Source organism: Pieris brassicae, chromosome Z (assembly GCF_905147105.1).
Source record: "Pieris brassicae chromosome Z, ilPieBrab1.1, whole genome shotgun sequence".
Classification (NCBI taxonomy): Eukaryota; Metazoa; Arthropoda; class Insecta; order Lepidoptera; family Pieridae; genus Pieris; species Pieris brassicae.
In genome coordinates, this window is record NC_059680.1 from 863,387 (window position 1) to 970,204 (window position 106,818).

At 35.4% G+C, this 106,818-nt stretch overlaps 5 protein-coding genes and 1 long non-coding RNA gene across 18 annotated transcripts; 3 read left to right on the top strand and 3 right to left on the bottom strand.

Moving 5' to 3' along the window:
• Window positions 1–18,146: 18,146 nt before the first annotated feature.
• On the bottom strand, window positions 18,147–39,418 carry LOC123718527 (adenosylhomocysteinase-like 1). 11 transcript variants are annotated; one of them, XM_045675126.1, is made up of 11 exons: window positions 32,094–32,191; window positions 27,667–27,783; window positions 26,628–26,830; window positions 25,748–25,886; window positions 24,936–25,106; window positions 24,727–24,859; window positions 23,579–23,705; window positions 23,227–23,304; window positions 22,871–23,050; window positions 21,010–21,192; window positions 18,147–20,853 (listed from the first exon to the last, which is right to left on the bottom strand). In XM_045675126.1, the coding sequence occupies exons 2-11, from the start codon at window positions 27,758–27,760 to the stop codon at window positions 20,695–20,697; spliced, it is 1,467 nt and encodes a 488-aa protein (XP_045531082.1). In that variant the 5' UTR covers window positions 27,761–27,783; window positions 32,094–32,191; the 3' UTR covers window positions 18,147–20,694. The 11 variants fall into 11 exon arrangements, with proteins under 11 accessions (XP_045531082.1, XP_045531081.1, XP_045531080.1 ...); XM_045675125.1 differs by having other exon boundaries at window positions 27,667–27,817; XM_045675124.1 differs by having other exon boundaries at window positions 32,035–32,191.
• Window positions 39,419–40,575: 1,157 nt separating this feature from the next.
• LOC123718501 lies at window positions 40,576–57,083 on the top strand. Of its 2 annotated transcripts, none has more exons than XM_045675070.1 (8): window positions 40,576–40,664; window positions 43,122–43,251; window positions 47,962–48,086; window positions 48,543–48,646; window positions 49,140–49,288; window positions 49,482–49,556; window positions 50,062–50,177; window positions 52,302–57,083. In XM_045675070.1, the coding sequence occupies exons 2-8, from the start codon at window positions 43,128–43,130 to the stop codon at window positions 53,178–53,180; spliced, it is 1,572 nt and encodes a 523-aa protein (XP_045531026.1). In that variant the 5' UTR covers window positions 40,576–40,664; window positions 43,122–43,127; the 3' UTR covers window positions 53,181–57,083. The 2 variants fall into 2 exon arrangements, with proteins under 2 accessions (XP_045531026.1, XP_045531027.1); XM_045675071.1 differs by having other exon boundaries at window positions 47,989–48,086.
• Window positions 57,084–58,011: 928 nt separating this feature from the next.
• On the bottom strand, window positions 58,012–68,019 carry LOC123718668. 2 transcript variants are annotated; one of them, XM_045675364.1, is made up of 7 exons: window positions 67,876–68,019; window positions 67,222–67,286; window positions 66,334–66,472; window positions 65,802–65,895; window positions 63,058–63,214; window positions 59,194–59,307; window positions 58,012–58,751 (listed from the first exon to the last, which is right to left on the bottom strand). In XM_045675364.1, exons 2-7 carry the CDS (start codon window positions 67,276–67,278, stop codon window positions 58,566–58,568), a joined length of 747 nt encoding a protein of 248 aa, XP_045531320.1. In that variant the 5' UTR covers window positions 67,279–67,286; window positions 67,876–68,019; the 3' UTR covers window positions 58,012–58,565. The 2 variants fall into 2 exon arrangements, with proteins under 2 accessions (XP_045531320.1, XP_045531319.1); XM_045675363.1 differs by lacking the exon at window positions 67,876–68,019 and having other exon boundaries at window positions 67,222–67,415.
• On the top strand, window positions 59,862–61,406 carry LOC123718667 (differentially expressed in FDCP 8 homolog). Its single transcript, XM_045675362.1, has one exon. The coding sequence runs from the start codon at window positions 60,039–60,041 to the stop codon at window positions 61,350–61,352; it is 1,314 nt and encodes a 437-aa protein (XP_045531318.1). The 5' UTR covers window positions 59,862–60,038; the 3' UTR covers window positions 61,353–61,406.
• Window positions 68,020–76,872: 8,853 nt separating the features above from the next.
• On the bottom strand, window positions 76,873–78,940 carry LOC123718957. The gene has a single exon (XM_045675973.1). The coding sequence runs from the start codon at window positions 78,894–78,896 to the stop codon at window positions 77,934–77,936; it is 963 nt and encodes a 320-aa protein (XP_045531929.1). The 5' UTR covers window positions 78,897–78,940; the 3' UTR covers window positions 76,873–77,933.
• Window positions 78,941–92,290: 13,350 nt separating this feature from the next.
• On the top strand, window positions 92,291–95,765 carry LOC123718989. Its single transcript, XR_006755084.1, has 2 exons — window positions 92,291–92,397; window positions 95,206–95,765. It is a non-coding gene; the product is annotated as an uncharacterized LOC123718989 (long non-coding RNA).
• The last annotated feature ends 11,053 nt before the right edge of the window (window positions 95,766–106,818 follow it).

Here is a 106,818-nt window from a genome sequence, read left to right on the forward strand (position 1 = left end):
CTTATTAATGGCTTCGAATCTCTTCGAATCAACCGTGGTAGGGACAAGAAAAAGATGGCGCGTAACCGAAAAAAGTAACGGTACATTTTTTTCCAATGCCGATAAAGAAGTTTCACTTCAAAAAATTCATAAAAAAGAATTTCGTGTGGTTTGCTTTTTGGCGAAAAAAATACTAATAAAGCCAGGGCTTGGAATTGATTTCTCTTTATTTTTAAATCTCACCAAAAACATTGTCATGGCTAAAATTCTTCCTTCAAAGAAAATAAAAATGGGCGTCACAATTGACTGGGTAACGACGACAAATGACCCGATCCACGAAGCACAATCAAGAAGCCTTATCCTAGATAATTGTAGAGGGGAGTGCATTGGAGGAGGCTTTTACCCGTGGGGTCCAAATATTAATACATTTTATTTTATTCCTTGCGAAGGTGATCATCATGGCTAGTCTAATTTGGGATGCCGCACTACTAAACAGTGATTTGGTGCTTCGGCCAAACCCTTGCCTAAGGTTTTTCAAACAAGACTTGCGACTGCGACCAGGTCTTCTACCTGCCACTTTGCCTTGCACAATTAGTTAAAGGAGCTGATATTTTTTACGTGAGAACGTCTAATAAATCGATGAATTCGCTGGCTGCTAGCATGAAAAAGCATGACTCATTGTCCCGTTACGCTGATTGTCCGTTTACGCTCATTGTAAGCTTGCGCTCCATCTATCTCTCCTCCAATCAATTGAACTATGCGTCCGAGGATTCTTTTCTCATTCATAAAAGTATGCAATCGTTTTGTTATGATGTTACGTTAAACTATCGTCCGTAAACCGAATTTACAGACTACCAGTTTTTAGCTTTACGTAAAAATGTATCCGTACTTTCCTTTACGTACGTTTCCATTTCCCAACCTTCATACGTACTTCTGTCCAGCACGGTTGTATTTCGTATAATTTAAGCATACTTCGATAATATACAATATAATAATAAAAAAGCCCTTTATTCTCTGACCTTTTTAATTTACATTTTTAGCGGAAAACGCACAGACTTGTGTCTTCTTGGGGTTAAATTGGACTAGATTTAGTCAACCCCAGTCCGAGACTCCACGTAAAAGAGTTTCGACTCCAGACACAAGTTTGTTCCGGTACTTTTCGACAACTGCCCGAGAAATACCTGCCCAGCTAGTGTAAAAAGTATCCCCAGTGCTGTCGTCCGCATAGCAATGATACAACAAACATTTAATATTTCATACATATAAGATTATTGTGTACCTATACATACAGGTAGGCCAAAAATTTATGGATCATTGTTCCAGGGAAATTTTTCGGTAGAGTATATTTTGTTTCACGGTGGGTGGAAAGAAGGTGGAAAGATATAGAAGCGTTAGCAGAATGAATGGAGAAAGAAAGCCAGAGAGAGATATTTTGAAAGAGAGGAGAACTTCACCCGTGAAATGGTTCCGATCAGTACTGAAGAAGGATATTTTATATAAACTAAAATAATATATGAGTTTGAAATCAAGTTATTTCATCACTTATAAAGCCTTAGAGTCTTCAGCATGCATCTAGACCTTGGTTCCATTCCTGCTTTCAATGGAATTTCTTCGTGTGCAATTAACATTCGTACGGTGAAGAAATCATCGTGTCTGTGGACAGTCAACATGGATGTTGACATGTCAGGCATAGTACTTATCATCTATTACAAGAAACATAAGACCAAGAAGCAGATACAAAGGTCTAGGAACAAGGGTTGTAGCGCCAGGCTTACTGTCTTTAATATAGAAATAATATATCACAAGAGGTACAGGAATTATACTTTAACACATAACAAAAAGAATATAGAGAAATAAGTGAAGTAAATTAACAAATAATTCACCGTAGGAATGTATTAGGATGGGATTGAACCTAGGACTTCCCGCACGCTGAAAAATCTAGGCTTTGTACATAAAAAAAACAATTTGACTACAAACTGATGGCGGTTTTAAATGTAAAAATTAAACGCCCGATACTTTTTGATGAGCAAAGGTGTGTAAATGTCAATGTCTGTGTAATGTGTAAAAGGGTTTAGTTCTAGCACGAAACAAAACAGTGAATATAATCGGAGAAGGATTATATCTGATAATTCACATTTATTTATTTTCTCCCATATAACATTTAGAACAATAAATAAGATTACAGTTGAGAAGGTATTGGGAGACTGGTTTCCAAACTAGGTAAGAACCTGTGATATGGATAACCAGGCTCAGGATAATTCACGGCAAAGTTATATTTAGTGGTAACAAAAAGTACATACATATATATGTAAACGTTAGTTAGTAAGGCAAACAAATTTAACGTTTTAAATAAGGAAAGTAAAACAAAGCAGTCAACATCTTAGGAGTTAGTAGTCATTTACAGTAATATCAATGAAACAGAATAGAAGACAAATATCTGTATATCTGTGTGTGAAGCCTTCTGTGACACACACCGTTGTGTAGGGTCTAAGGCATGCCGGTTTCCTCACGATGTTTTCCTTTACGAGCGAATGTTAAATGCGCACATAGAAAGTCCATTGGTGCACAGTGGTTGTCCCTTTCATGGATGAGAGTCGCACGCTGAAGCCATAAGCCCAAAACTGCTCATCGCAAAGTAAATTGCATCACTAAGCAAAATGTCTAACACATTTAAAAATCTTTTTGCATTTAAAAGTCTATTTACAGAAAGTTTTAGGCTATACTCGTAGATTACACCGCAGAACACTAATAATTCGTCAAGTGGACAGCTTATTAATGATTGAAGTTGGCGCCAAGTGGTACCAGTGACCCCAGAGCTGGTGGTCTCAACGTATAAGTATCGCAGTACAGCTAGGAAATGCCAGCAGATGCCGATGATATTATTGAGCGCGGCGTAGCGATAAAAACACCTGCACTCTTATGGCAATGGAGGCCATGGTGTCCAAGTCTACTTACTTCAAAGACACCAGAGCTGGTATTTTGCTTAATGAATTAGCATCTTAGTACAATGAGGAAATTCGAGACTTATAACACTGCTACAGAGACCGAAATTTTTAAATTTGTTTTATTTTTTTATAATTATTACTATGTAGGTAAGGATTATTGTAAATACTGTTTATTTGTGTGTTGGAAATCAATAAATTCACAATTTCAGACGAGATTTTATGGACACTTCGACACAAAAAACGCCTAAACCTACCATCTTCCCGATTACAAATACATGCATCAAGCCCACTAGTCATGTCAATCAAAATTTATAATAAACTACCGGAGACACTAAGAAATGAAAAAAAGATACATATATTTACAAACAAACTAAAAAAACTTCTTATACGTAAATGTTATTATAGCGTTAATGAGTACCTAGAAGATAAAAATATAGCTTAATTTCATGATTATTAATCCCTAAATATTCAAAATTAAATAAATAAAAAAAATGTTATTCTATGTAATTGGTACTAGCCTGGAGTGTGAAGTTTTATGTGCTATTTTTTATTGTGTTGCTATTAGCTATGTTATATAAGTTTCGTAATGCCTTCTTTTGCTGTGCCCTAACAGGGTCCATAATATTGTACCTAGCTTTAAGCCTCATAAACATCTTTTGTAACGTTATGGAATGCAAATAAATACATGAATACATGAAATTTCTTATCTTAAAAACAAACATGCCAAGTTATTCATAATGGTGATTAGATTACACATTAAAACATCGAAAATGTATGTAATTATAATCAAAGATTGGATTCGTAGAAATTATTAAACATTAATTATATATGCCATCAGTATATGTTGCTTTTGGTTCTAATAACATATATTTGCTTAGTAATAATATGGCTCACACTGCGCGACAGATCGTACATGCGTTCAGAAATAATCCAAAGATTGTTATATTCCTATATAATTTTTTTAAATTTATATATGTCCAACAAATATACAGTGCTGACAATATTCTTCACGTAACAGTCACAAAATAATAAATAGAAAATTATCACAATAATAAAAATTTAATATTGATACATAATTGATATACAGGATATTGCGGACTACAGAGGAAGATGCAAGAATCTGGTCTGGTGCTTTCTTAAGTTTGATTTATTTCACACATGTATGTACAAATATTCATAGTTCACTACCCAAAGACTTTAAGCATATAGTTGGCAAACTATAAGTCCTATCTAATTTCTAAATATATTCATTTATTTTTTTATACAACAGGGGCAATCGGGCAGGACGCACGTCTGATGTTAAGTGATACCGCCGCCCATAAACACTCTCAATGGGCTCGCCAGCCTTTTAACAATTGGTACGCTTTCCTTGAAGGACCGATTGGTTCAGATATAATTCAGTGGGTAGCTAAAACAGCCTTACAAAACGCTTAGTTAGTAACGACGGATGTCGAGGTGATACAGGTGGAAATTCGTGTTCTGACGTTCCACGTTAAAACTCAGCTAAAATAATTAAGGATTAGTTACTGTTTTATTTTCTGCCGCTACGGACGCTTTTGCTTGCTTTACCATCTGTCCCAAGGTCTGCCCCCCCCCCCTATCCCCCCTGCTTGACAATGACAGCGACGCCCTTGCACGTGTTTATCACAGTAATTAATAATGATTAGTTGAGCAGTGATTTCTAATTCCTAATAACATTGTATCTTGCCGACGATTCAAGATTGTATGATTTGATTATTAAATAGTTTTTGATGTCTCCTCAGGCCTCTTTGGACTCTTAGAGCCCTAGCGTCTGATACCTGAGCTCTAATGGATTTCTTATGTGCAATAACACGAAGGAACACATCGTAATACCGACAGACCCACGTGCCTCAGAAGGCTGATCACCTGGCTATTAAGAAACAGATACAAACAAGCAATTCGACTTAGAATCCATCAAGAAAAGCGCGTACAAATTATTAAAAAGCTGGTAACGCACTTGCGAGTCTTCTGGTATTGTGATCACTTAATAGGTTAGCTTCCTGCCTGTTTGTCTTCCGTTACAAAAAAGGCAGTTTTGAGCACCACTATATCGAACCAGCTGCTGCTGGATTTGCTGTTAATGTGTGTTTTCGTGTTAGGACGCTTAAATATACACCTAAATTCAACACAGACAGATGGAACAGCTTTGTAGTCAGGGCGGCGGGAAAGTTTGACTGTTAAGTATTCTGGCTGTGTTGGCTCGCTGTCCAGCGTGAACAAGGTTCTATTCCCCTTTTACTCTCGCAGCTTAGGTTTATCGACTCTCTGGAGCGCGACAGTAAATGTATGTACATACTATTGTTTAAAAATATACTTTAATAAGAATTATATGCAAAAGGTTTTCTGTTAATTTTATAATATTTTTAGTTTTAAATAAATAACTAAATTGTATGTGAAGATATTTTTATGAGGGTAAAATGTTGTTTATATTCCTTGTATAAAGGCAAGCCCTCTGGAATTAAGTGTCCAAGTCCTGTATTGCAAAGTTCCTCAGATAACACACGAAAAATTATTATCTTTTGATAGCAAATTAAATTAAAATCTAATAACATTGATTCACGCCGACATTTATCATTTTTAATCCTATTAGTAGAACGCCCTTGTTTAATACTGAATACTTTAATAAACTAATACAACAATTTACTAAGAAATCTCTGATAAATTGAGCAAAAAACTGCTTCATTCAGATTGGTTGATTATAAAAATAGACATGCAAATGTCATAATACTAATAAGAAGAGTAGATTATCAACCCTCTGTTCTTGAGACACGCTTGAGACACGTCAACTTTTTGAGTCTAAGGCAAGCCGGTTTGCTCACGATGTTTTCCTTCGTACGAGCGAATGTTAAATGCGCGCGAAGAAAAATATCCATTGCATAGCAGAATGAAACCTACGACCTCAGGATTGAGAGTCCACTGAAGCCACTAGGCCAGCATTGCTCTTTCGATAATAGTTAAGTTATATATAATTGTCAAAACTTTACACGTCAGTGATCTATAACTAACTAGGAAGTTGATGAAATAGTTTCATAGCTGTTCAGATGTCTTAATATTGCGGCCTCCACTTACACCGTACTGTAGGGCTAAGGTATCCGTAGGGTTGTTAGGTCTTTAGGCCTCCCCCTAGGTTAGGTTAGGTTAGTCTTCTTGCCTAGGAACGTTTAGGAAACTCGTTAAACGTTTCTTTCACTCACTTCCGTCTTCGGCTGGCGGAACTTAGGGACTTGATTGAATATGATTTAACTACTCAAATAGTACTTGATTTTAGTAGTTAAATAGTACTTGATTGAATATCGACATTTAATTAACTGTCTAGAGATTCAATTAACTCTTTAATTGAATTTCGCGACATATACTTAGTATGGCCATAAATACTGTTACAATTAAAATTAAAATAATAATACATTTGAATTTATACAATTACAATACATTGTACAATATTTTGTGATATTAAAATGGGGTGTGGTGATAAAGAGAACGGAATCGCTGTGATTGCATTACACAAAGTAGGTATGGAGCCAAATGCAATTTTTAAAACTCTCCATACGCTTGGTATTAGTAAAATATTTGTATATTCAATGGTGGTTAAAGCAGTAAGGGAAAGAATTCGAAGAAATCGTGTCCGAAAGCAAAATATTAATCGTAATAAATATTATCTCGGGAGATGAAGATTGCACCTAGAACCATGTTGCGTATTTTAATAGATGTCTTAGGACTTGTAGCCCATAAGAGACGTACTAGTCATTGCTTTACTGATAAATTAAAAAAGAATGGAGTGCTAAAACCGAAACATCTACAAGAAAATATTTATTTACGGATGAGATTTATTTTACAACTGAGCATCATTTTAACAAACAAAATTACCGTATTTATGCTCAAAGCTAAGATAGCTTCCCAATTAGTCGACAGAGTGCAACGTGGACACTATCCGACTTCAGTGATGGTTTGGTTCGGTACAAGTGTATCAAGATACCATTCATGAGAAGGTAGTGAAGCCCCAATACCATGTTCAATAACCAAGAATGGTCCTTCGAGCTAGACTCGGCGCCGGTTCTAAGAGTTCGGTCTACGCAGTCTTGGTTGGAAACAAACGTTTCGGACTTCATCAGAGCTGAAGACTGGCTATGGTCTAGTCCCGATCTTAATCCGCCGGTTTATGATTTATGGTCAGTTTTAGAGAGTACGGCTTGCTCTAAACGCCATGATAATTTGGAGTCCCTAATACAATACGATACAATGAAGAATTGAATGCTGTGAAGAATTTTCTCATGGAAAGAGTGCTTTCATTTTCTTCTATTAACTAATTAATTTTTAATGAAATTTTCCACTTGTTGAATTTTGGATTTATGATAAACAATCACATATACATATTTTGTAGCGATTTGCAAAATGTGTCGGTACAAATTTAATATACGATGGATAGTTTAGGAAATATAGCCAAAAACGTGTTTTCACCCCTTTCTTCCAACATGGCGGCCGGGGGACAAGGGCGCCATCCCCACAAACTTGAGGTTAAGCTTGTATTGACCCCCCCCCCCCCCAACATGTCCCTGTCCTCCATTAAATGTTCAGCAAATGTAACATTTCAAATGACTATGCTTCCACATAATTGATATCTGGTCTCAACGTTTAAAGGACTGTATTGCAGCCAAAGGAGACCACTTCGAATAAGCTTTTTATATTTTAAATTGTTTTATATATATGTATTAAACTGTGTTAAACTGTAAATAGTAATAAATGTAATTTGCAATAGAAAAATTGTTTTTTCTTTGTTTCAGTGTTTATGGCAAGACTAGGTATACAGATGCTCCTGAAATTTTTTAGATATAAATTTAAACAGTTCATTTTACAGTACTACAGTATACTGTACAATAGTCAAGGCGTAACAATTTTAATTGGAATTTTTCAATGTTTTAAATGAAATTTTGATCAGTATTTTTAAAGAATATAATCCAGCGCTGCTTACATATAAAAAAAACAACGCTACAACCTTTTCAGGTCTGTAACGGATTTCTCTATCTCTTTAATGATCATTTGTATTATAGGCAAGTTGGTGATCAGCCTTCTGTCCGACGCTGTCGTTGGGTCTAAGGCAAGCTGAACCTTTTCTTTTAAGAGTGCAAGTTAAATGCACAATGCAAAGCCCATTGGTGTACAGTGGTTCACTCTCTCAGGGATGAGAGTCGCACGCCGAAGCCACTATGCCAACACTGATCTATCTGCTTCGACAATATTTGAAGGAAATTGACAGAGCCACTAGACAAGCACTGACTATATTCTTGTTTAAAAGATGAATCAAGACTGAAATACAGAAATACTAGAGGAGATTGAGAATCCGACAAATCCAAATTTGGTCACAAGAATACTTGGGGAATATGAAATAAATGTTGAAGTGTCAGCGTTAAGAAGTATATGTGTACCAAGCCATAGTGGAGAACGTGACCAGTGTGGTGATGGAGGAGAGAAGGATACGAAAGGGAATGCTTAGGTGGTTACTGGTAGGATATACTAGACAGCCGTGGATGGTTTTCAACCAAATCCAGAACTTACCAAGGAAGGGAAGTCAAAAGTACCCACGAGCGTGGTCAATATCATGAATGTTGATGAAGCATGAAGAAGAAGGTAGTATTATAGTAAGCGCAGATCCGTGATTCATGTGCCTTCGGTAAAAAGGCGTGGCAAATATTATTATGTTTGTTTAATTAAGAGTCTTATCATAAATCAAAGTAACATTGGTATTACATTATAAATTAAATGTTAATGTTATCAACGATACATGATAACGTAAAAAACTTGTTCATAAATGCGCCTACACATAATGGCCGTCAAATATGAATAAATGATTTCGTATCTAAACGAACAGACCGACAACACCTGTTTGAATAGGAGATGAATTTGTATGGTCATCTTTTTAATGATGACATTTAATGGACAAAAACACCAATGGACTTTTTATGAGCGCACATAAAACGTCTGTCAGGCACAGGAGGCTGATCACTTACTTGCCTATTAGATTGTTAGATTGACGTATCATGAAACAGATATATTAATTTGAGGCCTAGTTGTAAAAGAAGTATTTAAGTTTTATGGAAGAGCTTTGTCACAGAAGGTCTACCTACCTAACCAGGAGTTCCCAAATCACAATTGTAACAAATACTTTTTTATTATTATTTTAGATCCAGAAATTACATATCTTTACCTCCGAATACAGTATAAAAACGTTCAGCGCTTTTTTGCATTTGGGGACACCTTTCTTTATAAAAAAATCTATGTATTCTGAGATAGTCAAACTATCGAGAAACAAACTCGCAAATCACATATGGCTAGCTGGATTAAGTAAGATGTCTGTAGATTCGAAATCCTCATATTTTGGCTTGCCTCTGAGGTGCCCAAAACTAACATTGACACAACACGCACATTGTTATAAATGTATGTTGTCTCTTAGGTACACCCTCTACATACGCAGTCACACACTCCCACATTTCCTCATACGTAATGTCTTATAAGATTTTTGTTTGATTAGTAGTAACCGTTTTTCTCAAAAATCTATTTTAAACATGTACCACTGACTAATTGTTATCTAGTTACCCACAACATAGGGAGTCTCTAGAGTGCGGACCAGCGATAAATTAATTTTGTCACCTATTTGTCATGAATGAATGTTTGATTATTATTTTATTCATACATCTAGTATACGATACATTATAGATTCTAGATTTTAAATGGAATTTTCTGGAATCTTAATTTAAGCCGTTTCAATAGTTTTATAGACAATCATGAGTCATTGTCCCGTTACGCTCATTGTACGCTTGCGCCACCAATATCTCAATTCCAGTCGAATGGCTTCTTCTTTTCTATTTACAAAATATTGATAATTAAATAAAAATTATACATTTTTTTCCTAATAGAATAAAGTAGGCAATATTTTCATCAATGCTTTGTTATGACGTTGTCACGTTAAACTATCGACCGTAAACCGACTTTACAGATAACCATTTTTTATATAATACAAGTTGATCCGAGAGTTGTCCTGTCTTAACTATGAATATTGACTTCGTATTGGTATAATAACTAAAAAATATTTCAGAAACTAAGTGTTTTGTTATTCTAATGCTTATACACAACATTTTTTGTTTGTTTTTCTGGCGCGTATATAAATAGTTTTGTTGGTATTGCGACACGGGAATAGGCGACATATAACTGGCCATGTGCAAAACGTGGATTTTCTGGAAATGCCACAAACATTTGCAAATGCCTAGCCGCCGACATGGCATGTCGTTCTGAATCATAGGAAACCTTGGAATCCCTTTCAAAAATAGCATTATGTTAATGTTATATCAAACGTCATAAGGTTCTCCAAAAAGTTTGAATAGAAAAAGCTATGCACTGAAAAAAAAATCGTATCTGGTACAGTAACAAAAGTCAGAATTACATAATACGGTGGTTAAGTGCCGTGGCCGAGGGAAATAGGGACTGATTTTTATATAATATAGATATAGTTTTTACATAGTGCTGTTTTGTTATACACTAGCTGACCCGGCGAACTTCGGACCGCCTAACAATGAATGTCGCGTTACAAGTTAGATAAACTTAATGAATTAAGTTCATTACTATACTAAGATAATCATCACATCATTAGTTAACAAACATTTCTGAACGCATGCATAATTAGTATTTAACAATCAATTCGCTAGCTCGGGAACAAAGTCGCAAAAGCATAATATATTTATTACTAGTATACTAGTATTATAACATATACAAATATATATAATTAAATAATAAAAAGATAATTAAAACAAATTTAAAAAGTTTGGTCCCTGTAGCAGTGTACCTTTAACGCTGGCATTTCCTCGCTGTATTGCGATACTTATTCGTGAAGAAAATCATCAGCTCTGGTGTTACCGGTACCACCAGTCCCTAACTTAAATCTTTGATTAACAGTACACTTGAACCCCGCGGCTCAAGAGTCTTTACTCTAAAGGGAACAAAATTGGAGAAATGACTTTTATATTTCAGCCATTTATTATTTTCCGCCTTCTCTACGGCAGCAACAGTTTTGTGCTTGTCAAAGTCAAAAATTATTTATTCATATAGGTAACACAATGTACACTTATGAACGTCGTATTTGTCCGAGGGAGTATTTGTGAGACTAACGTGTCTATGGTGTCTATGGCAATGGAGGTCATGTAGTCCAAGGCTACTTACTTCAAAGCCACAGGCACAATATATATATTTGATAGTTAGAAAACCCACGAACATTTTGCATTGGAATTATTTTGTAGTGTTTTTAATAGTTATTGTGGTTATACAGGAAAGATACAATATTTTTTACTTTATTTACACGCGAATCGGCGTCTAATCCACCAAATTATTAACATCTTAAAAACTAAACGCTTTTAAATCAGAACAATTATGTTAATAAATATGTTTTTAACACATTTGGTGGGAACGACAAGATGGCCGCCGTGACGGCCACATGTTAGCGCGTTGTTCGCATTGTAATGTAAATGCTCCAACCTCACTGTCTCAAACATTTTATTTATTTATGTTTCATTATTGCTTTAATGTGATAAACAATTACAATTGAATGCATAGCGATTTTAAAGAATTTATTTTCTTTAGGTACCGGATTTGAGAATATACACATATTTTGATTTTAAATTGGGATTAATTTGTTAAAAATAGTTTTTTAAGACACTTTATATATATATATATTATATTATAAATAACTAGCAAAGTAATTACGTAACTAGTAGGATATATAAGGCATACGGAATATGAGGACTAAATTCAGGTATCTGTCTGTTTCGTGGTGATTTACAAACAAATAATATAAGACCTTAGATAATAAAAAAAACACGTGATAGACTTGAAACCTTCATATTGGTTTTAATGAGACGAATATGATTTAAATTTTTTACGTTTATATCAGTCTTAATTTATTATAAATTTAATAATTGATATAATGATATTGATAAATTTCATATATTTTTTTATAATTGAATTAAAATTATCTCGATATTGTATTAAAAATTTAAAAAAATATCAAATACACACTAATTTATGGTATTTTTTTTTCGTTTCATCAACTTTCAAATCTCGATGCCAAAGTTTTCAAGATGTTAAAGTTAAAAGAGTAGCTGTTCCCCACGAGGAATCCCAGTTTGTGGGCTAGTCTCTTCCATTTCAATTCCAATGGTAATAATAATTTCTACAAAACACTTCCAATAATAAAACTACTGTTACACAAGAATATTTCAGGTTAAGAAGATGTTGTTCCAGATTGTAAATGAATGTATTAAGCACTTTCTTAATACATTCATTGAAGAAAGGCCGCTTTTTCGGTCGGTGTTTGTTTCCAATGACATTGACATATGGTATAGTTGTCTAACCTAAAGTTTCGTTTTATTGTACAACTTTCAAGTAGGTCCTTCTGTGTCTGACACTAGACTAGACTAGTTAGCAAGTTTTAAATGACAGACACTTAAAGATGAAAGCCCTGCACTGCTAAAAAAAATTTTTTGGCAAAATATTTTTGATTTCGAAAAATGTACTTACCTAATTAAATCACATAACCGAACACTTCACACTTAGACATGTAATTATTAATCATATAACATACAACTGATATTTATTGATGAATTGATAATGATAACATATGTTTTGTATATCTGATAGTGTACGTCATAATTGTAATTAAAATCGTGATAATGTAAAAACTAAACTAACACAAAATCTACCAGAGTAGCCGAGTCGTTGTTCCAAATTTGATTTTGTTCCCTTAGAAGAGATTCTTGGGCCGTGGGGTTCAAGTGCATAGGGTCCAGGAGAAAAAATAATAAACTGCTCAAATATAGGAGGCTTTTGTTCCCTTTGGCCTAGAGACTCTTGGGCTGTGGGGTTCAAGTGCATAGGCGGCCAAGAGAAAAAATAATAAACTGCTCAAATATAGGAGGCTTTTGTTCCCTTTGGCCTAGAGACTCTTGGGCTGTGGGGTTCAAGTGCATAGGCGGCCAAGAGAAACAATAATTAACGGCTCAAATATAGGAGGCTTTTGTTCCCTTTGGCCTAGAGACTCTTGGGATGTGGGGTTTAAGTGCATAGGCGGCCAGGAGAAACAATAATAAACGGCTCAAATATATGAGGCTTTTGTTCCCTTTGGCCTAGAGACTCTTGGGCTGTGGGGTTCAAGTGCATAGGCGGCCAAAAGAAAAAAATAATTAACGGCTCAAATATAGGAGGCTTTTGTTCCCTTTGGCCTAGAGACTCTTGGGATGTGGGGTTTAAGTGCATAGGCGGCCAGGAGAAACAATAATAAACGGCTCAAATATAGGAGGCTTTTGTTCCCTTTGGCCTAGAGACTCTTGGGATGTGGGGTTTAAGTGCATAGGCGGCCAGGAGAAACAATAATCAACGGCTCAAATATAGGAGGCTTTTGTTCCCTTTGGCCTAGAGACTCTTGGGCTGTGGGGTTCAAGTGCATAGGCGGCCAAAAGAAAAAATAATTAACGGCTCAAATATAGGAGGCTTTTGTTCCCTTTGGCCTAGAGACTCTTGGGATGTGGGGTTTAGGTGCATAGGCGGCCAAAAGAAAAAATAATTAACGGCTCAAATATAGGAGGCTTTTGTTCCCTTTGGCCTAGAGACTCTTGGGATGTGGGGTTTAAGTGCATAGGCGGCCAGGAGAAACAATAATATACGGCTCAAATAAAGGAGGCTTTTGTTCCCTTTGGCCTAGAAGACTCTTGGGCTGTGGGGTTCAAGTGCATAGGCGGCCAAGAGAAAAAATAATCAACGGCTCAAATAAAGGAGGCTTTAACTAACTTCTTCTGTTTACTACATTTGACACATTTTGCCGACAAAGACTCACGAGCACAGGCGGTAATAGTCTCCACTCTTAGTCTAGCGCATTTTTTTTATTTTCTGCGCGTATTTTCAATCAGCATCAAGGCTATGAGCGATCTGTGCTGTGGTGCTGTCATGTGGAGTGGCTTCCCATTGGAAGCAACTACTCGTCTGCTGCCAAGAGCTACTGCCGGTCTTCTAGCTAGTATGGTGACATTTTAGTAGCTCAGCATAGAACACTATGACTGTTCTATGTTGAGTTGGCGAGCAAGCTCGTTCTGGTGCATACAGCAAACGGGGAGGAGGCTCACAAGTGCGCTGCATGATTTTTTTTATAGAACAGGTGTCTAATGGGCAGGAGTCTCACTGAATGTTAAGTGATACCGCCCATGGGCACATAATACTAGCGGGCTCTCAAGTGCCCTGCTGGCCATTTTTTACAGAACAGGTGTCTAATGGGCAGGAGGCTCCTCTGATGTTAAGTGTGAGCTGGGCTTGCGCCCGGTGCCTTTTAAGAATTGGTAGAATGGTAGGTAAAAAAAGTCATAGTCATCATATTCATGGCCCAGTTTTACTGATAAAATTACTGGTAAGCATTTTTTTTAAATACATGTTTCTTTACTACGACATCATGGAACATTACGATCTAGCCTAACTTAAGACTAATAAGTAATTTAAGTCTAACCTAATTTACTAAAAAGGATTGTCATCATAAGTAAGTGTCCAATAACGCTACTTATAGTCTCTATTAAAGGGAAGACACTCTGTTCTTGTTCATTTTTTTTTCATTCACTGTTTAGCACTTAATATTAAAGTACAGTAACACTAACTCACTAGATCAAATGGTTTTATCCTTTTAATCTTCTCACTAGGTCAGTGGTGTCAAGGAGTTGAATAGCCTCGACATTCACGTGATGGTGGAGCCTATGTTCGTGTGCTCCAGCAGCCTTTTTTATTAATGTGGTGATGTCCTCTACATTAAGGTCCCGATGGAGGTCGTAATTGCGAATGTACCAGGGAGTATTGACTATTCCCCTGAGCACTTTGTTTTGGAATCGTTGGATTACTTGGATGTTACTATTACTGGTACAGCCCCACAGCTGGCAACCATAAGTCCATACATGTGTCAGGACTTGTTTGTAGATCAATAATTTATTTTGTACTGATAACGTGGAATGCCTTCCGAGAAACCGGTACAATTTAGAGTAACGGAGATCCAAGTCTTCGCGTTTCTTTTAACATGGACCTTCCATCGGAGTTTGGTGTCTAGCATCTAAGCTAGATCTAGCATCTAGCTAAGTATCTAGGTGTCATACCTAGGTACTTAGCTGAATTTTGGAACGGCACTTTGACGTTATCAATATAATAAGTAATTTGATGTTTTGTTGGAAAAGTGGTACTGGTACACATGTGCTCTCTAGCTCTTGATGATCATGTCATGAGAGGTGAGATGTTTTTTTATATAATAGGGGGCAATCTGGTCGGAGGCTCGTCTAATGTTAAGTGATACCTATGAAGTCTCAGAGGGCCCGTAAGTGATTTTAAAGAATTGGTACGCTCTTGAAGGAACCTATATATTACAGTGGGTAGCTGGATCCACATCGTTGTGCTGAGTTGCAAAAACTTCCTTAAGGAACGCTCAGTTGTGGAGCGACGGATGTCGGGGTGATACGGATGGAATTTCGTATTCTTCCTCGATGTCCGATGTTGAAACACAGCTGCAGTTATAACAACTCTCTATTATGACAATTACTCTGGACGCTCTCCGTGGTAAATGCGGTAGAAAAGTGCAGAGTGACCCCACATCTCTACGCAATGCCAAGGGATCAACTGGAAGGTATTCGTCGTCGAGGATCGGATCTTCTTGGAGTTTTATTGGACTTAATTTTGTCAGTTTAAAGTAGACAGAACGAACTGATACCTTTATTGGGGAATTAATGAGTCTGAACTCCTAATTTAATAATAAATTACGAATAAAATCGCCGAGTAAAAGAGATTTGGAAAACATAAAAATGCATTCAGATAACAAAAACTTTAAGTAATCAAAACATCTACACGACAATAATTTTAATTTTTATCATTAATCTAAGATTTAGTTTCAATTAAAGGAAATACATGATAATGTATATGACATCATGGTGACTTGTTCTGTGGTGAACTTACATTAAGTTCTTAAAGAATAAATTTATTATTCTGGGGCCGCTCAGCAGGTGGAAATTTTGAAACGGCTCAAATATAAGTCGTTTCTCGAAAATCGATTTTGTTTCCTTTAGAGTATACTCTCGGGCCGTGGCGTTCAAGTGAACAGCTAATTAAAGATTTAAGTTGGCGCCTTGTAGGTGACCCCAGCAAAGCTGGTGCTCTCAACGAATAAGTTTCGCAATACAGCGAGGAAATGCCAGCATTAAAGGTTTGCCACAGGTACCTTTTTAAATTTTTTCATATTTTTCCTTTGGAGTAGAGACTCTTGGGCCGTGGCGTTCAAGTGCACAGCTAATCAAAGATTTAAGTTGGCGCCTGGTGGTACCGGTGACACAAGAGCTGGTGCTTTTCTTAACGAATAAGTGTCGCAATACACAGAGGAATGCCCGCTTTAAAGGTGCACAGCCTCGGGGACCAAACTTTTTAAATTTATTTTAATTTTGTGCTTATTAATTTTTTATTATATTTCTTATTCACTTAATGATATTAGCTTGAAAAATTATAATTAATATTGATTTGATAACGTAATAATATATTTTAATAATGTAGTGATATAATAATATAAGAGTTAAGTGTAAGGACTCATAATGAACCTGAAGTGTAACTTCTATTCTACCTTTTAAGACAAATTTGCAATTGTGTGGAAGAATTTGCGAACACCATACCATTTTTGTAAATGCAAAATAACTTTATTCTTTATTAATATTCTTTATATAAACAGGTACAATTATGAACGTCAACAGAAAAGATTTAAAATTGATTCTAAATTTACATTCACTATCGTATACAAATCAAGGGCGCAGAGCAGGCAAAAGGTGCTGGCAAGACACTCTCCGCCACACTTTTTAGTCGCCAGGTCATAATTTTTTTTGACTGAAGCAAATCAATCCCAAGGATTAGGATCATTTATGTATTCGTCAAATTTATAAAAAGCTTTATTGATTAATTTACGTTTAACGATGGCTTTGAATTTATTCAGTGATAATTCTTTAATTTCGCTTTTGAGGTTGTTGTGAAATCGAATACAATTTCCCTACAAGGAGTGGTTTGTGGTTTATCTTCTGGAGCCTGGTTGGTCGTACGCTACCATATTCTTGCAATTATTTATGACTTCGCAAATACGTAAATCCTTCTACGTGAGGAACGTCGATCTCCATTACGACCTGGGGCTACCATAGCCTGATGAAGTTGGCGTCCACACACCACTTCGACAAGCCTAAACATCATCCCAACCTGTTGGTATTTTAGGCTAGTTTGGGTTTAGGTTGGTTGGTCCTTATTTGGTTAAAATAAAACTTCCTAATAATTCGTAGAGAAGAGGTGAAGATGGAATGTGGAATGTGTTTAATTTTTAAAAACTGTAGATTTATATACAAAAGTTATCCTACACTGGCCACTAGTGGTAACAAGATGCGAAGGGTGCGTAGACGATAAAATCGAGGCGCGGCAAAAAGTTGTTTTCTGCGCGCAACCGTCGAAGGGTACGAACGTGTTCTTCTCAGAACAGTTCGATATCGTGGTCTAACGATAACGCCAATTAACTGTTCTTTTCAGAACATATTATTGTTTCATGACGATAACGTTTACAACTGTCCTTGTCAGGACACATCACTGTTTCATTACGACACGTACTAATCACCTACAGTATGATGTCACCCCTGCCCGACAAGGAGGCCGCGCCATGTTCTAACGGATCCGGATGATCCAATCACGATAGCTAACGACAAATTAAAAGCACGGCAAAGGAAAGTCAAAGATAAAGGAAAAAACCGCCTTCACCAGGACAATTCGTGGGCGTTTACTTCGTACTTTGCTCACTCCAGTGATCTTCCGTCCTACCCTTCAGACGATTGACTACCACACGACCCATGCTGTGGTCAGAGTCTCGCAGGAGGCACGCTTGCGCCAGTCGCTGGAAGATGCCTTTTCCTGCCGAGCTACGGTCGCCAAAACACCCCGAGCTGAGCTGTCAAGGCCTTTCAGGTCGTCAGGGTCTCCCCCTACCATCCTCCAATATCGCTATCCGCAGTATGAGAATCTCTGACATCTCAAAATCAACTAAAGCCATTTAAATGAACCTTGGACAGTTCCCTAAGACATCTTCATTTCGGAGACATTTGTGGACATACACATATAGAAACACAAATATAATTTCTATACTTTATTTATAAAAAAATGGCAACAATCTTACATACACTACATTTAGGCTGTATTTATACATGGCAACGTCTTTCGAGTTTACGTTTTGACATGGATGACATTCTGAAGACGTCAGAGAATAAGCCTAATCCATACTTTAAAGACGTCATCGATACGAAATACTTGATTAAAGCAAAATGACGTTTCGTTTGTTAATGTATTCATAATTTAAATTAAATCAGGTACACAAAATTAGGAATGATAATCTAATAATTAACTAAAGGAAAATAAATAATTCTTTAAATAAAAAATATTCATAATTTTAAACCAGTTGAAAAATACTGTTATGGTAACAAATACAACAAAAATAAGTTTTATTAAATGATTTATGGTAACAAACAATTCCAATGGCAATCTATAAATTATCAGTAAAAACAAAACCTAAATTCACGTTCCATTTTCAAATATTCACTAATACTGAAATTCTGAATTTAAATACAAATCAAACCAGCCACCTAAAAATTACTGTTAAGATAACAAATACAGAAACAAAAATTAAATTTACTGAAGAAACAGTTCCATCTTGAAATAACCATGGCCAATACTGAAATTCTGAATTTAAATACAAATAAAACCAGCCAGTTCAAAATTACTGCAATTCCATTTTTAAATATGCACGGCTAATACTGAAATTCTGAATTTAAATTTACAATACTCATATCTAATCCACATTCGAACGCAATTCCAAATTCAAACAAGCTACCGCAAACACATTCTAAATTCAAGCGTCAAATTAAATTCTATGCAAATACATGTCCTATATTTAAAAAGCTATACCTAAGTTCGCCTTAAATGGACATATTCAACATCTTTACATATAACGCACAACTAATTAACATATAATGAAAATTAAACTAAACCATACATTTCAAATCCAAACAATATTCTATATTCAAATTAAGCTCTTGTATTATTTTCAAATATCCTTGTTTCACTTACATATTGACTATCAGTGTATCTGTAATAGTATGGTTTTACTGGAAAAACTATTCTCTGCATATTTCTTTACATACATCAGCACAAATTTACGTGTAATTTATATAAAATGTAATCATACGTTCCAAATGTAATAATATTGCAACATTTAAAAACAAGCAAGCAAGCAACAAAACAGCAATTCCATTTTCAAACCTCATTACGTAATGTAAATTATATTTTCTATAGTCCAAACGTTCGAAATTCAAAAACATGGTAAAAAACGATTCAAAGCGACAAGTAAAATGATATTATAAGTTTCATTTTCAAACATATTCGATTAAGGAAACGGAAATTGAATTATATATTCAAATTAAACTGTTCCATTTTCAAAAATATCAATTCTTTACACGATATTGCAATCTCGAGACACTTCAAGTTTAGCTTTGCAACAAGTACGATTAAGAATACGGAAATAAAACTATATTCAAAATAAACTGTTCCATTTTCAAAAATATTAATTCTTTACACGATATTGCAATCTCGAGACACTCCAAGTTTAGCTTTGCAACAAGTACGATTAAGAATACGGAAATAAAACTATATTCAAATTAAACTGTTCCATTTTCAAAAATATTAATTCTTTACACGATATTGCAATCTCGAGACACTCCAAGTTTAGCTTTGCAACACATACGATTAAGAATACGGAAATAAAACTATATTCAAATTAAACTGTTCCATTTTCAAAAATATTAATTCTTTACACGATATTGCAATCTCGAGACACTTCAAGTTTAGCTTTGCAACACATACGATTAAGAAAACGGAAATAAAACTATATTCAAATTAAACTGTTCCATTTTCAAAAATATTAATTCTTTACACGATATTGCAATCTCGAGACACTCCAAGTTTAGCTTTGCAACAAGTACGATTAAGAATACGGAAATAAAACTATATTCAAAATAAACTGTTCCATTTTCAAAAATATTAATTTTTTACACGATATTGCAATCTCGAGACACTCCAAGTTTAGCTTTGCAACAAGTACGATTAAGAATACGGAAATAAAACTATATTCAAATTAAACTGTTCCATTTTAAAAAATATTAATTCTTTACACGATATTGCAATCTCGAGACACTCCAAGTTTAGCTTTGCAACAAGTACGATTAAGAATACGGAAATAAAACTATATTCAAAATAAACTGTTCCATTTTCAAAAATATTAATTTTTTACACGATATTGCAATCTCGAGACACTCCAAGTTTAGCTTTGCAACAAGTACGATTAAGAATACGGAAATAAAACTATATTCAAAATAAACTGTTCCATTTTCAAATATCAAAGCATCCGCGTTTCTACCTCGTTTTGTGTTGTGATAGTATCTCATAGTAGTGAATAGTTCAGTTTCAATGGAGCATCTTTTACATATTTAATTATATAAATATATGTTAAATATTAAATAAATTTAAAAGCATTGTTAAAACTATATTCAAATTAAGCTGTTCCATTTTCAAATTTCTAAGCGTCCTTGGGCGTCCTCTTCCGCGTTTCCCGCGTTCTAGCCCCGTTCTATTTGTGCTAGTATCTGTAGTAGTTCGGCTTGAATGGACCGACTTTATTGAGGCCAAGATACTTTGCCTGTTCGTCTGTTAATTCCGTCAAATGAGCGTCGAATGTCGGTAAATGTAACGATGCGACGTACTCGTCCATTTTCTTCGGTAGGAGGTAGACGTCAGCCTGAAACAATTACTAAATTAATTACTGTATTCTGTTTTTAAAGGCCGGCAACACTCGCGTGCCCTTTAGAATTGAATGGGCGAACGGTATCACTTAACATTAGGTACGGAAAAAAGTAGGAGTATATTCATATAAATTTAATTATATATATCTCACCTTATATCTATGCTGTGGCGCGTTATACAGCTCGATCAGCGCCAGGGCCTGGGTGGCAGCTGTCACGGAGACCACGAAAGACGGCAGAGAGGAACAACAGAGATTGGCTAGGCGGCCCTCCGCTAAAAGGACTATGCGTTTATCGTTCGGCCATATTATGTGGTCCACCTTTGGGGAATAGGACTGATTATAGCTTATTGTGTACTCTGTATAATCACTAAAGTTGGCTAAAATACTTTAAAATTCACTCAAGTGCTTTCAAGTTCACTCAAGTACTTTCAAGTTCACTCAAGTTCTTGGCTACGTTATTCAAAGTCCATACACTACCTTTACAAAAAAAGTTTTTCTTTATATTATGTGGAAAAAAAAATAAAAAAATACGTAATACAGTAACCAGATTTGATGACGTAGGACGCTTGTAAACAATCACTTAGCCAGCCCAATACGAACCGAACCAATAGGCGTCCATAGGCGTCAGGTATTTCCGAGCCAATTCGACTGAGGGTCCTTAAAAGAGCGTACCAATTCTTAAAAGGCCGGCAACGCACTTGCGAGCCCCTGGCATTGAGTGCCCATAGGCGTCAGGTATTTCCGAGCCAATTCGACTGAGGGTCCTTAAAAGAGCGTACCAATTCTTAAAAGGCCGGCAACGCACTTGCGAGCCCCTGGCATTGAGGGCCCATAGGCGTCAGGTATTTCCGAGCCAATTCGACTGAGGGTCCTTAAAAGAGCGTACCAATTCTTAAAAGGCCGGCAACGCACTTGCGAGCCCCTGGCATTGAGTGCCCATAGGCGTCAGGTATTTCCGAGCCAATTCGACTGAGGGTCCTTAAAAGAGCGTACCAATTCTTAAAAGGCCGGCAACGCACTTGCGAGCCGTCTGGCATTGAGTGTCCACATGCGTCAGGTATTTCCGAGCCAATTCGACTGAGGGTCCTTAAAAGAGCGTACCAATTCTTAAAAGGCCGGCAACGCACTTGCGAGCCCCTGGCATTGAGTGCCCATAGGCGTCAGGTATTTCCGAGCCAATTCGACTGAGGGTCCTTAAAAGAGCGTACCAATTCTTAAAAGGCCGGCAACGCACTCGCGAGCCGTCTGGCATTGAGTGTCCACATGCGTCAGGTATTTCCGAGCCAATTCGACTGAGGGTCCTTAAAAGAGCGTACCAATTCTTAAAAGGCCGGCAACGCACTTGCGAGCCCCTGGCATTGAGTGCCCATAGGCGTCAGGTATTTCCGAGCCAATTCGACTGAGGGTCCTTAAAAGAGCGTACCAATTCTTAAAAGGCCGGCAACGCACTCGCGAGCCGTCTGGCATTGAGTGTCCACATGCGTCAGGTATTTCCGAGCCAATTCGACTGAGGGTCCTTAAAAGAGCGTACCAATTCTTAAAAGGCCGGCAACGCACTCGCGAGCCGTCTGGCATTGAGTGTCCACATGCGTCAGGTATTTCCGAGCCAATTCGACTGAGGGTCCTTAAAAGAGCGTACCAATTCTTAAAAGGCCGGCAACGCACTCGCGAGCCGTCTGGCATTGAGTGTCCACATGCGTCAGGTATTTCCGAGCCAATTCGACTGAGGGTCCTTAAAAGAGCGTACCAATTCTTAAAAGGCCGGCAACGCACTCGCGAGCCGTCTGGCATTGAGTGTCCACATGCGTCAGGTATTTCCGAGCCAATTCGACTGAGGGTCCTTAAAAGAGCGTACCAATTCTTAAAAGGCCGGCAACGCACTTGCGAGCCCCTGGCATTGAGTGCCCATAGGCGTCAGGTATTTCCGAGCCAATTCGACTGAGGGTCCTTAAAAGAGCGTACCAATTCTTAAACACGTCCGTCTGTCCCCATTTGCAAAAAAAATACTCACTTGACTCCTAACCCGCTCCCATAACAGATCTGGCGTCCTCAATGCGTGGACGTCAATTTCTGTATTGCTATGACCCATGTTGCACACGATGCAGCCGTTCTTCATACGCTCCATGTGCTCACGTGTGACGACTCCCTTATTCCCCGTCGCCGTGATCACTATATCCACTTGTCGTATCACCTGTTGAATGGAGATGTTTTAAATACACGCTGTTGTTTCATGAATTACCGATAAAAGGAAATAATAAATGAATATGTTTTTTCAATACACTGTTGTTTAACGAATTACATGTTTTTCACTACACACTGGTGTTTCATGAATTGCCGATGAAATGAAATAATTTGTAGGCCTCATACCTCAGTTAATTTGACAACTCTGAAGCCATCCATTGCTGCTTGAAGGGCGCAAATGGGATCTATTTCTGTCACATACACCTGGAACATATTAATATAAGATTAATTATAATTCTGTAATGATCACACCCATCGTATAGGGCACCACTCCGACCGGTGCTTAACTAGTCATTCCACTTCTCAATGCAAAACTTTCCTCTCCAAAAACTAAAAATGGCCACCCATAATTTCCCAAACCTCACCAACCGTCACTTAATCTTTCGCCTCTAACACTTAAAACCACAAGAAATAACCCACAAAATCAAAAACGGACACCCATCATTCAATACGCCGCACCAGCCGTCGCTTAACTTACCACAGATCCCAGAGCCTTGAGCGCCTGACAGCATCCCTTCCCGACTTCGCCATAGCCACACACAACAGCCTGCTTCCCACCGAACATTATATCCGTACTGCGTTTCAGCGCATCTATTATACTCTCCCTGTTAAAAAAAGGTCGATACAATATAACATATAACATAGTTTACAAACATATTAAACTGCTAAACCACTTTGAAGCAACACAGGACAACATCTGTCAGGTCCTCTAGTAAATGTTACATATGTCAGGGAAATGTTCTAATCGAGTCAATAGACAGATGAATTTTATTATTGCTTTGGTTAATAATTGAGAATCATTACATAACGAATAAAACCACGAATATTGTACTACTACTAGTGTATATACGGCCGAGCAAATTTATCGAGCAAGGTTCCATTTTGACTTTGGACAGTGCGTTCAGGGAACGCGGGGTTGTTCTGATTGAGCATTGCAGTGATGAGACATTGAACCGAGTTGGATCTATGATTTGTGGTTGAGTAGATTGTGATTAAAAGTGACAGCGATGCCTTGAACCCGCAGCTCGTTACAATTTAAGCTAAAGTTATTTGTAATAAGGATTAATAAATTGTTAAAAGAGGAGGAATAAATTGTTAAAAGGAATCAATCCAAATTAAATACTGTACGACAATTATTCGTGTACTTTGTACTCGCACTTCCGTCCGTAACCATTTAACGATTGTTAAATGATTACTTTAAAATAATATTATTCTTATTTTATTTGTGATTCCATAGTCATCTATGGAATCACTATTACTGTTGACATTTGAATAATCGTTACAGAACTATCAACATTGGCAAATTAAATAAACTGGTTAATATTAACAGTTTAGGCAGGCAGGCAGTCATGGCACACAGTAACACTATTGCTCCGACATAATATTTTTTTTACGATCATTTATTTGTAGATCTGTTAATATTGGCAAATCATATAAATCACTAGTGTCAACGATTTTAACTGATTATACTTAGACGTTCTATTTATAAGCTGTGTCAATGACAATGACAGCTGACAATATCGCCATTGCATAGTAAGTAAGTAAGACGACTCCAATATAATTTATCAAAATAGATCAAGCTAGAGACTTATACATGGTGTTAAATTCTTCGTAAAAAAAACTCACCGGCAAGAATACAAGTTGTCAAACTTGGTTTTAGTGACCGAGTCGTTGACATTCATCGCTGGAACGCACAATTTCCCCGCTTTACTCAGCTGGTATAGTCTGTGGACGCCTGTCACACTCTCTTCTACTATACCTGGAATTTGTTTTATTTTTTGTGTAAGTAGGTAAGTGTATGTAAAATATACGTGACTTTAAGAACATCTATTTACCTTTGATCTGTTTAAAAGCAGTTGGGTGCTTCTTAAGCATGAGGTGTGTAGCGTCACCACCATCATCAAGAATCATGTTTGGCTGCCAAGAGGATGCCGGCGTACAACATTGATCTATACACCACCAGAATGCCTCTTCACTTTCGCCACGCCAGGCGAAAATCGCAAAACCTATATATTTAAATCAAAATATTTAGGACCTAGAGCGATTTGGCCATAATCCCTACTGGACTGGTACTGGACTGATGGTACAGGGTGTCACATAAGACAGCGTCAAGCCGAAGTCGAATGATGCCATTCCAACTATATAAATTGTATAGACCCTCTGATCTTCCAATATATCGAACTGTCCGACTGGTATTTCAAGCAAATATATTTTTTCTGAGAGCAGTGTTGGCACTTAGCGTGCCACTCTCAACCCTGAGGTTCGAGCCCTGTGCGGGTCTGTCTATGTACGCAGCACTCGTACGAAGGAAAACATCATGAGCAAAACCGGCCTTACACCCGAAAAATCGACGGCATGTGACACGCACAGAAAACTGATCACATATTTTCTATTAGAAAAACCAAAAAATCGGGAAAGAGATGAACAAATCTGAGGGTCAGAAGAATCTTAAAACAAAAGAAGTAGTTAAAACCTGCTTTTTTTCTATATAACAAACGACAAACAGGCAGAAGGCTGTTCTCAACTCACGACTACCCTACCTCGAATAGTTAGGAAATACTTCAATGTGCTGGTTGAATGCTCAGTTTGTAGGACGTCGAGGTGATACGGCATATTCTAAAGACTTTAAAAAAAAATGTAAACTTACCAGCATGCGCCAGCGCAGCAGCTACTTCGTTCTGCGTGCTATAGATGTTACAGGCCGCCCAACGGACGGTCGCTCCCAGCGCCGCTAAAGTTTCTATAAGTACCGCCGTTTGTGCGTTAATGTGAGTGCATCCAACGATCTGGAACAATTAGTCACTTAGTTATGTCATAATAATAATATCATAAGGAGGGGTCCAGCCCTTCCTTCGACCTAAAAGGATTCCTCTGATGGCGTCATCATAATTATTGTAGCGACGCATTGAGGGAGGTGCTCTTCCAACCTAAAGAGAGGATCCTCGACCAGTCTACTAGCCACTGACTGGCCCGAAGATGCCAGTGGCTTATGTCGAAGGGTTGCTTATATACTCAGCTGGAAAATCTTCGATCAGCGATGAGCCACATCATCGGAGTTGAGAAAGTATCGGGTTTATAAAAAAGTACACATAGTACTTTTTTACACAGGGGTGTTTTTCTCAGGTGCACACAGACTGCTCATCTGATGTTAGGTGATACGGTGGCCAGAAGGCAAGTCTGTTGCCAATGAATCTGTACGCTCTCGAAGGACCCTTTTGGAATTTGATCGGAAACACTCCAATGGGCAGCTGGTTCCATCTAGAATTAAGCTGCAAAAAGTGCCTTAAAAACTGTTGGGGAACGCCGGACATCGAAGTGATGTGGGTGAAATTTCATGTTCTATCGAGCATTAATAATAATCATAACATTCGCCCGAGCGATGAAGGTAAACATCGTGATGAAGTCGGCTTGCCTCAGCCCCAAAAAGTCGACGGCCTGCGTCAGGCACAGGAAGCTGATCACCTACTTGCTTATTAGATTAACAAATGATCATGAAACTGATACAAAAATTCCGCAAAAAGACTTACCTTTGCCTCCTTCAATGGCTTGTCGTCTTTGGCTCTAGCCCTCAACGCCATAATCCCAGGCATCTCCTGTTCAGCAATTTCGATTTCTCGTCTTCCAAAAGCATGCTGCTCCACATTGCGCACACAGTATGGTGGATTTGGTTGACCAGCGGCGATAGCTTTCTCATGCGGCTGGACACCTTCGTCTTCATCTGACGATGACCCTGGAACATTTATATTATCTTTTACATACAATTATTGTTCATTATCAATGCTTCAGCGATCGTGATCACATACAGAGTTGATATTTTTATTTATTTCCTTAAAATCTCCTTAAAATGCTGCCATACTGCAATATGCCGGATTGATTAAACTCATATAACATAGGCTATATTATTTTGAAAAGTTACGGTATAAAATTACGATAGTGTAACCCAAATGAAAAATACCAATAAAGATGCCTACATGCAGAGGAAACTATTGACAATTCAAGTGCAGCACAATGCACTATAGTTTTACAGAAGACAATATCTACAGTAAATTAATTTTGCCTTTAAAAGTCTATTTACCGAAAATCGTGCTACAACCAAGTTAATGTGAATAATTACATAGAGTATATCTATTTGTTATACACACAGCTGAGAGGCATTTTGTATTTTCGCTGTCAACACATATTCAAGACAAAACTTAATAAATTTAAGACTTGACTCCTCCAGTCACTCCAATCTATCAAGTTAGCAAATTTGAAGAATTTTTACGTTTACAAACCCGTAATTTTGACTCTTGTATAACTCTTCTATTATTAGTTATTAATTATTGTTCGATATCGGGAACTGTCTCATCAACAGTATCATGAGATCGATCATATAACAAAGAGACTTCTACTCTGTCCGTTTTCTTCCATTTCCCTAAAAATTGCGTATATATTCAAACCTCTCGTGCCGATAAACTCCGAAAAATTTTAACTGACTTTGTTGTATTTGTGAATGTGGTAGTTCCGAAAACTATTTGTACCCCAAAGTAAACCACGCGAAACACTATTTTATAGCACTGTACTTACAGAAATCACTTCTCCCGGATATAATGGAATGTCTCTTCTTCAATGATGGGTCTTCCACTGTTATAGTATTTTTTAATATTCCTGATGTAGGCATTGTTTATACTGGCGAACTCAAGTCTATCAACGAATTTCGTGTTACAGATAAGTTGAACTTTGATTTTACAAAAGTTTTTTTATTAATAAATTAACACAAAAATAAATAATACCAAACAAATAATAATCTTATTAGTGGTGGTGCTAACTTATCGGTTTGTATTCTGGCCCCTTAGCGAGAAAGACGAAATTTCTCTTCTTATTTTCGAGCGGAAGATCAGCGAGAATCTTTGGTTTGCGATTTGGCGTATTCGCTACAATGAAGAATTTTATAACACCCTTGACGATGCCAAAATCTTCCAACGGGCAACAGGCTCAAGTGGTTGGGACATGTGCACCGAATGGCGGACGACAGAACCCCAAGGTCCTTGCTGAACTGACAACCTGGTGACAAGAGAAAACCCGGTAGACCGAGGCTACGTCGGTGGGATGGAATTGTCAAGAGAAACAATATGGGTTCGAAGTTGGACGCAGGGAGCACTGGAGAGATTGCAATGGCAAAGTGTACTTGAGGAGGCTAAGGCCCACAAGGCGCTGTATAGAGATTGGTAATGATGATGATGATATGTCTTATTCATTACAGACATTATACTACATTAAAATCTAAAATACGCCATTATCCCAAAGTTGAGGATATAATATCTTATCGAAAGCTTTATTCAAATATTTTCTTTAAAAGTTTACCGTATCGACGGGATGAACATTAAATGTCATTAAGTTGACAGTCACGAAACCCGTGAACATTTTGTATTGGATTTTTTTTTTCGTTATTTTCCAAGGTTTTCTATCGTTATTCTGACAGAGTCGGAGATAAGAAAATAACCATGAAAGAACAGTCTAACCGTTCTCGAGTTATTAACCCATTTAAAAATACCTTTTATTGAATTGACCAACTCAAGTTATTTATTCCTTGAACTTAGAGAAAGGTTTTTATGAATGCTATTATGGATATTTGGGAAAAGCAAACAGTCTCTGTGTTTCATTTGTTGGTATGTTACGCGTTCGCGGGGTCAGTCCAGCTAGTAGCTGGACTGCCTTATGGTTCCGTTGCCAGCCTATCCTTTCCTTTATTTTTAAAATATATTTTATTGCTATTATATAACCGGACCTAATTCAAGGCAATACCTGGAACTAATGTTGTATAACTAATTTACTACGCTGATATGAGTTGAAGATTGTTAGGAACTATTAAATTATATCAGTTTTCTATATTTGTTTCATAATAGGCAAGTACCTAAACGAAATACCCATGACAATTTCTGAATTAGCCACGCGTCATCACGGTGAATTTGTGAAAGAAGAAGGTGCTCTTTCTCCAACCTAAAGGAAGGATCTTTTACCAGTGACGAGAGCACAGACTAGACCGAAATGTCGAGATGAATGCTCAGCGGGAAATGCTGGACTGGTTGTAGGCGCAGATTGTAGACATAATAACAAACAGACCCAACCTAAAGCCTTGAGTATTAATTGCTAGCGGCCTATACCATCTTTGCATGGTTGGCTTTTTTAATTGACTTATGAAAAATACATGTAATTTTCCTACAATGTTCAGACCTGAATAAAATCTGTGCAGTAATTTTTGAGTTTGAATAAATATAAGCTCTACAGGTTTTCTATATAACTAAAACATTCTTCGCAAGGTAGCGTTCGTAGGCCTCGTTTTTTCTTCGACTTTATAAATACCACCACGAAAAAGTTATTTTCATTAATTAATTAATATATATGACACTTAAGTACATCGTGGCTTTCTATTGGTAAAAGAATTTACAATTTTTTCTTAACATCGTCCACAATTTAAAAGAAGCAGTTAAATGACTTGAGTCACTAATGCAGAGTTGGAGATGCTACTGAAACCTAACATAGATGTTACTATATTACTAGCTGTGCTCTGCGGTAGTACATCTATTGTCTATAGTTGCCGCAGCATATATCTTTATTGGTTCACACTATCGAATATGCCTCATTGTAGGGTTCTAAAAGTCTGTAGATTAACAGCCTTTTCATTGCAATCAATCAAATCTCTCCTTTTTATACATATATTGAGCGCAGTGTTGGCCTAGTGGCTTCAACATGCGACGCTCATCCCCGAGCACACAGGTTCGATACCCGGCTATGTACGCATTTAACATTCGCTCGTACAGAAAACTTCGTGAGGTAACCGGCTTACCTTACACGGGCGTGTTTCAAACACAGACTGATCACCTACTTGCCTATTAGATTGACAGTGACCATGAAACAATAACAGAGATCTGAGGCCCAGACCTAAAACCGTTTTAACCACAAATTTTCCAGGGGTTTCCAACTCTTTCAATTATTATTTCTGATCCAGAGATTACATCACAATCTTTACCTCTGAATACAGATTATATCCATACATGGCGGATACGCCAGTGCACGATGCAGTGTTATCGATTCCATACTTTAACTGGAGTTTTACGAAATCTTCAATAATAAAATCCATTTTAACTACACTAGTTCATGTGTACCTATAATCTTATAAATGCAATGACGTCACAAGTTAAAACGCGCTATCGAAACAGTTCCCGCTGAGCATATATAAATCTCGATATTTCGTACTAGTCTGTGCCTTCACTGGTAGAGGATCCTCCCTAAATGATCAGAGCATCTTTCTTCCTCCACAATATTGTACCTCTTGCTGATAAAGAAAGTCTCGGAACGACGACCTGAGAAGACGTGGTCTTATTTTGTATTTCATTCACTGTAGTGAGCCGTCCTGGCCTTGATTACTCCAGGACGTCCTTGTGCTAGCCGTGCACCTATCTGGGGCAGAGCTAAGCTCGCCAAAAACAGCCCGAGCTGAGCTGTCAAGGTCATTCAGGCCCATAAATCCCGAGGTTCAAATCCTGGCACAAACTTAACCAACTTGAAAACAATAAGTGGAACCTTAGAAGTAATCCCGAACCAATTCGACATAAGGGCACTTTAAAATGGCGTATTGGAAAAGGCAGGCAACGCACTCGCGAGCCTTGTGTGTGTGCGAGTGCCCATGGGTCACCTAACTGCCAGCCTAATTACCTTCGTTAATATGCCAAAAATATTGACATATAAAGGTCACGCAGTCTCCAATAAAAGTGATATTCAGAAACGAGACAACACCATCTATGTAAAAATCCATCACATTCGCATTAGGAAACGCTCAGAGTTAAAGATACGTGAATCGAAATCAGCTGAACGGACTGTCGCGAAATTTAAAAAAAAACACATGACAACGAAACCGCGTAATGATAACCAATTATCCAAAGAGACCGAACATACATACATAGATATATACTAGAGCTTGTCATTTGTAAGAAAAGGGAACTCATGTATAAACTGTCACTAAGCACAACTTCAAAGAACCGACAAGTATATTAGTAAATTCGTCCAATTGACTTGTATCCAGGTCATAAAGTATTACACCTTCGTTTTAATTAATCAGTAAAACAATCTTTAAAAAAATTATAATATTGTTATGGCACTGAATTAGTTTTTATAAAGTAAAAATGAACTATTTCATTTGCAATATTATTTTATAACTTATTCAAAATAAATTTAAAAAAAACAATACACCACAAACACTTAATGACAGAGTTAAGGCCTTGATAAAAATGTCAAAACATTTATATTCGAAATATAAATTTGATCACAGACAACACCCAAGATTCGTACAGCAAACATGAAAGCGAAATTTCTATTCTAAATTTGAAATCAAGCCTACATCTATGAAACTCGCAATGCGTATTAATCACAGATTCATGAAACAAATGTAACGCAACGCTATTCTAAATATGAAATTAATTCCACCGTTTTATTCACAAATAACTCATCCTTAATAATTGAAGACAACACAAATTTGTCGAATAAATTTAAAATTTCAAACGCCGAACCAAATTTGAAACGCGACCAATAAATTGACAAATTAGCAACACCTAATCACCGATATAACCCAAAATTTGTAAAACGAATTTGAAATTTCTATTCCAAATTTGAAATTAAGCCTATATCTATGAAGCTCACAAAGCATATTAACCACAGTTTCATGAAACAAATGTAACGAAACGCTATTCCAAATTTAAAATTAATGCGACCGTTTTGTTCGTAGATGGAACACAAATCGAACAAATTTAAAATCTGCATTTCAATGCCGTTCCAAATGTGTAACGCGACCAATTAATTGACAAATTCGCAACACCTAATCACAGATAACACCACAGATTGTGTGAAACTTAAAAACGGCATTTCCACAACATTCTAAATTTAAAAAATACTACACACAAATCGATAACCACAGGTTACGTCACCAAATATAATTCCAATTTCGAAAATAAACCAACAGATTAGTATTATTTACAAAAACTGTCCACAGATCACTCGTATTACGTGTTAAATAAATAAAAATATCAAAAACACTGCACTCGCGTGCTGCACTCGGTGCTTGACCGTCAACTGAAGTGAAATGTGTTGGCTTATTGCAGAGTCGGCTTTTTAACTTTAAAGGTTAATAGATCAACCGAGTTGGGGCCTTTTTACTTAGTAAAATCCATAAATTTAAGACATATGTAAACAAGCTTTTTTTCTATTATTTGTATTTAAGGCCCTAAGTCGCTTCGGAACTACATCAGTGGTCTTAACCATTAACTGAGTATTTCTGATAAGATTTTACGACACTAACGAGTCGAAGCCTTTGTAAGAATCACGACGAACAAATAAACCCAAGGCAATAATATTTCACGTATTACGGAATATAAAATATTTATTTCCCAAAAAATATTTCCTTCCAACATTGGAATTGAAGTTTGAAAATATTGTTCAAGATAATTAATAAAGGTCTAGCTCCCACACCTCTCCCTCTCTTACTTCGTTTTTAGCTCACAGTAAGCTTCTATCCTGCCAGACTATTGACCACTCCACGGCCCGGCGCCGGAGGTCTAACTCAGAACGCACGTGTGCCAGTCGTGATAAAATCCTATCAGAGCTACGCCAGAGAACCGCCAAGGCCCGTTACACCAGCAGCAGTAACAGTTCGGAGTAGATTCACCCATTTAAATTATTGGTAATTGGCCTTTTTTGATACATGGGCCTGGCAAGGTATCACATAACACTTGATCGTAATGTTAGCGATAGTGGTGACAGAGCATTGGCGTTGCCGGTCTTCTATTGGAATTGCGTAAATAAAGCTTTATGGACCGTTACGTTTATCCCGTTTTATCTTTGGTAAACATCACAGAGACAGTTAAACATTTGCATTACAATCAGACCTTGATGTCTGGCAAGACGTGATTATAATTTAAAAATGTAGTCAAAAAATAATTTATGAACGTCTTAAATCTGTAAACCAGACATATGTTTATAATACCTTAATTTCAATCAAGTCATTTACACAATTAGATACAAAATATTCATTAAGAAGTATTGAACAATTGTAATACAGCCAAGGACTAATGTATCAAGGCACACATAACACACATTAAAAAAAAAACTTTTAAAAGTACACATTAACAACATACCTATAAAATAACAAAAGTAAATGAATAGAACAAATATCTATTTACGAAACAAGAAAAATGTGCAATTATTTATTTATATCTGTGAACGAGCGTGTAAGAAATTATTACCGTCCATTAGTCATATAATGCCTGTTTTAAAATCGATGCGATCTACCTGCACTTTTGTTAAAATATTGTATATTTTGTTACCAACAATTATTTTAACTTATTATGAAATAATTTCATAACACAATGTACATATCTAGGCCAACTCTAAAGTTTTCTCACTAAGAGAACGTAATTATTTGAGATATAAAGTGTCTTTGAACCGAAATATAGATCTTCGAGCGTCCTGAACCTGACCAATCAGCAGGCACCAGACCAGTAGTGTTCAGCAGCTGAATCCAACATTAAAAAACCTGGGACACTTCACAGATGAAGGGGCTTGTCTTCGGTCGTTCGACTGTGACGAAAGAACCGACTAAACGGTGGTTCATGTTGACTATCCATCTTTCGAAAGATCCAGGTACGATCTGATCCTCAATTCTGTCATAAGGATATCCTGGGCTATCCAACATACTGCATGAGCACAGATCGCAGCTGGAAAAATTATGCCATAAACAAATGTCAGAATGATAAATAACACAAGAGGTAACGTGGGTCCCGACGGCCAGCTCAGACTCGCTCATAAATATCATGAGGATATTTACGGAGGAATCGATGCCCTGCCCTGGCGGGAGACGGGAAGTCTTTTAATGAAATAGCCTTTTAGAGGGGAAGAAATGGAGCAATGGCTTTACTTCACGGCCACAGTTCAGCCTGATCGCCTGGTGGGCTACTATGTAGTGATAAAAAAAAAAAAAAAAAACATTTCAATTCTTAAAAAACTCCTGAAACATCGACCCAGTAAATTATGTAAGCTATACAGAATGAAGAAATCTTTGTAAGGTATTGTATATGTATACTCTGGACCCTCCGAACCTATTTAGAAAATTACTTTACCAATGGACAGCCACTTTATTTCTAACTGTTATTAGTTAAATAATAAAAATTAATTTTTCGTGGTAGTCCCATTTCTAAGATCAAAGAAGAAACGTGGCTAGTGAAACACCGTTTTCACCAATATCATGAGCGATTCGTGAGGATGGGTTTTTGGGTATATTTTCAATGTTACGAGTTAAATATGTAACACTCTTCAGCCCTTGACATTAACTAGCCGCTTCCATACAATGTTACCACTGCATTGGATCAATTGGGCACGATTGACCGATGATATTTACACAATATTAACACTTATACACCTAAACATAAGAACTATATTACTATAACCAAGACAACGGCCTTGGATCGTACATATATTAAGGTAAATTATTCTGTTCGGAAATTCGAGCTCAATTCTTCAACAATTTTATTTTAAAGATTACAGACGACTAACGGACGGAAGGCTCACCTGATGTTAAACTCAAAGTTAAAAATAATTTATTCATATAGATAACACAATGTACACTTATGAAGGTCAAAAAAAGAAATATACATTAAATGCTTCTAATTTTACATTTACTGCCAGTTCTCAAATCAAGGGCGTAGAACGGGAGAGAAAAACTGGCAATAAACTTTCCGCCACTCTTTTGAATCGCCATTGTTTTATGTATTAGACAACGTTTGTAACGAGATGCAACCATCACACCATGTTCCACATGACATCAGCAGGAGGCATGGTGTCATAGGAGCACGCACTTACACAACACGCAAATACATAGTCGAAATAACTACATACTATGGACACTAAATCTTTACTATTGCATACACTTTAAACAGTTAAAACTTTTTAACTGTGTCAATTGGTTAGTCAAAGGTGAACTAGTATAACAAATGTGTTAACTCTATAGAGGCCAAACGGATTTGTAACGGAAAATTTGAGAGTTTTTATGACCTTTAAACCCTTTTTTGACCATACAATAATCATCTTACGGTGCCTCTCCGTGGAGGTTGGCAGTCAGGCTCATGAATGTCCTCTCGTGTGCCAGATGCAGCAACTCTACCAACTCGCTGTTTATCCTGGATTAGCCATTACAATTAATTGAAGGAGGTGGTGGTTCATGGCTTTCAACACGTGGCCCAGGTACGTCCGTCCGTACAAACGTCCTTTGTTTATTGTTAAACAGTAATTTACACTGTTATACAGAGGAAATATTTGTATAATTCTTCCACCATTAGAACCCTATGTTATTCCTTATTATAAAGTAGAGATAAATTTGTTTATAGGGGGCAAACGGGCAGGAGGTTCACCTGATACCCTACCTGACCCTAAGTCGAATTGGTTCGGAAATACTGCAGTGAGCAGCTGTTTCAGCCCGATGACGTCACACCTTAACACGCGCTATCGAAACATTTCCCGCTGAGCATATATACATCTCGACATATCAAACTAGTCTGTCCCTTCCCGACAGAAAAGGCTCGTAGGCCTCGACATACACTGACGGATCCGGACGATCCAATGACCGTAGCTAACAATAAATTAAAAGCCGCCCGCGCGATCAATAATAATAAAAATAGCCAAACCCAGATTAGGGCAAAAAACCGCCTTCACCGGGGAAGGCGGTTTTACTTCGTACTTCGCTCACTCCAGTGAGCTTCCGTCCTGCTCTTCAGGCGATTGACCACCCCGCGACGGCCCAAGCCGAGGTTCGAGTCTCCCTTGCGCTAGCCGAGAGATAAAACGCCATTCAGGCCGAGCTACGCTCGCCAAAACAGCCAGACCTGAGCTATAAAGGCCCTTAAGGCCAACAGCGAGATTCCATTCAAAAAAAAAGAGAACTAGTCTGTGCTTCACTGGTAGAGGAGGATCTTTAGGTCGAAAAACATCCTACCGCAACAACATTATTCATCGAAATAGTAAAAAATATCTTTAACATCTATTTTCATACATTTTAAATTAAAACTCTGTATAATGAAACAATGCGCGTATTGTTTCATTGTCTTTCGTTGAAATTACGACTATTTTTTAACTGCGACTCCATCTGTATAACGATCTTCCTCGACAAGCTTTCTCTTTAGTAGATTACGTTTGAAGTAATCTTAAAATAATACATATTATAATTCTTTCATTGCAACGCAGGTGCAACCAGCGTCTAACCTCATTTATAATGAAAAACGAAATTCCACTCCACCTGGACCTCCACAACTAAGGGTTTAAAGGCAGGTTCTGACCGGCTACACCCACCTCTGAAGTATTTCCCAACAAAATCCTTTAAAGGTCCTTTAAAAGCGTACCAATTCTTAAAACTCCGACAACGCGTCCATGAGGGTCACTTAACATCAGGCGAACCCCCAGCCCGATTGCCCTCAATTCTATAAAACAATATCAAAAATCTCTGTTCTCTTCTTTTAGTGCCTCTCCACTACTGGAGGTTGGCCGTTGCAAAACCCATCCGCTCCGTAACGTTTTTTTAATAATATCATTAACATAGTTTCAATTTCCCAGAAGTATACACATTGGTACCCTGGTGCTATGAACACACTACCACAGGGTTGGCCTAAAAAATACTCAGGCAGAAGTTCCTCCGTCGAGTTGCAAGTACATCGATATATCTGGTGTATTTCCACGAGTTATAAATAACATGGACCAAATACTGTAACGTTTAAATGACCTACATTGATGTCCATATATTTTAGTAATATCGAGCTACAACTATCTTTTTCTCATAGATCAGCCTTCTGTGCCTAACACAGGTAGTCACAAAAGTCTCAAGTATTCAATAAATAGAATCCATTGGTACATAACCAACGACGAAGTTTGTGAACACCTTGAAATGAGAACAGTCAAAGAGGAAATTCGTCCATTCGACTGGCAGCTAAATTAAGCGGTTGATCTGTCACCCGAACAATCGTGATCGCCACCTCACCATAGAACAGTATGTGAGACGACTAAAACGTGACCACATTCTAGAGTTATAAGACTGGCAGTAGCTCTTGACAGTAGATGAGTAGATGCTTCAAATGGAAAGCCACTCCACATGACAGCACCACAGCACACATTCGCTAATAGCTTTAGGCTGATTGCAAATTCACGCAGAAGATAAGAAACCATTGGTGCACGGCAGTGATTTACCACCTTCCTAGGAGTGCCATACTTTGGCCAAATGGGTAGGCGTGAAGTGATGCAATAGGTTCGCCTTGATGTATTCGCGTTTCGTGCGGCTCACCGCAGAGAGAGATTCCCATACCCTATCTCCCCTTCCCAAAAAATATAAAGGTCCGGAACAAAAAAAAAATCAAGCGATAGAATATCAATATCTTATAGCCGCGTATATATATATCAATACATATTCAACAGGAAATACCATGTACAAATGAGAGAAGAGGAACGTGATCAATCGATCCTGAATGACCTTCGGATATATACTGATGGCTTAAAAACAGGGCGTGGCTCCGGCGCTGGCGTTTTCTCTCTTGATATCAACAAACACCTATCCTTAGGCACACACAGTTCGATTTTTTTATGAGAATGTGTCGCTGGAACTGAAGCAGCCAGATCCGTGCAGAGGTTAGAAACTTCTATTAAGTTCGTAAGCGACAGTGCGTTACTGATGGAGTTAAAAAAACGACAAACAACAAACTGATACTGGACTGTCACAATGCACTGGAGGTGATAATCCTGACAAACAGCATTACACTACAGTGGATGTCTCGGCAATGATGCTGTAGACAATATTGAGAAGAGAGGCTTCGAAATGATGCAGGCTGGCCTGTAGGAGCTCCTTCCTTTGCCCTTTTACCCTCCTTACATTATAATAAAAAATTAAATATCAGATATCATTTAGTTAAAAATTTCATAATGACTTTTTATCTCTTATGTCTGTTTTCAATTAATGATCATAAACAAAAATCTGTCTCTTTCATGAATTTGCTTTTGCTAAAAGAACACAATTAGACAAAGGACATGTTATAATGTGTAATCAAAATGTTTATCAGTTCAAGTCATAAGTCAACCGATACACTTGATGCAATTTTCACATATTTCTATTGTAATATACTTGTATCCTAACTATTTTCGAGCTGTGTCATGACTGCAACAGATCTTAGATCAAGCATCATCGCCTTAGCTGAATGCGAAGCACACAATGAATACTTCAGTTGTACCTGCAGTTACCACATTGTACAAACAGTAATAAAACCCTAGTCACGGAATGTGCAACTTAATATGTAGCCCAAACCTTTTGTTGTGATTCAAGTGCAATTTTTATGTAATTAAGAATAAATCTAGACCATTATCTCACTGATATGCTATATGTGGTTAGTGAATCATGTTATGTATAACCTGCAGTGAACACTATTTCACAGTAGAGTTGACGAATTTGTTGAGCCAAGCATTCATAAGTTTCCATATAAAATACAATTTACTTAGTGATTATAAATTAAAGTATTTAAAATGAGCAGTGTTGGCCTAGTGACTTCAGCATGCGACTGTGGAAACCAGCTTACCTAGACACAAAAAGTCAACAGCATGCATCAGGCACAGAAGGCTGCTCACCTACTTGCCTATTAGATTAACAGATACAGAAATCTTAGGCCGCCACCTTCAAAGGTTGTAGCGCCATTGTTTTATTTTATTTTTTATTTTTATTTTAAAAAAACTATTACTTACCGGTATAAGAAGTAGAGCTATATGAATCCGCAGAAGAGGCCGAGAGCGATCTGCTCCTATAGCGCGCTGCCTTCTTTAAAGCACCTGATTTGACGCGTTGCCCTTCGAATTTCCCAGCATTACCATCTGTGTTTCCACCTCTTACTTGCCCAGGATCTGTTACAGGACTGTCAGTGGGAACATTCGCGTTCACTACACTTTCCTTTCGTAACATATTTGGTTCGCCGTGCCCCTCAGACATTTCTATTGTTTTCTCTTAAAGACACTTAACACTTTAAAAAATTTAATATGACGATCGAACCGAAATAGATATAAGACAAAATGTAGTCGTCCATTTGTTATGAAATTAAATATAAATTCAAAAATATCACACTCGCAGTGATTATTATTTCGTTATATTAGTGCGTTGGATCAAACTATTGTTAGGTATCAATACTATTATCTATGAACATTTACACTGATATTCAATAGATCCACGGAAACACTCCACCTATCTATAAAATTAAAAACATTATTTCTCATCTCATTCCCGAATTTGCAAACCGATAATATATCCCCCCGCCAGCTCTTTGAAATGTCAAATTCGATTTTTCAAGTGTAGTCCCCGGTATTAAAGAACATCGGTTTACCGGTAATTGTAATAACTAACCGGTTTTCAGCAATATACTATTTGACATAATTATTTTAGTATAATTTATGAGTATTGTAGGTATAAAATATTGAATTGATAGTGATCCGCATAAAGCATGTTTTTAAAATGCATTATAAATTAAAATAACTTAGAATTGATCATCAATTTCTCCAAAAATTCAAACACAAAAATATTTAATTTTATTCGCTAGTCACATTACACAAATCAGTCAAATATAAATCGAAAAGACGATGATTTAGCATCCTTGTAAATATTATGTCATCGCCTACTAATACAGTCCTAGAGTTTAGTCAGTCCGAAACTATTTTTGATTGAAATATAATATATGTGTATTTTTGTAATTTTACGATGATAATCTAGACGTATCTTTTATAAGTAGGGTACGTCACAGGAACTGATACCAACTTAGCTTAAGTAGAAGGAAGTGTTTTAGCGGGCTCTTTGTTAGTTAACAAAGTTTAAGTTTAAAACCGAAAACTTAGGAGAATCGAAAATATAATTTTGTGTAAGTTCTGTGGCCACTAATAAATAAATAACAGTTTTTAAAATTACATAAAATAGACTATTCTTTGCTTATCAGAAGATTTGAAAGGAAAATTATAAACGCCACATTCACAAAAAATTTGCCGCTAAAAGGACACTGCAATTTTATTGTCATTTTATTAATAAGTGAGATAATATTATATTGTTAAGAATGCAAAAAAATATAAATAACTAGGAGAAAAACCTTTGATAAAACGTTACCTTTTATTAATGTGCTTAAGTGAGTAAGTTTATCGACAACCTAAACTGAAGTGGTAATTTATAACATCATCACATTTTTGCTTCTTGAGTGTTTGGTTGATTAAAGCGATTATTTTCCGCATCAAAGGTATATTTTACATAAAAATGTTAGACTGATGAATTAGCCTGACTGCAAACCGATAAATTGACATTTTGCTCGTCATTTTCATTTATCATTTCACATCGGTAACAAATTGTTTACCTGTGGTTAAAAGTTGGTCTGTCTAATCTGTTTCTACAAACGCACATCTCTATCAAATATGGTAGTGAAATGCTTGTCAACCGCTCACGAAATAACTTATAAATAAAACAAAGTTGTTTTTGTAATCATAAATTGGTAAGTTTTTACTTTATTAAATATAAGTTTAGAAAATTTATATAATTCCGAATCTATTTCATGACATATGTTATTTCTATATTATAAATAACACGTATCTAACAATCCCCATCTTTCTGCCGGCATTATAAATTCAAATGTCGTAAAATTGCAAAATTATCATAAATAAATTATGCAGGATACTTTTAAAGCCTTTCTGATGTATATTAAGTCCCTTTAAAGTGATCTTCAAAACGGTCCATTGACCTACAATGACGTTTCAGCGTTGTCATTTTCCGTTTGTTGTTCGTATTTGGATAAATATCTACGTGTTTATGCAAGTTATTTTAAAGATATTGTGATGATATATGTGATAAACAGTTAATATTATTGTTTTTAAGAAACTGCACAGTTAGAAAATTGTCCTAAAACAGCATTTGCAAAACAGTAAGCTAATCCTAAAAAGAATTGATTTTATTACACGCATGAACTGCTAAGCAAATTATGGTAGGGGAGTAGGCCTTTATATCATAAAACATTAAAAAACGTTAAAAGTGACTAACACTTCACTCAAGTTCTAAGCATAACAGGTTTTATTGAGGAATGAGCTGGTCTTTATGACTCAACACTAACATGCATAACAGCTTCCTGCTTCTAATACTACTTAGACCACTGAATAACTTAAAAACTAGTGACTATCCCTTTAATATTTTTCTTTATCTGTAGTTATATAAAGTTGTTCTTGTAAAAATATATACTCTAAGCATGGATTATAATTTTCTGTGTCTGATAAGCTGTTGGTCCTGTTCATACATTTCCTCCACTTTAATAGTGAGTCACATAAAAGAAAGTTCAACCTTTAGCACAGAGATACATTTTGAACACACAATATCCCAGTTGGGCATCTCATGTTTAACAATTAGGCCTAGACCTTATTCTTTAAATGTACCATGCTAATAAATTTAAATTCAAATCATGAAAGCAATTATACCTTAAGTGTGAAAACAATGTGTAGTTAATAACAAGTCCATACTTTGATAATTCAATTTTGGCTATGGATATATTTGGCTCTCTGAGAGGCTTCTAACTGGTTGTTGAAATATATATAGGTTATGTTACTCCGGGATAGAATACAAATGATGAAAGAATGCTTGAAATTTCCTGTCTTTTTATTTATTAAAACTATACAGAGACACTAATAGTTTCTCTTTTTATCACAAGTATAGACTTAGACAGTTTTAGTCAAAGTATGACATTGAAATTATACTAAATCTTTACTGTCTGTATTGTCTCAATATACTTATGTTTATTAATTGTTCGTTCAGAATTCAGTAGCACAGAAAATTAAGATTTTAACTTTGACTAGTTATAGATGTTAAGACCATTGTTGTTCAAGCATGAGATGTTAATTTTTTGTTATTAAACTAATACATATTTACAAATTAAAATTGATTATGTTCCACATACTGAAATAAATATGTTATGCAAAGAGTATGATATCCTACCCAGTAAAGCTTGCTGAATCTTTGGTAAATTACTACAGTAACAAAGGTGAATGAATTATAGACAAGACATACTGCAAGTTTCAGAATCAAAACTTTAAACAAACTTAGTTGTCCTTATGTCATTATGGCAATATGGTAATTGACATATGGTTCTAACTATAAATCTTACCCAGATGGTTAACGATTTTAGTTCTACTTTTGTTTATTAGGATTTTAAGCAATTAAAAAGACTGGCATTCTTCCCAGTTCTGCTTGCTTTCCCTATGCCCTTGATTTGATAACTAGTAGTAAATGTAAATTATGATAATATAAGTGATCATGCTGTGAGAGAGTGAGAATGCTTTGGTAAGCAAAAAGAACTCATTTTTGATGGGCATATGCATTCCACTTATCAATGATGATAAAATAGGCGTAGTAACTTAGAGGTTCAAAGAGCTGTGGCCTTGTGACGTCAACATGCAATTTAGTCTGAGATTGATTGAAGCATTGTTGGGAGTACAGTGAAGGAAATTGCATTGGACCTAAAAATCAGTTTCAATATCTGCTCCAAAACAACTTGTTTATGTGTCCAGTGAATGATAACAGGACTGAATGTTTGGTGAAATGTACTAATGCCACAAGATCCATATAAAATTGTGATACTGGTGTGTGTATACTGTGTGTGTGGTGGCAACTTTCACCAGTCCATGAAAATATATATACATCTACATTTTGTTTAATTGGTTACAAAGGTTTTATGAGATCGGCATTTTCGCTCGCTCGCTACACCCTCTATGTTCTTTGCTGAAGTAGGGATGTCTGCGTTACAAATTTCATGACGTGGAATAAGTGATACCTGTATCTGTATGGAATATATTCCATAATATATTTTTTTTTAAGTTTTTTTGGTTATGTGACTGCCACAATGTCACCCTCTATACCCCTCGGTACGAGAGAGAATAGTGATTTCAAAGAACTGAATCTTAACTTTCAGATTATAATGTCAAGCGGTCGTGGGAGGGGCTACACTGGTAGACATCATTTGAGGGAGACGAAGCCGGGAGAAGACCCAGAAGACATGAATGCTGCAAGGACTCTGGCGGAGTTGACTCCACGATCAACAGGTATGTGTCAAGCATCCAGATATTGGATAATTTTATGTTAAATAGCTGAGCACGAACTTTGTTTCGATTCGATTTTTAGTAAATTCTAAATCGTACCAACATGAGAATATTTTGCTTAGAGACTGTTCCTGAATAAAAACTTTGGTAGTTTTTAGGGCTTCCCGTGTGTTCCCATTTTTCTCTCCATTTAAACCTTCTTCAGAGTTCAAGGTTTCAAAGTCCTGGAGTTGCTTAGCAACATATTATGAGGTTCATTTTTATTTATGTACTAGCAAAGCCCCCCGGTTTCACTCGCGTAAGTACCGATCTCGTGGTAGTGGAAAGTCTACTAAGTTCGACTATAGTGTATTGTTATCAATTTACTTAGGTTTTAATGACTTCCTTGCAGATTATTAGATACACATTTGCATTCATAATCTAATAAATATGTAGATTTTACTTTACAACGTATATATCGTATCTAATATATTTTTAAATTCGTAACATCATTTACTTAGAATGTCAGACATTTATTACTATTTATTACATTAGGAAATTTCAAAACAGCTATTGAAAAACTCTTGATTTTAAGTAAGTAATGAAAGAATTTTTTTATTCAGACCAGGTAGTTTTTGAAATGCAAACTTTATTCTGTAATATTAGGGAAGAGATTTATCTGCAGAAGTTCAGTGTCTCATAACTTCCTTATACACAACATTTGATGTTCTGGAGTTCCGACTCGGGATAGGCCAACATACTTATAGCCCCTGGGTAAAACATTTTTGTATATATCAGTATCTACATTGTATAATACTGTACAACATTACATACACCTTGGTTACATTATTGCATTATTGTTAGGGATCCCTATTTTTTTTGAAAATGTAAAGCCTATGTCAGTCACTGAAGATGCTGCAGCTTTCCTAGGGTGAAAGAATTGTTTTAATTGGTTGAGTGGTTTTTTGTGTGAAAACATTACAAACATGCATACAGAAACACAAATGTTTCCTCATTATAATATAGTAGATATAGATATAGAATATCATCAAATATATATTTTGTATTATTATTTTTGTTTATTTAAAATTTTATTAATGAAACAATGTGCGACTGTTGATTGACTTGGAACAAACTGAACTAATTTATTGAAAGACACTTAACCAATACATGTGACTTACATAACTCACTGGATGATGCTAGGTGTACTACTACTTATTACTACTACTACTATTTTTATATAAACCCACTCTATATAAAAATAACACAAGTAATTTATTCTTCCAATCTTCTCCTCTAGTAGAACTTCTATGTTTTTTATTTTTTCGGGTTTGTTAGATTAAAATCTACCTTATTTTTTGTTTTTCCATCTGGTGATAGCCAGGTCCATTTATGTATTTTTGAAGTTTATAATGCTTCTTTTATGTTTTTTCTTGATGGCAAAACCTACTGCGTTACAAGCCAGGCGTTTTTCCTTTATAACATAGGATAGAGTTATCATGTTCATCAATATTGCATCCAAGGGAAGTCAGGAAGTTCCTGACTTCCGCTATATTAAGTATGTCTTTTTCTATATTTTGTAGTGAGTGTATTAATTCTACACATCTTATATCTGACCCTAATGATTTGACATTAAATTTTTAGAGTTTCATTTATTGTTTTTATTCTATTCTAGACATTTTACAGAATAATAGTATATAAATTGTTAGTAATTTCACATTGCAAGTTTTTCAAGTAAATAGCTTCTCTACAACACTCTGAGATCCCTATATACTCTCCCTCTGTATTAGACAGTGCAACAACCTTTTGTTTTCTGCTTTCCCAAGATATTGCAGCTCCTACTTGACCTCCTACTAATAACATCACTGCCCCAATCGGCAACAACACAACCAATTATTTCAGAATTAAGTTTTGAGTCATATTATAAAGCATAATGTTTAGTTTTCTTTAAATATCTTAAAATTCTTTAAGCATGTTGCTAGTGTTAAGTAAAACAATTATTAAATTGGCTCATATAACTAACAGAATATGATATATCAGGGTGAGTTAAACAGAGAGACAAAGACATCAAACCACCTATTGGGCATTGATATGGTATGGTAATATCACATTTGTTATCTATACTGAGATTCAGTTTACATTCTATTTGTGTATTTGATGTGTGACAAACCAACATTTTAAATTTACTTAACAACTGGTCTATATAACCCTCTTGGTCTAATGATACAGAATTTTTATTGAACACAACTTGTATACCCAAACATTGTTTAATAGTACCTAAATCTTTAAGACTACAATTGTTTGCTAAAGACTCTTTTCCGATTTTTACTTCATTACAATCATTAAAAATAGTAAAGCAATTACAGTTACACAGTTATTGTTTCTCTTATTAAATAAACAAGGTTCATATTTAGATTTTTCATAATCAATGCTATATATATGGTCATCAACCTTTTTATACCGCATTCTTGAAGATTGTTTTAATCCATAAATGGCCCTTTTTAACTTAATGATTTTACCATCATTTAAAACACCAAAACAACCTGGTTTTTGCATAAAACTATGTTCTTCAAGATGTCCATTTAAAAATGCTGTGTTTACATCTAAGTGTGTTGTTTTAAAATATAACTTTGCTGTCAAGGCTTATAGCCTTATACCTCAATAATCTTAAGGTATAAGGAATATCGAACCACTGGAGAGAATGTTTCATTGTAGTCCACACCATGTCTCTGAGTGAAACCTTATGCCACTAAACGCGCCCAATATAAAACTTTACCGTCCATATCATACTATTTCTTTAGATCCCATTTACACTGAACCACACAACCACTATTTGGAGCATCAACCAACTCCCAAGCTTGATGGTCTTGAAAACATTGAAGTTCTTCCTTGAATGCTTTTTGGCAATACTCCTTTTCATGTCCTCCTGCAATTTTAAATTTCCAGCTTCTTGAAGACAGAAATTTTGTTAGCTACTGAAACCATATCGATCAGGTTGTTTTCTGATTCTAACTTCTCTTGTAGTTGTAACAGTTTCCTGTAAACTTTCTTCTACATCTTCATACTTACCGGGTTCATACTCAGAGTCAGAGTTATCCTTCCTTTATTAATTAATTATTTAACATAATTGTAACATATATCAATATGTTTCAGTCTCTTAATAGACCCTGTATTAGTTACTTTATTAGCGGATTGATTATCACACAGCGTGGTAACTGGACACATGTTTTCATTTGGAAATTTAATAAATTTATAAATTTAAATATTTAATAAATTTATTAGCCAACTGCTGAAGAAAAACTAATTGAACATTGCTTCTTAGAGCACCAAGAAATTAGACAATTTTAGCATGAAACAAAACACTGTGGTGGATTTCCAGGCAACTAAATCTCCACCCCAGTTTGCAGCACAGTCTCCAATTAGTTTTCCTTTATCATCACATTTGTAAACAAGTTTATATTTAATGTATGTTTAAGATATCTTAGCACTCTCTTTAATGCTGACAATAACATGTTACTAGCTTTGTTTTGATACCTACTAAGAGTTAACACGGATATAGATAAATCAGGGCTTGTACCACACACTGCATAAATAAGACATCCTATTATTTGGCTACATAAGCTTTCTGTACCTTTATCTGACTTTTTATTTCATTTCTACATACAAAATTTTGATCAATGGTATTAACAATTTTCCATATGAAAATGTTTCAAAATATTTTCTAAATACTCTCCAAATTTTGTTTTACCAATGAAATCAGATATGAAACCTGAGGTCTTCATTTAAAATTCTCTACATAACATATTTTTAAACTCATTTACACTGTTCCACTTTATCCCAAAAGTCAAAATATCATCTACATATAAAAAGATATAAGTTTTTATTTTCCATTTCTCTTTACATAAAGGCAGACGACTTTAGAAGACTTTTAGAGGCATATAAAGACTTATGTAGTTTAACAACATTATTATTTTCACTAAATGCTCCGTCTGGTAGTTGAAGTACACATCTTCATTTATTTCCCCATAAAGAAACCTCCAGTAACATCAATTTGATGGATTGATAAGTTTAACATAGTTGCAACAGATACAAACAATCTAAAAGTGGTTAATTTTGCCACTGGTGCATATAATTAATATCAAACCCGGATTAGTAGCCTTGTATTGCTTTACCCCATTAATATACTTAATTTTGAAAACCCATTTACTAGTAATTACTTTACAATCATTTGCCTTTCCACAATATTTTCATGTTCTGTTTTCTGTTAGTGTTCGTTCAGCTCTGTCTTCATCTCCTTTTTCCATTCTGATGAATTTTCATGCCTCATAGCTTCCAGATACGTTCTCGGATCTTCCTAATTTAACAAAACTATATTGTTACATTTGTAGAATGATGTTTGCTTTATCTTACGCTGACTAGGTTCCCTCATCTGTGCCTGTTTTGATTTTATCAGTACTCAATTCTGTTCTCATCAGTACATAACATGCAGTATTTATTATACCAGCCCATAATTTCTTTGGAAATCCTTTGGCATATAGGGAATATGCCATACTGGAAATACAATAGAGATCGAGCTGTTTCTTAAAAAGCAGACAACGCACTTGCAAGCCATGTGACAGTATGAGGGCCCATGGATGGCGGTAGCAATTATCATCAGTGCATTCTGATCGTTTACCTCCTCTACTATCAAAATGAAAACGAGTTTTAATTATTAAATAATAAATTGCATTCCAGCTAAAACCACGGTGGCAATGATTTCAGAGGTGAAGCCTGATGATGAAGTGGACACCTCTGGTGATGAAGAGGCTCTACAGGCGATGCTGAAAGTCGATGAGCAGTTTGCATCTTTATTAGTACTGGTGAGTTTTCTTGGTGCTTATAAAATTTGTTTTAACGTTAGTTAGACACTTCATAAAATTCTAGTGTGAAAGTGTAGTTAAGAATCTTTAAATAAATCCACAGGATAAAAGTTATTAGATGATAAGTCATATGTCCATGGGCATTTATATTATCAGACGTCCTTTGCTCTATGAGGTGGAATTGGTTAGAAATTAATAGCTTTATGTATATGTTATATAATGAACACTTGAAGTATTTTAATTGTCAAAATGACAGTTGAATTAGTTAAATTGTCAAAATGATAGTTGATGAAAGTATATTATCAGAGTGATAGTTAAAGTAGTTTATTTCTCAAAATGACAGTTGATGAAAGTATATTATCATAGTGACAGTTAAAGTAGTTTATTTCTCAAAATGACAGTTGATGAAAATATATTATCAGAGTGACACTTGACGTACTTTTCTTTATTATTTAGCTAGAACAATTCACGCCAGGTGAAGACGGCATACAGTTTAACAGGAAATTGAGACATTTCGAGACTTCCGTCACGGAGTTGTGTCCGGACGAGGCGAGGTTACAGTGAGTGATATTCATTTATTCAAAACTTTAAAAATGCTTTACATCTAGGGTTGTAAGAGTCGGCATGTCGCATAATGTGATCACTGCCAATCTTCATAGTAGAATCCATCATCACCTCGACGTCCAAGAACTAAACGTTTTGAGACAGTTCTTAGGCGCCAATAGCTGTCTTTAAACGCTGTCTATGTCGAACCAACTTACAAAAAGTATTCCGAACCAATTCGATTTAGGGTCCTTCAAGAGTACACCTTAAATGAGCGAGCCTTCTGGACGGTGTCATTCAACATCAGATAAGGCTCCGTTTGGTACAGATGCTAAATTTAAAAAGGCTGGCCAGTGGTCACACACTGAACTGAATCCATGGGCTGCGATGGCTGCCCTTTTTGGGTGCTACGAGGCCTTGTTTGCCTCCCTGTCCTATAATTTTTTTCATTTTTTTTTATTTAGACCAAAGTGGATACTTCTAGGTAATTTATAATAATATAAATTCTAGGCAAGCATTCGCGACATTTCGCGCTGCGGCCTTACAAAGTTCAGTGACAAGTAGGAAGTTGGCCACTGTAGGGGCTGCCTTCACAAGACAACAAAGGCAGGGGATGCTAAGGGCATCCTTGCTGAATATTATGCAGGCGACATTTACAAGTAAGTAATATGGGTACTAGTTGCTTGAAAATGAGGGTAGATTCACATTCATTACAATACTATTTGTTTAAAAATGAGGGTAGATTCAGAGTCATTGCAACACTGTGTTTAAGAATAATGAGGGTACATTCATATTCATTATGCCAAATAGGCACAGCAATAAACAGTTTAAAATATATAAAACGTTTTTCAGAATTGGAAGTGCTGGAACGTGCGAATCCATTATACTTGATCAACGCTGCGAATCTGATGGGAGATTATTTTGCGGGTAGGTTTAAAATTTTTATTTTCATTTAAATAGAAGTTGGGAAAAACTGCGAATCAGTTTTGGCTTCTATTTTAACAATTAACCGATTTAAACAATTTTAACGTCTTTGTCTACGAATTTCTAGGAATCTAAAGATACCTTTTCAATTGACTTATATACTTAAATTAGATTGAACATTACTAAATACTTCCGTATTAAGCTGCTATTAATAAATTGCTAAGAATTTCTACTTAGAATTTCTACATAAATATATAATCTCATACACTATATATTTCTAGTACGTCATTTTGCTATCGCGTTTTAAACATGCACAGCGCCATCTAGATTAGATTATGAATGCAAATGTGTATCTAATAATCTGCAAGGAAGTCATTAAAAACTAAGTAAATTGATAACAATACACTATAGTCGAACTTAGTAGACTTTCCACTACCACGAGATCGGTACTTAGGCGAGTGAAACCGGGGGGCATTACTAGTATAATGTGTATTTATTTTAATTTCAGAGGCTCGTCTATGCAATGGGAAAAAAGTTCACATCTTAGCTGGTCCGTTGGTTCAATATATGCGGTCTCTACTCGCTTCAGATGACATAAGAGCACATCGGAGTCTTGCTACACAGGTATGCCCATCATTGCCCACACTACACCAACCGACGCTTAACCTTGACAAATACAAAATATCGTTTCCTACATATCGAACACCCATCATTTGCCATACAACACCAGCAGACACTTAAAATTAAAAAAATAAATAAAGTTTCCCACTAAACGTGAAAACAGACACCCATCACCTCCCACACCACACCAACCGACGCTTAACCTTGACAAATACAAAATATCGTTTCCTACATATCGAAAACCGATCATTTGCCATACAACACCAGTAGACACTTAAAATTAAAAAAAAAAAGTTTCCCACTAAACGTGAAAACAGACACCCATCACCTCCCACACCACACCAACCGACGCTTAACCTTGACAAATACAAAATATCGTTTCCTAAATATCGAACACCCATCATTTGCCATACAACACCAGTAGACACTTAAAATTTAAAAAAAAAAGTTTCCCACTAAACGTGAAAACAGACACCCATCACCTCCCACACCACACCAACCGACGCTTAACCTTGACAAATACAAAATATCGTTTCCTACACATCGAACACCCATCATTTGCCATACAACACCAGTAGACACTTAACATTTAAAAAAAAATAGTTTCCCACTAAACGTGAAAACAGACACCCATCACCTCCCACACCACACCAACCGACGCTTAACCTTGACAAATACAAAATATCGTTTCCTACATATCGAACACCCATCATTTGCCATACAACACCAGTAGACACTTAACATTTAAAAAAAAATAGTTTCCCACTAAACGTGAAAACAGACACCCATCACCTCCCACACCACACTAACCAACGCTTAACCTTGACAAACCCAGAAGAAACATTTCATTCACGCCACATTGTTAAGACGATAAAACATCTACGTTAATAAAAAGAAATCTCAAAATGTTGCTAATCTAAAAACAGGAGGACAGGAGGACCAATTCAATTAATTTTATTTATTCCTTGAGTTTTCGTCTGGGAAAAGCTAACGGTGAAAAGTCAAAGCTTTTGTTATAATAATTGTTACAATAAGGACCTTGGGTAGACGGAGCAATGTTGTTTGGCATGCTTTATTAGCAGCAGCAGCAGCAGCAGTCATAGCTAATTGTTGCGACATAGAGTATCAATAATAATAATCGTTTATTTGTCAAGATAGGCGGTACAATTAGATAGATCAACTACAAATATTTGCACAATCAGACATGCAAATGTCATATCAATTTTGATAATGTCAAAGCTATTTACAATTGCTGTCAAATCTACAGTCCAAATGCCTACGCTATAAATGAACCTTGTCTTTAAAAATTTCATCTCCGTCCCCTTGAAAGAAATATAAAGAATAAGTCTATCAGTCAGATATTTAACGGTGTGATAACATTTCGTATACCGTAACGTCCTTCAATTTAACGACGAACTCCCTAAAGGCTCCAAACAGCGTCCAAATTGGTTGTTGGTTTAGCTTGTCTTCAATACAATGATACACTCTACATAGCATTACACCCACTCTCAATAACGTCAACAATTGCGTAATAATGTACTTTTTAAGTTGCTTACATTAGTAAAAACTGCGCTGTTGTGTACGTTATTTTGTCGCGTTATCTTAGCCCGCAATAAACTCGACTGTCGCCATCATGCATACAAACTAATTGAGATTGCTTCCATGTGTAGACTGCTGTTGACCATGACTAATAAGTAGGAGTTATGGAGTATCTATACAATTTTCTCTCTATTACGCCATGAAATGCAGTCCTATCAGTGTCGTTATATACAGTTTGCACTGTATATTAATTCCTTTGACATTCTTTAAATTTTCCGGAAATTTATTGTATATTGTTATTGAGGAGGTCAATGACCCTGAGTGACTAAAGTGGATTTCAGTCTCTCTTTCGCAAAATATTTACACTTTTTTTTAGTTATTTCTACTTCTGATTAGGTAAATTCAACTTAAAAACAGTATTCGACACGTTTATGTTTCGCCATGTTCTGGTCAGTTTGTTCATCCTGCTGTACCCTGCTGTTCACCTACGGATTGTCCCATCACAATGATAAAATAACGTATACAAATTACATTTCCATGAATAACAAAAATCATAAAGCCGGTACAAATGAATTTTGTGAATTTCAGCTCATGCAAAATGGCCGAGAGCTCCTCTCTATACTTTCCCAAGAGTTAGATGACTTATCGATATCCATACGCCTTAGACTCTTGACACCACCACCCATAAGCATCATCTGGCTCCTTCTGTCGTCTGATCTCTGCTTAAACAAATTCCTACCATTGCCGAACACATTGCAACAGTTCTACGCCTCACACTTAGACCTGACAAGCGATGAGAACTTCTCCGAGGTGTCATATGGCTCCTGGAAGAAGGAAAACATAAATTTGAGCATCGAAGATGATACTAAACCCAAATTGAGACCGATCTTGGGTGCCGGAGCCGGTCTACTGAGACAGGAGCATCCAGATCCAAGCGGCGAGGTCGATTGGAAGCCTAGTCTAACTAAGCGATACGATTTGAACTCGTGGAGACAGGAGGAAAAGGAACCAACTTTTAACCCCAACGTGCCACCACCGAACTATCAAGAGTTTCCGGTTTATCCGGAGAACTATTATTTGCAACAAGGAGATGGGGCATACATACAAAACATGAGTGTTAACGTGCAAACAGAGAAAGTCAATAATGAAGTGCAGAAGTCCGTTGACAATTATGACCCTAAATTTAATGAAAAACGCTTCGAAGAGACTAACTTTAATGATAAGAGACATGATGACATGCGTTATGAAGAGACTAACTTTAATGATAAACGCAGTGATGATACGAAATTTAATGATAAACGCGGGGATGATAAGAAGTTTGACGAACGTTCCAAGAATGGATCCAGGCAGAGATTAAATAGGCGAAATAGTGGTGAGATGGAGACGAGGAGGCATGTTAGTGATGTGCCGCGGAGTCATAAATATTGGGACCACGACGACCGCTGTGATAAAGACTATAACAGTTAGTGAATTAGTGTTGTTTAGTGACGCAAAATTTCAGTGTAATTAGGGATGTGCGCGTGCGGAGCTGGTCCCCTTGGCCTACGGTGGGGCCGACCCGCCCCAAAGGAAAATCTTATGTATGTATTCCATTTATTTTCCGGCAAAATGTGTTGCTCAAATATTTTCATGTAGGCATTATAATTTCTGGGACGTCTAACATTAATAATTGCTTAGTGAAAGTTTATCGAATGATTTCTTTGACCTTGGCAATGTTTGCGTTCCCAAAGTGTTGTGTGCAAATACAATTAAGTGTATCCATGTATTAATTTACAAAATCTTTTGTTTTAACACTTACATTGAAGTGTTAGGGTTAGGGTATTACGTAAGCACTATGGGGACGGTTCTTTGATTGTCCTATTTGGTGATTACGTCAACAGTAATTATTTACACATAATGTGTGTATTTACAAATAATTACTGTTGACGTGAAAGCGAAATGCATTTTTGCATACTACTGTTTTTCAGAGCTTTGCTTTGATTAGTAAAACTGCTTATGTAATACTTGACCGGCCCCTTTATGGCCCGTATTCCAAAGTTAATCATAGCTTGAGCAATGTTCGGGAACTCTCGGTTTAATTTTTAGTGGAATACGGGCGTAAGATCTCAAATCGTTTGGTTCATTTCAAGTTTTGCTCATAATAAAGTTGATTTCCAATAGTTCAAATTAAATTTAGTTAATGTCAAACGTCTTGCTTTGACATAAATTTAGTTGTTTCTAGATATGTTTTTGCGCTAACTAATTCAGACAGTTGATATCAGTTTTTATAAGTGTACAATATTAGCCTTATCTGATATAATAGAAATATAATATAATCTTTAAGTGACAAGCGCCCTGCGCCCCTTGGAATAAATTGAGTTAACTCATCAACTGAGTGTTGGGTTGACGAAATTGCGCTGTTTGCCCATAGCTAATGATAGTGGTGCTGATTTTTTATATAATATATAAAATTCGGGCAAAATTAACCAAGGATAGTCCAATCAAACACAATTCCAAAAATGATGAAAATATTTGTTAGTTTTACCGCTAAATGTCATCATATTTAAACTTAGGGAATTGTTCAATCCCAGCTCATTCAAGATATGTTCAGTAGTCTTTCTAAGTTACTGTTGCTACATAAAGATGTATATGAAAATTTGCACCACTGTCGATACATAGTTTAATTTTAACTTAGTCACAAATAACTTAATTTTAAATATTTAACATTTAACATTGTCGTTTTAAATTATATCAAGAATTGATTTGTAATTAAATTAGCTTCACTAAGTTCGCTGACTTTTTACTTAAAATCATCAAATTAAGTATGTAGTGTTAGTAATTTGTGCAATGAGTTTATAATAATATTGTTTCTAAAGAACTTTTGGTTAAGAATATCCAATGCAATATTAAAAGGAAGTCTTGACATGAAGCAGTAGATGTGTCTTAAGTTCTGCTACTCTGTAATTTAAAATTAGGGATTGCAAATATATTAAGATCCCTATTACTTAAGCTCACTAAAGAGTCAGTGAACTTGTCCATGTTTTAACATATGGAGAGAAGGTGCGCTAAAGGTGAGTGATTCCTGTATGTCAAAAATGTGTAGGATTTTGACATACTGACTACACTTACCTGAAGTTAATGTAGTTATATATAACTAATATAATGACATTTGACTAAAATAAGTTTAGTTTTTCACCTAATTAAATTGTAAATTTAGTCTCTATAGGCTGTTTAGCATTTTTTTTAATAATGCCTTTAAAAATTCAAATAAACCTATGGTTAAGTATAAACGCTTAAAACAAAATGGCGTCGAACTTGTCATGATTGTAAACAGATTTCAAATGCTTAACCGTGCCATCATTCCTAAATTACAAAAATATGTAGACCAAAGTCCCCGAAGGACTTAAACTTCCACAGGCCCTTTGTGTCACGTGGCATGAAAGTCAATTATAATTGGACTTTTTGACATTTTTATAAACTACACACAGTCGATTCAACTAATCTGTGACATTTTTGATAAAGCCATGTTTTATATATTCTCAACTTTTCATGTCAAATGGCCTATTTTAGACTAAATGTATGTCAAATTGCAAACCAAAATCAAAACGGACTGAAACGAACATGCTCGTACCTGTAAAGCACAATTTCACTTTAAACGCTAGATTAGTTAGGTTAATCTAAAATATAGCTTTGTCTGAACCAGACGTTTTTGTACCAAGTTCCGAAGCAACTTTGGCAGCGGCATTTTCTTCTGAATCTTTCGTAAGCCGATACGAATCGAATTTTAATAATAATTTTGGGTTTCAATTGAAACCTCGAAGACAAGATGGTATCAGTCATTTGATTTATGGGAATGGGATTAGTTTGAAAAGTTGACACAATTCTCATATGTTCAAGAATTGTGGTAGAAAACCCTCACTTAAAGTTCATATGGGAGATGTCAAAATGGAAAACAATCAATATTCTAAAATTAAACTTCCGACATTCACGATCATAAAGATTTGTAAGTTATTTACATACAGTTAATATTATCTGTTTCCGTATCAAACTTCCTTGTATTATGGAAATTGAGGTTAAGGAAATTGCGAACGATGCGTTGACATTTACAATTTGACAATGACAGTTGACGCATAAAATATAGTTTATGTCTAATTTTATAGTGACATCTGACAACCGAGAACTGTCAATTTAACCACCACATGAAAAATGATAGATTTTGCTAAATTTCATAATGACAAATTTCTTTATTAACAATTTTGATTATTACAGGTAACGTCTGTCAGATGTCAACTGCCATTCTCAAATTTGAAATGTATTACGTAATAATAATTTAGCTCAAACAAATATCTAAACGGCAGATTTTTCATAGTATTGATTTTACTAATTGATTTGAGCGCCATCTATCATCTGTAAGATGATACTACGTTTTTAGCCGAATATTAAATTTTCGTTTAGAAATAAAAAAAAATTAGTTTTGTGCCGAGTCTTCATACAAATCACGGGGGTATGCGTGTAGAACCTTGTCAAACTCACGCTAGTTTGAAGCTAATATTAATTTTCAAAACTTATAGGACTTAGGATATAATGTATGATTTATTAGTTTAAATTACTGCTGGCTCAGTGGTTAGGATTTTAGTAATAATTTACTATTGGATTAGACATAGAAGGTGTTAAGATAATGATTCAAAGATAAACCTATACCGAGTGGGTTATTAAGAAAATAATTGCACCACAGCTAAAGCATTATTTTTAAAATGCCTAAATTTTAGTTGTGTATCATCGACATATTGAAATGTAACGTGGTTAATATTAATTGATTTGTCGATTATTGTGTTTTTGTCGATTATGCTTTAGTAGCGATCGACTTTGACACATTTTCCGAATAAATTTCATTTCCTCTAAGTGTTGTGCTTTGAGGTGTTTAACTGGTGAATTATCAATTCGTATTCATAATATGTAGGATTATTTTTAACTAATATTAATCTAATTTAACTTTGGTGGTGTAGAGTAAAAAAATATAGAGGGCGCTGTCTCTTGGCAACCGACACTGAAATTATATTTGTTTCGTTGAAACTGATTTTTTTAACATACGGCCGGTGACCGTAAAAAAATATTGTAATGTTAATTCTACAACAGTAACGATTCTGTTATATAATGATTACTGTGCTTCTGGTGGCAATTAGGCATATTTGATGGAGTTTCTTTGTTTATTGGTAAAAATAATAATTGATTCATAATAACACAATTTTAGGATACTTTTTTTTTTTATTTTATCAGGTAAGAGAGTTTCGACTCCTGATTATACCCTAAAGTCTTAATAATGTCATATACAACATGATCCTGCGAAATCTTGGTACGAAATATATTTTGCAATGGCTATTTTGACAGTTCGAGCTGAATAGTTGACGAAGTTTGATAGGTGACAGATGAACGTTGATGTAACTTTGTAATCTAAATGTATGTTTAAGATTTTAGTTGATATGCCGTGGGCGTGATGCCCAGATTTTGTTTAATTTTGGAAATTATGTCAATAAAAGATTTAATTTCGTATTTTGTTTTATTTTTTGAACCATGAAATTGCGGTAAGTATATTGTGAACACACACATTTATTTTAAAAGACATCCTGTATACTTAAAGAAATTGAGAAAAATGGTACCAAAATATTATAGGATTAAAGCGATTGAATCCGAGGCTATACTCACTATAATGACGTCATAGTTTAAAATAGTTTGACAACTTTTTTTTCTATTTGTTAAATTTGCTATTAATGAAAATGATGTCAAGATGATTGTGTTTCAGTAGAATAATATACAAATTTATTTATTTGATGCCGCCGCGAAATTCCCTTTGCGTTAATATTGATTGCTTTTCAGTTGTTTTTTTGTCCATAAAAACCTTCCTCATTTTTCGTCGAATAAATAATCCAGCAATTAATTTTTAATGTGCCAAGGTTCAAGCGCCTTATCAATTTGCAGGATAATAATTTCACGTTTCACGAATAACAAATATATATGGTTTGTACGAGTATAAGTTCCTTTAAACAACTAATAACATTATTTAAATTTCAATTGAGAAGTAATTAATGTATGAATTCTTTTTTTACATATTACCTATTATTTGAGACGTTAATACTTTCAATAAATTTTCATACAAACAATATAATAATTATTAAACGTTTACATATTTTTCTCGTCAAAACAAAATAGTTTATTTAAAGCGCGTTAATACTGTCAATTGTCAACCACGTATGACTATAGTAAAACCTTTTTAGTTTTCCTAGATTTTAAAAAACTTACAGAGAAGAGCTATACCCAGAGGCGTAGCTCGGTGGCAAAATTTCACAATAATAAAAAATTAAGAACCATTTCATAATCAGAGCGATTAAATTAGCATAGAACTTCGTATTTGTTATGACGATTTGTGAATCCCTTCTTTTATTTTGTAGCGACTTATGGCAACACTCCAAGTGCCCCATGCGGGATTCTCCCTCTCACTCTCAGCCTACGGTATAAAATCAATATTCATAAGAGCAAATTGCCTCCTCCACGTCCATTCATAAGCGATGTTGATGCCAGACTGCTCGCGTACATGAGCCCGGGCATAATGTCTTCTAACGCGACATATAAACTTAGTCTATTTTATAACAAGCGAGAATGACTGACAATGCAAAAGTTTTTTTTTTTAATTTAAAACTTCACCTGTATACTGCAAAATTATATCTGTTCTTGCTTGCTCTAGAATCTATGTAATTAATGTATAGTCTTACATTAAAATATATAAGAGGCAAAATTGTCTTCCGGGTGGCCGCCACCGCCGTTTAACTTGGCCCTAAGTCCCCGACTTGCGATAAATAAATAAACACAAAATCAATTTTATTGCACAATACAAGCTGGATGAAATAATAAAACATTTAGAACTGCGGAAGTGCTTGCAGCCACTTCCAGTTGGGTTTGCTTCTCCTCAGGCTCTTCACTCGAACTTGACACCGTCGTCATTGTCTCTGGATCGTCTATGAGTAAGTCTGTGGACGTGTTATCCCCGTTGTAGGAAAGAAAAACCTGAAAATATTGCAACTCGAATATATTCGTACATAATAATTATTTATTTATTAGGACATTCTGTCTGAGTTATTCAGCTAAAGCCAAGCTTGTCCTTACTGAATTCACAATCTGGTAGCACAAGAATCGGTGGGATGGAGTTGTCAAGGACCTCGAAACTATCAATTAAATATTTACGAATCGGATTGAATATTTGTGAATCGAAATTATAATTCTCGAACTGAATTGAATATTTCCGAATCCGATTTAAAATTTACAATTCGAATCGAAGTGTTGTGAATATAATACATTTTTTTACTCGTGCTGGTACGAAGATAATTAAATAGCAATCGGAGGCCAATGATGTAATCAAAGGTTTCTTCGGTTGTTCAGCGGGAAATACTTTGATAGCGCAATTCAGGGTGTGACGTCATCACACTGATGTTATCTTTTAAAAACTCACCTCCTCGGAGGCATCATCAGCCATGACCTGAGATTGATCTTGAACCGAGTATGAATACGCATATTCGTCTTCAGATACATCTTCGGGTTCGCTGTCATATTCGAAGTAGCGGCTCTAAAAAAATCTCCTTTTAGTCTGACTTCAAGAGGAAGTTATAAGTTTGAGGAGGCCTCCAAACAGGATCATATTGTGACACATTTTTATTTCAACAGAAAAAATATGCAGAAATCTGAGGCCAAGATATTTTTATAATTATGGAAAAGGTGCATTAAAATCGGTTCAGTAGTTTGAGAAGGGAACATTTTTTGCTTCAGTTGTCGGTTACATAAGTTATGCAAAATTTATATCTGTATTGTAACAAAATGCATTCATTTTATCGCCGGACAACGAACTTATGGCAACTGTATAGCCACGGAGCTGATCAGTCTGATATAAAAGGAACTATTTAACTAAAAAGGAGTAGCCGCTATCTTTAATGCTTTATCTCGAAACAATAACTTTATTCACAAAAAAATCTACTAAAAATTTATTGTGTATATATTATACATTTTTAATATAATTATAATATATATATTTAGCTGTATCAAATTTGGCTTGTGAGGAACGGAATGCTTGCGACATTGACAAATGGCCCGACGGACTTGACATTTTGTGCTGTCAACGTCATGGCAGTGTTTCGATTCGACCAAAAAAATACAATGTAATTAATACATTAAATTAGTCAGTCATTCTGTATTTGTTACAAAGAAATAATTTTGTTACGACGCAGTTGTTTACCTAATGTCCGTTATGTAAATTGACGCAGTACTTTAAGTATTTAGTATTTTATTATCAAACCATCAACAATGGCAGCAGCCTTGGCAAACGATTCGCCAAAATATCGGAACAGTCTCATATGCTGCAGCCCTCGGAGCGTGAAGGATTCAATATCATCATCTTCCACGTCCGGTTGTGTATCGGTAGACGAGAGTATCGACTCCAATTACATTCCAAAATCAATAGCAAACAAAAAACTTAAAATCCACAGTACAGCGACGCGCGAAGAGATCGAAAAGGCAATAATCCAATGCAAAGAGCTTGTTTTAAGCAGCCCCCAGTGCTCCGATGAACGTAAATGGTTAGTCCGATATTTAGTTGAACTAAGATTACGCCTTGAAGACTTAAAAGACTCTGATGGACAAATAAGAAGCAAAGTTACAATTAAAGGACACCATTTCGAGCAACAAACGAATATAAGCAATAGAAAACAGTACTGTGATCATTGTAGTGGTGTTATTTGGAGTATTGTTCAAAGCTCTTACATATGCACTGACTGTGGATATGTGTGCCATTATAAATGTGTTGACGATGTATGTAGAGTGTGCGCACATGTTGTTATGACAGAAAAGGGTCAGTTTGAAATGCATATCTGCCCAGAAAAGGGACTCGCTGCCCAAGATTACAAGTGTGCTGAGTGTCAAACAACACTAACATTTAAAGACTCATGGAATGAGCCTAGATTGTGTGACTACACAGGCATGTATTTCTGTACTGCTTGTCATTGGAATGATCTCTTTGCTATACCTGCAAGAGTTATACATAATTGGGACTGGGATAAGCGATGTGTATCTCGCCTTGCTTATCAAATGCTGTCTATATCTTGGACGCGGCCATATGTGGATGTGGAGAATGTTAATGGCAAGTTGTTTAGCTTCATAGCTGAATTGGAATGGGTTCACAAGATGCGCAAAGACCTAGAATGGATGAAGAGATATTTATGTGCTTGTCCTGAAGGTACAAGCCTCCTATCACCACTATTTGTACAACTTGGGGATGTGAATAAAAAGTACAGTATGTCCCATTTACAAGCGATCAATGATGGTAGTTTAGAAACACAACTGACTGAGTTGACAGAGATCTGTAGAGCTCATATAACAATGTGTCCATTATGTTCTGGTAAAGGTTATTTATGTGAAGTGTGCAGCAATAATGAGGTTTTATATCCCTTTGATAGTGGAGCAATAATGTGTGATAGATGCAACTCGATGTACCATCGGGGTTGTTGGCTTCGTAAAGCCCAGAAATGCTTGAAATGTGTCCGTATTGATGAAAGGAAGAAATGTGTTGTAGACGATGTTGATGCAAATTTGGAGTATGATATTGATAAGTTTGTTCAGTAGTTTTGATCAATTATGACGAATAAATTAACAATTCAGTTTTGATATGTAGACATAGATGTTTTCTAGAATTTGTTTACCCCGTTTATTAAATTTATTGTTATAAATTTAAAATTCTACAGAAATAAGTATTATGTAGTTTATCAAACATCACCAATTTACACATTTTAATTTACATATTCAGAATAATTTGACAACTACAAGGACTTGTTTTCGTAACATTAGGCCATAAAATTAACTTTAGAAAACATTTTAAGACACAACAATTTAAATTGTATTTATTATTAGAATTGGAATAATTATTCTGCGATAAACGTCTCAACAATTTCTCAGGCTAACATTAGTATGTTCTCACGGTGTAATGAAAATTTCTAGATTGTTAGATAAGATGCCTTAGTATTCACAAAGTAATATAAATTAGATAATGTGTTTCAATATTTCTCCTATGAAATATCTCCACATACTGTCATCTTTTGAATTCCTAAAATGCTTTATCGATTGGTGCTGTTAGCTTAAGCTGTGTTTGTTGTAAAGCCTAATGCATTCACGCATTTTGATTAAACTATTGTAATATATGAATGATTTATTTGTGGGGGTAATGGCGGTGAAATGCCTTAACTTTGACAATCCCTCGCAGACCAAGCTGATAAGCAGTTGTAACTTAATAAATGCATGCAAAGTGCCACATTAAATTTAGATTTAAAAATGCTTTAACAAATATAAAATTATTCGACTAACATATATTTTTTTTAATGTTTGAAAGGGACTTTGTTTTAGTAAGAATTTTTCTTGATTTTTGATGATACCATCATAATCGTGACATAGTAAGTACTTTGGCTTAGATAATATTATACTAACACATTAAAACCAGTAGAATAAAAAATTAACGATTTTTTCTTTGTAAATACAATTTGACAATAAGTTGTTGCTATTTTACAAATATTAAAGATAAAGAATATTATGTGTTTTATTTATTAACTAACACAAATCAGTGCCACCTTTTATGGTCACAGCCTCTGATTTATGTATCGGTTTCAAGATCATATGACAATCTAATAGGCAAGTAGGTGATCAGCCTCATGTGCCTGACACACGCCATTGACTTTTTGGGTCTAACCGGTTTACTATATTTCACCTTCGTTCACCGTTCGAGCGAATGTTAAATGTTCGATACGACCTCGGTAGCTCGCTTTATTTATTAACACTCCGTTGTGTATACTATAATTTAAATAATGAGGTAACTCTAACATTTAAAAACAAACAAGGGCGTTCCAACTCTTGGTTTTGCCCTTATTTTTCTATTATTTCTAATACGCAGGCAGGTGATCAGACTTTTGCACCTGGCACGCGGTTCTATGGCCAGTTTCCTTACGGTGTTTTCAACAGGTTCGAACGCACGTTATTGAGAGGACAAGCCAACTTAAAAAAACGCTTAATCTGCGCGAATATTTTATTAATAATTAACATAAATTATTATTATTTTATGAATTTTAACTCTTAATTATTTTAAACAACCTTCAAAGAGGTTATAAGTATGAGCTTTGAATAAACATGGAGTACGAAGATTTATTTTGTGTTTGTATGTTTGGCCACAAATTTCTCGGAAACAACGTTAGATCGAGATTCCAAAATTTTGTAGTTTTTAAGATACTCATACGAGTATATACATATAAGTATGCATACACGATGTATATTATTTTCAACTCACCTGACAATCCAGGCACCTGCAACTCTCCCTATAGGTGCACGTGGTCAGAACGTTCTCCAGGTGCTGCAGGTACTGAACGTTACTCCGTCTCTTACGCCGTGTGAGAGATGAGAGAAAAGAGAGGAACTTGCGACGTGGTTTGTCTTTCTCTAGATCACTGGAAATGGACAATGTGATCCCACGAGACAGCGCCTCGAAAATACTTTTAATTAATTAGCAAATATTAAATTTAATTCGTTCCCACTGAAGTATTTCTGAACCGATTCGACTTAGGATCCCTTTGCAGTGCAAATTCTTAAAAGGCCAGCAACGCACTTCAAGATATCTAGTGTCTATTAACGGTATCATTTCATAATTTATAAATGATTATATTTCTCAACTGTTCATGGTATATATTTTTTGTTTAATCCTCATTTTCTTTTAAAACATTTTGTGCTTTTCTAACGGTTAGCATTTACCGTTTAAAAAATGCACAGACACACCGCCATTTTTATTAATTTCAAAGTTCCTAATGTTTTGTAACGTATCTTTTTTTTTTTTTTATGTAATAGCAGGCAAACGGGCAAGAGGCTCACCTGATATGAAGCGATACCGCCGCCCATGGACACATACATTGCCAGAAGGCTCGCAAGTGCGTTGCCGGCCTTTCAAGAATTGGTACGCTCTTTTCTTGAAGGACCCTAAGTCGAATTGGTTCGGAAATACTTCAGTGGGCAACTGGTTCCACATAGTGGTTGTGCGCGGCAAAAACTGCCTTAGAAAACGCTCAGTTGTGGAACGACGGACGTCGACGTATCTCTAGTAACTCATTAACAATTAGTGCAGTGCGTGACAGAAGCTTGACGTGACGTGCTTGTGACGGTTGGGGACTACCATCATTTCATATTTATTCTGCCTTGATGTCCGATGCTGAAACTCAGCTGCAGGTAGGCAGGACCGAACCGAGGAGTTGCTCTGGATACTATCCACGGTAAATGCGGTGGAAGATGCAGACCGATCCCACATCTCTACGCAACGCCAAGGGATAAAGCCGCTCGAAAACTGGTCTTCGACGCTTCGAATCGCTCTTCGTTGAATACGGTCAAGTGGAAGGAGCTGGTACTGGGGAGCTTCCGCCCAGAGGTGAGAACAGTACTCCATGTAAGGCCAAATTTGCGCTTTATAGAATTGCAAGCGAAGACCTGGAATTACTGTCACGCCTTGCTAAGTGCGCCAAGCTTCTTAGAGGCTATCTTGGCTTTTCCGCGAAACTGAACATCAACGCCCAGTACCAAATATAACATATATTTGAACTATATTATATATTTTTTTATCAATTGTATTTACTTAATTTCTTAAGGAATTTAAAATTGGTTTTCGGTATTTTCTGTACTCTTAGTTTATTTATAAGATACAAAAACGTTTTTGAAGTGAAACTTCTTTAGAATCGTTGTGATTTCAAACCGGATGCAACGAAAAAACGACAGGTAAGAGACACAAATACAAAAATGTGTAGGATGAAGCCAGGGGAAAGAATGAGACAGAAATATACATACAATTTGTATATTATCGGTCTCTCCTCTTTGTGCCATACTTCGTAGCGTCCCCACTCCCGTCTTCTAAGCATAGTCGCCTGTAATTTGTGAGCCAGAGCGAGAGAGCAGATGTCAGTGTGTATGTATATTGCACACTGTTTAATACGTGCTTGTATTTGAGCATTTAACGTGTGTAGTGCATGTGAAAACTACGTGAGCTTACTGTACACTGTATGCGGCTGCGTATTACAGCGTTTTAGTAAGATAGCGTGGTGTGTTATTATTTAACTGTTTGTGAGTATTTTTATATCTTGTACTAAATAATAAATTTTATAAAATGCCGAAAACTAATGCCGAAATGTGTCGTCAATATCGACGCAAAAAAAATGAAATTAAAATGAAAAAAATTCAGCAAAAAGTTCAACAGAACGTAGTCGCGAGTTTCGTGCATGTAAAAAACAATTATTGAACAATCAAAATAGATGTTCAGATATAAGTGTCAATGTGACTGATGTAATAAATGGTAAGTGTAAATATTTATTTAATAACCAAATTGAAACTAAAATATTTGTATCGTATTTTAGTTATCATAAGCCTCTTGTATCATTTGTTGAAACTGAAAATATGGAACTTGAGTAATAGATTATGTAACATATGTTAAATAAAATATAAAATATCTTTTAAAATTAATCAAAATACTTTCATTTTTGAACAATTAAACTTTGTAATTATCCTACCCTTGTTATAAATATTCATCTCATTCTTTTGTCGATTCACTGAAGTTTCACTTCTATCGTGTGTGAATCGCACACACACCTTTTTTTTTTCATAGTAATATTTTTGCATTACAACCTCGGTACCTCGACATGCGAATTTGATGTCTAATTGGTAATATTTCACAGCGATTATCCAGCACCCAAAACACCACCAGTAGTTTTAGTTAAGTGTTTTTTGAAGAAGACAATGATTTCACGCTTAATTCGACATCATCTTCTTGAGATCCAAGGTTACAAAAATAAATGTGATAATTTTTGTAAATATACAAAAGCGCAAACCCAACTTATCAAAAATACTTCAAAGGGAGACAGGCAACAGTCTGAGCTGGGAGAAACTGTTAGTGTAGTGTATAGTATACGGTACCTCGTCAAATCTTGCTCATCTCAAACCAAAATATCGCCCGGTTAATATATCTCTAAAAACTCGTGTAATTTTTGTATAATAAAAACTTACCTCTCTTGTGACCCATTCAAAAGAGCCGGTTGAATGTCAGCAATTGTTTCATTCACGTGTCTGTTCAATCTTTTCTTCACGCCAGTGTCGTTCACTGTAAAATTAAGCCTATACGTTTCTACTTCATGCTACGAATTTATTAGACTTTAAAATAGATTCTCAACTGTTAGCGTATTGCTGTGCCTGAAAGGTTACATCCACGGCATAGACTAAAAACTTTAGGAGGCACATTATATATTTTTTTAAACGGATAATTCTGTACAATTTATATGAAACCTAGAACCTAACCAATTAGTTAATAATAGTATGTCTAATGCAATCTCATTAGTACCAATCTATTGGATAGTATAAAAAAGATACAGGGTGTAGATTTTTTGAATTTTAATAAGAATTAGTAAAAGTCAATTTTCTTATGAAAATCCAAAATAAATTATAACTCTGGAGGGGTCGAGTTTAACGACCCCCCGTAGCACAATTAATATCATTATCGAAACATCAAACACATAATCAATAAAAATATATATTCACTTACCATTTATATCAGACTCGTAGCGCCAGCCAGGTTGATTACAATTGGGACTCTCGTTCTCCTGGTCCTTCCACAGTTCATCATTTTGACACAATGTCTCTGTGGAAGTGTTGCCACTGTCGTAGGTCTCTGGGTCTAATACCTGGAAAATATTTATTTATATCCAATAAGAGCAGTGTTGGCCTATCAGTTCGCCTCACTCTCATCCTGGAGAGGAAGAACCATGGCTGTGCAATATACTTTCTTGGTGAGTATTAAACATTTGCTCGTAAAGGAAATCGTGAGGAAACCGGCTAGCCTTAGACCCTACACAACGGCGTGTGTCACACGGTGACCTAAAAAGGTTGTAGTGCCACAGATTTTTTATACAACACAATAGATAACTTTGATTTAGATTGAATCTGCTTTTCTTAACAGGCAAGTGGTCAGCCAGTAAACCGCCGCCCATAGACACTCACATTGCCATAGGGCTCACAAGTGCGTTGCCGGACTTTTTTGTTATATAACAGGGGACAAATGGACATAAGGCACACCTAATATTAGGTAATACCGCCGCCCATGTACACTCTCCATGCCAGAGTGCGTTGTGGCCTTTTAAGAGGATAGAAGGACGAAGTTGTATTGGTTCGGAAATACTTTTTTATTTTTGCAAAATAGTTTATATTGGTTATCTCAATAAAGTAATTAACTATATAATGTTGTATTAATTATATAACTTTAATAATAAATTAAGTTTAGATAATCTGTAACACGATACACGACTGTCATTTACATATAAAAATCGTTACACCCTAACACGTATTTTAATGATAATACAACACATAATAACAGTAAAAAATAGATGAATACAACACACACACACATATTGCTATAAATAATTAAGTTACATACCTGATAGTGAGCCCTGGTGCCCAAAAAAAATACCGCGCTAGTGTTGGTATTCGCCATGTTTAATTCTGAAAAATAAACAGCGATTTTGAAATAACTTAGAGGCAGGCATGATCTTTTTAAAGCCAATTCAAAATATTTTGATATTTTTCTTAATATCCGCATACGACGTGTTATTTTTTCTATAAAAATCTGGATTCTAGTGGCACAAAAACATTTATTATCAAATAATCTTCCCGCGAAAACTAAATCCGTCATTGTCAAATTTCAACCAGTTTTGTGTCATGTAATAATGAAAAAATAAAAAAATATATATTTGGAAAAACAAAATATTATTATATTATTTAAATTAACATAGAATTAATATTAGTTAAAATTAAAAATATATATAACATTCATACAGTTTTATAAGTCAGCCTTGTTTAGATGAACATTTTGCAATGAGATCTATACAGTATAATAGTAGCTATAATTTTTTTTGTTATCAAACGATCATTTACTATTTTGTCAATAATTTGATTAATAAATCTGAACATACAAATATGTTTTAACAATCGTTGATTTGTTAAAATAAAACTTATCGATTTAATATACATTCTTATACGTAATCAAAACAAACGACATGAATTCATTAAAACGTGGAAAGATTTTACTTACATAATGCCATAAATAAAAACACTTTCAAAATGTGTATTTCCTGTTTTAGTTTAATCCTAATTTATCTATTTGCAGATTTCAATATCACCTGTTTTGATCGCACTTTCGCAGACTGTGAGGATATTATTTTGACAAAGTAGACGCATGCGCAAATCAAAGTTGCCGTTATATATTGCAAGTATTAACAATATACATAGCAATATTTTGTTAATTTATATAATTATAAATATGCAGTAAAAGTTGTAATAATTTGTAATATATAATTTTCAATCAAAACATTATTCGAAGTCTTTATAGATTATACCCATCCTAATAGATGGCGCTATAAAAAAAATTATTTTAAATTGTTCTTAGCTGCCAGTTAAAATTTAGATGATTTGTCAAATATAAATGTTTGTTTGTTAATGCTAACTGTCTTTGTGTCAATTAATTTTATCTCTCATATTTATTTTATATACAGTTTGAATATAAGAATAATATAAGCATTAGTTCATTTGTTAATCAATTATTTCAACAATAATTCAAAAACATTAAACGTGTTCATATTTATGCTGTTATGATATATTAAATTTATCAATATTGATATCATTACAATGAAATAACTTCGCCTTTTTTATTGTCTATCGCCTAGTTGTTATTTTGATTTCATTATGATAATATAATTTCGTACTTTGTTTCACTGTAATCTAATATATGTAGTGTCTCTTTGTTCAAGTGCAATCATGCTAAAATCACGCAATACGACGAACACGTGTGCAAGCTTGCGTGCTAACAACTATACTATAGCCATTTTGAGTTGGCCATTGTGACTTAGGGCTAACAAAAATATTGTTATCGAAAATTTTGTCAGATTCGTGACTCAAATGCATATGCACCCATATTCATATATTCATAAATTTGTTTTGTGGATGCTGACTTGTGTTTGGGTATATTTAAAAATATATTTTTTAATTATGTTAAACACTGAAAAAAAATACCTATTGATATGATTACGCGTCTAAGTCTCGATCCTCTCGTACTTTTACTTTAAATTTTTACTGTTTATTCTGTTAGTTATGTCTCGCTTCCTCTTAAAGTGGCGAAGACTTCAATCACTTAATTATCGTGACGTAAAGTTAACAGATTTTTTTTATTAATACGGCTCATATGATGGTGAAACGAGTCAGTTACTCAAACATCTCTTCCGAACACTCACTCTAGTTCACTTTTTAGAATTCGCATAGAGACGAGAGAGAGAGAAAATCAATGCGATCAGTAATTCGTTGGAGGACACCGGCCCAGAGATAGCAGTATTCTATATAAGGTCGTCCTTGAGCCTTGTATTACAATATTATTAAAACAAATTTACACGCTATAGATCAAACTGATTAACACAATACGAAACGTACCAGTCCATATGTACTTTTGATACGGTCCCATTTAAAGTGGACGTGCTATATATATTACGATCATACGCTCAGCCAATCAGAGCGCGCCGTCTGAAACGCGCTAACACTGTTCTTCCACGAAGTAAGATATATACCGATATTTCTAGAATGTAGTTGGGGAGTCCGTGTTACTCGGGGAACCGGTGTGGTGTTTGACCGTAAAGCAGCACCATCTGGATGTGTCGAATAAATTCGTCATGTATGGGTATTATTATGAAAAAAACCAATTCTTTAAACGCATATTGAGATTTCTTCTCACAGACCGAAGTAGCTGATTTGACTCTCTTTTTTCTCTTTTTTTTAGTTTAATAGAATGATTTTTGATGGACTTCAAACTTTAATGAATTAATGAAATTCGTAAATATATCTTAATTTATAAACGAATATAATTACGCTAATTTTGTTATATTAAAATTGGTAAAAGTTTTGGTTTCCTCCCAATGTTTTCCTTAACCGTACGAGCGAGTTAAACACGTACATAAATACGACGTCAGTCCTTATGTTTATTAAATAAATAACAAATTATATAAACACATCTTTTGGGTTCATATTAGTTTGGAGGCCATACTCTATTTTAAATATATTAAAACCATTAGCAAATTACAGTTATTTTGTTGTATGCGATTAATTTAATTATATAGAACAATATTTAACAACAATTTAAAATATATTTCGAGAAATGATAGAATGCAAATTGCAATTTTTATTGCAAACCTTGACTGAAACAGAATTGAAATTTTTTACGTAGTTCCCACAAAAAGACGCAGGTGGCGCTTTACCGGATTTTTAAAAATACATTAATAGTTTAGCAGCGCAAAAATTAATAGTCTGTGGACGCAATCGTCACAGGATTATAATTTCCCGCCAATTTTGGTATTGCACCAATTATAGCGTTCTGCTGTAACTATTTTTAATAACATAGTGTGTTGAGTACGCGGAACGTGAGTTGGAGTGGAAAGAAAAAAGATTCTGTGAGATAAATCATTTGTAGAGAAGCAAATAGGTGTTTTATATAAAATTAATCACAAGACACATGCAACACAGCATGACATTATAATTAAATTAATACTAAAGCCACTTTATTTAAATACTTGTATCTAGTAATAAAAAGTTTATCTAATTGCACTTTTGTTTCTTTATGTAAAATTGTGTATATGTCGCAGTAAAGTAGTTAAATCAAAGAGTTAATTGAATCTCTAGACAGTTAATAAAACAAGCCGCTAGCATTTTCATTTAAATAATGCAACGTCGAAACTGATTACTATCTTTCTGACCGAAAGCCAGCATGTTGATTAACAATGTAAAACATTATGGTAAAACAAGAATACGCCATGATTATTTCATTTGGTATTGTTATTTCGTATTATATTTATAGAACTTGAATAGTTTTGCAGCACTAAAATTAATAGTCTGTGGATAAACGCAGACGTCATAAGATTATAATTTTCCGCCAATTTTGCTAATCGTATTGCACCAATAACTTTGTGCTATACCTTTTTTTAATGTAATAGCATGCAAACGGGCAAGAGGCTCACCTGATGTTAAGCGATACCGCCGCCCATGGACACTCACATTGCCAGAAGGCTTGCAAGTGCGTTGCCGGCCTTTTAAGAATTGGTACGCTCTTTTCTTGAAGGACCCTAAGTCGAATTGGTTCGGAAATACTTCAGTGGGCAGCTGGTTCCACATAGTGGTGGTGCGCGGCAAAAACTGCCTTAGAAAACGCTCAGTTGTGGGACGACGGACGTCGAGGTGGTACGGATGGTATTTTGTATTTTGCCTAGACGTCCGATAATGAAACTCAGCTGCGGGTATTAGACCGAACAACTCTTTCTTATTAAAGCAAAGCAAGTATAGAACAACTATTTTGCATCATCATCATATCGCACTGAGCGTTTTAAAGCGCGATGTTTTAATTCAATTTCACTTGTCAGATTAGTCTGACATCATCTACGTGTTAAAGAAATACTATTACATCACTTCAAGAGTTTCAGCAGCGGATTTTTGGATACCATAAGGATGTTTTACTATCACACCTTGGGTTTAGATTGATCCAGGATAATGTAGGATTGTAATGGTGGAAGAATTTTTCAAATCGGTCAAATTTTGTAGCCTTTTCAACGCAAACAATCAAATCTTTCATTTTTTAAATATAAGTGTAACAATCTCTCAATCTAAGTTCGGTCTCAACGAGATTTTAATTTACATTTCAGGCAATCAGTCAGACACATCAATGAATTTTCTACTTTTCTCCGAATGAATGTTTGCATGCGTTCAGAAATGTTGTTAAAACTAAGGACAATACTATACCTAACTTAAATATACACCAATTTTTATATCTCAGTAAAGCAGTTAACCATATATATTCATATTTGACCCTACGACTGGGATGAAAATTGTGCGCTGAAGCTATCAGGCGAATACAGCTTTTGGACTGCAGATATATTTTATTCCTTGAACTAGAACTCCATAAAAACATATGTAGAAAAAAAAAATTATATGGCTATAGACTAAATAAAATTAAAATGCAATTCTCGGGGACAGCTACTAATTTATTGTTTTCTTCAAGATTTTTGTCCAAAAGAGGGTCGAATTAGTTACCACCGCGATGTTGAGACCGAAGTCTCGCGTAATCATTTTCTTGTTTTTCTTGTTGTATTAGAACGTTTAAATCATATTGGTGGTGAGTACTTAGAGCGGCTATCTCACCAACACCGCTTTCGGCTGTAGCTATGGACCCTCCGGTGATTGTCACGAAAAACTTGAACACATCCCTCAGAAAAACCTGCAATCAAATCACATTATTGTAAACAAAATGGCCGATTGGGAACGATTTTTATATTTTTTATCGCTAAATTGATCTAGTATACATTGAATATTTTAGAAATATAAGGATTTAATTATAAACTTAAGAGGAAAATGTGGAAAACGCTATCTAGTCGTGTGAAATCTAGACTTAAATTTTTCATTTGCAATAGCGCTACCTGTGTAAGAATGTAGGCTTTAACTCAGGTATGGGCAACCTTTGACATGTTGAGGGCCAAACTTTACCGTGCAAATATGTTCGCGGGCCGCGTTTAAAAGTACTTAGAGCATTTTAAAGTAGTGATAATATTCTTTGCCATAGATATTAGACATGAAATAATACAACAATGTTACTATATTACAATTTATTGAAATAACAAAATGAAATTTAAATAATGGTACATTATAATCAAATGGTAAAATTTGCAATTGTTATAAACTACGAAAGTTAAATCAATGAGACACTTGACCTTGAATTTGTATACAAAGACGTAAAGAATTTTCCAAAATATCAATGAAAAGAACTGTTCGCATTCTAAGTACTGCCAAACGCACAAATCAATCTTCTTGAGAATTATCTAAGCTGCGGAAAATTGTCTTTTTCTAGATATTTGTTGTAGAAATGGCACAACTCTACGTCTTAAAATTTAGATATTAGGAGTGAGTTTTCTTAAATCTCGATCAACTGCTGTATTGCATTTTATAACAGTAACTTGTGCATATTGAGCATAAGCGATATTTTCATACGCAGAGAGCGTGTTGAAATGGTAACTGCAAGCGTAGTTTGATCTGAAACGCTTGCAAATGGCTGTGCAAATCATTTACTAAATGTCCTTGTTTTTGAAAGTTCATTCAGATAGCTAGTAAAATCGACCAGAAATCTTCGTCGATCACCGACCTTTTAGCAGCTGTAAAGCAAGCTCAGTAACAGTGAACTCCTTATCAACACCTCGAATAAATATAGCCAGTTGAGGGGTGTCACACAAATCGGTGCTCTCGTGAATGATTTGAAAATGAGTTTTTTCAATATGTCTCGCGAGCCTGATTATATCTTACAGCGGGCCGGTGTTTGCCCACGGTCAATGATCTACACAATTATTTTCCCTTTGTCATTGTAATGATTCCCTTTAAATGTTGTGCACACTTGTCATTGATGCACATGCATGTATCTTGTTTTTGTATGCCATGTGTTTTCTGTAAGTGTTTGGATGTGTTTCGTTAGTGTGCCTTTTAAACAGCATGCTCCCGCGCATAACGCCGAACCTTGGCGGGCCGAGTGGGGGCTGTCGCCGCTTATACGCCAATGCGGTACGGGCGAAGGCATTGTACGGTTATTCCATATGGACCGACAAACTTATCCGACACAATCGCATAATTCTCTGGCAGTCGCAGAGAATGGTCGCTGTCAGGGTTGGGAGGGCGTACCGCACTGTGCGTTATGACGCGGTGTCGGTTTATAGCCGGTACCGCACTCTGGCATCCCGATGCGGCTGCTCTTAGCGAAGAATATTAGCGGACGGCCGAAGCTAGGGAAAGAGGGTTGGAGACAACCGGGACGACGCCCTGCATACGTTAAGGGACTGCTCAGCATGGCAGGCGGAAAGGAGACCTCTGCTAGATGTACTCCGGGTCATTTTGCAAGGCTTGTCAGGGCAAGTCATGAACAACAAAGAAGAAGTGGAAAGGGCCAAGGGAACTTTGTCCCGAAGTTAATTCCGTGACGGCGAAATAAACCGCAGCCCCGTCGCGTAAATGCGCGATGCGCTCACCAAATCCTCGCCAGCCTCGCAAGCGGGGAAGCAGGGGTCCATGCGTTCAAAAGAAGGGATGGTGACACTTGCAGAGGAGTACTGGACTGGATTTTTACTTTGATAATAAAATAAGGTCTGTAAAGGAAACTTGCTGTGTCAAGAGGGCGATAGTTGGTGGATCCTTGAGGTTTTAGTGGTTATGCACTGTAGCGAATCCCAGATAACTGTTGTTAAGCGTTTCTGATTCCTCCGTTCATGGCCAAACAACTTAAGCGTAACCTTATATTTATTTATCCACACTGCTCTCTATTACTTCTCCAATCACACAATGTCACACACACTTCTTAACGCACACACGGTATTTACTCTACTTTCATTCATTCTCTTCTCACAACATTTACTATAAAGTAAAAAAAACGGAAGTATGTCTTATCTAGTGTGTTTGTCTCTTAATTTACAAGTAATAATTACACTCCACAGGAGCATGCGAATTAAAAGTGTATATACAGCAGGGTATCGGCTCTGAGGTCTGGTGCCGTTGCCTCTGCCAATCACGATGATTTTTCTAGTCCCTCTGGATAAAATGTCCAAAAAACTAAGGATGGAGGGAATCCTTAGCATCCGCCTCCAACACCGCATTTTCAGAACATCGAATTATCTAATAAAATTTGTTAAAACTATTAACAAAAACTATTTCTTCCAGTAAGGAACTGGGAAACTTTTTGTCAGTTCACACAATTTATTTATTTTTTATTTATTTATTTATTTATTTATTGTTGTATAAGTGTTCTTAATATAAAGGTAGTTGATGTGGTGGAAACACAAACTGTGCACAGTTTTTCTATCCACCAGGACGTCGAACATAATTAAATCATTAACACACATATATATATACTAAGGCCAGTGACATATAAACTGTAAATTTATAACAATCAAACCATTCAAACGATTTAAAATTGCACGTAAAACGTCATAAACAAATCTAAACACTGACGCGCCATAGATAGCCGATGCAAGAAACCTGTTCTTGTCGAGAATTCTCATTCGAATACAGGATGTGTTCTTATATTCGAATATGTATTAAATTACGATAATTTTTGTTATGCATAATTTATAATTGTTTGACTTATGTAGTATTTTTTTAATTTAAATTTAATATTGTTTCTTGTTATATTCGTAAGAAGTGTAGCTGGTATCGAGTTTATTAAATTTGGAATAATGTAATCTAATGTTTTTTTCCCATATAAATTATTGTATTTGGGTAATAGAAATTCGTTTTTTAATTTTCTACGTGTTGAGTAGTGATAGTGAGTTTTAATTGTTTTGAGGTAATTTTCTGTAAAGTAGTTTTCATTTAATAATCCTAGTTGTACTTTCTCGTGTATAGGTATAATTTTGAAAAATGCAAATAGCTTTCTGTAGTCCGCTTTATATTGTGATTTTAATTTTAAGGGAGCAATTGTTTTTAAAATACGTATTTGTATTGCAAATATTTGATTTAGATAAGTTTTGCATGTTCTCCCATAGCTTGTAAGTCCATATGTTATAATGGATTCGGCTAGTGCTTTGTATAATAGTAGCAGAGTTTTAAGTGGTATTTTATTTTTTATTAAAGTGAATTTGGCAAGTATCGCTCTTAGCCTATCACAGACAGAATTAATGTGCATTTTCCAGGACATTCGGTCATCTATTGTAAGCCCCAGGTACTTATGGTTATGAACTAATTCTAAGGCGTTGCAGTTGCAGCTATTGGGGTACGAGTTATAAGAATGTGCACATGTGTGGTTGTGTAAGATTAAGATGGGTGTACGTGAATTTAGATTGTGACTGGATCGGATATGCATGAACTTTGTTTTGTTAGGATTTAGTACAAGTCCTACGTCGTGGGACCATTTAGCCAATGTATCGAAATCAGATTGTAGCTTTGTTTCTGCTTCTTGGATGTTAGGCCCTGCAGCTACTAGGCATGTATCATCTGCAAATTGGAATATCTGACAATACTTTATTATGTTAGGTAATGTGTTAACATAGGTAAGGTAGTGTAAAGGCCCAATGACTGAGCCCTGAGCCGTACCTTCTGTAATAGATATTGGAAAACTTTCTTCGTTGCACACTTTAACACGATAAGTTCTGTCTTGCAGATAGTTTTCACACCACTTGAGTAGGTTTCCTCGTACTCCGCAGTCATTTAAGTTCTGCAGGATTACGCTGTGCTTTAATGTGTCGAATGCCTTACTGTAGTCAATAAACACTACTAGAACATGATCTTTTTTATCTAAATGTGGTCTGTGAATGCGGATAGCAATTGTGTGGTATTTTTATTTGGTTGGAATCCATATTGTTTGTTAGAAAGAATATTGTGTTTTTTATAATAATTTTGAATTTGTCCACATATGTATTTTTCTATTATTTTGTTAATTGTTGGCAATATAGTTATTGGACGATAATTATTATAGATTTTTTTGCTACCATTTTTGTATATTGGTCGAACTATGCCTGTTTTTAGTAAGTTAGGATATTTTCCAGTATAAATGCTCGTATTAATAAGGTTAGCTATGACTACGTTGATTTTATTACATAATGTTTTAATATCGATAGCTCGTATTTTATCTGCACCTGGAGACTTTCTGTCGTTTAATGATTTAATTATCTTTGCAACTGATTTAGGGTCTGCTGACTGAAATCTCATACTAGTATTTTCTGTATGCTGGTAGGAGCTTTTATCTAACAGTGGATTTACACAGTTGGTTGCTATATTACTAATACTATTGTGGAAGGAAGTTGCAAAATTATTTGCAATATCTTTACATGTAATATTTTGGTTTGCAAATGCGTTTTGTATAGATACGTCCATGGATGTTTTAATTTTTCCTGTTAGTTGGTTTAATATGTCCCATAGATTTTTTAGATTATTTTTATTAGCTTCTATATTGATTCTAATTGTTTTATTTTTAGTTTTATTTATTAATTTATTGACATAATTTCTGGTTTTATTATATTTTTGTTTGAGTATTAAGTTGTTTGGATCTTTTATATATTGAGTAAAAAGTTTATCTCTGTACTGACATCCTTTAATAATTCTATTATTAATCCAATGGTTACTATTTCGAAGAGAGTTAGATTTAAGTTTAACTGTACATTCAGATTTTTTATATGCTTGTGTTAAGTTATTTTGTATGAAGTTATATATACCAATAGGACACTTCATTTCTAATGTCGGCTTCCAATCAATTTGCTCTAGAAGGATCGTTAATTTATTATTGTCAATTAATGTTTTATATGTTGGAACATCCTGTGCAAGCAAGCACGATCGCTCGATGGTCCGCTAGTTTTGTGCCAACCGTTGCCGTGTATAGGTCGTGTGTTTGGGATCGAGCGTATATGTGGTCTATGCATGATTTTGTAATGGTTCCTTTGTATAGTTCCGCCCTAGTGTAAGTTGTGATCCCACACATAAGGCCTAAACTGTGTAATGTGTTGCAATATTTATGTTTTATAGGAATGTCTAGCTTTAGATTTATATTAACGTCTCCCAATAGATACAAATCAATATTTTTCTGACAGTTGTTCTTAATAATATTATGAAGTTCGTCAATAAACAGGTTCTTGCTTAGGCTAGGTGGGCGGTAAATTGCACAAATTTGAGCAGTGTATTTTGTCCGAGTTGTGATGGTAAAAAGTATATTCTCGAAATGTTGGCTTTTTACAATTTTCATATTAAATTTATGTTTCTTTTTTACATATACTACGATACCTCCACCTTTCCTACCGTTTCTGAGTGCCGAAAACATATGGTATCCATCTAAATTATACAGACAACTGATTTTATCAGAAATGTTTACTTCTGTAAGCACAATAACGTCAACAGCGCCAGCCGCATAAATACATTGCTCAAGACTATCAAAGTATTTTATGATTGACCTTATGTTTATGTGTACACACAATAGATTTAAATGTCTACTGGGAATTTTACTCACAAAATCACTTATGTTTATACAGTCTTCTAATTCACAAATATCACTAGTTAAACTATCCATCTTAATAATAATAATTTATATGCATTTAAATTGGTCAGTTAATTGGCATTCTGTCTTTTTTTTAGCACTTGTATATCCAACACTGATCTTAGGTTTTGTATTTTAGTGTTTTCATCCTTTCTTGCACGCACCATACCGTTTTTAAACCATACGTATTTATATCCTTGTTTATTCTTTAATTCCTGTTTGGCTTCCCATAAAACGCTTTTGTTGTGTTTAGTCATTGCTTCCCTGATGAATACTATTTTGTTATTGTTGGGTTCATAGGGGCAAACATCGGCCACCATAGTTTTAATGGTTTTTGCAGCTTTAATCCACTTTTCTTGGGTTGCTTTATCATTAAGTTTTACTTGTATAATGCCCGGTTGGTCGTTTTTACCTTGGTATCGCATTGTGTTACGGATACTGTCGAAGGGCTGTTTAAGTTTTAATGCTACATTTTCAACTAATTTTCTCACATTCTCTTCACTCGCAGGGGGGACGTTTGCTATTTCTATAAAATTAGAAAGTTTCTCCTGTTCCATCTCTTGGAAACGCTGCTCCAATGCACCTACCCTCAATTCCAGATTGTTGTTTTTGTGTATTAGTTCCGTGTTTTTTCTTTCTAAAACTTTTATGGTGTTTTTAAAAGCATCAATACAACCTAATACTTCGTCCAGCTTCGTACTGTGAAATTGCAGAGATTGGTTGAATTCGTTTATTTCCTTCTTTATAGTTTTTTCTACTTCCTTTGAAATTTTCTTTATTAGCCCCTTAGTGTCCATAGGTATATCCTCCTCTGCATCCTCTGTTAGATACAAAGAGGAGTTTCGCTTCGGGGATTCTTGTTGACATTCCATACAGGTCCAGTCCAAGCTTGGGGCCGCCTTTAATGCGGTTATCTGTTTGTTGGTAAGACCACTACATCTGGTATTTAGGTGTACCATTTTTTCACATCGGGCACATTCACATCCAGGCAAAGATTTAGAAAAAGGTTTATTACATTGGTCACACTTAGACATGATTAGATTGTCTTAAAAAGATCGTGTTAGATTATGCGCGTGTCACTCGCACGGCTGCGCTTCGACGACTGATGACGACTGAACGAGCAATTAAAAACTTCACTTAATCTAGTTCATTAATTATTTCCATGCAATGTCATCTACCCTTATCGAAAGGTTACTGTTTCATGAGGGTACAAATAGTACCAGTTGCTGTCGCCTCCTAACGTAATCTCTTTTGTCGTGACTCTCTGCGCCAGCGGACGAAAAAGAAACGTAAATTATAAGAACAAAATGAGGAAGACCACAATTGCGATGGGCTGACGGCTTAGTTTATATATATACGAATACAGCTCTCGGACTGCAGATATATTTTATTCCTTGAACTTGGAACTCCATAAAAACATATGGAGGAGAATATGAAAAAATTATAGGCTAAGTAAAACTACTGAAACGCAGTTCGCGGGGACAGCTAGTAATTTATTGTTTTCTTCAAGATTTTTGTCCAAAAGAGGGTCGAATTAGTTACCACCGCGATGTTGAGACCGAAGTCTCGCGCAATCATTTTCTTATATTAGAATGTTTAAATCATATTGTTGATGAGTACTTAGAGCGGCTATCTCACCAACACCGCTTTCGGCTGTAGCTATGGACCCTCCGGTGATTGTCACGAAAAACTTGAACACATCCCTCAGAAAAACTTGCAATCAAATCACATTATTGTAAACAAAATGGCCGATTGAGAACGATTTTTATATTTTTTATTGATAAATTGGTCTAGTATACATTGAATATTATAGAAATATAAGGATTTAATTATCAAATTAAGAGGAAAACGAGGAAAACGCTATCTTTTCACATTCGCTTAAAATTTTCATTTGGAATAGCGCTCCCTGTGTAAGAATGTAGGTTTTAACTGGACGTTTTGCGGGAACCGAAAATGTATGGACGCTAGAATACAGACCACATTAAACTAACTATAAACAGAAAACACAATTTTAGCGCATTTTTATTTTATTGATTTTCATCTGATCAACTGACAGTTCAAAATGGCGCCAAATCTGAAACATATTTATTTTTGAGGGTGTTTATTTGACAATTTGCTAAAATTGTCGTTCTTAAAATCCAAGATGGTTTACAGATAAGAAATACAATGCTTTTTAATATTACATTAAAAGCATTGCGTTTTAATGGTGTTTAAATGTGTTAAGAAGAAAGTGTTTGTTTAATACATAAATAAAGAGCAATATGTTAGGAAATAATAAAAAGTCTTGGTGCTTTGTTATTTTTACCATACCGCGTCCGATAATTTGATAATCAAGTTATTATTCAAGATAGTATTCAATCTCTATCAAAGATGATAATTTTTATGTGTTTTTGTGTGCCTATTCCAGCTAGTAATGCAGGTTATCGTTTTAAAGCAGAGAACAATATATTTGGTAAATATCCTTTATTTGCACACTGATATATAATTAACAAGTTTTGTGTCAATCTCTAATCGCTCCCAAACTATACAATGCTCCACGTATTTTCTTTTAATGGAATCTCGCTGTTTGCCTTAAGGGCCTTTACAGATCAGCTCAGGCTGTTTTGGCGACCGAACCTCGGCCTGAAATGGCGTTTTGTCCCGCGGCTGGCGCAAGGGCGTCTCCTGTGAGACTCGAACCTCGGCTTGGGCCGTCGCGGGGAGGTCAATCGCCTGAAGAACAGGACGGGAGGGGGATAGGAAGCTCACTGGAGTGAGCGAAGTACGAAGTAAAGGTCCTCGCCTTCCCCGGTGAAGGCGGTTTTTTGCCCTAATCTGTGTTTGGCCCCACGTACCTCCGACTTCCCGACGGACCCTAGCCCCGCTTGGTTGTTTCTTCTCTTAACCAATTAAAGCCCGAGATCACGCGGACATTTTCCCGCGTCACTGCTCGAGAAAAAACCACCAATCGTGGGTCTTGTCAATAGAACTGTTATTTACAAAACCACATTAAATATACATCCTTTTATCTTATTTTAAGTACTATTAATTTAAGATATTAATAATACAAATCATCTATTTATGAAATTACCTGATTTATAACAAGCCTGTATTTATTGTAAAAATCACCGGATATTGTTGTATAAAGCATAAAGTGTCACAGACCAGGCCAGTTTTTATGATTGGCTTGGCGTGAGGCATACAATAGAAGTGTTATTTATGTTCTAATTATTAAATACAATAAGTATAAATCAACTATTTCTATATAAATTAAACATAAAAACAAATGTTTATTATGCTAAATATAGCAACGTATTCATTATAAATTTTACGAAACCCTAACATTTATGTTCAATACGTAAATTATATGACAGCAGTCCTCGAAAGTATTTTCGCTTCGGAAGTATGATTCTAACACGACACAAAGTGAGTAAGTTTTGGATGGATGGATGGATGGATCACATTTAAGTGTCGTAATTCCAAAAAACGTCTCCTTCAACTCAAAGAAGGTAAAATAAAAATAACATACAATTTTCAATGTGACAACCACTTCAATGTCAATACTCGAAGAAATATACAAATATTAAATTTAAAAAAAAAACATGTTCGTGAACTTATGTACACGCGTTAGAATCTCCTCGTTTTTCCCTAACGAGCCAAAAGAAGTATAACTTTAACGATTGAATTTATTGAACCGTTCTTCGGAAAGGAGGGAGTAATGCAATGATGGGATGGGATATCCATAGAGTACACGAAATTTCAATTTAGATAAAAGGTTCAGGCAATCAGTCAGAGACATCAATGAATTTTCTACTTTTCTACGAATGAATGTTTGCATGCGTTCAGAAATGTTGTTAAAACTAAGGACAATACTATACCTAACTTAAATATACACCAATTTTTATATCTCAGTAAAGCAGTGAACCATATATATTGATATTTGACCCTACGACTGGGATGAAAATTGTGCGCTGAAGCTACCAGGCGAATACAGCTTTTATTCCTTGAACTAGAACTCCATAAAAACATATGTAGAAAAAAATAAAAAATTATATGGCTATAGACTAAATAAAATTAAAATGCAGTTCTCGGGAACAGATACTAATTTATTGTTTTCTTCAAGATTTTTATCCAAAAGAGGGTCGAATTAGTTACCACCGCGATGTTGAGACCGAAGTCTCGCGCAATCATTTTCTTATATTAGAATGTTTAAATCATATTGTTGATGAGTACTTAGAGCGGCTATCTCACCAACACCGCTTTCGGCTGTAGCTATGGACCCTCCGGTGATTGTCACGAAAAACTTGAACACATCCCTCAGAAAAACCTGCAATCAAATCACGTTATTGTAAACAAAATGGCCGATTGAGAACGATTTTTATATTTTTTATTGATAAATTGATCTAGTATACATTGAATATTATAGAAAATATAAGGATTTAATCATTATAAACTTAAGAGGAAAATGTGGAAAACGCTATCTTTCCACATTAACTAAATTTTTTCATTTGGAACAGCGCTACCTGTGTAATAATGTAGGCATAAACTGAACGTTTTGCGGGAACACATTAACCTAACAAAGAAGTTAGATGAAGACATTATTAGCAGTATTTAATATTTTTTTCAACATTTGCGACAATTTCAGCGCATTTTTATTTTATTTTGAGTATTATCGCAATTCACATTAATTTCATTTCATCTGATCAACTGATAGTTTAAAATGGCGGCAAATCTGAAACATACTTATTTTTAAGTGTTTTTATTTGACAATGTGATGACTATAACCCCTAGATGGGGCAGAGGTGTCCTTATTATTTATTATTCATTATTTATTCTGTCCTTTATAGCTTCTACGTTTTCTGTTTTCTTCTCCCAAACATTCCTCCAACATTTGTTTGACCTTCGCTAGTCCGTATTCTTTGTATTGTACTTCCTTGTGCCACTGCGGCCTCTTGTATTGTATTGTGTGTACTCTGTTTCCGCACTTAGACGCTCAATAGGTCCATTGTGCGTAAAGTCCTGGCTAACTAAGCCAGCCTAACTCCTTCCAAAAGCACAGAAGCCCCCTGGGCACTTCGCAGGCTTCACGGAGTGACCTCACTGTTCCGAGGATTTTTACACGTTGTTTAGTCACAGCCTCGCATTCCAGGACTACGTGGGTGACTGATTCCTCTGCGCTGAAACAGCCTCTGCACAGGGGGCTGTCTGTCGCGCCTAGGATATACATAGATGTTTATTAAGGAGACAATGGCCCGTAATTGTCCCTATCATTTATTCTATTCAAGTTTAGAAGTTGTTTGGTAAGTTGTCGGTTGACTGCTGGCAGAGCTATTTTGGACCAACGTTGATGTTGGAGTTCTGTGGATCTTTGGCGTACCCAGGCTCGCACCTGCGAGAAGGATAAGGGAAGGAGCGGATACGGACCAGCAGGCCTCATTTCTGAACCTCTCCTCGCAAGCTCATCGGCAGCATCGTTGCCAAGTGATCCACTATGTCCCTTGATCCACTGCAGGGTAACTCTGTTTGTCAGGGTTATTGCCTCCAGTGCATCGTGACACTCCAATATCAATCTACTGTTGGTCTTCTAGCTTACCAACGCCATCAGCACAGACGCACTGTTGGATACGAACTTAATACAAAAGTTATTAATTCCTCTGGCTGCTTCAGTTATAGCGACACATTCGCACTGAAAGATCGAGCTGTATGTGCCCAAGGGTAGGTGTATGTTGATGTTGAGATCAAGACAGAATATGCCAGCTCCGGAGCCACAACCTGTTTTTGAGCCATCGGTATATATGCGCAGCTCATTCAGGGGTGATCTATCACATTCCTCTTCTCTCATTTGCACATGGTATCTTCTGTTAAGTATGTTCGGATTTGCGATCCTATCACATGGAGCTGCTAATGGAGGTTGGTACTCTATCACCCTGTTGAGAATCGCTGTGTGTGTGCTGTAGTGATTTTTGCCCCATAGATCCAACACCTTCAGCCTGATGGCAGCCAGTGCCGCCTCCTGCTGTATGTGTAGGTCCAGGGGCAAAACTTGTACGGCTATCTCCAAAGCTGCAGTAGGCGTTGTTTTCATGCAGCCGCTTGCAGCGGACAACGCAAGCCTTTGGAAGCGTCCAAGTTTGATTACTGCCGTTTGGAGATCTGTTCTCGGCCACCAAACTAGGGCTCCGTGAGCTAGCATTGGCCTGATTACGGCAGTGTATAGCCATAAGGTAATCTTAGGCGATAGACCCCATTTCACGCCTAGCATCTTTTTGCATTGGTAAAGCGCGATCGTTGCTTTGCTTAGCTTGTATTCCAGGTGTTTATTCCAGAGCAGTTTACTGTCCAGAATCACACCTAAGTACTTCGTGTTTTCCTTTAGTTTTAATTCTGTGTCGAAGAGTTTTGGTAGTCTATGCGGTCCAAGGACTCTTCGGTTAGTAAAAAGGACCAGTTCTGTTTTTGATGGGTTGACAGATAGCTCATGATGACTGCACCATCACTCAATCAATCTGAAAGCCTTCCTCATGAGGTCACATAAGGTGCTTTCAAAGCTCCCCGATACGAGGATTGCTATGTCATCCGCATACCGCATACCCCACAGTGTAGAGATTGATAACGTTGAGTTTTACGATGAGCTCATTTACCACTAGATTCCACAGAAGCGGCGAGAGGACGCCACCTTGTGCGCAACCTCTACTGACAATACCACGTGTGGTGGTATTTACGGTAAACTGTATAGCTCGCTGTCTTAACATGTTGTTGATCCATTCTGTAAGGGTCGATGATACTGTACACATGTCTCAAGTGCTCTGGTATTGCTCGTGAAATTGGTTTTGTCAAAAGCACCCTCAATGTCAATAAATGCGCCTAGGGTTGACTGCTTTAGTTTCAGAGAGTTGCCAATGCGAGAAACAACGCTGTGGAGTGATGATTCTGTTGATTTGCCGGAACTGTAGGCATGATGATTTGGATGGAGGAATTCTGATATGGTTACCCGTTATCTCCAGGTCCCCCAACCTCTCTAGCGTTTTAAGAAGGAATGAGGTGAGACTAATGGGTCTGAAGGATTTTGCCCGGGTATAACCGTCTCTTCCTGGTTTCGGGATAAATATTACTTTTACTTCCCTCCATTTCAGAGGTATATAGCGATGTGCTATACAGGCTCGGAAAACAGAGACAAGATAGTCTACTATTAAATTCCCACTCCATCTCAATAGACCAGGGAAAATGTCGTCCAAGCCGGCCGCTTTAAATGGTAGGAACGAGTTGATTACCCATGCTACCTTTTCATTCGTGATTATTCTGTCTGCTACTTGCCAGTCCGAGCTGACCATGGCTCTTTCCGAGTAAGGTTTCCATGACTGCTCATTAGCAATTATACAGTCTGGAAAGTGGGTTGTCAGAAGTAGTTCACAAGTTTCTTCATCTGTTTTTGTTTGTTGATACTAGTGCAGAAGTGTCTCCAACACTCCTGCTTCCTAATACGTAGTAGTTTTTTGAATCGCCTTCTCGCGATTGTATATTTGCCACTGCGGCCTATAGTTGTGATTGTTTAATCGCAAAGAATACTTAATATGCTTATTCATTGGATATTGATGTATCTAATATTTTTAGTTAAACCTACTGAACTGCAAGTGCGACTTCTTTTACGTCACGTCGTTGGATCCTTTTCCTTCATCGTCATCGACGAACTGCGATTATTTCGGCGATGCCGATTTATAAAGTTATTGTGTTTAACATTTTGAATAGTTACTTCTCTAAAATAAAATACATGTAATACTTCTGAATGTTTCGAATTGTTCAACACGTTCCTGAATATCATTTTTGCACTTAAAACTTCTCTTCTACAACTAAGCAGTCAGCGGAGAAAAGCTGCTCAGAGATACCAAAAGATCCAACAACAGGGCGTGAAAGCCGTCACCAGAAAATTCTACAAATGTTAATAAATTTAGGTACGCTCTAAAGTATATATAAAGGCAAACTAAGTAACGGTATCATAGTCAAATATGATGCCCATAGTTTCTGCCGATCTTGTTTTTACCTGATAGAATAGAACTACATGCAAGACATAATGAAGCCTTTCCCTTCAATACTTTGAAAATACTGAATCCCCTGTCTCAATAAGCTTATTTTGAATTAGGTTTTGTTCATTATTCAATACCAAGCAGATGCTTTCATGACTCCGGACATTCTGTCAAATAGGATTTATATTACTTTAACCACGGAGTATTTTCTAACTAGTTTTATACCTTTTCTAGTAGAAATCTGGAATTAGCTTTCAGAACAAAAATTACATTAGGTCAGACAGCTCAACACATTGCATTTAAGACAACGAAGCCAAACCAAAACATTGCTTAAAATAAAAAATGGAAATTGTAATGTTAATGACAATAGTTACTGTTTAGTTAGCTATATCTTTATTATCTACACAAATTCACAGCAAACAAATAAATACATACTTGAAAATGGTTACATGTTTGTGTTTTTATTGTAATCTGTGAAATGATGTTTTAATTATTAGAACAATGGTACGTTGCTATGATCGAATCCGATATTAAGTATCCACTCCCATATTTAGACCTCGGTCTGAGCTGTTGTATGGAGAAAATATCGATATTTTTGTATCGGTATTGGTAGGGAAAATGTATTGGGAAAAACAGATTAGCTAGACTTATGTCCATTTTCATCACTTGACATGCCCTAGACTTGCTTCTCTATATATGTGATGGATTTTGCCATAGAGGAGTCATAGTTATGCTTTCATTCCTACAACAGTTGCTAAATAATTTTCGTAACTCACACAAAAAGACGTAAATCTCACAGTAGATGTCTTTTCCTATACAATAACAGTTATTCCATGAGGCATTTGCAATTGCACTTATAATAGGGACACGCTAAAGAGGTATAAATTTACAAAAGTCTGAAAGGCCGGCGACGCACTTGCGAGCCGTCTGGACGCACATCCATGGGCATCACTTAAAGCAGTCACCTGCCCGTGTGTCTCCTATTACATAAAAAAACTTACAAAACTGCGAAGTCTAGTAGTTATTGACAAAGTATCACTAAAACGCAATGCTTTTTCTCCTTTTCATCTTTAAACACTTTAAAATAAAATCATCAACATCTCAACCTATATAACTATTCTTCTTGTGCAACAGTAAATTATTATTTATTTATTTATACAATCTTAAACTACGTGTATGCATAACATTATACGACATTAGAAATGTTACACACATACACAATTAAATGAGAACATAAGCAAACTAGCCAGACAACAAATAAACAAGCAAACGTAAAAATTACTATATAGAATCTTAATCCTCATGAAGAGCATTATAAACAAAGTTGGAAGATTGTTTTAAAATATGTCATTATTTTCATCAATGTTAGTCATTAACTTGAATGTTAGTAATTAACTTGGTGCACGGCCGGGGATCGATCCTAAGCCTCAGGGATGAGAGTTGTACGCTGAAGCTACTTGGCGAATACAAATCTCGGACTGCAGATATATTTTATTCCTTGAGCTTGGAAGAGTGTTTCTATGGAGAAAAAAAATTAAAAATCTATGGCTATAAACGCATTTCACGGGCAAAGTTTTTAATTTATTGTTTCCCTCAATATTTTTGTCCAAAAGAGGGTCGAATTAGTTACCACCGCTTTGTTGAGACCGAAGTCTCTTCTCTTTATCATTTTCATCTATTAGAATGTTGTAGTGTGTATATATTGAATGGTTTGTCGCTTCAAACATATTGGTGGTGAGTACTTAGAGCGGCTATCTCACCAACACCGCTTTCGGCTGTAGCTATGGACCCTCCGGTGATTGTAACGAAAAACTTGAACACATCCCTCAGAAAAACCTGCAATCAAATCACGTTATTGTAAACAGAATGGCCGATTGGGAACGATTTTTATATTTTTTATCGATAAATTGATCTATTGATGATGATATGGTCGAATTGATCTTAAATTTAAGGATTTAATTATTATAAACTTAAGAGGAAAATGTGGAAACGCTATCTTTCCACATGAACTTAAATTTTTCATTTGGAACAGCGCTACCTGTGCAAGAACTTTTTTAACTGAACGTCATGCGGGAACCAAAAATATATCGACGCCAGACTACTTACTATAAACAGAAGAAATTATTAGTGGAATTCAATATTTTTTTAAACATTTACCACAATTTCAGCGCATTTTTATTTTATTTTATATTTTGACTGTTATGTGTATTTCATTTCATCAGATCAACTGGCATTTCAAAATGGCGCCAAATCTGAAACATATTTAGTCTATGACTAATGCCTCTATCGATCCAATAGCTGCAAAACACTTTTCATAACTCACACAAAAAGACGTTAATCTCACAGAAGATGTCTTTTCCTATACAATAACAGTCTTTTCATGAGGCCTTTGTAATTGCACTAATAATGATAATAATTTATTGCAATAATATGGTACAAAAAGGTGGTACAATAGTAAGTTCGCATATTCTGCCACAAACAATGGCGCGCAAATTTGTCTTTAGGAGTGTTACATTTAATATTATTAGTCATATGAATTGGTCAATTCTTATATTATATGTATCGTACATATCAATCAAATGTTATTAAATTTATATCAACTACAGTGTCTCACGCAAATAATACATTTTTTCCAAAAGTAATAGTCCACCAAGTCGATATTTGAAGACTCTAGTCCGAAGATCTTTTTATTGTTTTGTTTAATTATTGTAAACCTTAATAGCCATACAAAAGGTGTTTTTCCTAAACAGTTCCACACAGATTTTTGGCACAGCCAATTTCTCCCCATGTCTACTTCTTACTTCGACTTAAAAATATGTATGTTTCTGTGCACGAATTAGGTCATTTCTAAAATATAAATACAGGGAAGAGATACAATTTTAAAAACACAAACATGTAACTATTTTCAATGATGTATTTATGTGTTATCTGTGAAATTGTGTAGATATATATGTGTAGTGTCTTTGTTTTATTGAAAACAATAATACAGATTACATCTTCTACCGCATTTACCATGTAGTGTGGTCAGAATTGTTCGGATTAATACCTGCAGCTGAGTTTCATCATCGGACGTCGAGAATATGTAATTGCACCATTTCCAATTCTTGAAGAAAAGAGCGTACCAATACTTAATAGCCTGGCAATTCACCGAGTCCTGTGGCATTGAGTGTCCATGGGCGGCGCTATCACTTAACATCATGTGAGCCTCCTTTCAGTTTGCCCCGTGTTCTACATAAATAAAGATAAAAGGAAAAATATTGTCATTAGTTGGTAAATGTACAAGTGAATTCACAGACTTTTTGTTAACTTCGATAGAGATTGAATACTTAACTTGATTCTCAAATTATCGGACGCGGTAAGAGATGGTATAAAAATAACAAAATAGCAAGACTTATTATTATTTCCTAACATATTGCTCTTTATTAATATATTATACAATCACTTTCCTATGTACACATTTAATCGCAATTGTATTAATTATCTGTAAACCATTTTGTTTTTAAGAACGAAAATTTAAGCAAATTGTCAAAACACACACAATTGTGAAACACACATGTTTCACATTTGGCGCCATTTTGAACTGTCAGTTGATCAGATGAAATGAAATATGTGCATTGCTATAAAACAAAAATCGTGGAAAATTTTTATAATAATATTGAATACTGCTAATAATTTCTTCTTTGTTAGCTTAATATGGTCTGTAGTCTGACGTCCATATATTTTTAGTTCCTGCAAAAAGTTTAGTTAAAGCCTACATTATTACACAGGTAGCGCTATTCCAAATGACAAATTTAAGTCTAGGTTTCACACGACTAGATAGCGTTTTCCACATTTTCCTCTTAATTTGATAATTAAATCCTTATATTTTCTATAATATTAAATATATACTAGATCAATTTATCGATAAAAAATATAAAAATCGTTCCCAATCGGCCATTTTGTTTACAATAACGTGATTTGATTGCACGTTTTTCTGAGGGATGTGTTCAAGTTTTTCGTTAGAATGATCGGAGGGTCCATAGCTACAGCCGAAAGCGGTGTTGGTGAGATAGCCGCTCTAAGTACTCACCACCAATATAATTTAAATGTTCTAATACAAAAAAATGATTACGCGAGACTTCGGTCTCAACATCGCGGTGGTAACTAATTCGACCCTCTTTTGGACAAAAATCCTGAAAAAAAAACAACAATTCAGTAGCTGTCCCCGAGAACTGCGTTTATGTAATTTTATTTAACCTATAGTTACACTTCTTTTGGCCCGTTAGGGAAATGCGATGAGAGTAAAGTTTTACCATGTACGCGCACACCTTCACATACAACCGACACACTGAAGTTAGCAAAGTCAACATTTTAGAATTAAAAATGTCAATTTCTTTAATTATGTAGAAATATCATTTTGTGATATTTAAATAAACTGTAATTAACTACAATAAAAAACTTTCAATGTATTAAATACCGGCTGCATCGCGTTTGCACACGTTTTTTTGAAATTTAATATTTGTATAATATCGTCGTGAATGTCACGTTTGACATTTAAGTAAAAAATAAATTTTCTTCCCACTGGGCCACTCCCACTAAGACTACTTGACCTATCTGCCATAATAAAAGCCACGATGTTTATTAACGATGTAAACAAGATGGTAGTTAAAGGTGGTAGAACAAGACTCCGCCATGATTATATAATTTGTTATTTCGGTGAGATCGTGAAGAAGTGTGAGCTTGAAAATTCTGTGTTTTGCTTTATTGTTAATGGTTAGGTTAGTCTTGTTGCCTAGAAACATTTAGGAAACTCTTTAAACGTACAACTCAAAAACACAGTTAGACTTACAATACAAAAACAATAAACTAGAAATAATGAATGAGTTTGTATTTTTAGGTATAACTAGATAAGTTTTGTAGTTGGAAAGCACACATTGAAAAATTCTATTATTAGAAATGGAATTACAGTTTGAGGAAATTCAGTCCAAGTAATAGGGGGCGGGAAGTAGTAAATTAAGGCTCAAAAGAAATGTATTAAAGCAATTTGTGGAGCAGACTGTATTGATAGTTGCGTACTTTTATTTAAGAAGCCTAAAATTTTATATCTTCCCTGTATTTATATTATTAGAAATGTCCCCCTTTCGTGCACAGAAACATACATATTTTTTAGTCGAAGTAAGAAGTAGACATGGGGAGAAATTGTCTGTGCCAAAAATCTGTGTGGAACTTGTTGATTTATTTGAGTAAGATTGCAAAAATTAATCATTGTATTGACTATTTCCTGTCATTTGAATGAGCGATCGAGCCGCCATCTTGTCGAGGCGCCAAATTGTCTTTACCTCACTCTGCTCCAGGTCATTTCTGATTCATTCCAATTTGTATCGTGGTAGGAAGCAGACATATCACTTCCAAGTTAAACAGTGAATATATTTCTTTATTACGGATACTGTGTGTGTATAATTTCCGTGCCCTAACAAGAATTACAACAGGTTATGGGCCCAGTGTGCGCAAAAATATCATTGTGAAATATATTCTGAAATTAAATAATACCCGTCGCCAGTGTGATTGTAAAAATGGATTTAAAATTAAAACGTAATATAAAACCGTTTGACGGCGAGAAATACAGCGTTTGGAAATTTAGAATACGAGCCTTATTGAGTGAAATAAATGTGTTGAAAGTGATTGAGAGTGACCCAATTATCAGAGATAGCTCATGGGAAAAAAATAACCGAATCGCAAAAAGTATAATCGTTGAATATTTATCCGATTCATACCTTGGATTTGCAAAAGAAGACATTACAAAGTGATGGTGTTGGTCTTGAAATTACAAAGTGATGTTAGTTTGATAAAACATTTTTCTCTGTTTGATGATTTAATCACGGAATTACTCGCGGCTGGCGCTAAACTCGAAGAAAACGACAAAGTCGCCCACTTACTGTTAACGCTACCCGCAACATATGACGGTGTTATAACTGCCATTGAAACTTTATCGGAAGATAATTTGACTTTAGCATTTGTTAAAACAAGACTCCTTGACCATGAGGTCAAATTAAAGAACGAATATAATGACACAAGTGTTAAAGTACTTTAAGTTTCTACTGAAAATAAGGCGAATAAATCATAAAAAAAACTACGTATAGGCCGAGAACAGTGCAGACAGTTGACGTTGATATTAATCAGCCATCCACATCATCAGCTGACGCGTCTGGTTTTGCTTTCATGGCTGGTGACTACAATTCGGGTGCAACCGCAAGCCAAATAACATTTTTATTGTACTCAGGAGCATCTGACCATATTATAAACAGGGAAGATTTGTTTAGTTATTTGATTGATTTGCCTATTCCTATAAAAATTTCAGTTGCTAAAAGCGGTGAATATATTTTAGCTAAGAAAAAAGGAACACTACATGTCAGCAGCAATATGGGTGTTCGAGGAATACTAGAAGACGTTCTTTTCTGCCCCGAGGCGCCCTACAACTTGCTATCTGTTTCGAAGTTGCAACAGGCTGGAGCTACTGTCATATTTGATCACAGAGGTACCCGCATATGTAAGCAAGGTAAAACAATTATGAGAGGTAAGTCAGTTAATAATTTAATTACTTTAGATTTTGAAGTATATTTAAATGTGAGCTGCCCTGTTTCCCAGGCATGTAATGTTACATGTAATAATTACGATTTATGGCATCAGCGCCTAGGGCACATAAGTAAAAATAAGTTTTTGCAATTAAAAAATAATAAAATGATTTTTGACATTAATTTAATTGACAAAGTGATAACAAATGATAATTTATGCGAATCTTGTATTTATGGGAAACAGAGTAGGCTACCATTTAATCACAGCAAGGACAAAAGTTATATTGAACGACCGTTATATATTGTCCACACCGACGTTTGTGGTCCTATCACTCCTTCAACAATAAATAACAAAAACTATTTTGTTTTGTTTGTTGACCAATATACTCACTACTGTGTTGTGTATCTATTAACACATAAATCAGATGTGTTCTCTGTTTTCAAAGATTTTGTGTCAAAAAGCGAAGCGAAGTTTAATTTAAAACTAGTTTATTTATATTGCGATAACGGTGGAGAATATTTATCTACTGAAATGAAAAAATATTGTGTTGAAAAAGGAATAACTTATCATTTAACTATTCCAAGAATGCCACAATTAAATGGTGTTTCGGAGCGAATGGTAAGAACTATAACTGAGAAAGCTCGTTGTATGATAAATGGTGCAAATCTTTCAAAATTATTTTGGGGTGAAGCTGTTTTAACTGCTGTGTATTTGATTAATTTAACCCCGACAAATGCTTTAAAATTATCCAAAACACTATTTGAAATGTGGCATAACAAAAAACCACAAATAAAATATTTAAAAGTTTTTGGTTCAACAGTTTATGTGCATGATAAGTTACATAAGACAAAATTCGATGTTAAGTCATGGAAAGGTATTCTTGTGGGATACGAACCAAACGGTTATAAAGTTTGGCATCCTGAATGCGAAAAATTTATTACTGTCAGAGATGTCATAGTAGATGAGACAAATTTTCTTCAATCCAGGCCTGCGTTGCGACCTGAAGAGAATATAGTAAATTCTCATGATAATGTTAACATTGACAACATTTCAAAGTCAATGAAGTCTCAAAATACTGACAGATATAAATCAGATACCTGTAAATCTGATGATTATGAAGTTCCTCAGAAAATTCGCAAAACTAACCATGACATCGTCGAATTTGAACAACCAAATGCACATTCTGATGATCTTTCAGTGGTCGTAAATAATGAGGACACAACAAGTTGTATTGAACCACGTAGGAGTGATAGGCTTAAAAGTCGTCCCCCTATTTCTTATAAAGAAATCGATGATAACCTTATGTGTGCTAGTTCAATTTTGTGTAAAATACCAAATTCGTTTCAAGAGTTTAAAACACGAGACGATAGAGCTCATTGGGAAGATGCAATTAAAGAAGAATTAAATTCTATATTTTTAAATAAAACATGGACTTTAGTACCACGGCCAGATAACAAAAAGATTATAGATTGCAAATGGATTTTTAATATAAAAAATGATGAATTCGGAAAGCCTTTACGCTATAAAGCTAGACTCGTTGCTAGGGGTTTTAGCCAGGAATATCTCATAGACTATAATGAGACTTTTGCACCTGTTGCAAGAATAGCTAGTTTTAGATTTATTATTGCTTTTGCTAATCAATATAATTTACTTGTAAATCAACATGGACGTAAAAACTGCATTTCTTAATGGGGTACTACAGGAAGAAATATATATGAAAATTCCAGAAGGGGTGTCTTGCAAAAATGGTTATGTGTGTAAATTAAATAAAGCATTATATGGGCTAAAGCAAGCCGCTAGATGCTGGTTTGAAATTTTTGAACAGTCTCTTAGGCGGGAGGGTTTTCAGAATTCATCAGTAGATAGATGTATTTATATACTAAATAAAGGAGATATACAGAAAAATATATATGTGGTACTTTATGTTGATGATTTGATAATAGTGAGTGCTAATGTAAATACAATAAACAGTTTTAAAATATATTTAATGAGTAAATTTAAAATGACAGATTTACATGAAATTAAATTATTTCTTGGAATTAAAATAACTCGTTGCGATGATATGATAATGTTAGATCAAAGTGCTTATATTAAAACAGTTTTAAATAAATTTTGCATGCAGGATTGCAACAAAAACCTGCAACTACTCCTATGGATAGTAAACTCAATTATGAAGCACTAAACTCAGAAAAAAATTACACTGCTCCATGTCGCAATTTAATTGGTTGTCTAATGTATATAATGTTATGTACTCGACCTGACTTAAGCACTAGCGTTAATATATTAAGTAGGTACACAAATAAAAATAATAAAGAATTGTGGCAATGCCTCAAAAGAGTGCTTAGATATTTAAAAGGCACAACTGATTTTAAATTATGTTATAAAAGGTGTGAATATAATAACATCTTAACTGGGTATGTGGACTCCGATTGGGGAGGTAATGATGTAAATGATAGAAAGAGTACAACCGGGTATATATTTAAATTGTTTGAACATTGTTCAATAACCTGGACAACAAAGAAACAATAGTCAGTAGCAGCCTCCTCCACAGAGGCTGAGTATATGGCCTTATATGAAGCCGTTAGAGAGGCTTTATGGCTTAAATCTTTGGCAAGGAGTATTCATATTGATATATCCACTCCTATTGTTATATATGAAGACAATAACAGCTGTATAAGCATAGCAAATAATCCGACTAATCATAAGCGGACAAAACATATAGATATTAAATATCATTTTTCTAGGGAACAAATAGAGAAAAATGTAATAAAGCTAAATTACATTCCCACAGGTCAACAACTTGCAGATGCGTTAACAAAACCATTACCAGCGGTTACGTTTCATGAAATGAGGAGAAACATGGGTTTACAATAATAATATTTAATGAGTTGGCTACTATTTGTTGTTAATTTAATTATTCTGTTATACTCATTGTGTTCTGATAATTATATCTAATGTATATAATGTATCGAATTTAAGATGATGAAATGATCTGATAAGGTTTTTCTGGGTTTTCCCTTATCCGAGCAACAAATGTTGGATCATTATTTTTGTATTTTCCCAGACTCGCTTGGAAGTTATATAGTTCTGTTTAGGCATTTGATTTGTACAAGAATTAATTTTTGAGGGGGCGTGTTGATTTATTTGAGTAAGATTGCAAAAATTAATCATTGTATTGACTATTTCCTGTCATTTGAATGAGCGATCGAGCCGCCATCTTGTCGAGGCGCCAAATTGTCTTTACCTCACTCTGCTCCAGGTCATTTCTGATTCATTCCAATTTGTATCGTGGTAGGAAGCAGACATATCACTTCCAAGTTAAACAGTGAATATATTTCTTTATTACGGATACTGTGTGTGTATAATTTCCGTGCCCTAACAAGAATTACAACAGAACTGTTTAGGAAAAACACCTTTTGTATGGCTTAAGGTATACAATAATTAACCAAATGAATAAAAAGATCTTCCAACTAGAGTCAGTTAGACACTGTAGTTAATATAAATTTAATAACATTTGATTGATATGTACGATATATATAATATAAGAATTAACCAATTCATATGACTAATAATGTAAAACTCCTTTAAAGACAAATTTGCGCGCCATTGTGTGTGGCAGAATATGCGAACTTCCTATTGTACCATTTTCTTGCAATAAATTATTATTATTAGTGGAATTACAAAGGCCTCATGGAAAGACTGCTATTGTATAGGAAAAGACATCTTCTGTGAGATTTACGTCTTTTTGTGTGAGTTAAGAAAAGTGTTTTGCAGCTATTGAATCGATAGAGGCATTACTATGTCTCCTCTATGTCAAAATCCATCACAAATTTAGAGACGCATGTCTAGGGCATGTCAAGTCATGGAAATGAACTCAAGTCTAGCTAATCTGGTATCATCGGACAATTATGTATAAAAATACTTTATTACGAAAATTTTCTGTTTTTCCCAATACATTTTCCCTACCAATACCAACGCAAAAATATGTCTAAATATGGGAGTGGATACTTAATATCTGCTTCGATCATAGCAACGTACCATTGTTCTAATAATTAAACATCATTTCACAGACTACTATAAAATTTGTGTAACACAAACATGTAACCATTTTCAAGTATGTATTTATTTGTTAGCTGTGAATTTGTGTAGATAATAAAGATATAGCTAACTAAACAGTAACTATTGTCATTAACATTATAATTTCCATTTTTTATTTTAAGCAATGTTTTGGTTTGGCTTCGTTGTCTTAAATGCAATGTGTTGAGCTGTCTGACCTAATGTAATTTTTGTTCTGAAAGCTAATTCCAGATTTCTACTAGAAAAGGTATAAAACTAGTTAGAAAATACTCCGTGGTTAAAGTAATATAAATCCTATTTGACAGAATGTCCGGAGTCATGAAAGCATCTGCATGGTATTGAATAATGAACAAAACCTAATTCAAAATAAGCTTATTGAGACAGGGGATTCAGTATTTTCTAAGTATTGAAGGGAAAGGCTTCATTATGTCTTGCATGTAGTTCTATTCTATCAGGTAAAAACAAGATCGGCAGAAACTATGGGCATCATATTTGACTATGATACCGTTACTTAGTTTGCCTTTATATATACTTTAGACCGTACCTAAATTTATTAACATTTGTAGAATTTTCTGGTGCCGGCTTTCACGCCCTGTTGTTGGATCTTTTGGTATCTTTGAGCAGCTTTTCTCCGCTGACTGCTTAGTTGTAGAAGAGAAGTTTTAAGTTGCGATAGTTAATGACACCACCCGAGTGTTTCAATAAGTGTATTGAGTTAGCTGTCTGTGATAGAATGTCTTATAACAAGCCTTATCAAGATTGTTTTACAAATAGGGTACGAAAAAAATACTCGACCGAGAGCTGCAAAAATGATATTCAGGAACGTGTTGAACAATTCGAAACATTCAGAAGTATTACATGTATTTTATTTTAGAGAAGTAACTATTCAAAATGTTAAACACAATAACTTTATAAATCGGCATCGCCGAAATAATCGCAGTTCGTCGATGACGATGAAGGAAAAGGATCCAACGACGTGACGTAAAAGAAGTCGCACTTGCAGTTCAGTAGGTTTAACTAAAAATATTAGATCCATCAATATTCAATGAATAAGCATATTAAGTATACTTTGCGATTAAACAATCACAACTATAGGCCGCAGTGGCACAAGGAAGTACAATACAAAGAACGCGGACTAGCGAAGGTCAAAGAAATGTTGGAGGAAAGTTTGGGAGAAGAAGACAGAAAAAGTAGAAGCCCTAAAAGACAGAATAAATAATGAATAATAAATAATAAGGACACCTCTGCCCCATCTAGGGGTTATAGTCATCACATTGTCAAATAAAAACACTTAAAAATAAGTATGTGTCAGATTTGGCGCCATTTTTGTGGTGGTTTGTTGTTTTAATGTGGTCTGTAGTCTGCGTCCATAAATTTTTGGTTCCCGCAAAACGTTCAGTTAAAACCTACATTCTTACACAGGTAGCGCTATTCCAAATGAAAAAGTCTAGGTTTCACACGACTAGATAGCGTTTTCCACATTTTCCTCTTAAGTTTATAATAAAATGCTTATATTTCTAAAATATTCAATATTAACTAGATCAATTTATCGATAAAAAATATTAAAATCGTTCCCAATCGGCCATTTTGTTTACAATAACGTGATTTGATTGCAGGTTTTTCTGAGGGATGTGTTCAAGTTTTTCGTGACAATCACCGGAGGGTCCATAGCTACAGCCGAAAGCGGTGTTGGTGAGATAGCCGCTCTAAGTACTCATCAACAATATGATTTAAACATTCTAATATAAGAAAATGATTGCGCGAGACTTCGGTCTCAACATCGCGGTGGTAACTAATTCGACCCTCTTTTGGACAAAAATCCTGAAGAAAACAATAAATTAGTATTTTTCCCCGAGAATTGCGTTTCAGTAACTTTACTTAACCTATAGATTTTTTTCTCCATAAAAACTTTTCCGAGTTCAAGGAATAAATTTATCTGCAGTCCGAGAGCTATATTCGCCTAGTGGCTTCAGCGTACAACTCTCATCCCTGAGGTCGTAGGATCGATCCCCGGCCGTGCACCAAGTTAATTACTAACATTAATGAGAATATTGATACAAAAATATATAAACAATCTTCCAACTTACAACTTTGTTTATCATGCTCTTCATGAGGATTAAGATTCTATTTAGTTATTTTTGTGTTTGCTAGCTTGATTATGTTCTAATTTAATTGTGTATGTGTGTCGTACAATTTTATGCATTCATGCATACACGTAGTTCTAGATTTTATAAATAAATAAATAATAATTTCTATATAAATATAGTAATTAACTGATGCACAAGAATAATACTTTCCGTTGCAACAGGTTGAGATGTTGTTTAAGATTGTTGTTTTTATTTTAAAGTGTTTAAAGATAAATGGTAAGGAGAAAAAGCATTGGGCGAAGAAACTGCGTTTAGTGATTGATACTTTTTCAATAACTAATAGACTTCGCTGTTTAGTTATTTTTTTATGTAATTGGAGACAAACGGGCAGGAGACTCACCTGCTTTTAAGTGTTGCCCATGGATGTGAGTCCAGACAGCTCGCAAGTGCGTCGCCGGCCTTTCAGACTTTTCTCAATGTAAATCTCTTTAGCGTGTCCCTATTATTAGTGAAATTATAAAGGCCTTATGGAAAGACTGTTATTGTATAGAAAAAGAAATCTTCTGTGAGATTTACCTCATTTTGTGTGAGTTCCGAAAAGTATTTAGCGACTGTTGGGTTAATTGAGGCAATACTATGACTCCTATATGTCAAAATCCATCACATATTAAGAGTATAAATTATTACGAAAATTTTCTGTTTTTCCCAACAAATTTTGTACCTACCTGCCACCAATACCAACACAAAAATCTCGATTTTTTCTCCTGCTCAGACCGTGGTCTAAATATGGGAGTGGATACTTAATATCTGCTTCAATCATAGCAATTTACCATTGTTAATTAATAATTATACATCACTTCACAGACTTCTGTAAAATTGGTGTAACATAAACATGTAACCATTTTCAAGTATGTATTTATGTGTTAGCTGTGAATTTGTGTAGATAATAAAGACATATATGAAGAATAAAGATTAATAATAATATAGATGGCATCTTCTACCGGATTTACCAAGAAGAGTGGTCAGAGTTGTTCGGATTAATACCTGCAGCTGAGTTTCATCATCGGACGTCGAGCATATGTAATTCCACCCTTAAGAGTTCTTCAAAAAAAGAGCGTACCAATACTTAATAGCCAGGCAATTCACCGAGTCCTGTGGCATTGAGTGTCCATGTCCATTGAGCCTCCTTTCAGTTGCCCCGTGTTCTATGTCAAAAAAGATAAAAGGCAATAGTATATCTTATTACAAGTGCGGAAAGCCTGTCATTGTAAAGTATGCTGACAAATGTCTACGCGAGCCGAGGCGTAGCCGAAGGTGAGGGAACAAGTAGGAGGAACAAGTTGCAATTACGGTTCCGCACGTGTACTGAACAACTATTAAGTACTGAAAAAATTAAACGATTTAGTAAAACTATTTGCGTTTTTCTCTTCTCTCCACACAGTAAATTCGTCGTAGCAACTTTTTGACTTTTCCGGTAAAATGTTTTCCGAAGCATTTTGTGCAATTATACTGGGTTCGAGTGGTTTTAATTCAAATAAAATATCGTCTAAATTACTCATTTTGTGCAAAAAAAAAAAAACTAAACTCGTAAGAACATTTTTGGAAAATGGCGCCAACCGTAAAAGAATATAAGCAGAGATTTTTTTTTGGTTTCTTCACCCATTCTGGGAAGGCAAAGGGAACTATGACCATACAGCCAAGTCTTCAGAAGAATTTTTTATTGATATTAAATGAAATTTAATGAGATGAAATGAAATGAAACCTAACATAACCCATTGAATCAAATCATTAAATCTGATATTGAAACAAATTAGTAGCTTCTTTTCAGAAATATTTGCATGAAACATAAAAACTTCTATGATTTTTTTTGTAAAACCTTCGTGGGTAGTTTTTTTCTTTTTAATATACATTGATTTAACAGAGAAAAGAATGGTTATGGGAACGCACGAGTGCGGAAAGGTAAAGAAAAAGCCCGAGTGTGGAACTGTATTAAAAAAATATTCCTTCAGCCCTAGATAGATCAGCTCTGCCTGGATTTTTCAAGCGTAAGCCATGTCGTTCGTTGGTTAATGTGCAAGTGAATTCTCTGACTTTTAATTAATTTAACTCATGAACATTTTTCACTTCGATAGAGACTGAATACTTAACTTGATTATCAAGTTATCGGACCCGGTAAGAGATGGTAAAATCAACAAAATAGCAAAACATATTTCTGTGCACTGTAACTCTTTGAAAAGATCTCTTAATAATTATTTTTTATTTCCAAACACATACGTTTCGCGCAATAACACATTGCTCTTTATTAATGTATAATAAAAACTGTCTCCTCTATACACATTTAAACACCATTCAATCGTAATAATTTTAATTTCTTATCTGTCCATCTTCTTATATCAACCATCTGGTAAAAACCCTTAAAAATAAATATGTTTCAGATTTGGCGCCATTTTCAAATGTCAGTTGATCAGATGAAATAAAATATGTATAACAGTCAAAATAAAAAATTAAATAAAAATGCGCTGAAATTGTGGTAAATGTTTAATAAAAATAGTGAATACTGCTAATAACTTCTTCTGCTTATAGTTAGCGTAATGTGGTCTGTAGTCTGGCGTCGATATATATTTTGGTTCCCGCAAAACGTTCAGTTAAAGCCTACATTCTTGCACAGGTAGCGCTGTTCCAAATGAAATATTTAAGTCTAGATTTCACACGACTAGATAGCGTTTTCCACATTTTCCTCTTAAGTTTATAATAATTAAATCCTTAAATTTCTATAATAATCAATATTAACTAGATCAATTTATCGATAAAAAATATAAAAATCGTTCTCAATCGGCCATTTTGTTTACAATAATGTGATTTGATTGCACGTTTTTCTGAGGGATGTGTTCAAGTTTTTCGTGACAATCACCGGAGGGTCCATAGCTACAGCCGAAAGCGGTGTTGGTGAGATAGCCGCTCTAAGTACTCACCACCAATATGTTTGAAGCGACAAAGCAATCAATACATTCACTCTTACGTTATAATACAAGAAAATGATAAAGCGCAGAGACTTCGGTCTCAACATCGCGGTGGTAACTAATTCGACCCTCTTTTGGACTAAAATCTTGAGGAAAACAATAAATTAACAACTGTGCCCGTGAAATGCGTTTATAGCCATAGATTTTTAATTTTTTTCTCCATAGAAACACTGTTCCAAACTCAAGGAATAAAATATATCTGCAGTCCGAGAGTTGTATTCGCCTAGTAGCTTCAGCGTACAACTCTCATCCCTGAGGTCGTAGGATCGATCCCGGCCGTGCACCAAGTTGATTACTAACATTAATGAAAATATTGATATATTTTAAAACAATCTTCCAACTTCCAACTTTGTTTATCATGCTCTTGATGAGGATTAAGATTCTATATAGTTATTTTTGTGTTTGCTAGCTTGCTTATGTTCTCGTTTAACTGTGTATGTGTGTAACATTCCTAATGTCGTAGAATTTTATGCATACACGCAGTTAGTTATTTTATAAATAATAATTTCTATATAAATATAATTTCTTACAACAATTTACCGTTGCAGCAGGTTGAGATGTTGTTTTTATTTTAAAGTGTTTAAAGATAAATGAAAAGGAGAAAAAGCATTGCGTTTCAGTGATACTTTGTCAATAACTACTAGACTTCGCAGTTTAGTAAGTTTTTTTTTATGTAATAGGAGACAAACGGGCAGGAGATTCACCTGCTTTTAAGTGTTGCCCATGGATGGGAGTCGAGTCCAGGCAGCTCGCAAGTGCGTCGCCGGCCTTTCAGACTTTTCTCAATTTAAACCTTTTTAGCGTGTGCCTATTATAAGTGCAATTACAAATGCCTCATGGAATAACTGTTATTGTATAAAAAAGAAATCTTCTGTGAGATTTACGTGTTTTTGTGTGAGTTACGAAAAGGATTTAGCACCTGTTGTGTTAATTGAGGCATAACTATGACTCCTCTATGTCAGAATCCATCACATATTTAGAGACGCAAGTCTAGAGCATGTCAAGTGATGGAAATGGACACAAATCTAGCTAATCTGGCATCATCGGACATTTATGTATATAAATACTTTATTACGAAAATTTTCTGTTTTTCCCAACAGATTTTGTACCTACCTGATACCAAGGCCAACTCAAGATTCTCGATATTTTCTCCATATAGAAGCTCAGACCGAGGTCTTAATATAGGAGTGGATACTTAATATCTGCTTCAATCATAGCAGCGTACCATTGTTCTAATAATTAAACATCATTTCACAGACTACTATAAAATTGGTGTAACACAAACATGTAACCATTTTCAAGCATGTATTTATGTGTTAGCTGTGAATTTGTGTAGACAATAAAGAATAAAGATTAATAATAATATAAATTACATCTTCTATCGCATTGGAGAGTGGTCAGAATCGTTCGGAATAATACCTGCAGCTGAGTTTCATCTACGGACGTCGAGAATAGAGATAGAGAGAGATCTTCAAGAAAAGAGCGTACCAATACTTTATAGACCAGCCATTCGCCGAGCCCTTTGGCATTAAGTGTCCATGGGCAGCGTTATAAGTTTACCCCGTGTTCTATATAAAAAAAAAAACGATAAAAAGAAAAATATTGTTGAAGGACCTTTATAGATCAGCTCTGCCTGGATTTTTCAAGCGTAAGCCGTGTCGTTAGTTGGTTAATGAACAAGTGAATTCTCAGACTTTTAATTAATTTAACACTTGATTATTACATTATCGGACTCGGTAAGAGATGGTAAAAACAACAAAATAGCAACATTTATTTCTATACACTATATCTCATTGAAAAGATCTCTTAATAATTATAATATTTAAAAGCATTGTATTTCTTATCTGTAAACCATCTCATTTTTTAAGAACGAAAATTTTAACAAATTGTCAAATAAAAACACATAAAAATAAGTATGTTTCAGATTTGGCGTCATTTTGAACTGTCAGTTGATCGGATGAAATGAAATACATGTGTATAGCTATAACAGTCAAAATAAAAAATAAAATAAAAATGCGCTGAAATTGTGTGTTCTGTTTATAGTTAGTTTAATGTGGTATGTATTCTGGCGTCCATATTATATTTTTGGTTCCCGCAAAACGTTCAGTTTATGCCTACATTATTACACAGGTAGCGCTGTTCCAAATGAAAATAATAAGTTAATGTGGAAAGATAGCGTTTTCCACATTTTCCTCTTATGTTTATAATTAAATCCTTGTATTTCTAAAATATTCAATATTAACTAGATCAATTTATCGATAAAAAATATAAAAATCGTTTCCAATCGGCCATTTTGTTTACAATAACGTGATTCGATTGCAGGTTTTTCTGAGGGATGTGTTCAAGTTTTTCGTGACAATCACCGGAGGGTCCATAGCTACAGCCGAAAGCGGTGTTGGTGAGATAGCCGCTCTAAGTACTCACCACCAATATAATTTAAACATTCTAATATAAGAAAATGATTGCGCGAGACTTCGGTCTCAACATCGCGGTGGTAACTAATTCGACCCTCTTTTGGACAAAAATCTTGAAAAACACAATAAATTAGTAGCTTTGCCTGCGAACTGCGTTTCAGTTATTTTATTTTAACTATAGCCATAGGATTTTATTTTTTTTCTACATAAAACACTCTTCCGTGTTCAAGGAATAAAATATATCTGCAGTCCGAGAGCTGTATTCGCCTAGTAGCTTCAGCTTCAGTGCAACTCTCACCTGAGGTCGTAGGGTCGATCCCCGGCCGTGCACCAATAGCCTTTCTTTCTATGTGTGCATTTAACCTTCGCTCGAACTGTGTAGGAAAACATCGTGAGGCTTGCCTTAGACATATGAAGTTGACAACGTGTGTCAGGGGGCACAGATACTTGCTTATTAGATTGACAAATGATCATGTGATGATGATGCCACTGATTATTTTTTATGTTTTATCGAATTGTTCCAGCCGTCTGCGAGATTTGCACTTAGCGACACATACAGCAGAATTTAATTTATAATTTTATGAAATACAACGAATATGTATACAGTCAAAACCTGATATAGCGACATTGAAGGGACCGTATACTTGCCGACGTTATATCCGATAGTTGTTATAAGCAATACATAAGTATATACAAGTACAGTAGTTATATTAGTTGTGTAGCTATATTATCATAGGTATCTATCTAGAATAGGATATGTATGTGAACTTGTTGTCAAATCAAATGTCAGAAAAGAAATAGAAATATTTATTAAGAAATAATTAGAATACAAAATGTACTTAGCTACTTACAGTACAGGTTATAAGACTACACTAGTTTTTAAAGTAATCAGTCATTTTAGTCTGTTTTTTTTAGCCTAGTCTCAAATATTTTTGCATTTTACGTTTCATACTCCTCAAGGTATGAGTATCATCAGTATTAAACTGGTCGTTAAAGGCAACAAATTTTTGCAAAACTGTTATAGCGTTAAGAGCCTCGAAAATTGTTGATGGCTGAAACTGTTCTTCTGGGTCTTGCTGGTCTTCGTTTTCGTCGTCAGTGTTATGATTGTTACGTTCAGCTTCTGCAAGAATTTCTTCCTCAGTAGCTAAGGCGCACACGGCGACACTGTCATCTATTCCAATAAATTCCTCTATCTGAATTCTTTTTTCTGTAGCAGTAGATCTTTGCAACTGAGCAACCAATTCAGCAAGTGCTACGTTGTCATCTTCATCTGTAGATTGTATCATTCTTGCTAGCGGAATATCATCGTCGTTCTCCGCTTGTGATGGAGAGAGATCTTTGAAACCTGCATGGCGAAAGCAGTTGGCTATAGTGGTCTGTGTGACCTTTTCTCAAGCTTCTGATATCATTAGAATTGCATCCAGAACACTAAGACTTTTAGTATCTTTGCTGTTTTCAATATTCTGTATCATTTGTAGCACTTGAAGTTTTCTGTATTGTGTTTTTAAAGCTTTTATCACTCCTTGGTCCATGGGCTGTAAAACAGAGGTGATATTGGGCGGTAAAAACACAAGCTTTATGCATTTCAGATTGGAGACTACAGAATGAGCGGGACAGTTGTCTACTAGGAGAAGTATTTTGTTTCCTCCAGACTTCAATTCTGCATCCCAGCTACGCAGCCATTTTTCAAAAATTTGCGATGTCATCCAGGACCTAGTGTTGTTTTCATAAGTTACAGGCAAAGATTGAATGTTCTTAAAGCAAAGCGGTTTTTTAGCTTTTCCTATCACCAAAAGTTTTCTTTTACATGAACCAGTCATGTTTGCCGCAACCAATACTGTAATTCTTGTTTTGGACAACTTTCCGCCCTTGCATTCCTCGCCTTTGAATTTAAGTGTTTTGTCAGGGGTTAAATTGTAAAACAATCCTGTTTCATCAGCATTAAAGATTTCCTCTGGTGTGTATCCTTCGCATAGTGCAGGCCGCTTATGAGAGAGCCACTCTTCAGACATTCCTTTAGGAACGCCAGCCGCTTCACCGCAAACTTTTCCTGCCACAATAGTGGTTTGCTCGTCATAATATTTTATGACGAGCACAAAAAAGTTGTACCCAAGACGACGAACACTTAAAATTTTCCTTAGCCATAAGACGAGTAAAGTCAATGGCTTTTTGTTGCAGAATCGGACCACTTATTGGGACGTTGTTTGCCCTCTGATGTTTAAACCATGTTAATAAAGCATCTTCTATAACTTTATGTTTAGTTGTCCTTGCTCGTTTAAGTTTTAAAGAGTTGTTTTCGAAAAGAACTTTTATTTTATCTCTATTCTTCCAAATCGTTGATATCGTAGTGTGCAAAACTCCACATTCCGTTGCAATTTGACTCGCCATTTTCTAATCTCCATATGACATGAGATTTTTCTTCAATAGAAAACTCTTTCCTCTTTTTTTGCGACATGATAACGCATAAATGCACGGTCTAATCAAAAGCAACACTTATAAATCAAGCTGTTAATCACGCAGTCATTTAGCGCACTAAACAATTGGTGTAAAATATGCAAGGTCAAATGGCCGGGAAGAGGTTCGGATGAGGTGGGAGAAAGTGCGTAGGTAATAATACGCCTAAATATTCTTTCAATGCTTATCAATAAGATTTAAAATCGTCCGTATTGTTTTGTTTTGCTGGGACAAGAAGCGGTTGGTCGTTATAGTCGATGAATATCGATAAAGTTTCGTCGTTGTAAGCGATATGTCGCTGTATCCGATGTTGTTATAGGCGGTATGTTTGCTGAATAGTTTACTAGAG

Excerpts from the sequence above, each read along its gene's own strand:
- LOC123718527 (XM_045675116.1), bottom strand. The coding sequence starts at position 39,133 with ATGTCTGAGGGGCACGGCGAACCAAATATGTTACGAAAGGAAAGTGTA. Across the intron at positions 25,107-25,747 it reads TGCTGCGCTGGCGCATGCTG|GTTTTGCGATTTTCGCCTGG; the intron begins GTAAGTTTACAT and ends TTAAATATATAG. Across the intron at positions 21,193-22,870 it reads GGGAGCGGGTTAGGAGTCAA|TCCTATTCCCCAAAGGTGGA; the intron begins GTGAGTATTTTT and ends AGCTATAATCAG.
- LOC123718501 (XM_045675070.1), top strand. The coding sequence starts at position 43,128 with ATGTCAAGCGGTCGTGGGAGGGGCTACACTGGTAGACATCATTTGAGG. Across the intron at positions 49,557-50,061 it reads GATGGGAGATTATTTTGCGG|AGGCTCGTCTATGCAATGGG; the intron begins GTAGGTTTAAAA and ends TTTTAATTTCAG. Across the intron at positions 50,178-52,301 it reads ATCGGAGTCTTGCTACACAG|CTCATGCAAAATGGCCGAGA; the intron begins GTATGCCCATCA and ends TGTGAATTTCAG.
- LOC123718668 (XM_045675363.1), bottom strand. The coding sequence starts at position 67,383 with ATGCGGATATTAAGAAAAATATCAAAATATTTTGAATTGGCTTTAAAA. Across the intron at positions 66,473-67,221 it reads GCACCAGGGCTCACTATCAG|GTATTAGACCCAGAGACCTA; the intron begins GTATGTAACTTA and ends AATATTTTCCAG. Across the intron at positions 58,752-59,193 it reads CTGATGATGCCTCCGAGGAG|GTTTTTCTTTCCTACAACGG; the intron begins GTGAGTTTTTAA and ends CAATATTTTCAG.
- LOC123718957 (XM_045675973.1), bottom strand. The coding sequence starts at position 78,896 with ATGTCTAAGTGTGACCAATGTAATAAACCTTTTTCTAAATCTTTGCCT.
- LOC123718667 (XM_045675362.1), top strand. The coding sequence starts at position 60,039 with ATGGCAGCAGCCTTGGCAAACGATTCGCCAAAATATCGGAACAGTCTC.